Raw genomic sequence first — 136,985 nt, 5'->3', positions numbered from 1 at the left:
ATAATCATGTTTCTGATTATTTTAAGAATCAGATAATTACTCTATTATTCTTTAAATCACCAACTAATTAACAGTATAGAATTAAGCCAAAGAGAGAGTTGTCGACAATCATGGAAAGATTTACGTCTATAATTTCCCCATATAGCCACTTATTACAAGAGCAGTTAGGGCAACTGAGCTGTTTGATTTCTTTATAGTACAAATATATTAGGTGTTCTTCGAGAATAAAATGCTCAACAACTGATTCGACGTCGACCGAATCGAACCCCAGAAGCTTAATGCCGTAAACCTAGGCTGATTAGGGTTTCTATCTCCGGGGCCAGAGCCATAAGGGTCGGAGTGGTCCGGGATTATCCTGACTACAGTGTAAGAAAAATCCCGGCGACTACCTGCAGTTGCCTTGAGACGTGAAGAAGAAGATAGATTGTTACTTGTGAAGAAGCTGAGTGGAACAATGTCATCGTCTTCTCATTCTAACAATTTTGTTATTGTAGTTTAGCGAAACAATGAGTTTGTAGATGAGAATTTTAAAATATACTTTAAATGATTTCTAAAGCTACCTAATCAGCTATTATTGGAGACCTCCTCTTTTCCCTCCTATCAAACGATGCAAGCCACAACTTTTTTGTATGTTCTTTCTATATGTATAATGTATATATATATATATATATATATATATATATATATTTGTTTTTTAATTTTTAGTGGTTACCTGCACTCTACCTCCCACTAAGTTGTATTGCACAATAATTCTCTTTATTAAATTTAATTAAAAATTACTTCAATTGCTTATGTTATAAGTTTAATTTTTTTCTAGGCATGTAAAAGGTTATCCCTCACATAAAATTCTGTCTCTCTCCAAGCCTACATGATAGAATATTAGAATTCCATGATATTGTTTTGGCACACCACACAAGTAACATTGGATGGATAGGTCTTTTTTTTTTGTTTCTTTTTTTTTTTGTTTTTTTTTTGTTTTTTTTTTGTTTTTGCATTGGATGGATAGTTCAACATTAAACTTTAAACTAGAAACATTTCATACATTACTTGGTTGCTTTAAAGTGGCTACTAGATCGGACAATTCGTAGATATGTTGAAAATAGCGGTGAATAAATTTTTTATTTTGATGAGATTATAAAGGATTAGACACGACTAGACATAAATAAACTTATGTGGAACTACTAATGCAGGTGCAGTCAAGAAACACAAACTATAAAAATATAAAATAGTTCTGTAATTAAAACAATTTCAGTAAAACCATTATCTCCTCTTTTTTTGTTGAAATAATTAAAAATTACCTCTTGAAAATTACAATAATATTTTTTTTTTCAACAAACGTCATTATCTACACTAAGGGAAAGAGAGTGAGCTTAGCCTCACAATGACCTAGCAATAATGTGATGCAAATTCATCTTTGGCGAGAATCAAATCTAGGACCTCTCACTTACAAGTGAATAGAAATATCATTAGACCATAATACTAAGTAGATACTATAATATTTGTTAGACACGCTTTCTCCAAGCATTTGCTAACTAATTTGTCATCAAAATCTAGCATCAACAAAGTTTTTTTTTTTTTTTTTTTGAGATCATAATTTTCTCCCATGAATGATATGAAGACTACATTTTTCTTTAACTACGAGTGGTATCATACGATAGGACATTGGATTTGATTGTCACAGTATTTTAAGACGGTTAGAGCAATGTATATGTCTCCAAAAGCCCGAGTTCAAAGGAATTGTGCATTGTCAGAGGAGTTGAAAGGTTGTCAAAAAGGAACAAGTGGAGACAGATAAATTTTGGTAAGAGCTTATAGTACAAATGGATTTCAATAGGGGCTCCAAGCGTTATAGTACAAATGGCAAAAGTCCTTAGCGGTGACTGATTTAGTTAAGAAAATCATGGGACAAACTTCATAGTTTTCGCAGACTGTTATGCTCGCTTATCGAACAAGCAATTTGATCTCAAAAATGATCATGATAGACAGAAATCACATGAGAAACCGAGGGAAACAGAGAATCAGAGAGGTTGCCGAGCCATAAGAGAAGAGCTGGCGAGGGGTACACAACAAGGATCGGGAAAAAACAAAGATGATAAGTCAATTGGCGCGGATTACACAAAAGAACTGGCAAACAGAGCAATAAAAACTAGGTTGCAAACAGGATTATTGTGTGCAAATGTCAACAAGTAGTATATATCTTCTAACAGTTGATAGGATGCCCGAAGTTACAGCAGCCAAAGGTTCACTGAGCTCTTACCAAAGCGGCAGGGACGAAGTTTGGATCTAATTGGCAAACCGAAGTTTTAACTGATGATTGCTGGTACGGTTTTTTTACTAGGAGATGGGGCAGCTCTAAAGAGGTTCATCTAATCGGAAGTACGATGTTGTGATCAACTGTGCAACAGGCATTCCTTGGTCAAATTGTGAGCCTAACTCGAATGCAAAAGGGAATAATTGCATCATCTCCGATTACTCACAAAATGGCCTTTTAAAGTATAAGCAGGATGCAAAAGCTTAAACAGCAAACAATCGTATCGAATTCATACTAAACTAAATGTGACATGAAAGAAAGTTGGAACATTTGAATTGTGTACGAGGAAGAACGAAAACCTGGTCATACACTTTCGATTGTGTAAACCACCAGTTGTATTGCATCCTTCCTCTCCCCATGTATTCCTATACACCCCAATGCTTAGTTGTTCAATTTCACCTAGTTGTATCAAATTTCCATATCAAAAAAACCCATCTTCCTCATCTGAATCCTCATTCTCACTATCAAGCAGATACTCCTCACTATCCGAATCGTCTTCCACCCAGTCTCCTCCTTCCAGTTCCCCTTCCGAAAAGGCGGAAATCCTCAGTCCACCAGACTGAGAACTTCTCACTAGTTCATCAACCACATTGTCTAATCCACTCCCACCATCAAAACCAAAATCCGAAAACAGCCCATCACCATTTTCCTCCTCATCCCCATCAAAGAACTCGCTTATCCTCCTTCTGGGAACCAAATCTTTCTCCGAAACCTCCCCATTTTCGACACCAATCCAGGGCACCCAAACATCAGCATGCCTTCCCAAAGCTCTATCCATGTCCCCAACCACTACAGTCCCCAACTTGGCCTCCCTAGCCTTCCTCAACATATCCGAAAAGTCCGAATCGTCGGAAACCAAGAACAACCAATCAATCCCTCGGCTCATAGAATGCTGCATTTGCCTCTTCAACGCCCAATCCGCCGCCTGCGGCTTATCCTCCACCGTCTTCACAAAAACCCCCGCCCTCCGCAACTCCGACGCCAATCCGTACCCAACCTTCGGCTTCATCAAAGACCTCGCCGCTTCATTGTACTTGTGATTCCCAGAAACAAACCTCTCCTTAAAACGCTGGCGTTTCTTCCCTTTCAAAGACCCCATCCGATTCAGCTTCTTCTGCCTCTCCCTCTCGTGCAGCTGCTTGAAATGCTTCTTCAAATCCAAATTCGTCTTGCACTTCCGCCCGCAGACGCCGCAGACGTACGGATCCGGCGGCGTAACCACACCCTTGCGCTCCAAAATGTCCAGTTGCTTCCGCTCGCGGCGCTCCTCGATGACCCACTGCGGCAAATGAACAAACGCGTGGCGGTTGGCGTATGCCGACGCGTCGACCACCTCGCCGAAGCGCTGGGCGAGCTGTTTCAGCGCCATGGCCGCCTGGTACGGCGGCCCGCGTGGGGGTTTGTTGTCCAGGTCCCACAAGATCACAACCTTCTTCTGCTTCGGCGTGTATATTCCCTGCTTGTTTTGCACCATGTCAATTTCGGAGCTTGCGGATGACTTGATGACACCGCGGCGGCAATTCCTGGTGGTTGAGGTTGCGGCGGTGTTGATGATGGGTTGGGGTAGAAGCGCGCGTTTTGAATGAAAGAAAGGGGAGCGGGATGAGTGGAGGGAAATTGAAGGGAAGGGTTTATAGGGGAAGGTGTGGATTGGGTTGCAGAGGAGCTTCATGGTTCATTTATGGCGGCAACTCTGTCACTGTGCGAGTGAGTGAGTGTGCCTTCTTCTGCGTTGCTAGGATTGTTTGAATGCCTTCTGTGAATTTGTCGTGGATAGAATGCTTCAGAAAGTTGAGATGATCCGTTTGGGATTTATGGGTATATCCGAATTTGATCCAATGAGATTCCAACTTAGCATGAAAAACGAGGCCTACATAGATAACAATGGGCTTTCCTTCAGTTTTCTGGGCCTCTTTCTTATTTTCTTATATTTACACGTCGTATTTTATTTGTATTTCTTGACATATTTAAAGGTTGTAACAACTGAGTTTACGTGGTCTTGAACTATATATGTAACTATTAACTGCTAGAATTGGGCTAACTAACTAGAGAAAATGAAAACAAAAATGGAAAGAGATCATCTCCAGATCTTTCCCTCCAAGATCCAGGGATTAAGTGATCTGAGCCTTTAAAATTTGATCCAACAGCAAAAAATTATTATAACTTTTGAAAGTTTTTTACTAACTTCTCTGTTTTTAGCCGTTGAATTAAATTTTAAAGGTTCGGATCACTTAATCTATGGCCTTTGGAGGGAAAGATACGGAGAGGATCTCTTTCCAACAAAAATGGCAGCATAGGCTCAAACCAGCCTAATCAAACCAAACCGCCTAACAATTGTTTGATTTGATTTGATTTCACTAATGGTTTTACTTATAGCAAACTAAATCAATATGTTATATAGTAAATGATTTAGCTGTAATTTAAATGTGAAATTGATCCAAGCCAAACTGTGCTTGCGTACCCTACTTCATTTATTTGTAAACATCAAGATGCGTACTGATTACATAGTGATGCAGTTTTGACGTTTAGGACTCGAAGTATGATTCTTTCCTCTCTTTTTTCCTTCCCTTCCCTCTCCTCCTATTTGAACGATCACAGTTAAGTCACATCAACATTTTATGGTCTCTTGTTTTCCCAAGTCCTAGATTTATCCTCCTAAGAAACCCTAACCAATCATAGCTTGTGGCAACTTTGTCTACGAGAAGAGAGACAAATGAAATGGATGAGCTCTTACTTACATGGTTTTGCTTGGGAACGTTGTGCCATAAAAAAGGCTTTACTATTTGCAGGTCATTATCCTTAATGGTGGCTTTCATTCTTCTCTTTTGCTCTTTTATCATAATGCACTTTCTCTTTTCCTTTTTCAAAACTTCTTTTGCCATTTTCAAGTCCATAAAACAATCTTTTCATTACGCATTCCATTAATTATTTCGTTGGCGTAGTCACATTGACTAGAACATATGTGATCCATACTCTTGAATTAGAATCTCACATCCTCACTTTAAGTACAAGAGAATTGCTAAGGAGACTTTCTTAAAAGTAGGACTTCTGTCATCTCATGTTTTTTGCATAATATTTTATAATATTGGCACAAAAATTGACGCTAAACTGTGACTGTAAGTCTCACTTTAAAAGAGTCTTCTTACCATTTATCTCAGTACAATATCGCTTATATAAAACATTTCAATTTTTTAAAGACTTTTTAGCTAAAATATTCCCTGAGATTGGTATAACTTTTCACTTTGGTCTCTGAGTTTTAAAATCGATAGAAGTCGTTCCTGAGTTTGTCCACCATAAATGATTTTGGTCATTCCGTAAAAAAATCTCCATTAAATAAGGATAGAATGACAAAAATATTCTCAAATTTTGTCAAATCATTATGACCCATTGTTTATTAAATTGAGGTATTTCTGTTATGTTGGTCCTTATTTAACATAATTTTTCACTGAAAAGGACAAAATAATTGATGGTCAATAAACTCAAGGACGACTTCCATAAATTTCAAATCTCAGAGATCAAAGTAAGGAGTTATGCAAATCTTAGAGACCACTTTGACTAAAAAGCCTTTTTTATATTTATTTTAGGCATGAGAGTTGCCTAACACCACAAAGAATTATTATAAGCATGAGAGTGCCATAACATCAATTCAATATGCATTGGTTAAGTCCTAGAGGACTGTGGATTAATTAGTACTATCCATGCAGTGTGCTTAGCATAAACAAAAGCCAACCATCCTATTAAGGATCCATCAACGGTCAATTTAATCTTTGATTATGTCCTCCTTGATTCATGGCAGTTTCGTCAGAAAGCAAGTTGAGTAAATAACATAATTGAGATGATTAGTCACAAGATGATAACTAATAGTTTATGTCACTAATTTAAAGTATTCTGATGAATGATAAGGAATTAAGTGAACAACTTTGGTGGGTGTTCTGTAGTTGAGTAGCTACCAATCCGGTTTGCAAAAACATACCTGAAATAATGAATAATAAGGCCCCATTAGGGTTATATTTTATGCAGACCATTTGTTTTTTATTTTTGGTTAGTAAAGATAGAGTTCTTTTAGTCTTTAAGCAAATAAAAAACTGATTCTTGAACCCCTTCACCCTCATGTCATGCCAAGGTACTGTTAAAGAAAAAAATTGCAAAATTTGATCCAAATTATCGTAATCGATTAGTTAACATGTTGACTAACCGTATTCTGAAACGCAGAAAAAAATATCATTGACTTATCAGATTATCTATCAGGTTTTTTGAAGTTTTAAGGTTTTGCATGTTCTTAACTTTTTACTTTTACACAATTTGATTAGCTTTCTATGCAAATGTGTAACGTTACATATACATCAACAGATAACAGTCACTCACTCGTTCATGGTTTTCCACTTTTGTTGCACCAATTTGATTAGTTGCCTATGCAATGTGTAATTTTACATATGTATCAACGACTGACAATTACTCACACGCACGTGAACACTTCTCACGTAATAACAATAATAAGGACATCATTTTGAATTTTCAATTACCCTTTTTGACACGATTATATATAGAATGAGGTAGTCATTAGTGGGCGGCTGGATGTACCATGGATATTGAATCCATTCAATGACATTTCCTTAGAAGATTTAGTTGTGTTTTGAATTAGCCAGGGTTATCACTGTGAATATATGGTTGACCACTACTTAAGGAGAGAAAAAAAAGGAGGAGGTCAATATGTATTAAGTACAATTACGGCTCGTTTGAAAGTACTTTTAAAATGATTGAAAGTAAAAATACAAGTGAATTTTGAAAAACACTTTAAGTGCTTTTGAAACCAAAAAACAATTTTATTAAAAGCGTTATCAGTTATTTTAAAAGTATTTTCAAACGAGTCTTTATACAAATAAGTGCAACGTATAAAGAAAGAAAAAGGGGGTGTCGATATATATTAAATGCAATTATACAAATTAGTGCAATGCATGTTGAATGTTGAATCCACTACCCCATTATGCATGCTGGATCAAAAGACAAGATAGTGGCTAGTAGGAGGTGTCCCCTCATTCTAATAGAGGTTATGGAGTCTTGCCAACCTTTTTCAAAAGCCAAAAATAACCACAAAATGAGACAAATATGTTATTTTATGTGGACTTTTCTTTCTAATTTTAATTCCACTACAAATAAACTACCTCATTTGTGAGAGATTTTTTAGTGTGTTCAAAATATGGTTCGGTACACCCAGTATCACATTATAAATGGATAGAAACTTCTAAAAAAAATTTCTTCCCACTTGTATTATGATACTTGATGTTCCAAGCCATATTTCTGGTACACTGTAAAATCTCTCCTCCTTTGCAATCTTTGATTACCTTTTACATTCTGGTTTAAACCTTTTAAACGTGGCTTAACTTTTGAGTATGGGGATAAGCATATATTGTAGCTATGCTAAGCATAAAGTTAGTAAAATCAAATTAACTACCAACTGCTACAAATTTCTACAGTTTAAGGGATGGTTTGGGAGTGAGGTGCTTAAAAAAAAGCACCCATGAAAAAAAGCTGTGAGGGTTTTAGGTGTTTGGTAAACTGAAAAAAAAGGCTTATTTTGGAAGCTGCTGTGAGAATAAGCTGAAATCAAAGGGAAAAACTGAAGTTGCTATTTGTAGCTTTGAAAAACTGGCTTTTTTTTAAAGCATACGGAGCTACAATGCTCCTTTTAATGAAAAGACCTACTATCATACTGCTTTTTTTTCCAAAAGCACTTGTACAAAAAAGTTTACCAAACACTCTGCTGATTTATTTCACAGCCGCTTATTTTCACAGGACAGCCGCTTATTCTCACAGCAGTTTTTTTTCAAAGCACAGCAATACCAAATCAGCGCTAACTCTTTTCCAACTTCATTTTAACAGCCTCAGCCCTTCAGGTACCCAACGCCTCAATGTCCCCTCTCCTCCAAATATACCAGCCAAGAAAATAGTGACGAAAATACTACTAGAATATTAAACCTCCCCCAGCAAACAGTTTTGACCTTTTCGCTTTCTAGAAGAGTATGCCAACGAACACAAACACATATGATACGACCCTAAGCAGCTTTCTATGTCGACAAATTAAACTTATCGTATTACCGGTTATACACAAATACCAACATATTTCAGAAACAGAAACGATAAAGTCATGATTTGAATAATGTCTGACTATTCACGTATGAGATAAACATATATAATTGGTGGAGAAATCTTTCAGTGTGTCGAGAACACGGTCTGGTTGTAATAATATAATCGGTTAGAAATTTGAAAAAAAAAATCTAACCAATTGTATTAGTATTGATACTTTGTGTACTAGTCCTTGTTTCCGGCACACTTCATACTTGGCGATATGATACGCCTAAGGTCCTAAGCATTGGTAGATTTGAGAAAACCTATCATATAACTAGTTGTACATAATTATGAGCATATTTCGAAATTGATAAGTCATAAGTTGTGTTTATCCTCTCACCATTTGTGATTTGATAATTTGAACGATATATAGTTGTTCCGAAATTAATAAATAAATAAAAGTCTCTGCCTTTGAAAAAACGTTTTGCCCGTCTCTCTACTCGTACGACAGATGCCATGGCCACATTTTGACCCCATTAATTTTCCTTTCTTTCTTCTCCTCCTTCTCCCTGCCTTTCTTGAACCAAGTCAGTCCACGCCCTCTCCCTTCCGGCTCCTCCGCTTCTTAAAACCTCTCCGCCCTAAAATATAAGAAAATATTTTGCCGAAAACACAAAAAATTCTCGTTAGCCCATTTGAGAGAAGATCGAAACACATGATCGGATTGAAGCATGCCGCGGTGGTTGCAGTCAGCGCAGGAGTTGTTGCGGTGGTTGTTTTGATCGTATTATGGCGATGGAATTGTTACAAGAAACGTAAACAAAATGCTGGCAGCGGCGGCATGACAACTGCGGCCGCAGCGACGACCGTTGTTAGAACACAGAGCCTGCAGGATGGAATTGCAAGGCTTCATCACCACCAACCAAGCAAGAGCATGTCGACCGGGAACAACTATTACCGCCGGGGGGTTTCTGGAAAGCCGCTGTTCAGCTGGGGTAATCATCCGACGTCCGTCACGGACGCTGTGGAAAACGGGTGGTCGCGATTCGGCTTCACAAATTATCAATCTTCCGGTTCGACAAGGTCGAGACTTTTGGGGATGTGCGTGGCCGGCGATCAACGAGTTAGGGAGGCAGAGCCGGAGATAAGCTGGGAAGTGTGTCAAGGATCAGTCGATTTCATGCAGAAAATTCGACTCAATCCTGGGTTGAAAAAAGTGCTTAATTTAAGCACTTCTAGTTCTGCTTCTGCTGCCGCCTCTGTGATCAAAACTGCTCTGCCTCTGCCGGGCCCTCCTCTTGGAAACAATTCCTTCCCGCAAGAAGCTTATTTCGAGATCACAATTTTGAGTTCGCACGACGGCGATGACACAAGTCAGTCGATTGTTAAGGAAGGAGAGAAGATTAAATTGATTCAGGAGAGATACGATGAGAATTCGAGTTCGGATTCTTTGGTTCATGTGAGGAGTAGTAGTGAGAGCATTAGCAGAATTGAGGAGTTGAAGATTAGAGTTAAGGATGATATTCATCATGCTAAAAATGAAGCTGCGTTGCTGTCGATTGGACTCTCCGTCGGCGGCGCTCTTCCTCTCAAACTGCCGGGAAGTTATCCGGGAAGCATCGGATTCGGCTCCAATGGCTCTGTCCATCTTGATGGTAATTCTTGAATTTCCCTCGTCTTTGTCATTGATGTCACTGTGTGCTTGCAGTGTGCATTGTCCTATGTTAAAAATCATGAGTGCGCAAATTATTAAGGGTAGCGATTTTCACATTCTCGCTTTAATCGTTACATTTTCAACTGAATATTTTATTAATAATTGTACAGTAAGGCATGATGACTTTATATTTTACCTAGAAGGACTGATGAACTAATCTAACCATAGAAGAACAAAATAACTTAATATACGTGACCCAACATATTACCTCTTCACGCGCAGCAGGATGTCATGAAATTTGGAAACTAATGTCAGTATGGACCCATTACATGCTGCCATGTACTTGGTTTCATCTGAGTAGGTTTATAGTTGTTGCTAAAACATAAACATACAAAAAAAAAACTTAGTTTCTTACGTATAAGGAGTCATTCTTCACTGTAGAGAAAGTAGAATTTCGAATCGTACATAAGCCATTTCTTTTAATAAATATCTTTATGTATGTGTCGGACTGGCAGTAAGAAGAAATGACTTCATTACCGTAAGGAACGAAACAATTATGAAAATGAAGAATAGATTATAGAGCATTAGGTGTTTGTTGCAACACTATTCCTTACTTCACCTGCAATTTTGAATAATATTTGGCTACTCAAAAGATGAGTAGGAGTTCTTACTTAAAATTGTTTATTTCAGATTCATAGAAAATCATGTTTATGATTAGAACAATTTATATTATAAATCGCTCCATAAAAATCGCGTCTACAAAAAATGAAATAAAACTAAGGTCTTTAGTCATCAAACTGTATAAAAATAGATGAACGGAATTGGTAAAAGCATTACGGATCGTCTATGTATTTGCCACAATATGTTGACTAAAGAATCTTAGTTTTAATTCTTTTTTTTTTCTTTTTGCAGGGATAATCTTTATAGAATGATTTATAATATGAACGATTTTAATCATAAGTACAAAACTCTGTGATTCGAACACGAATGATTTTGAGTAGGAATTCATACTCATTATTAAGTAGCCAAGTATTCTTCCAAATTTTTGCAGTTTACTTCAAATTTTTAAAATATTTTTAGAACATTGCATTCACTTGTGCTTATGTGATTAATTTTAGTGACTTGGGTTTGTTTTTTCAGGGATTAAACTTGTGTTTGAATCAGAAAAAGCAGCATGGGGACAAAGAGACAGAGTGATTGGATGCGGGTTTGATCCCAGACAAAAGAAGGTATACTTCACTGAGGAATCAGAGCTTGTGCACGTGGTCCACTGCAAGTCAGAGGAATTCGGCACTCCTCTCTATCCAACCCTAGCAGCAAACACTGACATTACTGTCCTGGTCAACCTTGGTCAAAGTGCCTTCAAGTTTGCCCCGGCCAATGCCCAGAGGACAGCTAACCCTTGCTTTGTGGGCCCTCTTGTGAGATCCTCTGCTGCTGCATTCTATGAAGATAGCATGGAGCTTTTCTCCATGGACAGATCAATTGACTCCCAGTGGCTCAACAGATGCACAACCAAGGGCAGCCGAAACCCTAGTCACGAACTGGAGTTTGATGAGGAATCTGATGCTGATTTGTTTGAGATTGTCTTGGAGAGTAGTGGAAGATCCCCACGCACGATATCGTAGAAGCTTATTGACAACATATTAGTAATATATCGACACCGACATTTACACAGTATCAACAATGATACGATGTTGATATCATGGTCGATATATAAGGTCACTAACCAGTGCCATAAATATCAGCAAAGATAGATTTTAGAAACAGGGTTCATATCCTTCTAAAGATTTTTTCATTTGTTTACTTTTTGCAGGAGACCATTTGTTCCCCTTTGTATATATTTCAAGCCTTCTTATGTTCAAGTTGTATCTGAGATTTGATATGCCTTGTTTTGATGAAACTGAAGGTCCTTCTATAACAAAAGCCATGTTAATTCATTGGTTATCACTCGCAAATTAATTGTTGGAATTCAGCATCTCCAAACGAGTTAGTTTTTCTCTTAAAAGTGTCATTTGCGAATCCATTTGGCACTTTTATGGCACTTTACAATCTCTTTACTAAACAATACTTTTGAAGAAAATATATTGCAGGACTAAATTTGCTAACATGAAGAAGTATCAACTGACTCCGTAAATTCTTCAGTTAGATAGTTGAGAGTTACTACAACTGCTGGAAATGCAATTTTCCTGCATGACATGGCAAATTTAACTTTGCTACCCAATTCTATCTCCGTTGGACAAGCTCTTAGGATTATTGTCGAGTACACCAAAAACTACTCCTCGTCACTAGATACTTCCCTTTTATATGCATCACTACAAGTGACGTGTAAGTGTTAAGAGAGGATAATCTCTGTGGTAGGAGGAAGACTAGGGTTAGATCGCTTGGCCATCATAAGTTACTTACGATATATGATTTTCTTGACAACACGCTGACAGTTATGTAATCAAAGTATAAATAACTTCAATCATGTGACCAACATGACAATAGTCAATAACATGTTCGTATTCATCGATGCATGTCGATGTTAGATAGTCGGACCAACCAACTAGTAAGCAACCGGATCAATATTTTTCCTCCCTTGTAGGGAAGGGTACTTCTCGTAGTGGAAGCGGAAAAGGACGCTGGGTCTCATCAGTCACTAGAAGGATGCTAATAAGGAAAAGGACTGTGAATGGCCAGTTGGACTTTGGAGTACTACATTACAGACATGCAATAGTGAACGAGAACGACCGAAATGGGGAAAGAAACAAAACACACGAATTATATGAAACAAAAGTCTAACCCCTAACCTCCCAATTCTAAATATAGGCCCCATTAAATTCTCTAGAAGGGAGTAGAAATGAAGAAGTCCAAATTCCGTCACGTTCTCCGATTGTAACACGGGTAGTGATTTTCACACTCCTCATCCTGTTCTTATCTCTTCATTATTGTTTCGTTTGTTTATTACATAACTCTTACAAACTATAACACATGCCATGGCTACATCCGGAACACAAGTCAATGTCATGGCTACATCAAAGAGAGATGAAGAAAAAAAGTGAGTTTTGAAGTATTAATTTGAATTTTGAAGTGCGTCAGAGCTTCCAATAATACAAAGAGAATAGCCGCAAACATAACACCATGTCCACTGCCAGAACAGCAATGACTATAAAACATTAAAAACAACGCCATATCATATTTGCAATTCAAATGAGAACCAACTTATAAGGTTGATCACGTCTAGCAGAGAGATTTAAGCATGACCTTCTTGACCAAATCAGTGAGTTTATAATCATATCTAGTAAAAGAACAATGCATCATATAACAGGTGGATATTGCTTTGCCTGCTGTCGCACTCTTCGCTTGTACTCCGCTGGTTCCTGCAAGTCAGGACGGAAATCGTCAAACACAGTTCATATTTCATGAACAGTCACAGGAGTGAATGAGAGACGGCTAAAGATCAAGACAAACCTGGATAAAGAGTTGATAACCTTCAGTTTGTGCCGGATCAGCAGGATTAGGCTGGCCTAGCAAATCCTGAATGCCTACTAGGATTTGCTTCACTGTGATGGCCGGCCTCCAACCCTAAAAATAGAAATTCATGTTAGGACGACTTCATCAATGAACACAAGCTCCATATACATGCTACAGCAGGAGATATTGCTTACTTTGTCCTCATTGAGAATTGAAAGACAAACAGTTCCAGAAGGATACACATTTGGGTGGAAAAAGCCCTGTGGGAACTTGCATTTTGGGGGCTTGCTGGGGTAATCCTCAGTGAAGTTAAGTGTAAGTGGAAAGTAGCCACCTTCCCAATCAGTCTGCAATACCAGCAAGATCAATACCGAAAACAATATATTGCAAAAATTTCTTGTAAGGATGTTACGCCAGCAACCAAGCAACCACCATCAGTCTATCATAAAAATAAGCATTCCCGTCAGCATTAAGAAGCTCTTGAACATTGTTCTAAAAATCCCACTTAGAAGCTAGGCGGTTTGGCCACCGCCACAATTATTCCCTAGGCGTTAAAGAAATAAGAAAGGGCACTAGACCTGCCTAGAGGCCCCCTAGCCCGCCTAGACCTTCCCAGTTTCAATACGTTCCTCCCTCCAGCATTCATTGATAGACCCTCTAATTGATTTCAGATATTAACACTGACTAGAATATAAGTGCCGAAAGCTAAATCCTACATGTATACACTATCCGAATTGCGCATTGGATCCAAGTGCCGATTTACCAAAATTGCAAGCCAACAGGCAAAACTAAACAGAAGTACGAAAAAGCAGTCCACCAAACAACTTCTGAAAAAAAACCCACATGCAATTCTCTATAGAAATTTATGCAGTCAAACATAATTAGAACAAAATAGAGAAAAACTAGAAAATAACCCCCATAAAATCTAAAACCCTAATACCCCGATTGAGGGGGCTAACTGATCACGCAAGTCAAATTCGGAATTAAAATCCCAAAATCCCCAATCTTTAACTATCTTCAATTGCATGTCTTACAAAATTCTCACCAGGAGAAAGAAATAGAAGAAGACTCACAGATGGTTTGCCGGGGATGATGCACTGCCACACCATCAAATTGACGGAGCCATCCGGAGCAGTCTCCGGCTTCGCCACAAAACCCTAATTTAATTAATTAACCACGAAAACGACGTCAGGCGATGCAATTAACGGCGAATGAAGATTGAATTGAAAATAACATAGGAGAGAACAGAAGAGAAGGACGACGGTCGGTACGGACATGTGGGTGGTTCTTGCGCCACGCTTTTCGCTCCTCGGCGAGACGACCGCGCGCGATTCCTCCAGACATTCTCTCTCTGTAGGTAACTGATACTTCTAACGTATGGCAAACAATCAGATCAGATGGACTCGGTCTTTCGAATGTCGACGGAGTCTATGTTGTTTGTCGGTCAATGATATCAGAAATCGCGAAATTATAGATTTGAGTAAATTCTCTAGAAACTTCCGGGCTGCGCCCAAAGCAATAGGTCCGTACTCTACAAGATTCCTTACGCGGCTTCAAAAGGCGAGCGCGTTTTCCTGTTCTTTTTTATTCGTCTTCGACCCCAAAAGTAAGTTTATTTAAAATCTAGCCCCCCATTCAATAAAACACACAACTAATATTTCTCCTTCAATTTAACAATCACACCACCAGAAATCACAAACTTGTAATTAGAGACAACGCGATACTGTAACAACCTCATCACTAGCTCGTAGATCTATATAATCAACAAGCTAAATTCTTACGACTGTTGAAAACGTTGGCATTTTTATGAATGCCCACACACACACACATTTTCAATACCCATAGAGATTGAAATTGATTTTGGGGACGCAGGAGATCATATTGTCCAAAATGGTGCTGTAAATTTTCAACGTATAATTAATGCATCAGTATTAGAGTTGCTCTATAAATAGAGCACTCCGTATGCTTTCAAAAACACATACAGAAAGAAAGAAAGAAAGATCAATAACATCATCTATTCCTCCGTATTTTATTTGTTATCCTCTTGTGCTATAGTTTCAATGTAACATTTTACACCTGCTTCGCTCCATTCAATAAAAAGGTTATCTCTCTAACTTTTACATATTTATAACACGTTATCAGCACGACTCTCTAAATATTACTATTCCTCATTTCTCTTCGCCAAAAGAAATCATTTCTCTTTGCCGAAAGAAAAAATGTTTCCTCTAAGATTTTTACTGTTCATCTTCTTCCTCTGCCTCAACTGCGCGATATACCTCACGACGAACCATTTGCTCCATGCCTGCTTTTAGTTCTCAACTTAACAGTTACATATATCTTTGATTTCTTGTTTGGTGTAGATCTTGATTACTAACCCAGTATTTATTTATGTTAATTTTACTGCAATCCAAGATGGTGCGGTACAATCGCCCATCTTGAACTGCAAATGTAATGTTACTGCAATCCAAGATGGTGCGGTATCATTGCCTATCTTGGACTGCAGATCTAATTTTACTGCAATTTAAAGTGGTGCGGTATAATTGTCCACCCTACTCTACGTATTAAAATTTTTCCTGCTACTTGAGTGGTGTAGAATAATCGCTCATTCTATGTTATATTATTTCAATGAGAATGGTGCGGTACAATCCCCCTCCTCATTCATCCTGAAAATCTCAAGCCAGAATTTTCGAGTACTTATCATTTTGGCCTAAAGATCAAAATGAAAAATTCGTAAGAACCAGAAGTTCTAACACTATATTCCTTCAGGAATACATATTATTGCACGCTCTTACATATCTCATTTTTCTTTCAGAAAAGAAAATGGCGAACTTGACAAAGCTTGATTATGCTGCCCCGGACATTACCAGGAAGAATTACCTTACCTGGGTACTGGATACCAAGATCCATGTGCAATCAGGGAATCTTAGAGATACCATCACGGAAGAGAACAACTCATCCTCTCAAGATCGGGCGAAAGTCATGATCTTTATTCGTCGTCATCTTAATGAGGGACTAAAGAGCAAGTACTTAACGGTTAAAGATCCGTTAGCTCTCTCAAATGCCTTGAGAAACAAATACAATCACCAGACAACGGTGATTCTTCCAAGGGCTCGCTATGAATGGACTCACCTAAGGATCCAGGATTTCAAGTAAGTGGCATAGTACAATTATGCGTTGTTCAGAATTACATCTCATAAGAAACTCTGTGGGGATACTATTACTGAGGAAGATTTGCTGGAAAAAGACTTTCAACACATTTCATGCCTCAAACATGCTCCTGCAGCAGCAGTATAGAGCACAAGGCTTTACTGAATACAACCAGATGATATATGTGCTCCTAGTAGCTGAACAGAACAATGAGCTCCTGATGAAAAACCATCATTTCCGACCTACTGGATCTGCACCATTCCCAGAAGTGAATGATGTTTCCCTCGAAGTGAACGCCACATTCTCTAGTGGCGATAATCATAAACAAGGACGTGGCCACAAGCGAAGTCGATGGAACAGGAAAGGCAAAAACCATGGTGGTCAATTTCACAACCAAGTTCCAAGGCATAATTCAGGCCCGAGTTTCAAAAATGTGAATCGTCAAAAAGGCAAAGCTTATATGAACAATGCTCCTAGGAACTCTGAACGAGCCTGCCATAGGTGTGGTGACAATGGGCATTGGGCGCGTACTTGTTGTACCCCAAAACAATTGGTGGATCTGTATCAAGCCTCCCTCAAGGAGAAGGGTGTCAAGACTAATTTTCTTGACCAGGCTAAACCAATGGATATACCTTATCCAATGTGTGACTTATCAGGGCAGTTAAACACAACTTACCTAGACGTTGCAGACTTTGTTGTGGAAAGGGGAAATGAAGTATACCGGTCCGACTGAATCGTTTATGTTTGATGTACTTTTATTATGCTGAACTTGTAGTTTAAAACTAGCATTTCAGATTCAATAAAAATGGTATGTAAATTTCTTGTTATAACTTGCTTTTAACTCTGATTCCCTTACTTAAAGAGCATGGATAAAAACTATGGTTATTCTCAAAACATGAGAAATGGTGAAGATATTTATCTTGCAGACTGCGTAACTACGCATACAATACTTCGAGATCAAAAGTATTTCTCAAGATTGATGCTTACAAAAGTAAGGGTAACAACAATATCAGGACCTTCACGTGTAATGGAAGGCTCAGGGAAAGCCCATATTATGTTACCAAATGGAACAATATTGTCTATACATAATGCGTTGTACACTACTCGATTTACTTGAAATTTGTTGAGTTTCAAAGACATACGTTTAAATGTATACCACATTGAAACGAAAAGTGCAGAAAATGTGGAGTATCTATGCATTACCTCCAATGATACCGAGAAGCGTATATTGGAGAAGTTGCATGGTTTGTCGAGTAAATTGTATTATACATACATAAAGATAGTTGAATCACATACTGTCATGAACCAGAAGTTCATTGATTCAAAAAGTTTACATGTTTTGGCATGACCGTCTGAATCACCTAGAATCTACCATGATGCGTAGGATCATTACCAATTCTAATGGACATGCATTATTGAGCAGACACATTGCTATCTTAAATGATAACCCTTGCAAGGTTTGTTCTCAAGGGAAATTGGTAATCATACTATCACAACTAAAGGTTGATGTTGAATCCCCATCAAAGAATTCAAGGGGATATTTGTGGACCTATTCAACCATCTTGTGGACCATTTTGATATTTTATGGTTTTGGTTGATGCATCTACCAGATGGTCACATGTTTGTCTCTTGTTTACTCGAAATATAGCTTTTGCGAGACTTCTTGCTCAGATAATTAAGTTATGTGCACAGCTCCCAAATTACCCCATTAAGTCAATCCGACTTGATAATGCTGGTGAATTTACGTCTCAAACTTTTGATAATTATTGCATGACATTGGGCATTGATGTTGAACACCTTGTTCCTCATGTCCATACTCAAAATGGTCTAGCAAAAGCATTGATCAAGCGATTTCAGTTAATAGCTCGCACTCTGCTCATGAAAACAAAATTGCCAGTTTCTGCATGAGGACATGCCATCTTACATGCTGCATCATTTGTTCGATTAAGACCTATAGCCAACCACCAATACTCCTCAGTACAACTTGTGTTTGGGCAACAGCCAAACATTTCACATTTACAAGTTTTTGGTTGTGTTGTTCATATGCCTATTGCCCCGCAACGCACTAAAATAGGACATCAGTGTAGATTGGGAATTTATGTGGGTTTTGATTCACCATCTATCATTAGATATTTGGAACCTTTGACTGGTGATATGTTTACAGCTCGTTTTGCTAATTGTCATTTTAATGAGACGGTATTCCCGTCGTTAGGGGGAGAAAAAACCATTCCTGAAGAACGGAAAGAGCTGACATGGGTTGTTCCCACATTGTCTCATTTTGATCCACGTAGCACTCAATGTGAAAATGAAGTGAAAAGGATTGTTCATCTTCAAAGCATTGCCAATCAAATGCCAGATGCATTTAATGATGCTATGAAAGTGACAAAATCACATATACCAGCTGCAAATGCACCTGCAAGGATTGATGTCCCTATTAGACAAAATAAAGTGGCAGCAAATGATTCATCTGGTGCATGCCTGAAGCGTGGTAGACCCCCAGGTTCAAAAGATTCAGCCTCTCGAAAGAGAAAGACAAGGGCACAGCTGAATCCAAATGAAATCATTTAGGAAAAGAGAATGATTGACAAATCTACAATTCATGATTCTGAACTTCCAGAAAAAGAAAATGTCATTGATGAGACACATGTCCCTGAAGAGACAACAGTACATGAGAGCAAAGAAATCTCCATAAATTATCCATGTACTAATGAATTGTGGGATCAGAATGGAATAATCATTGATGATATGTTCGCATTCGCAGTAGCCACTGAAATCATATTAAGTGATGATATTGAGCCCCCCTCTATTGATGAATGTAAACAGAGACAAGATTGGCCTAAGTGGAAAGATGCAATCCATGCATAATTAAATTCCTTGGAAATGCGAAATGTTTTTGGACCAGTAGTACAAACCTCGCCTGGTGTAAACCCCGTGGGTTATAAATGGGTATTCATAAGGAAAAGCAATGAGAAAAACAAGATTGCAAGATATAAAGCACGACTCGTTGCACAAGGTTTTTCGCAAAGACCTCAAATTGATTATGAGGAGACAAACTCTCATGTAATGGACGCAATTACGTTCTGTTACTTAATAAGTTTAGTAGCTTCAAAAAAACTTGACATTCGACTTGTGGATGCCATCACCGCGTATCTATATAGAGAATTAGATACTGACATATATATGAAAGTCCCAGAAGAACTTATGTCGCCTGAAACAACTAACAAATCACGAGGTATGCTCTCGATCAAATTAAGGCGATCATTGTATGGGCTAAAACAATCTGGACGAATGTGGTACAATCGTCTTAGTGAGTATTTGATCAAAGAAAGATATATCAACAATGTCATTTACACTTGTGTGTTCATTAAGAAATCCAACTCTGGATTTGCTATAGTGGCAATATATGTCGATGATATGAACCTAATTGGAACCTCTGAATAGTTCAATAAAACTGCTGAATATCTGAAAAGCGAATTTGAAATGAAAGACATTGGAAAAAAGAAATTTTGTCTCGGCCTGCAGATCGAGTATTGTGCTAGTGGAATTTTGGTTCACCAATCAACTTACATTGAAAAAATCCTGAAGCGATTTGGTATGGACAAGGCTTATCCACTCAGCACGCCATTAGTCGTTCGTTCTCTGGACATTAAGAAAGATCCATTCCGTCCAAAAGAAGATGATGAACTGCTCATTGGTCCAGAAGTACCATATATGAGTGCAATAGGCGCTTTATTGTATTTAGCACAATGCATTATACCAGATATAGCTTTTTCAGTTAACTTGTTAGCAACGTATAGCTCTGCTCTAACAATTCGTCATTGGAAGGGTGTCAAAGATGTATTGCAATACCTTCGTGGGACAACAAACATGGGTCTCTTCTACTCAAAGAACTCCACAAATGACTAGGTCTTTGTTGGATATGCAAATACTGGTTTTCTCTCTGATCCGCATAAAACCCGCTCACAAAATGGATATGTGTTCAAGAATAGAGATACAACAATCTCATGGCACTCAACAAAGCAAACATTAGTTGCTACATCTTCAAATCATTCAGAAATACTTGTTTTACATGAAGCAAGTTGTGAATGTTCTTGGTTAAGATCAATGATCCATCATATTCAGAATTCATGTGGTCTACCTTCAAAGATAGACACTCAAACTGTCATTCATGAAGATAATGCAGCCTGTGTTGCCCAAATGAAGGAAAGATTCATCAAGGACGATAAAACTAAACACATATCTCCAAAGTTTTTTAGTGCACATGAGCTTCAGAAGGCTAAAGTTATTAAAGTAAGACAAATCCATTCTAATGAAAATCTGGCAGATTTGTTCACCATATCTCTACCAAAATGTATGTTTCAGAAGTTAGTGCAAAGTATCGGATTACGTAAACTTACTAAACAACTAAATTTGGAGAATGCGGAATCAGGGGGAGCATCCATGATACATGCATGTTGTACTCTTTTTCCTTTGATTATGATTTTTCCCACTGGGTTTTTCCTATCAAGGTTTTAACGAGGCAACATAAGATACTTAACACTATATCAACAATCCAGGTAAAGTTGTACTCTTTTTCCTTCGCTATGGTTTTTTCCACTAAGTTTTTCCTAACGAGGCAACTGATGTTGGTATGTGGGCATCCAAGGGGGAGTGTTGAAAACGTTGGCATTGTTATGAATGCCCACACACACACACATTTTCAATGCCCATACAGATTGAAATTGACTTTGGGGATGCAGGAGATCATATTTTCCAAAAGGGTGCTGTAAATTTTCAATGTATAATTAATGCATCAGTATTGGAGTTGCTCTATAAATAGAGCACTCTGTATACTTTCAAAAACACAGACAGAAAGAAAGAAAGATCAATAACATCATATATTCATCCGTCTTTTATTTGTTATCCTCTTGTGCTATAGTTTCAGTGTGACATTTTACACCTGCTTTGCTCCATTCACTAAAAAGGTTATCTCTCTAACTTTTACATATTTATAACAATGACATCATTTGTATTCCTTCATTTTCCAAAATGGCGTCTTATTTTTCCAACCCTTCATCCTCTATCCCTCTATCTATGCCACCAAATGTTTCCAACTTCCTTACAATCAAACTGGATCGTACACATTACCCTCTCTGGCAAGCCCATATGCTTCCCTTGCTTCATAGCAAGAATCTCACCTCCTATGTTGATGGCATTAGCAAATGTCCTCCCACCTTACTCAATGATGCTTTAGGCAATCTTACTGATAATGTGAATCTCGAGTTTAAAGCATGGATTCAATAGGACGCTATGGTTATGTCCTAGACCAATAACTTTGTTCTTCCCAATGTGCTCGTTGCCCTAAAACTAGTTCTCATTTTGCATGGACCTGTCTGCGTGAAGGTTATGATTCGCAGTCCACTGGTCGTCTTCTTCAACTTTGTAGTGAGCTGATGAATGCTTACTTTGGTGACTCCTCCATTAATGAGTTTGATAAGTTCCTTGATCGTGTTAATCGCCTTGTTGACACCCTATCCTTGTCTGGTGCTTCAATTTCTGATTCAGACTTTGTTGCCATCATTCTGAACAATGTTGGACTTGTCTATGAAAGTAATGTAGCTTTTGCTCAAGCTCATGAAGAAGTCATCTCTTACAGTGCTTTAAAGGTCTTTTCTGCTTGGTGTTGAATGTCGTTAAAAAATGCATATTGTCTTCTTTGCTGATATAGGACCTGCTGCTGCAGCTGCTACTCGTGGCACGGGTGGTTTTCGTTTGTGGGTCAGGCTAAGGTGGTTTTTGTGGTGGTCGTGACTCCCATAACAGTGGTCATGGCTCCTCATTTCATCCTAGTGGGTCGAGCTCTAGCTCTCACTCCCATTCTAGCAGTGATGGATTTCTTTGCATTGCTCATTCTCAAAGACGTACTATGTTTTCCCCTTCTGGACGTATTCAAAGACAAATATGCAATTGCCATGGACACTATGCCATTGACTGTTTCAGTCGCCTCAATATGGCGTACAAGGGTTGTGTTCCTGCAACACCACTTCACGCTCATGTAACTAGTGCTTCTCCTTCCACATATGCCACATATCTTGCCCTCCATAATTAGTTGTTTGATATTGGTGCAAATACTCATATAACCAATTATCTTTCTCATGTGTCTAATTCGTGAACCTGCAAACTGATCATGTCAATGGTGTTGTTGGCGACATAGGTTTGAAAATTTCTAAAGTTGGCACTTCTTGCATTCGTACACCTCATACATCATTTACCTTATCTGACACTCTATTGCCCAAATGCATCCACCAATGTGATATTTATTCATCATTTAACCAACGACAATCAATGTTCCCTAGCCCTCTATCCTAATTCCTATGTTGTTCCGGATCTCAAAACGGGGAGGACGACTTTCCAAGGCCAGAGTAAAAATGGATTCCATCCATTTTCAAGCATTTCTTCTCAAAATAATGGTGTTTTTCCTTTCTTTAGAGCTACAGTGTCGAATGTTGTTTGGAATTCTAGATTAGGTCATCCTTTTGCTTCTATTTTAAATTCTCTAATATCTCAGAAGAGTAATTCTAGGGAGAAATTAAATAGACTAAATTTGGAAACTAAATGATGTGTCACCAATGACAAATAAACACGTTAATCAACACTAAGTAATAATCTAATCATCAACTTCTATGTCATTGAGTTTACAAAATTTAGTTTACAAATTTAGTCTTCACAGCATTACCCATCTAAGAATATATTACTAGTCTCTGGTCATGTAACTCAGGATTTTTGTCATTTATGTCCTATGGCCAACAGTCGCAAGTTTCCATTTTCTTTATTAATTCAATGTCATCTTTTCCATTGGAATTAATCCATTCAGACATGCTCTATGGGACATGACTTTTGCCCTATGGAGACATGGTAACTTGATAAAGGAAATGGTAATTTGTTATTTTGCCCATAGGACACAAATGACAAAAATCCTGAGTTACATGACCAGAGAGGCGGAGACTGATAATTTATTCTTAGATATTAAAAACCTTAAAACAGAAGCATAAGGATGACCTATTTTAAAATGCCAAAAAGCATTTGACACTCTAGCTCCTAAGAAAGCAAAAAAACGCCATTAGTTTTTAGAAGAAACACTTGAAAATGGGTAGAATCTGTTTTTACTCCAGCCTTGCAAAAGCGTCATCCCCGTTTTGAGATCCTGGACATGATAGGAATTAGGATAAAGGGTTAGGGAACAATGATTGTAATTGGTTAAACGATGAATAGATATCATATTGGTGGATGCAATTCAGCAATAAAGAGTGTTAGATAAGGTAAATGATGTTTGAGGTGTACGATTGCAAGAAGTGCCAACTTCAGAAATTCTCAAACATGTGCTGCCAACAACATCATTGACGTGATCAATTCCGTTGTAGGTTCGCTGATTAGACACTTGAGCAAGATCATTGGTTATATAAGTATCCGCACCAGAATCAAACAACCAATTCTGGAAGGCATGAGCATTTGGCAGGCATGGAATGAGGAGCAGCAGTTGCAAAAGCCTGAAGGCTTTATGCAAGAACACGGCCCTCATACGCCATATTGAGGTGATATAAACAGTCAATGGTAGAGTGTCACTAGCGATTGCATATCTGACATTGAATATGTCTAGAATGGGAAAGCACAATACCTATTTGAGAATGATCAACGCTAAGAAGTCCATCACTGTTGGAACGAAGAGTGAGAGCTACAGCTCGAGCCACAAGGACGAAATGTGGAGCCACGACCACTGTTATAGGAGCTAAGACCACCATGAAAACCACCGTAGCCTGGCCCACGACCACGGAAACCACCTATCCATGACCGCCACGAGCAGGAGCTAAAGCAGTAGGCCCAGTATCAGCAGAGAAGAAAGCATGGATTTTTTATGACGTTCAGCACTAAGCACAAGGGCCTCCAAATGACTGTAAGAGATGGCTTCTTCACAAGCCTGAGCAAAAGCCACAGTGCCATCATAAGCAGGTCCAAAATTGTTGAGAATGATGGCAACAATTTCTTAATCAGAAACTAGAGCACCAGACAAAGATAGGGTGTCAGCAAGGCAATTGCCATGATCGAGAAACTTAGTAATGGGAGAGTCACTAGGGTGAGTGTTCATCAACTTACTGCGAAGTTGAAGAAGACAACTAGTGGACTGTGAAGCATAATGTTCATGCAGACATGTCTATTCAAAATAAAAACTGATTTTTCCTAATTCGGACAACGAGCGCAATGGGATGAACAAAGCTATTGATCCAAGACACACCATAGCGTCCTGTTGAATTCATGCTTCAAACTCGGGATTCACATTATCAGTAAGATTGTCCTCACCATCCTTGAAAAAGACTGGAGGACATTTGCTAGTGTCATCAACATGGGAGACGAGATTCCTGTTATGAAGCAAGGGAAGCATCTGGGCTTACCGGAAATGGTAATTTGTGCGATCGAGTTTGATTGTAAGGAAGTTGGAAACATTGGGTTCCACTATAAAACTAATCGGCGATATGAGGAGTAGTCTAACTGCTTATAAACCCTTGCATGATTTCTTCTTTCACCGATGTATGACTCTTTTACCATTACATCCTCACACTCCCCCTCAGGTGTAGCGAATTTGCAAGCCAAACATGTGGACAACACAAATTGGATGACGTGGAGCACGAGTGGCAGTTGAGCTTCACATGTGGGGCAACTTGGCTATGATACCATGAAAAAACTTGGGGTTCTATTAAAAACCAATTGGCAATATGAGAAGCAATCGAACTAAAGTTGGGGTTCTACCATAAAACCAATTGGCAATATAGAGAATAGTCGAACCTCTAAGTCCTTGCAAAATTTCTCCTTTCACCGATATGAGACTCGTTTACCGTTAACATGATCAAGAGCATGCATACTCACACAACAACAATATCATTTTTTTTTTCTTCTGGCAAATGCTGCAATGGAATTGAACATTGCAGACAGTCGACAAATAGAGAATCACGTCGGGAGTTCCCAAAAAGTTTGCTATTCTTGCCTCGCAAGCAAGGCGAGCATCTGAATCTGATGCAAAATAAAATGAAATGAGATGAAATAAACAGATGTATGAAAAGAAAAACCAAATTCATCTCAAGTAGTGAGGAATACCAATTGTTTCATAAAATCCACGAGGACTGCCAGAATCCTGAGATCAGACAGAGGTACAAATGCTCTGCTAAAAAATATACATAAAAGAAAATAAAACTTCGTCTTACAAGCAGGTTCTCATGTCCTTTCAATGGCAGATAATTTGCTGCAACGAAGTTCACGACTTCTTTGCCATTGATTATTGTATGTGTCCCTGCAGGACTGAATAAATTCTACTCTTTAGTGAGATCCCTTAGAACAACCAAGGCGGGGGTAATTAAATTGCTTAATACTCGTTAGTTTTGAAAACCTTAATATTCTCACTAACCTTTCCAACGCTCTGGGATCATACAACTTCTCTTGAGAGGTAGGAGGAATAAGAGGTTCACATACACCAGCAAAGGTCGGTTATGAAACCAGGAAATCACAAGCATATCATACTAAATCATTTGGGATGGAAGTTAAATTGTGACAAGTACAAAAACATGTATGTATATAAATGGGCAGTGAAAAGATGGAGAGAGAGTAGAGCCTGATGATTGAGAGCGGGTGAGACGGCGGAGATGGTGACAGTTTGGGGGCGACGGAGCAACGGATGAGGATTCACATGTGGTTGTTTCTTCCTCTCCCTTCGCTTCTTTTCGTGTTTTGTTTTCTTCGATGGCATTTCTGATAACAAAAATAATTTCAAAAGATCAGGACTTTACGGAAACACGCAATTCTAGTCTGTATCAAACTCCTAGTACTATGTTTTGTATAATTCAAATTCTTATGTTTCCTGTTTTTAAGTAAGTACGTAACTCAACAAGAAATTTCCTTGCCTGTCCAATTTCTAATGAACCCTAACTCTGACTTGAATTTAGGATATAACTAAGCAAGTCCAAGGATATCCGGATTATGAGAACATTCCATTCGTATTTGGATAAATGCTACCTTATCACAACACCTTAGCGAACAAATTTAATATGAATACAACACTAAAAGAGCATGTTCATGTTGTAACATGTGGATTTACTTGTCGATACTACATTTAGGTTTTGATATCAACTGTGTCGTCCACTCATATTACATGTGACTATACATCAATAGTTCATAAAACAAAACAAACACACTCGCTACATTGTAACGGACAAATAATACTATGGGATGATGTTCCGAGTGGACAGATTAATTCCTCCAATAATGCGCAGTTAGTGTTGGGGTAAAGTCAATTTTGAATGACAGGCGTGTTAGGATCCGAAATTCATAGTTTGCATAAAATTAAGCAACAGATCACATTTCATCTACAGTCATTTCCAACAAATCAAATAGACACACACTCATGTTATCGACTAAACTTCATGCTAATCTCGTTCACAAGTCAAAACGCGACAAAATGCAAGTATAATTTAATCGTATCAGTATGGCATAAACTATCGACACCCGGATACGCTGCCTTTCTTTGTTAGTCTGCATCACAAAACTGATCAACCATCGAAGGGCTTCGTAAAGATGCTGGACGTGCTCCTGCACCATGATCATGTCCGCATGGATGCGAGAGCGAGAGAATTCTGGGATCCACCAGTTAAATATGATCCTTCAGCACCAATTCTGCAACGCTTTTCAGTGATGCAGCTGCCTTGAGCAGATCGGATTCTGTATGCCCAGCGGAGACGAACAATCTAATTCCTAATGGAAGACGGCATTTATCAAGTGTTGACTTTTGGGAGGTGACCACGAAAATGGAATGCTCCTTTAACAACTGCAAAACCGCAACCCTTATGGTTAAGAAAGAAGAGTAGCAGAAATTGATTCAGAAAAGTGTAATTAAGATAACCATTTACTTACACTGTTAGCAATATTTTGAAGGAGCTGAAGTTGCAGTTCATTCTTCAAAGAGTCTGCTTTCTCTAGTCTGAGGAAGACAATTGGTGATTCTGGACTGCTCGCGAATGAGAGGCCCCGTATACCTGACAATCCTGCACATCACATCATATTTCTCAATCAAGAGCATCACAATGCAAGGCAGGCGGTAAGTGCTCCGTCAAAGTAAAGGAGATACCAAGGAAATTGATCAAGGGATGAGTAAACCACAACACATGGACATATATGCACATGAATAGGAGATCAAGAACATACCCTTCCATAATTCGGCAATGTTTTTCTTCAGCTTCGTTATCAGGTCAGGGTTTTCCTCGAGGATATCAATAGCAGTAATGGCAGCACTCGCAAGATATGGGGGCAAAGAAGCAGAAAAGACGTAACCAGAGCTGCTCAATCGCTGCCAAATACCATATCCAAAATTTATCATTTAGATACCTTTTGAATATTTTTGTTTAATATATGCATGTACATACAAGTGTTCGTGAGCAAATAGTTATAAGAATTTATTAATATAGAAAGATAAGAAAGTGATTTTCTTGTTACAAATTCCATCTGTCAACACAGACATCATATAATAACTTGTTAGTAGTATGTATTCAGTAACCTACTTGGTGATCAGTGACCCTAGCACTTCCAGTGCAGAATCCTCCTTCTGTGGCTAATGCGTGTCCCATTGCAGCAGTAATAATATCTATTTTTTCAACCTGCAAAACCACACCACCAGAAATCACAAACAGGTAATGGATCAATACTCAATAGTTACGAGAGATTGGAAAAAAAGAAGGGTTTCTAAAAATACCGGAATCCTACAGTATTCAGTGAGACCTCTTCCGGATTTTCCAAGCACGCCAAACGAGTTACTCTCATCCAATAAAACACGAAACTTATATTTCTCCTTCAATTCAACAATCTTGTCCAAGGGGGCTATTTGGCCAGAATTCTGCAAATTTTATTATAAGGAGCAAAAAAAGTCATATAAAATCAACATGCTAATGACAGCGTTGAAGGCAGAACAGACAGTTTGCTTTTCTATTTGCCAGTGATTCATGAATTTCATGTAGAGATAGAAGTTTTCCTCAAAACGTAACATGACACCAAGACTTTTTGTAAAACCTTGAAAAAATTCAACCATACCAGGAGGATTGATTTCAAGAACCATCTTCCACCGTTATTAAAGGGGTGAAGGTGTCATAGGCCCTAAGACCACTAGCGGAGGCAAGGTGGGTGCAATGGGATTTTCATTGACCCCAATAAGTTTGTTGGGCCACTGTTTTTCTTTTGGTGCAAAGAAGAGAAAAAATGGGAAGAGGCATTGCTTTGGTTTTTTGAAAAATAAAGAAAAAGAAAAGCTGATGGCTTTGGTTTTATAATGGGAGAGAAGGCAGAGCCTTTTGTTTGAGCAGCATCCAATATATATTAAGGCATTTGTAATGCCTTTTGGTTTTGAGCAGCAGCAGAAGAGAGATGAGAGCCACACCAGGGAGAGCATTCGGCTCTTCCATTTGAAAAAGAGTGCAGTCAGGTCTACCATTTTGAGAGAGAAGCAGACGCAGAGAATGAGAAAAACATGGGGCACTATTTAGAGAAGGCAGCAGCAGATTGCTTCACTTTTTGCTCTCCTTTGAGCAATCACTCATATTAGTGCTAGAGAAATTTGTTATGTATTTTCGTATCTACTTGTTCTTTGTTTGAGTGAGAGCTATGGGTGTATGTGGGATTTGGGATTTGAGTTTGAAATCTATTTTTAAATGAAAGTATGATCGATTTTTGAAAGCTATTTTTTGACCCCATTGCTGTAAATTCCTGGCTCTGCCACTGCCTAAGACCATTAGCTGTGTTAAATTGTGTGTGCTGAAGTATAAGCAACCTATTTTGTGAAAGTGGATGATGCTGGATTGAATCATAAAAGAGCTCACAACATATAAAAAAATAATTAAATAAATTTTGATATTATGGAAGAGAATGGGATACCTGGTATACAGCTTCAACGACAATGTAGCGCCGCAATTTCTTAACTCGCTCACTTTTCTTATTTGAAGTGAGTTCCTTCAGAATTTTCCTTAAATCTTCCATGTCATTGTGCTTGAAATACTTGATTGTGCTCCTAGAAAGATGAAGACCATTTTGTATTCCCCAATGGACACCTTCATCTCTAGAAAAATGAAAAAGAAACCACCTTACATGAATGTGTGAATAGAAATTTTCATGAAATCTTTTTAGCAGCATAAGGTCCATCGATACTAAGGCACAAGATCAAAATTATAGACTCGTGTAAAAATAGAACGAAAACATACATAGTATTTGAAAAATATGAAAACAAGAGCTAACGTATTGAACTCCAGGCATATGAATATGAACAAGGTCACACAAACCGAGTGGGAATAAAATTTCACTAAAATTTATTCCATGTCATGCAAATACATCAAACAAAAGAAATACTGTCACAGCTTTACATCAGCAAAAAGGAACCAAAGTAATGAAATAAAGGCAGAAGTAAAACATAACTTCCATGATTACCACTTAAGTAAATTCAGAAGTCATTTCATTGTCATTTTGAATCATAATCAAAGATAACTGTTAAACGATCCAAGCATTTTCTTAACGTATAAAACATTTGCAACGAAACAAGTTCTACACAGGGAGGAAAAGACTGCAATAATTACGATGATCAAGATTATGCATACTATTACTCACACAACAATAATATCCCCCTTCTTGGCAAATGCTGGAATTGCACTGAACATGGTAGACAGTCCATAAGAATATAGAATTGAGTCCGGAGTTCCCAAGAAGTTTGCTATTCTCGCCTCACAATCAAGGTGGACATCTGATGCAAAACAAAATGAAATGAAATAAATAAATCAATTAAATGTATGAAGAAGAAAAATCAACTGTATTTCAAGTAGGTGAAGAATACCAATTGTTCCATAAAACCCACGAGGACCACATGAACCAACACCATATTTTTCCAATGCAGAGGTACATGACTCCTGAGATGACACTTCTATAAATGCTCCATTGAAGAAAATATACATATAGAAAAATGTATTCAGTGATACTATGCAAAGCTCCGTCTTACAAGTAACTTCTCATGTCCTATCAATCCCAGATAATTTGCTGAAGCAAAGTTCACGACTTCTTTACCATTGATTATTGTATGTGGCCCTGCAGCACTGAATAGATTATACTCATTTAGAACAATGAAGGGACTGGTAAATTTTCACCTTAATACACAAATCATTAAACATCCACTAAAATGATTTTTCCTACACAATATTTGTACGAACACAAAATCTTCCACAATGAGGGAAATATGACTAAACATAAGAGGGACCATCATTGAACTCCAGGCTAAACATACAGAAGATAGCCAGGACCAGTTTGTAATGCACCACTACTAAAGGAACTCATCTAGCTCTCGGGAACTTTAACGAAAAGCACCCGGTACTGTTCACTTTAACGAAAAACCATATTTTTATACTAAAAAGTCAATCCTGGTACTATTCACTTTACCCTTTATTTTGTCCTTATCATTAAAACTCAAAGTTTTCAAGCCCTTTTCATTAGTTTTCCTATCAATTTATGGCAAGATTAGAATTAATCTCACGAACCTTTCCAACACTGGGGGTTCATACAGCTTCTCTTCAGTGATAGAAGGAATAAGAGGTTCAGGAGCCCATTCCTCACATAGCTCATCTTTTTCCTACATATATCGGATACACCAGCAAAGTTTAGTTGAGAAATAAGGACACACCTCAGATACGAATCACAACTCAAGCACATCATACTAAATCATTTAGAAGGAAAGTTAAAATGTGACAAGCACGATACACGCATAGAGGTATCATTACATTTCCATTCACCGAGTAAACTCGTCAAATCTGTAAATCGCATATTTTTCATATAAATAGGGAGTCCAATCTAGTCATAACAATGCCTTGGAATTTCCCTCACTAGGTAAGGTACTAAGAAACTGTGACAGATCATTTGAAAATAAAAACGATGGAAAATAAAAATGAGGCATGCATGCAAACTGGATGTTTAGTTGTTAGGCTCCACTTACCATGAAAGAGTAACCAGAGAGAAGTTTACTGTTACATTTACTGTTATATAACATAGAAGATTGTATAACACAGATTTTGGGTTTAAGCCTCAGATGCTCTCCGTAAGGCATTAACTATACATGGAAAAGGAGTCTAAGACTAGATAAACCTAATCAATAGAGATGGACATCTTATCTCAAAGAGTACTAAATAATAGTATCATCTATCAGAGAGAGTCCTATTAAAGGAGACAAAGGGTTAGGGTTGCAATCTAAACACGAACCTGCTCTGTTAAAGGCCGCCTAGGCGGTCTGTAACTGTTCTGGGAAAATAAATAAACGATGACTAAGAAAAGCAGAACTTCTACAAATAAATGTCCTGCAATAAAAAGGTTAAACAAAACTTTGTTAACACAAACATTAGTTTTCGATAGTAAGCAATAATAGCCATAAAAGGGAGACAAACAATAGAGGCAGTAATAAGGATCCGGTAAGCTACCGCCAATTGGAAATCCGAAAATAACAGCTCGAGAAGAGGGAGCATCTAAAGTCGCCGTCACCCAATCTACAGTAGCATTCACTATGTTCAGAATACTTGATGACATTTTACTCGATATCTCGATTCAATTCACAAATAGGCCTCAAACATCACTTGTCTAGAAACTAAAGCACTTCCATCATTGAGACCAAGTTCCCTGCACGTAAATACCGATTATTCACCAATTACTAATCCAGTAACAAAAATTTACAATGTTATGAACTAAAACCCTTCAAGTATTCCTTATGAGCTAAAACTAGCATTAGCAGAATTGAAAGTTCGGAACTCCGCAAAAAATAAAATTTACATATAAATATATTTTCTTTATCATCGTCCACGGAATTGCCAGAAAACACGGTGATCAATGAGATCCAACAGCAAACAAAACCCTAAAGTCGCCTCCTAAAATAAATAAACCAGAAATTCGGGGCCTTTTCGGTTCGCAATTCAAAACAATTCTCAAAACTGTGAGCTGTGTTCTGATTAATATAAATATCATTCGCGTAATCTATACATATATATGTGCGTGTGTATAAATCAATGGACGGAGACAGTGAGGAGATGAGTGAGACTAGTACCTGACGATGATTGAGAGCGGGTGAGACGGCGGAGGTGGTGACTGTTGGGACGACGGAGCAACGGAAGAGGAGGATCGGATGTGGTTCTTCTTCCTCTTCCTCCGCTTCTCTTTCTATATCAGATTCAGATGAAAATGCGTGGGACGGCGTTCAACCGAGTTGATTATTCGTTGCCAGATAATATTTTTTGTGTTTTTATTTTTCGTTGTTGGTATTTTTGTAGGGACCGTTTGGCGCGTACAAGGACAGAAAAAGAATAAAATATATTCAAGGTTGACGATGCCCCACTAATCTCATGATTTAAATTTGTAAATCATTGTTTTAGCGGGCATGTATCACTTTAACTACAAGTTGCCATAAGTATAGATTTACGTAGAAATTTATAAATCGTGCATCTACAAGAACTGCTGGTAGCGAGACTTAAATATTAGTGAAGCGACACATAAAGCAGGGATCTTATAAATTGAGTCAATCCTCATTGGTACCTTGTCACATCTCTTAGGTACCGTTTGGTACGTGGGATAAGATGGAACGCAGTGGGACGGGACACACTGATCCCATGTTTGGTGAGTCAATTTACTTGGGACGCGCTATCCCGTGGAACAGATTTTAGTCAATTTTTTGTGCCACCCTCCCCCTTGGAACGACTTGTTCCAGCCCATGAAACACAAAATTATAACTTTTTGAACAACAATACCCCTCCTTTTTTTCATTAATTTCACTTTGAAAATTAGACAAAATTAATCAAAATTCCAGATATCTCTCCATTTATGCACAATTAGCATAAAATATTCATTAAAAATCAAAATTTACCTCAACAAATAAACTCAAAAACTGAGTTCTCTTGTTTTTATGGGATATCAAGCTTCTTTGATCGCACTTCAAATTTCCCAGGAAATTGAGTGACAAAAATCCAACAAATAGCAATTTTCTTTGCATTTGATTTCTATATTCAAAGAAGAAAAACAGCAAAATGAAGGAACCTAGATTGGATAAAGAGTTTCTGAGAAAGCCAAAGAGAGGAAATTTTATGGGGAAACAAACAAGAAGAACATAAAGGTACCGGGGAAAGACGGTGAAATGACAAGAGTTATGAAAGGGAGTGGAGGAAGAAGTGGAAACCGATAAGGGGTAATCTGTAAAGGTTACGATTGTCATTTAATCATTCGTTCCATTCCTGCCTAAGCGTACACCAAATGTAGCATGGAACCTCCATTTCGTTTCTTTCCGTTCCATCCCATTCTGTCCCACTCCATTCCCTCTGCGTACCAAACAGTACCTTAGTGGACAAATCCCACAAAACATAGTTTTGTTCTACCAACATTGCACTAACACTTATTATTCCTAACAAAACCTTAAAACCTAATGCTAGGCGGATGTGTGATTGGAAGTGAGAGTGCAGCTTTATATCATAGCTCGTGGATCCACTTATCGACTTTATCTACGTCTTGAGGCGGTTAATAATACCGCGTGACGATGTAACTATAATTGCTGTAAAAAATACCTCCAGGATAAATGAATATCGTGGGCTGTTATCGACTAGGGTCTTTTCTTGATTAGTTGGATTTGCAGTCTGAGGGATGGACCTCCATAGCACCAAAACTAATTGGCCCAATAGCATAGGCCGAGCTAAGATGATAAGAAGCCTGAACTAGATTTCTTCTTGGCCTAAAATGTACAACTTTTGCCTTGGCCCATTGCACCAGTGAAAACAATTGACTTTGGAAAAGATTAGGATTATCTCTCCTTCTCTTTCTATCTCCTTTCATCCCCTTCTCTCACGTTCTCTATTTTATCTTTCTTTTTCTATTAAAAATTAATATAAGATGTTAACGTAACTTAACCGCGATCGTTCAAATAGGAGGGGAAGGAAGGGGAGAGAATCCTACTCCTTTTGGAAAACCATGGCATGAAGATATGGCAAGAAAAAGGACCACAATTCTTAGTGATAGTGGGAAATGGGAAATCGAACTCTTCACTTAAATATTCGTAATTTATTGAGCTATAAATTTTTTGTTAAAAGTATTAATCATACATCAAAAAAAAAAATTGTATGTACTTATAAGGTAATTGAACTAATCCTCAAATTGTCAATCAAGTTTATGGTGGAACTTCAACATTTTTTGTCTTTTACAAGATTAGATTTCTATTACCTTTACAAGTCAGAGCACAACTCTTGTTGAAAAATACGAAGATCTCAAATCACAGTTGACATAATGACATGTAATTATACTTAGCGGTTCTATTTCTTACACACCAAGCTCTTTTTGTGATAAAATCTTTACCCTTGTCATGATGTTCTTGTAAAAATACAAATGAAAATTATAATATTAGTATAATTAGTAGTAAATTACTGATTTACCTTTCTAAACTGACACATCCTAGCTCTGCAATTTTTACATATCCAAGCAAAAAAGTAATCAAATTGCATCACCAATCATCAAATTGCATCCTAGCTAATTGACCCAATAGCATAGGCCGAGCTAAGATGATAAAAAGCCTGATCTAGATTTCTTCTGGGTCTAAAATATACAACTTTACTTGTCTCTGCCTCCTCTCCCCATGCCTTGGCCCATGGCACCAGTGAAAACAATTGACTTTGGAAAACCATGGCATGAAGATATGCCAAGAAAAAGGACCACAATTCCTAGTGATATTGGGAACTTGGAAAACGAACTCCGCACTTAAATGTTCGTAATTTATTGAGCTACAAATCTTTTGTTGAGAGTATTAACTACACATCAAAAAAAAGATCTTGCATGTGTTTATAAGGTAATTGAGTTAATCCTTATATTGTCAATTAGTTTTATGATGAAATCTCAACTTTCTTCGCTTTTTACAAGATTAGATTTCTATTGCCTTGTAAGTTAGAGCACAACTATGGTTGAAGAATATGAAGATCTCAAATCACAAATTGATTGAATGACATGTACTTGTACTCAGCGGTTCTATTTCTAATCGCACCAAGCTCTTTTTGTGATAAAATCTTTACCCTTATCGTGATGTGCTTGTAATAAATACAAATGAAAATATAATATCAATATAAGTAATAAATTACTGATCTATCTTTCTAAATTCTGACACATCCTAGCTATGCAATTTTTACATATCCAAGCAAAAAAGTAATCAAATTGCATTACCAATCATTAACGTTTTAATGTGAATGGATACCAGTGAAGAGGATTTGCCCACAACCCCAAAACCCACCCAAAAAAAAAGATGCATAGTGTCATCCATTAACCAATTCTAACTAAGACCAAACTTTGATGGAAAGCTAATGATGAAAAATTTGCAAAACTCCACATGCTTTGTCTCCTCCTCCACTCCCAAATGCCCTTTTTCTCTTTTCTTTTTTTACAACTTAAAGGGCATGAAATTGCAGGTTTTATCCAAGACAAATATGATGGGAGTGCAAAGCACAATTAGGATTTGGATATTCACTTTGAGAAGACAAGAGGGCCACACTAATAATTGTGCTATGTATGAAACGATAATTCAACTACTAATGTACATAATCTCACTGTTTAGTGACTAGGAAGTGATTGATTAGACTGCGTAAGATAGTCCAAAACCGGGATAATTATTGGGGTTAATGATTTTGTAAATTAAGAGAGGACTCAGAGGAGGATTGGTTGTGACTTGTGAGGATGAAAAATAGGGAGATTGGGATAAAAAGAAAGGATTGGGAATACTTATGGTGTAATGTAAAGGTGGTGGAAGCATGTGATGCAAAGCTCCCACATCCACATGGTAGAAAGCACAAGGATATAAAGGTGAGGGGGTGAGAGGGACACACTGTAAAATTAGGCTGCTGCAACCTATGAAGCATATGGATGAAAAATAAAGGGATTTTATCACAAATGGTTCGTGATATTAACCCACATTATTAAGATGTTTTCTAAAATTGAAAATCAATTAATGTAGTTTCTAAAAATAGGTGTCGCAAATCAATGTCGTCATTCCTTCAGAATTTTGTCAAATATTATGTTATACATTGATGTGACATATAAATGGGTCCTATAAGATTTACGGGTTTTTATAATTTATTATAAATAGTTCTTGAAATTGACCCACATCATCAAGATGATCCATTAAATTGAAAATCAATAAATTTAGTCCTTGAAAATAAGTGTTGCAAATCAATATGGTCATTTTGTCACAATTTTATCAAAAATTTGGTTATGTGCTAATGTGGTTTTAATAATTTAATAATTAATTAAAAAAGTTGTCAAAACATCTTTTTGCACAATGAAATTGTCTCAAGGCAGAGCTCGATGTTCTTCTCGTCACTAAGATCACTGGAGGAGTGTCCAACAAGCTCTCCAAGATAAAGGTAGTGAGGATGTCGATCGTCCAAATTTTAACTGTGATGTCACAGAAGTCGTCGTCAATCCATACTGTCACCAAAGGCGCCATATATCCAAGTCTAATTCGGTGAAGGGTGTCGAAGAGAGTAAAGATGGGTGTCTTGAGAATTTTTTTCTCAGAGAAGAGACGACGAAGGCTACTATAGATGGAGGTAGAGGAGTGTGGGGTGAGATCGAAGGTGATTGCAGGAATGGGGTTTTGGGTTGATAACTTTTTTACTTAATTATTAAATCATTAAACGTATTTTTAATTTAATTAGACTTGTGAGACCCATTTATGTGTCACACCAACATATAATAGAATTTTTTACAAAATTTTGATGGAATGACCACATTGACTTGAGACACCTATTTCTACAACTACATTGATCGATTTTCAATTTCAAGGATCATCTTGATGGTGTGGGTCAATTTCAAGGACCATTTGTGATATATTAAAAAAAAAATTATGGGGCCCATTTATGTGTCACATCAGCACATAACAGAATTTTTGACAGAATTGTAATAAAATGACCACATTGATTTGCAACACTTATTTTCAGGAACTGTATTGATCAATTTTCAATTATAGATATCATCTTAATTGTGTGAGTCAATTTTAGGAACCATTTGTGTAAAATTAAAAAAAGTTAAAAATTATCAAAATAATTAAAGAATGCATTTAGTTTTCTCCAACCATGTGGCTGGCCAGTTTCAATTCATTCCTTTCTCTCATATCTGTAGGGAGGTGAATTTTGTTGTTGATACTCTTGCGACGGTTGGTCAAAATGCTTATGGTGCTTTTAGGTGGTTGCCGTCTCCGGAGAAAGCTGAGTTAGCTTGCCATTGAGATTGCTTGTCTTCTATTTGCCCTAGGGGGCTTTCGTTGTAATTTTGTTTTCTTATGATGGTTTAAGAGTGTTGGAGTTTCGTGGATTGATACAAGCTGTAGATGTTGATGATTCATTGCTAATAGGATCAACATCTTTTATGATAAAACCTTACGCTTGAAAACTCGTTTGGTCTATCCGACCAATAAAATAAACCAATGTAGGTCCGTCGCGTAACAACGAGAAGCTAGCTAGTGTTGGAAACTTGGAGTATAGTTATTTTGATGGGGATGCATGTTAGGTGCCTTGTTTAAATGCAAGTAACACATCATGTTTCATCTACAGACTCATTTCCATATTGTCAGGTGAGTTGAGTTTTTTTGTTACCTCAAATTCCTGGTTTAGTACTCAAAATATCATTATCCATCACAAGTAAAGTTGTTTAGACTTCAAATTCGTTAAGAGTGAGGTGATTAAGCTACCTTAATCCATATTTTTCGATGTTGATTAAGATCATCTTCTAGTTAGGAATATTGAGATTTAGATCACCACAGTTAATCAACAAACTGTACTAGTGGGACCTTGTTCTAGTTGCTTGGTCTGCATCCAGACCCAACGGTCGAATTCAGAAAATTGAATAGTTGGGAAGTTAGGTTTGGAACAGATGGAGGAAACTTCAAACTTGTGTGTGGTGATGATCATTTTATTTTATTTTATTATTTTTCCCCTTCTTGCCTTCATTCTCACTAAAGGAGAAGTTGTAGAACTGCAGAAACAACTGCTTTTGCTTAACTTGCAGTCTACCACTTCAGAAAAAAGCACCGATGCTGCTGCTACAAAGTGCTGAATTAGGTGATCCCGTAAAAAAACGCTTCTATGATTCAGTAGTATTTTTGAGTTAGTAAGAAACGCTTTTGATTGTATGAAATTGTTTTTGGTAATTTCAAAAATAGTCTAAAAAGATAAAGGAATGATTTACCTACACCGATCACAATTGTGACATTTCGACTAATAATACATATTAATGTTTTAGCAGAAATATTTGTCCACATTATGAGTGCGAGCTTTGTCGCAATGGAAAATATGTTCCTTTATGATCGAAAAGTTTGAGTCGTGAAAACAACCGCTTTACAAAGTAAAGGTAAGGATACGTATGATAAAGTTCCTCCCCTCCCTCCCCTGACGAAAAGCAAAAATCCTTCTTGACTCGGGTCCCCTTATTTGTCCACATTATGCCATGGGACTGTACTCATTTTTTGTTCAAACTTCTGTACTGCAAATTCCTACAAAAATGGAAAAATGAGATTATATCTCAGTTTTGGCCCACCAAAAAAAATGTTTGGCACGCTGCAGGATATGGGGTGGTGCCATGGATTTCTGACTAGGATAATCTAGCCGACCTCCTTTGTCTACAACATTTTATGTTTTATATGTATGTATTGGATATTTTGATCCTAATTTCCATGTTTGGTTCTTTGATTTGATTAATTTAACCCAATAATACAACTATCACAATCTCAGTTTTCCGTTAAGGTTAATTGCGCTTTTAAAAAAGTAAAGTTGAGTCTATTGACTATATTTCGACATTTTTCGTGTTATTAACCTTAATATCGACATAAGTTGAGACTTACACTCTAATATCGAAGTTTATGTGTAAATCCTAATATCAATAATGTATTAACGACAAATTTGCATTTTTAAATATACCGTTGATAATTAATCAACATCTACCATCAAAATCAGAATGCATACCTTCAATAACTCTTACCTTTGATGCCATTGATGGCTCTTTCTCATCTACTTTGTAACAGTTTCTTTAAATCCATCAAAATTTGTAAATCCACAATGCAACCACCACGAGGGCTTTTAACCACTGCCTAAGTAATGTGCATTACTTTCTACCAAAAAAAAAGAAAGTAATGTGCATTACTGTTTACCAGACTTTAGACTGCTGAAGTTTGTATGGATTTAGACCCATAATTGAAAATTCCGTCAAACTCTCTACTAATTATTAGCACGTGAGCCACACAAATGAGTCTAAACTGGAACTCTCCGTTAATCGTTAGAACGTGAGGCTAACATGTGAGGTTGACTTTATCTTTTTAGCCTCACATGTAAGCTTCATGTGCTAATAATTAACAGAGAGTTGATGAATTTTTTAATTTTGAATCTAAATCATAACCGAGCTCACCGCATGAACTTAAATTCTAATTTTTTTACATTAAAAACTATCTTCTGATTATCATATCACTACGGAAACTATTAATCATATTACGCCATTTAAGTATGAACTATGAATAGGACACGATGCACTGGTTTTTTTAAGAAGTCACACTGGAACACGATCCCTTGAAGTGAGTTTTTTTTTCCTTAACTGCCACAAATTCTGTAAAATGTGGGACCATCATCATCGGAGTCTATGAATGTGTGTTGTGTTCTGAGCCCGAGCCCGAGCTATCTGACTGGAAAGAGTGCGCCCAGCAGGGTTATGGACTCTAAATTGCCATGTGATGTGGGAGACCACAAGCTGGCTGCGTCTAATTTGTGTGGGACTGTCCTTTCCGTCGACTTGCTTTACTCCTTTGGGTCCTCCCTAATGCCTCTCTACTGTCACTTTTCACACTCGATCGCCCCCCATTGTCTATAGACGCACTTGCCCTGCTAAATACCGGATTTGGGACATTTGTCGACGTTTGGGCTCCGCGTATTAATAACTGTATACGTATTATAATTCGAGTGAATTTTATTAAAGGCAACCTTGACGTTAATCGTCCAAAGCATGAATTGTTTTTTTATTACAAGAATTATATTTTGTATGAGTTGTCCATGTGCATGTGAGTATTTGATCCTTGACTTTTGTCATCCTCTCAAAGAGTTTGTTAACATCATTCGTTCTTGTGAACTATACTTTCTGCGTCTTTATTGAATGTAGACGAATAATCATAAGAAATGTTTGTAATTGTGTTTGACACAAAAAAAAAAAAAAAAAAAATACTTAAAATACTCATGTCATAAAAATATTTTATCTCATCGAGAAACAAATACTTTTTCACATAAATCAGTTCCAAACGAGCCCCTTTCAGTCCAGTTTGCCCAAACTCCGATTAATAAAAGTTGAAGACTCAATGTCACGTGGCTCCCTGTGGCTAGAGTACGCTATTGCCCGTCGCTTTTACTTACCAAATTCCCGCCCCAAAACGGCACCGTCAAACCAACCCATAACAGAAAAAAGGGCAAAGGGGACAAATCACACCCGGACACAGTCCCTTGCGGGAAAGGTGTAGGACGAGAGACCGTTGCAAAAGCAGAAGAAGGGGCATTTTGGGAAAGAGTGGGACGAAAGTTTGGGGAAGGGAAGAGCTGTGTGAGTAGTGAAGCGGAAGGAAAATGATAGTGGTGGTTGTGCCCCCAGCAAGCAGTTGCCCGCCCATTTCCCCAACTACCCTTACGGTCCCCATTTTCTCTTACTATTTTTACTTTCTCTCTCTAACACTCCCTCCTCACAACCAGCTGTTCAGCTTTCTCTCTCTACTCTCTCTCTCTCTCTCCTTTTCTTTTCTGGTTCTTGTAGTTGTCGTTTCACTTTCCAAGTCTCTCAAATTCTCTCCCAATTTCTCAGGCAATGAGAACGGTTTGATCTCTCTCTCTCCTCCTGAATTGAATTCTCCAAGTGTCTCTCTCTGTGTCTCTCTCTCTAGCTATCTGGCTATCTTCCCCTGTAGCAATGGAAGCAGCAGGGGAGGATTGCTGCGTCAAAGTGGCGGTGCACATCCGGCCGCTCATCGGTGACGAGAAGCTTCAGGGGTGTAAAGACTGCGTCACTGTCGTCCCTGGGAAGCCTCAGGTACTCCCTCCGCGCTTTCACTCTCAGCCATTAATTCTACTGCAATCTCGCTCTCTCTCTCTAAGTAACTAATTGTGTTCTAGATTAACTAACTGAATTCGAAGAATCGATCTTTTGGGAGATCTAGATCCAAATGTGCTTACTGGGTGAGCATCAGGATTGCATGCTTCACTCGGCAATTTGATTTCGGATCATAATTCACACTTTTACCTTAAATTCATCTACTTTATTGAGTTGTAGAATTATGTAGAACTGGGAGTTATTTGATTCGAGCGATATTCTAATTTAATCTAAACTACGGGGTTGGGGATTCGAGCACACTCTCGAGCCAACTTAGAACTGGGAATTATTGATTGGTTAACATTGGGAGCTAATGAGTAATGACTACATTTTCTTTCATTTCAATCCCGAAAACTCGTGACTTTTCATGGAAGTCAAAATTTCTTTATCGGGTTTGTTAATATTTTGGAAGATTTTCTGTTGGTTTTAATTATTTATGAGCAAAAAGGACCTCTTTTTGTAAAATTAAATCAATTTTCTCTTAATTTGGTATTTTAAGTGTATATGTTGGGTTTCAATCTTATGTACTCTCGGATTACTGGACATTTCAAGGTTCTTAACACCTAGAGCAATGCTGATGCATGCTACGGACCAAAAGCACGAGTATTTATGTTTAATCTCCGTGCTGATGCGACAATGGTGCAGGTACAGATTGGCACGCATTCGTTTACTTTCGATAATGTGTATGGGAGTACCGGTTCCCCCTCATCTGCAATGTTTGAAGAACGTATCGCTCCACTGGTTGATGGTTTGTTTCATGGATATAATGCTACCGTCCTAGCTTATGGTCAGGTAGTTATATTTTTCGCGGAGAGCTGAGATTGCGCGTCTGTAGTTTACACTCATTTGTTAAGCTTTCCTTACAATTTACTGGGCTATGGGTTAACCTTTTAATTCTACTGCAGACGGGTTCTGGAAAAACATATACCATGGGCACTGGTTTTAGAGATGGTTGCCAATCGGGAATTATCCCACAAGTTATGAATGTATTGTTCAGCAAAATTGAAACTTTGAAGCATCAAACTGAATTCCAGTTGCATGTGTCTTTTATTGAGGTTTGTCAAAGTGTATACCATGGGACTATTTGTTATGTACCTGCATTACATTATTGAAATCTAACTTGGAGATTTTGATGCACAGATTCTAAAAGAAGAAGTACGAGACTTGCTCGATCCTAGTTTTTTGAGCAAACCAGAAGGTGCAAACGGGCATGTGAAAGCAGCATCCCCTGGAAAGCCACCAATACAAATTCGAGAATCATCAAATGGTGTTATTACTCTGGCCGGATCCACTGAACTCAGTGTTAGTACACTAAAAGAAATGGCTGCTTGCCTTGAACAAGGATCGTTGAGCAGGGCAACAGGGAGTACAAATATGAACAATCAATCAAGGTAAACTATGTGCCTTCCCTTTCGCTTAAGTTATATGTATTTCTCCTTAACTATGGAATGTACACCAAGTGGTAATTGTTCTTTGCTACGTGAAAAGGACTTTCATTTTTTCCAAAACTTTTGTTAAATGTCTAAAGACAATATTTTTTTACTTGTAATGCTTGAGAAAGAGTTGGTACATTTAAAAAAAAAATTGTTTTATTATCATCTGTCTGAGATTCTATTGTCTACTAAGATGGATTCTTCAGTACGTGCCACTGGTTTCAATTAATGACTCGTTCCTTTTCTTTTTATGTTTATAGTCGTTCACATGCCATCTTCACCATTACATTAGAGCAAATGCATAAGGTCAACTCGGCATGTAATGGAAACAGCGGTCTTGATGGGAGTATGAACGAAGAATATCTGTGCGCCAAGTTGCATTTAGTAGATCTTGCTGGGTCTGAGCGAGCCAAGAGGACAGGTTCTGATGGCATGCGTTTTAAGGAAGGTAAATATCCTTCTTTTTATCAATTTGTGTGTCTAAAGCGCATTTCTGTTATACATTTTCATCTGGATATTCTTTTATATTAAACAGGAGTTCATATTAATAAGGGTCTTCTTGCCCTTGGGAATGTTATCAGTGCACTTGGTGATGAGAAGAAGCGCAAAGAAGGTCTTCATGTGCCTTATCGAGATAGTAAACTTACTCGGCTTTTGCAGGTTTGGTTCCATTAAAAAATTTGTAAAACTTTGTGGTAAAGTGTTTGACAAAATGTTCTTGACTAAAGTTATGCTAAATAAAATGTCCATGAAGCTCCTATTAACTTTTTCTGTTTTTATTATATTTGAAGTTTATACTAAATATAATGATTTTTTCAGGATTCGCTTGGTGGTAACAGCCGAACTGTTATGATAGGTAACTTTATTTGGTTTGAAAGTTGTAGTGTAGAAAGTTTAGTTTTGCTTAATGACAGGATACATGATACCTATCTGCATGGTACATGATACTACTATGTTTTTCCTTATGTCATACAGCCTGTATCAGTCCTGCTGATATCAATGCTGAGGAAACCCTGAACACGTTAAAGTATGCAAATCGAGCTCGCAATATCCAAAATAAGCCTATTGTAAGTTGTTCAGAATAAATGCTTATTCATGGTTTTCATTCAGAGTCGTTACCATTGTAGATACAGAATTTCTGCCTTTTGTAACGGTGCCATTTATGTAGCTTTTCTGATTTGTTGTAACAGGTAAATAGAGATCCCATGTCCAACGAGATGCTAAAGATGCGCCAACAGCTAGAGTTTTTGCAAGCTGAACTTTGTTCACGTGGAGGAGGATCTTCTTCTGATGAAGTACAGGTACGACTTCAGTGAAGCTTTATGTCTGATTTTTTCCATTGACGGTCAGAGTTACCCGGTTGTATTATTGTATAGCCACTATTGTTCCATGAACGAAAAACCGCAAATGATAAAACTGTGAATAATGTTTTTGTTACTAGGATAGATGTAATTGTTATTTCTTTCATATCTTAGGTATGAATATATAAGTTTCTAAGTGATTTTACCAATTATCTAGGTTCTCAAGGAAAGAATTACTTGGCTTGAAGCTGCTAATGAGGATCTTTGCCGGGAACTTCATGAATACCGCAGTAAATGCAATGGTGTAGAGCAGTGTGAAAGAGCTTCTCAATATGTGGTACACGCTCTAGTAGAGATTGACACATTTCTTTCATCTTGTTTCTTTCAAGTACTAATATATTTAATTTTGACTTGTAACTTGTCTTGGTTTCTTATTTCACTTTGTAAAAGTATATATTGAGCGTGTATGGTCAGCTAGAAAGACACGTTTACAAATCTAAAACATCATTTTACAGGATGGTAGCCCCTGCTCTGTAAAAACTGATGGCCTAAAAAGGGGTTTGCAAAGTTTGGAATCGGCAGACTATCAAATGGGTGAAGCAATAACAGGTATCACTTATCTCTGGTTTAGGACTTTGCCGAAAACAGTTAATTCATAATTAAGTCATCTGCAACTGTGTAAATTTTGTTGTTTTTGTTGTACTATGCATGTAAGCACCTATAGGCTAGCTCATTTGCATCGGTAGTGTTGGGGAAGTTCTTTGAAGTGAAGATGTTTTTACTTAAAGCTATTTTATATACGGTAGGGTTTTCTATTTTAGCAGGAGATTCCCAGGACATTGATGAAGAAGTAGCAAAAGAGTGGGAGCACAACCTTCTGCAAAATACCATGGACAAAGAGCTGCATGAATTGAATAAACGTCTACAGCAAAAAGAGGTACCATTTGCATGTGTGTATTGCTTTGTGTTAAATTAAAATCAAATTAATGTCTTCTCAGAATTTATGTGTAACATTGCATTTGACATCGGTGCAGTCAGAGATGAAATTTTTTGAAGGTTCTGACACTGAGGCACTCAAGCAGCATTTTGGAAAGAAAATTTTGGAATTAGAAGATGAGAAAAGAACTGTGCAGGTTAACATAAAGCCTTTATACTTGATGGTCTTATTATTGAGGGAACCGATATTCAAGTTTGTTCTTGTTTCGTACTGCAGCAAGATAGAGACCGTTTGCTCGGTGAAGTTGAAAATCTTTCTGCTGGTGATGGACAACCACAAAAGTTGCAAGATGTTCATACCCAGAAGTTAAAGGCACTTGAGGGACAGGTAACCATATTTCTTCTTACGATTGGATGACTATTTCTCTTTGGTTAAGCAGTGGACTTCGTTGTAATCCAATTGTGGTCTCTTGTTTAATGTTTTATACCAGATTTCGGATCTTAAGAAGAAACAAGAGAGCCAGGTTCAACTTTTGAAGCAAAAACAAAAAAGTGATGAAGCAGCAAAGCGGCTGCAAGATGAAATCCAGTCTATAAAGGCACAAAAGGTTTAGACTCATCACTCATATTTTTTTCCTATTAAGGCTAATATTTTCTCTGCATCTAACTGATATTATTATTATTATTATTATTATATATGTATATATATATATATATATATATATATTTTTTTTTTTTTAAATAATAGGTTCAACTGCAACAAAGAATAAAACAAGAAGCAGAACAATTTCGGCAGTGGAAAGCCTCTCGAGAGAAGGAAGTGCTGCAGGTATTTACTTCCTTTCTTTTTCTTTTTCCACTGAACTTTTAAAGTTAAATGGAAGCTCACAAGTGGATTTTCATTTAAAAGGAAACATGTATTCTATGAATTATTATTCTGTATTAATTAATCTATCTGATGTAATGAGTGCGAATTGGAAATTGCAGTACGACTTAGAACCCAATTACCTGTATATTTACTTATTAAGTAGTTTAGAACCCAGTTACCTGTATATTTACTTATTAAGTAGTATATGCGTGTCTATAATTTTTATGAAGTGTGAGCACCTTCTATTTGGATTTATGCATCAATGCTCTAACAGTAAAGGGTGGAAATGAGTGCGTCCATGTTTTAATTATTTTCTAGTCTGAATTGGATTTCCTCTATTACTTATTGCTCCGAACTTTGATTTACGTTTTCTATAATAGCTACGGAAAGAAGGCAGGAGAAATGAATATGAAAGACATAAGCTGCAAGCGTTAAATCAACGCCAGAAAATGGTGAGTATATCTCAGTTGCTTTTTTCTCTTATTAAAACCAAATCAAATTGGGAATATTATCTCAATTGCTGCCTTCATCACAAGCTCTGTGGTACAAGACATTGAATTATGGTAGTTGAATTAAATACTGTCCATTCTTTCAGGTTCTTCAAAGAAAGACTGAAGAGGCTGCAATGGCTACCAAGAGGCTGAAAGAATTGCTAGAAGCTCGTAAATCTTCTGCTCGTGACAGCTCAGGTATGCTTTTCATTGCTGCAGTTCTGGACACTCGTTGCATTCATAATTGCATTTATTATCTCCAAGGAGCTATCGAAATATGAAATTCACCTTCATATGTAATTACCAAGTTTCTAAAATTACCTCATATGTGGAGAAATGCCTTTTTATAACATAGGGTCTTCACGCTTCACAGTTCACAGCACAGGTCTTCTCCTTTAATGTTAAACTTTCTAATTGTGTAAACTTTTACCAGTTGTTGCCAATGGAAATGGGACACATGTACAGGTAATGGTCTTTGATTCCTCTTCTTTTCGTACGTTTTCTGTTCTACCCTTTGGATTTTGAATCATTCTAACTCAAGTTGAACCACTAGGGCAATGAGAAATCGCTGCAACGGTGGCTTGATCATGAGCTTGAAGTTATGGTGAATGTACATGAAGTTCGTCATGAATATGAGAAACAAAGTCAAGTGTACGCATAAATATATGTTTGTTTAATACTGCATTTATCAGATATATTTTTGGAGATTTTAATTATTAAAAGCTGTGATATCCAGACGAGCTGCACTGGCGGAAGAGTTGGCCATGTTGAAGCAATTAAACGAATTTGCTTCGAAGGGCCTTAGTCCTCCAAGAGGAAAGAATGGCTTTGCCCGGTGTGTTTGATGTTAAACATTTGCGTATTTATAATTCTGTCTTCTTCCACATTTTATAGTCTGCAATCTGATGTAATGGTTAACATGAAACATATAGAATCATAGAAACTTAAAATTCCTCTCTCTCTGGTGGTTTATTTGTGTATTTTGTTTGTTCAGAGCATCCTCCATGTCACCTAATGCACGAATGGCCAGAATATCATCACTTGAGAACATGCTTAGCATAACATCGAACTCAATAGTAGCAATGGCATCACAACTTTCAGAGGCAGAAGAACGGGAGCGTGCCTTTACCAACCGTGGGCGTTGGAGTCAATTGCGCTCAATGGCAGATGCAAAGAACTTGCTTCAATATATGTTCAATTCTCTTGCAGATACAAGGTTTTTTTTTCTTTTTTGACCTAATGTTCTGGTGTAGTTTTACTTTACCTTTTGTTTTTGTTATGGAATTCTAAGTATCATTTCACATGCTGACAGGTGCCAATTGTGGGAGAAAGAAATGGAAATCGATGAAATGAAAGAGCATCTCAAAGAACTCGTAGGTTTGTTGCGGCAGAGTGAGACACGAAGAAAGGAAGTTGAGAAGGAACTGAAGGTGAGAGAACAAGAGGTTGCAACTGCATTGGCAACAGCTGCCTCGGTGAGAATATTAGTCATTGTGTAAAGTTTCTTCTTGTACTCTTCTTAACCTTGACTCAAGTATGTGAAGGATTTTCTGTATATCTTTGTTACTTTTAGGCTGTCAATGATCAGGAGAACTCACGCAATTCACTGAAACACTTTGCTGATGACATGAATGGTCCCTTGTCGCCAATCTCCGTGCCAGCACAAAAACAGCTGAAATATACAGCAGGCATTGCCAATGGCTCAGTCAGAGAATCGATAGCTTTCATAGATAAGACACGAAAGGTCAATTTCATCCTCCTTTAAATTTTAGAGTTGTGACTTGTTTTCTGTCCTTGGCTAGGAAAACTAAGAAAGTGCAAGTTTCTGTTATTACAGATGGTACCCATCGGGCATTTGCCAGCAAAAAAAGTCGCAGTTATAGGGAAAGCTGGGAAGCTATGGAGGTGGAAGAGGAGTCATCACCAGTGGTTAGTCCAATTCAAATGGAAATGGCAGAAGCCTTGGAGACTCTCGGAATGGATTAGGCACAGCGATGAAACTATCATCAGGTCCAAACCTCGCTTACAAGCTCGGTCAAATGTGATGTAATGTTCTGCAGTCATCTGCCTATTGTTGCCCAAATTTCATCCTTGACCTATAAGCATCGTCCCAACGCATAGCATAGGGAAACCAAGAATCAAGTACAGGTACTATAATGTCACACAAATTATGATTGAGAATCTCATATCATTGAAATAACTTGTTCAGCAAGATAACTAAGCACATCGATTAACCTAGTTCGACTGTTTTGAATACTGCAGTATGCTATAAGTAGCCGTTGAGGATCTTTGCTACTGTCAAGGATGGGATCATTATGGAAAGCATGGGGTTTTTATTGAAAGTTTTGGAATGGTTACTGCGCTCGGAGCATCTTGTAAATTCGTGTTAATGCTGCCGATGATATACTGTGTAGCTAGAAGATGACGCAATGGTGCAAGACTGCAACTGGTGGATATACTGGTGAACGGAGAAATCGAGCGAGCTGTGTAATGTTATAGTACATTTCTGTTGATAACAACATAAAAGGAGAGGAAACATCCTTCAAGTTTCAGAAATACGTATAAAAGGTCTCCGTCGTTTTCTTTTTTAGAATGTCGTTTGCGTGTAGCGTTTTCTGTTGCATCAAAGTTTTCGACGAAAGGGAAAACTCTTATAGATTTTTTTTTCCTTGTGTAAACACCGCAAGAGATTGCTTCTATTGTATGCATAATATCTGTAATAAAACAAATGGAATTGAATGAACGTCGCCGTCTTCTTTCCCCTTTCGTTTATATGGCGTTCGAAGATAACCCAAACGACAAGTTGAGGCTGTTTGAAAATTCCCTTGAAACGTATGAAATCATTCTTGGTTTGATGTAGCCGCAGCCGCAGCCGCGTAAGCCGAAGCAATAAGAAAAGCTTCGGTAGGGCAGCTCTCTCACCAGATAAGATCAGCATAGGGTCGATGGGACCAAAATACAGGTATTACAAGATTCTGTATTAACCATACAAGGGAATGCATTTTATCGATGTACTCCAAACCAACCGATACACAATCTCGACATCCTTAACCAAAATATTCATATATTCGACTTGCTGCTAGTCTATATCTGACAATGCTGACCATTTGAGAGGAGCTGGAACCAGTAGTAGCTACTCTGGAGACTCACAGAAGTTGAATAATAGTACAGAATCACACGCGTTGAGAGTAGCTTGCAGAAGTGGGCTTGTATCCATTCTAGGAGCGTGCACGTCAAGTTTGGCAGCACCAGTATGCGTAGTGCTCGTCTTTGCGGTGATTGCTAACAAGACCTCCGCATTGTAAACAAATGAAGCTACTCCCATCTGAAAATGCATCCAAAACAATCTGCATCCTGCCAGTTTCCGCCAGTATGGAACTTCCTTGACCATCGGGTCCAAGACCAACCGATGGACCACCCACGTTACATGCTGCTTCTGGTTCAGTCTTTGAAGGATGAGCTTCGGCAATTGCACACTCGGCAAACAAAGAAGCTAGTTGATCAGCAGCAGAGCTTTCTTGCAATCTACTTTTGTACAGCTCACGAGCACGATGCAAGGACTGAAATACAGCCTCGTCCCCACCTCTTGTTCTCATTGCCATAACAACCTGTGCCAAAAACGAAATTAGCATGTGATGAAGGTTCTCAATGGACACTGCTTCTCATCATTCTAAGGCTTCTAACAACATACATATGTCATCTCTTCGTAGCAGCTCAATGATTTAACATTAAACGTAAATGCAGAAGCATCTACAGACATTCATTAGACATACATTGGAGGTTCCAACATCTAGATAGGACTTCATCACACTAGACTAAACCCCACGGAGATAAAACAAGCAAATGATAAACACTACATCCCTCTATATCAACCATTCAGGCAAATCCCAAATGCGAGGAAGATCCTAAATGTAACGTCGGCTTTGGTCTCATGAATTTATTAGATAACATTTGGATGTGAATTCGTAGTGTGATCGAACAATCAGACGTTATTAGTCAAAAACCGTGAAATGAATTCTCTAGCTAAGAAGCTTAATCTTTGTTCAAGAACCCCTCTAAAGCGGTGCTTCGTGATCTCCAAAATCACGACACGAACGCCACAACTATCGACCAACACTATCATTTTGTCAATCTTTAAGTAATAAGTACTAGACAATTAAGAAGTAAGAGAATTATCTTCCTCATCCAACTATTTACGCGAATCGCTTGTGTTCAGCTTCGAAAATCCAAGATATGGTAACATGAAAATCCACTTTTGTTCCAATTTATAAGCACCATATAATGTTCTCTTTACAGTTTACACATTCATACATGATTCCAATCATTTTCTCAACAAAAAAAAAAAAAAACAAGAACAAAAAAATCAGTACAAAACGGGCAGGCAAAATAGTATAAACCCTAAAATTCAAAACACATTAACAAGAATTAAATACACGTCACTCAATTTCTATGAACGATGCGAATCAAACCGAAGAAAAATTGGAGGAAGCTGATAAATTATAAAAAAACAAATACACAAGAAAATGATGAAGTTGAAGATTACCGCTTGGAGGGCCTGGGAGGGCTTGCCTTGATTGAGGAGCTGGCGAGACAATGTGAGCAAGTCCCTGGCGACGTCACCTTGGCCGGTGCTGGACGGCAGCTCCGGCCGCCCAGCCGCCGTCGTCTCCACCTCCATCATTTCCATATCCGTATGGTTCATGTTGGCATTCTCTAATCTCCAAATTGCACGCCGATTTCGTATTTGGGTTTTAATTTTTATAGTCGGAAATGTTTGACGAAAGAAAGCTGGAGGATTCTAGCAAATTCTTCAGGTTAAAGATGTCGGCTTCCTCGCCATCTCTCTCTCTCAGAGCGGTCCCAGATGTTTTGATGTTGTGGGCTTTCATTTCGGATCCTTTCTTTCTGGCCTTTTTGTTTATTGGGCTTCTTGGACCCATAACAGCTTCTAGTCCAATACACATTTTTGAGCAATTCTTTTTTTGCTATTTTAGCAAAAAATTGTTATTTAGATTGATATAACTTCTCACTTTGGTATCTGAGATTTGAAATTGGTAGTTGGTCCCTGAGTTTGTCTACTATCAATCATTTTGGTTCTTACGTGAAAAATCTCCATTTAATATGGATAAAATGACAAAAATATCAAATCATTTTGGCTCATTGTTTATTAAATTGAGAGTATTTTTGTTATTTTGGTCTTTATTGAACAAAATTTTCACAGAATGACCAAAATGATTGATGATGGACAAACTCAAGGACCGACCACTCTTATTGATTTTAAATCTTAGGGATCAAAGTGAGGAGTTATACCAATCTTAGGGACCATTTTGGCTAAACAATCTTCTTCTTTTTTGGGGTTTTTTTTTGGGGGGGGGGGGGGGGGGAGGGGGTTCGATGGAGTAGAATTTTCTCCCCTCCAAAACTACTCCCCTTCACTCCCCTCCTCTCTCACTTTTCTCTTTATTTTTCTTTCTATAAAGAAGTGAATACAAGATGTTAATGTGATATAATAGTGACTGTTCAAATAGGGGAGAAGGGAAATGGAAGAGAATTTGAAGGGAAAAGAATCTTACTTCATGTTCGACAGCTTTTGTCCCACATCTAATCAACTTAGCAACTGATTATGTTTGGGGCAAATATCGATGTTGAACCCACTAGTAGCGGATTGTTGGAAGGACACTACTTGGTTGCTGAAAGTTTAACGGCCGCTCCTACTAATGCTCAATCACATTTAGACACGTGTCCAATTTGTATTACAATTTCAATTATTTAGACATGCATCCAAATATAATAGAAAGTCACTATGATGTTGAGTGGGACCAAGGCAAAATTAGGTGGGTCCACTCATTCACCTGAGAGCTTGAGAAGGGTGATGTGTGGGACCTCAAGTGAAAACTTAAACGAAAAATAGCAAGAACGTAATCAGTTAAAAACTTTCGACCAAAAACAAAAAAACCAGTTGAAAACACAATCATACGCTGCATTCATGTTCACCACCTAATTTCTCTGAACTATAGTTAACTCTTCATCAATTGAATTTACAACCTGTTAGGCTGTCTCTACACCCCCAGCTGACAGTCCTTGTCATTACCTCATCATTTATGACAAGTCCGACAACCAATCATTCATACACATTTCTTATAGCAGTATCTCTACCCAATCAAACATTATGACTTGTTTGAACTTTCTCCCTAACAGTTCTCGAATGATTTGAGTCCTTCTGCGGTATCTCAACCCAATTACAAATTGTGACGTGTTTTAACTTTCTCACTAACAGTTCTTGAATGATTTGAGATACCGCAATAGTGACGTTATGGTTTCAGTTTTCTCTCCATGCAGAAGGAAGCTAAAGATCACAAACAATGTAGCAGAGCAAAAGTGACCATTAATAATTAATTTACCATAATCATGTGTGATGAATCTATTTCTCTCCTCTACAAAATAGTTAATACTCTTAGGTGACTGATCTAGTTAGCTACCATGTGTGTTCATCCCACTTCATTTTCAACCTCCTCCATGGATGATATTGTCTCATCTTTAATCTCCTGTAACATCTTCAACACCTGCCACATAGTCGGCCTCTGCTCCGGCGAAGTTGAACTGCAAGCGATCGCCACCTCCAGCAGCATTGCCATCTTATCATGCCCATCATTTTGCTCATCTTCCCTCAAGGATCTTACCCATTTCATCGTATCATTGGGCGGCAAAACCAAGTGCTGCGATGGAGGCTTCCCCGTGAGAAGCTCCACCAACAAAATCCCAAATGCATAGACATCGGACTTTGAAGTTGGTTGCTGCTGTTGATCATGATGATCGTGATCATTTGATGAGTTCGTGCGAGTCTCTGGGGCTTTGTATGCAGCTGAATCTGGATCCTCCTCAGGCGTTGGGGTAGTTGTGGCGAGAACGGAGAGGCAATAGTCGGTGAGACATGCTTCGAAGTCGGAGCCAAGTAGGACGTTAGTGGACTTGAGATTGCCATGGACGAGTCTCCATGCTTGGTGGATGTAAGAGAGGCCTTGTGCTATGTCCTCTGCTATTTTCAAGCATGACGTCCAGTGCAGCGGCTTTGCCCTAGTTGATTTTCCTGCAACACATCGATCATTAGAAACTTGGTTTAAGGTTAATCAATTAACAAAAGTATTTTATTTCAGTTAATTACTACCCTAAAAAACAAGAAAATGTAACGTTCATGAACATGTTGCATGCAACGCGTGTCCCACATTCACGATCACGTGCTACTCACATCATATAGCAAATGTAAGACAGTCATTCCATCAACGAGTGCCAGAGAGTTTTAGCCTTGAAAATGCTAATGAGACGTAATTTCAAAACGTAATCATGCCGAAAACCAAGAAATCATGTCCAATAGGACAACTCTCGCATCAAGTGATAAGCAATAGGCTAATCAGACCAAAGTAAGCAGTCAATTTTTGTTTTCTCAACTGAGATTATGGAACCAGCCAAAAGAGGAGGAAGAAAAAATCGAGACATCCAAAATCCGTCAATTTCTTATGAGGAAAAGGTCAAGCAAGTAAATGTGACTTGGGATTGCAAGCCAACGTACAATCAATATGAAAAGAGTGCATCACCATGATTCTATGAACACTATACAAATATAATCATTATGTCAATTCCTAGAGAGAGACTACCCTACACCTTTCATTTGGCATGTTAGCGTGCCGTTTTATTGAAAAGTTAAAATACATGACACCGTATTATTAGTCTGAATCTCAACCCCAATTCCTAATGCTGTCTTAATCAAAGGAGATTCTTAGCTATCCCGAGACGTGTCTATAAACACAAACAAAAATACAACTGGTTACTAAGCAGATTGTCCCATTTTATTCACAACCAAAATTCTCGGCGTCGATAAAGCAAAGAGGTGAAGAAACAACCAAATCTAGTACAATCACCATGTTCTATAACCTAAAAAGCATGTAAACATAGTACTAAAATGTTGAGATTAAGTACGCTTACGTGTCAAACTCGTATTGGCTCCCCTAAATTCTTCATCCACAAAATAGTCAAAGAATCGAACAACAGTCAAACCGAGTCAACCCAACTCACTCACTCACCCACTCAACTGAAAGATTTGAACATTACCGTGAACGAGAGAGAAGACGCTGCCGTTGGGCTGGTAATCGTACACCAGCAGCCGCTCGTCCTTCGCCTGAAAATACGCTCTCAGCGGCACCAGATTCGGGTGTCTCAGCGCACCCACCGACTCCAGATGCCGCTCGAACACCTCTCTGCTAGTCCCACCCAACTTCCCGGCATCGAGCCTCTTCACGCTCACGATCAAGCGGTTGTCCAGCACCGCCTTGTATGTCGTCCCGATGGTCCCCTTCCCCAGCAGCTCCGCCGACGCCCGCATCAGCTGGTCCAGCGAGTACAGCTGCGACTCGCCCGCGCAGAACATTAGGCTCCCGCTCTTCACTACTTGAATCCCCTGCGCCCTCTTCACCTTCTGCTCCAGCTCCTCCTCTATTTCCACCACCGCTGCCGCCGTATCCTCCGCCGCAGTTGGTCCCCCAGAATTAACGGCTTTTCGGGTTTGGGATTTCCTCTGTTTCTTCACCGCGATTGCGAAACAGAGGAGCGAGCAGATCAGGACGAAGACGCCAGTGGAAAACCCGATAATGAGGGCGGTTCTTCTTGGGATTTTGTGACTCGGCTGAGTCAACTCAACGCCGTGGATATTTTCTGCACTGCTCTGCCCGAGCGCCCTCGTGGGCGGCGGAGCTTCGTGAACATGAGTTGCGCCGAAAAAGGGTCTCGTCCGGTTGCATTCCTTATTCACAATCTCGCCGCAGAGGCCTGGGTTCCACGAGAAGGATGATGCACCGAACCGCAGCAGAGTCGGAGTGACGGGGATTGCGCCGGTGAGGTTGTTTCCGGAGACATTGAATGTCTGGAGCGTGGACTGGTTTAGAGGCGGGACCGGTCCACTGAACCGGTTCCAATCCAGCCGGAGGTAGTACAGCCGGTCCAGACCAGTGATTAGAAATGTGGGTAGTGTTCCGGTGAGGTTGTTGTACGAGAAATCGAGGGTTCGGAGGCGGTGGAGGGAGGAGAGCGACGGCGGGAGGGAACCGGCGAAGGAGTTGTGGTCGAGGAAGAGCGTTTTGAGGTTCGTGAGTCCGGTGAGGTCTGGAAGCGGTCCGGTGAGCGAGTTGTTCTGCAGACTCAGGACTCTGAGCTGGTCTAACCGAGTCAGGGTGTCGGGCGCGAAAATGCCGCCGAGGTTTTGGGACTGGACTATGAAGCGGACTAGTTTGTACCGGGCGCCGCATTGGACGCCAGTCCAGCGGCAGAAGGACTGGACGGCGGTGGCGTTGGAAGAGAATGGAAGGGCGCCGTGTAAATCCGCTTTGGATTTGAAGGCGACGAGGGCGAGAGCGTCGGGTGGGAGTGATGGTTGCGTGCCTGAAGGCCTAGAGGAAGTAACAGTGGAGGTGGAGAGTGAGAGAAGAAGTAAAAAGATGTGCCATTTCTTGAACATTGTTGAAGAAACGGAGCGTAGCTGTCTGTGTGTGGTTTGTAATTTGCAGAGAAGGCATGGAGAAGAAGAGAGAGGGCGAGGGTGCAAGCAGAAGGTGACAAAAGCATGCAAGGAGCAGATGTCGGACTGCAGAGCCCAGAGTCACGTGAAAGTAAGTTCCCAAAGCCAGAGGTTAATATGGGTGAGGAGTTATCTGATGACGTTTCAAACTAATCAGTGAATAGTAATTATTTTTCGTATCTCTAAATCTAAATAGAATAACTATGTTAATAGGCAATAAAATATTAATGTTTTTAATAAAAAAATATTTTATTTTAATTTGGAATATGACTTTTAATCGATCTCATCACATCTATATATTATTATCCGAAAGTACAATTTTTGTAGATAGATTTCGATAAGATTTTTAACTAATTATGTCGCACGACGTGTCCTTCCATGTTTAAAATTGTTGAAATATTGAAATGTGGTGTAAGGTGGGAGAAAATGGTAAGGTATTTATAGAAGAAGAAAAAATTATAATTTTTAAATTTTTTTTTTTAAATTTCTTATTAACTTAATTAAGCTGAACTGTTAGATTACTATAAAAAAATTGAAATCCAACCGTCCAAATTGTGACACGTGTTCCCCCGAAACATTTCTTTTTTTTCTTATTTTTTTTTAAAATGAAAAATCTGAATCGTTGATCTGGAAATCAAACGGTCCAAATTCAACTGCTACTTAGTGGGTTGCAAAGTGGGCCCCACCGCCTAAAATCTTGTCAATAACACGCCCCCACGTGCTGGTGTTATGCATGCGCCTAATACAAAAAAAATTATAACGTGGCTGACGTCAGCCTTGCATCACTTCTCCTTAGGCGCTCATGTCTTGGACTTGTGCATGAGCTCTCCCACGGGCTCTCCCTTAGCCCAATTGCCCAAATGGGCTGGCGCCACTTTGAGAGGGGATTGGATTGCAAATGGGGAATAATACTTGGTTATTCAAATATAAGTAGAAACTCCTACTTAAAATTTCTCAAAATTGTTCGTTAGCAATTTATAGAACTTTGTATTTATAATCAAAATCATTCATCTTATAAATCATTCTATAAAGATCGCATATGCAAAAAATCAATTAAAACTAAGGTCATTTAGTCATCAAACTGCTTAAAAACAAATTAACGGTATTGGTAAAAACATTACGAACCGTCTATGTATTTGCTAAAATAGATTGACTAAACGACTTTAGTTTTAATTTATTTTTTGTAGAGATAATCTTTATAGTGTGATTCATAGTATTAATGGTTCTAATGATAAGCACAAAATTATGTGATTAAAACACTAAGAGTTTTGAATATATTTGAGTATCGAAGTATTGTTCAATTTAAAATGTGTGCGTTGTATTGATTGTTCAGCGAATTATTGATCATCTTATCATATTTTAATTAATTTGAAGATCATTTAGTTATTTATATGTATAAACAAATGATGGTTTTAATTTAATGATTAAATGAATTTAACGGTTAAGATTTGTCTAAATACGTAAAAGTGCACAAATGTAGAGATTCGGGATCAACCGTACAAAACATAATATAATTTATTGCATTTGGTTTTTTGTCAATTGATTTCAGTTACCCTAATTAACAAAATCATTAGTGCCTGACAAGAACACTGATCAATGTGTTTAGTTGTATTTAAGAATATTAGTGCAAAATAACATGATTTAGACCAATATTATATAAACAGAAACATTGTTAAGTATGAATTTCCACATACTCTTCCTCAAACTTTATGTGCACGTTAAAGAGTAAGAATATGTGAAAGTTTGTGTCAGTCAAACAAGAAACATTTTTTTAAGAGAACCTCGGGATAAAAGTTTGTTTATTAATATCGTTTGTATCATATTTAGGGCATCCGTATTTATATCTTGTATAAATACTCAAATGACTCAAATGTAATTATGTAATAAATGAATAGTCAAATATGTAATAAGTGAGGAGCCCTTATTCTATAAAAGGACTCCTCAATCTCCTCATTATGAGAGGTCAAGGTTTAGGTCATGGGAAAAGAGAAAACATCTCAGAGAGGGCAAACACATAAAATAGGCTAGAAAGCACACTGCCTCTAGCCTTCTTGTATATTCATCATTTAGAGTGAAACAATATCAACATTAGTGTGAACGTAGCCCAAACATTGGGGTGAACCACGATACGTCTTGTGTTCTTTACTTTCTTGCAGATTCACGGTCGGGTTTATGTTGTTCCAAGATCCCTCCGGTTTTGTGCATCAACAAATACAAAAAAGATGATTACACATAATTACGTTATAAAGCAAGAATCATAATAAAATACAAAAAAGAAGAGGGGGACATATGACCAAATTCCTCTAAAATAAAACTTAAAAGGTAAGAGCATGTAGAGCAAGCTGCAAAACAGAAATGAAAATTTACAGTGATTAGGTAAAAAAAACACACACACATTAAAAATGGGAGACTTATATATATGCTGATATGCCCAAGAAATTTGAATGCAAAAAAGGAAGAATCTTTATAGGATGAGCGAATATCAAACAAGTGAAGACGAAAGCAGCCCTAAACAATGTTTAAAATTTCTTATATTTCCATGAAAATCTCCACAAAATAAGAGAAAGTTATGGAAATGGGGGTAAAGTCTAAAATTCATCTTATATCGGACAAACTCTTAAGTTTAGGCTAAAATCGACATATATCGTAAATATTTTTGATAAATTTGTTAAATTCTGAAAAACTTTTATATTTCATCTAAACCAATGTTTGACAATTCCTAAAGTTTCATTTTAAGTTTTCATCATTTCTATCGAAAACAACTAATATCAATATCGATATTTCCACAAATTTGCATTTCAATATTTTCACCGATACCGATATTTTAAACACTGGTCCTAAATTAACTAATTTATCAACACCTGCATTCATTTCTTGAGATGTATGAGAACAATAGAAAACCATTTGCTGCAATTGGAAAATACAGTTTTCCATCGAACCCAAACAATCAAGGGAGAAGAAAAAGAATCATAAGCAAAATGCTATGCTAAAATTTAGTTATATCTAATTTCAACCAAAACTTTTTTTTATTCAGTTACGAAAAAAGTTTTCGAACCACTAAATTTATAAAACCCAAAATGTACTAGTTCTTTTGATTTAATTTTCCGACAAATTGTGCTATCAAAGAAGCAAAAACGTGCGAAGAACCTGGGGTAACCTGAACTAAAGAAGGAAGGCAAACAAGCATGTTACAATTACAGAAGAAATTCGAATCAATGATTTTCATATTCTTGTTTTTTTTATTCTGCACTATTCCTTTCGCATTAATCTCTTAACTTTTCAATTTAAATTTTTTTTATAAAAAAGTTTAATGAAAAGGGTTTGAAAACTTTGAGTTTTAACGATAAGAACAAAATAAAGGGTAAAGTGAATAGTATAATGATTAATTTTTTAATGTAAAAATATAATTTTTCGTTAAAGTAAACAGTATCATAAACTTTTTGTTAAAATTCTCTTAAAAAAAGACGGAAGACAGCAGAGTGCGAAATCACTTCTCTGACCATTTCTTACCTGACAAGAAAAGAAAAGAAAAATAAAAGAAAAATGTTATTGTTTTAGACACGGATTCCTCATTGCATGTGTGATTTGCCCTAACCTGTTACCTATGTGTCCGTCTAGTAGACTAGTAGTCTATCACCGTGCTTTTTGTCCAATTGGCAATGTCATTTAAAGGATAAATTTTTTATGGATAAATTACATAATAATTCTTTAGATTTGAGGTCTATTACAACTCCATACAATATCTTTAAAACATTTCACTTTCATACTTCAAGTACTATTTTATTTCAATTTCATACATCCGTTACATTTTCCATTCATTAATCTGTTAAGTGCTGACGTGGCTGCTAATGTGTCACATCATGTGACAAAAATAATAAATTTTAATTAAAAAAACCTAAATTTTCTATATATATATATATATATATTAAAATTAAAAAAAAAAAAACCTATTGCATACCCCGTAAAACCCCCCCCCCCCCCCCCCCCCAAAAAAACAAAAACCCAAATCTGTCTATCCCTCAGATCCCCGTAACCCATATCCCTAGTGGGACGCTCGTCACCCCAGCGCCCCCCCCCCCCCCGGGGCGATGCAGGTCACCTAGAACCCGACCCCATCCCTTCTCTCATCTGCAACCCCACCACCTATCCTTTTCTCCTCTCTACACAACCCCTACTCTCCTCTAAACACCCCCCACTCCTTAAATCTACAACCGTTTCACGAACCAGACGATGGCAAGACGGGATCTGGGTTTTTTGTTTTGTTTTTTTTTCTGGGTTGCATGTATGGGGTCAGGGAAGAAGATGAAGATGGGAGAGAATAGAGGGGAAGAGGGGGGGGGGCGGAAAGAAGGGTTTTTTTTTTCCTTCTCTTTTTGGGTTGCATGGAAGAAGATGAAGATGGGGGAGAGGTTTGGGGGTTGTGGGGAGAATAGAGGAGGAGATGAGGGGAAGAAGGTTTTAGTTTTTTCTTTTTTTTAATTATTTTTTTTAATATTTAGAAGATTTAGTTAAAACAAAATTAACATTTTTTTTTTGCCATGTGACACACATTTGGCAGCTATGTCAGCACTTAACGGATCAATGGATGGAAAATGTAACGGATGTATGAAATTGAAATAAAATAGTACTTAAGGTATGAAAGTAAAATGTTTTAAAGATGTTGTATGAGATTGTAATAGACCTCAAACCTGAGGGGTTACTATGTAATTTACCCCTTTTTTATTGTGACGGGAACACAAGTAATACACTACGTGTTTTAATAGGATGGTGATAAATTTTATTTTTTAAGTTATTAATTTGTAACACACATATCTCACAATTTATATAATGATACATGATGTACCACTCTGTGTATCGATCACACTGAAAAATCTCTCAATTTAAAGGGCGATGCATTGCACTCTGCTTTGATTTGCATGCAAAACACGTTACTGTATCTTTCTTCTTTTATATGGACCGCTGTCAGCCTAAGCTTAAAATCACTAAAACTTTGGGCCTAGTTACTACATGTCATAAACAAGTCGTGTTGAGCTTCCTTTGCAGCCCAAATATCTTTTCTCCATTTAATTTGAACGATGATTATATATATATATATATATATATATATATATATATATATATATATTATTTATTTATACACGTATGCATATATATGGGGACAGATCCGTAATATTATTTTTTTATACAATTTTTTTACACAAGTTTTTATAGAGCGCACTCCGTAATATATTTCAACGATCCAAACCGTTTATATGAATAAAAAAAAAGTTATATACATATATAAATGGGGAAGACAAAAGGAGTAAGGCTTTCATAATCTCATAATTATCCTCCTCTCATAAGAATTAAAAAAAAAAAGACATTAACAAAAAACCTAGAACTCACCAACGTAGTAGGACTGTGGATGGTTAGTAATTTTATTATTTTCTAACTAAAACAAGTAAAATTAAAGCATTAAAAAATAATAATAAGACAAAAAAAAAATGATGAAATAAAAAAGATACGTTTGTGACAAGATGCTAGTATATATACTAAGAGCCAATCCAAGAGGTGTGGTGATTAATCCTATTGAGGGGTTAATTTGGTGCGGCATCATCAACTCCTAGAATTTAGAGCATGAACTGCTACAAAGCAGCAGGTCGCTACTCCTTGTGAGGAAACTGAGGATGCTCTCTTTGCTGGACGGCATGTTCGATGGAGGCGGCCCAACTATGGGGTATTAAAGGTTAAACGTGACGCGGCCTGGTGCGGGGAGTCTATGAAGGGAGGATATGGTTGGGTAATAAGGGACTTTGCAGTGCTGTTGCAATTGGCAGGCGAAGAAGGAGGCTTATGTTTCAACATCGCGGCTATGGTTGAAGCTGTGGCGATCCGTGCAGCATTGATGGTATGCATAGAGATGGGTTATGCTATGGTGGACGTTGAGTCTAATTCTTAATTGTTAGTTCGAATGCTTAATGGGGAGTATGCTGTGGTGGACGTTGTGTCCCAACTAGGAGAGGTGAGGTTTTTGTTTGTAGAGCAGAAAGAAAATGTCGCTGCTCATGCTGTAGTCTCATATGTTACCTCTCACATAGAGGTGCTTTCCGTTGGGATTCTCTTGGTCCGGAGTTCCTATTTAATATTTTTGCTGAAGATGTAAACATTTCTATTTGTATTTAATAAAATTTATCTCACAATATTTCCACTTAAAACTCTCTTTCACAATGAATATTTACTTAAACCTTGTTATAAAGAAAAATAATACCTAGACTTAAGTGTTATTGCACTCGACTATTGCCTTATATATAAGAGGCTTTTTTATCTTGATTCTTACAGTCATCTTCTAATATTATTAAATTTTCCCGGAGCACATACATTCATCAAGTACACAAAATTTCAAGACTAAGTTTTCGCACTATTATATCTCTTGGGATGTGAAGCTTTGAAGTGCCACCGCCCCTTTATCTTGTAAACCAAGCAACATTAGAACATTTTCCATCCTCATCCCCCACGACGTTTTCCAGGAGTGCTCCTACCCATTTTAGTGACCTGATAACAAAAAGAGATTCTCAGTTCCATATTTGTTTCCAAGCACTGTAAGTTTGTGAGTGTCAAGGAGAATGACTTGTAGTTCTCGACCAACCTGTAATTCAATTTTGAGTTATCACGTTGAGAAGATACATACTTACTTGGCTGAGATTGGGAGTCCTAATAACATGCAACTATGTTCAAGGAACCTTATCATGTTTTGACAAGAGTTCCTTATGGAATAGGACTATATCGAAACCCTAATCAATATAGAATATCTGGGTATCAGTTGATAGACCTGATATCAAGGATGGTTGGCTATATATTAGGAGGTCCCTACACTCACAACATTATTCCATTATGAGCGTAACCCTATTCTAAGCTTGGAACTTCGGGCTGTTGAGTGTAGAAGATCTCCTCCTTATCTTCCTTCTGCAATGGCGAGTTCTTCTCCAGGTAAGCATATTTATTTTATGTATGCATCCTTATATGTGCGTGTGATTCTATGCATGCAGGGTTTTAATGACTTACGTGTGGTATCAGAGCAAGCCACTGTCATGTTTAGAATCCGTATATGCACTATAACCTAATTAACAAAGTTCACGATCCTGATAAAGACTTCCGCATATGAAAATTGATATAATTATTGTCAATCACTAAAACATCATGCTATTGAACTAACATCCGATTTCACTTATACACTCACATATATCAGTATATATGTGTACATATACTTGTTCTGCAAAATTTTATTTGCAGGAAAACGATGGAATATCTCCGGACCTTGGAGAACTAAACTAAATGGTTGTTGTCACTAAATGACTTGATAGTCAAATCCTTTTTGTGAATCATGATCAATTTCAACTCAAAAGTGTTTGTATCATGTTTTCAATTTAACGGTTCAAAGTTGAACATAATGATTGAACTAATGGTGAATATATTTTGTGTTAATTCTAAAGAATTCTTATATTCAGTCATGTTTAATTGGTGTATAAGTGAGATGCAAACAATATTGATGCAATTTTATCTGCTCAAAAGTGTTAAAATTGTGTCGTAAATATGAAACTTTGTATTTCAGTTGTGCAAACCCTAATATAATCAGTTTTCGATCCAAATATGTGACTGGAATTATATGACCTTTTGATGCCATTAATTGTTCATATCTTGAACTTTTAGTGATGAACTTATGAGAACATATAACGAATAATTATGGTTGATGCAGCTATGACTTCTCTCAACTTTTCTAATATTGAAACCCTAACTAGTTCCAATTATAAGAAGTGGAAAGAAGACTTAGAGATAGCCCTTGGTATGATGGATTTCGACTTGGCCTTAAGAGAAGACAAGCCTGCTGCACTGACTGATGCAAGCACAGCAGACCACAGGTTGAAGTTTGCTCAATGGGAGAAGGCAAACATGATGGCTCTTATGATTATGAGAAGGGCTATGACAAGCAGCGTGAAAGGTGGTATTCCAAAGAGTGACAGTGCAAAAGAATTCTTCGATGCAATAGGAAACAAGTTCAAAGAATCTGAGAAAGCTGAAATTGGAAATTTTCTCACAAAACTGACATCCATGAAGTTCGATGGTGTTGGAAGTGTGAGAGAACATATTCTGAAAATGTCAGACATTGCACAAAAGTTGAAAAACCTTAAGCATCCATTAACAGATCAGTTTTAGTGCATATGGCATTAAATTCCTTACCTGCACAGTACGACCAGCTAAAGGTGTCATACAACACTCAGCAGGCAACCTGGGACATCGATGAATTAATTTCCATGTGTGCACAGGAAGAATTGAGGCTGTCAACTGATAAGGTGGAGACCGTAAATCTTGTTCACACTGCAAAAGGCAAACATGTTGTTGATCAATCATCTGTGGCTGCTGGTAAGCCGAAGAAAACCTCAAATTTTTCTTCTTTTAAAAATGCTAACCCTCTTAAACGATCTCAAAAGTTTAAAGTCACTTCTGAAGCACCAAAGCCTTGTTATTTCTGCAAAGAAATTGGTCATTTAAGGAAAGATTGCCTTGGTTTTAAAAACTGGCTCGTTAAGAAAGGTAATGAACTCAATGTTTATGTTTGTTTCGAGTCAAACTTTATTTATGTTCCTCCTTTTAGTTGGTGATTTGATACTGGCTGCTCAATTCACATCACGAATACCTTGCAGGGCTTCTCAAAACTAAAGGAGAGAAATAATGAAGTTTACAATGTTTATGTTGGGAATGGGAGCAAAGTAGCAGTCGAGTCTATTGGCAGTGTCTCTTTAAAGCTTTCTTCTGGTTTCATTTTGTTTTTAAGTCCAGTACTTTATGTACCTTCTATGCGAAGGAATTTAATTTCAGCTTCTAAGTTAGTTAAATCAGGTTATACTTTTATTGGAGACAATGAAAGTATAAGACTTTTTCATTCAAATAAATTGGATACTTTGCTCGGTTATGCTTCCCTCTATGTTGATTTGTGGCAGTTAAACTGTGAGTATTTACATGAATGTTTTATAGTCTGTCATATTGGTTCCAAAAGATTATTTCAAAATGATGATTCCCCTGCACTTTGGCATAAAAGACTCGGCCACATATCCAAAGAAAGACTTACGATTTTATCAAAACAAAACCTCATACCAAATCTTGATTTTGATAAACTCCCAACTTGTATCGATTACTTCAAGGGGAAAATGACCAACACCAGAAAACTAGGATCCACTAGAAGCAGCCAACTTTTAGAGATCATACACACAGACGTGTGTGGTCCTTTTCCAAATAAAACAATCTGTGGAAATTCATATTTTGTCACCTTCATTAATGATTTTTCTAGATATTGTTATGTGTTTCTAATAGCTGAGAAGTCTACGGTCCTTGATTGTTTTAAATATACAAAACTGAAGTAGAAAACCAACTTGAAAAGAACATTAAAATAGTGAGATCGGATAGGGGTGGTGAGTATTTTGGTAGGTTTACAGAAACTGGACGACATAAGGGCGCCTTTGCATCGTATCTTGAAGCCTCAGGAATAGTTGCTCAGTACACTACTCCAGGTACTCCACATCAAAACGGAGTGGCATAAAGAAAAAATAGGACCCTGAAAGATATGATTCGAGCTATGTTTTCAAGGTCTAAACTTCCAATTTTTCTGTGGGGAGAAGCACTCAAAACAGCCAATTATACACTAAATAGGGTGCCAAGCAAGGCTGTCAAAGTTATACCTTTTGAAGCTTGGACAGGTAGGAGGCCAAGTTTCAATCATTTCCATGTCTGGGGATGTAGGGCTGAGGCACGGTTTTACAACCCTCAAGAACGGAAGTTAGATCCAAGAACCGTAAGTTGCAGTTATGCTGACAAGTCTAAAGGTTTCAAATTTTACTACCCGGATTCCTGCACCAGAATTCAGGAGACCAATAATGCTAAATTTATTGAAGATTTGGAAGAAGGAATAGTGCAACATAGCAGCTCACAATTCGAAGAAGTTGGGGATGACCTTGATCAGGTTTCTGCAACAATCAATGCACTACCACTTGTGGATCAAGAAGGTTTGTATTCTCTTCCCATTATTCTCCCAAGTGCTCAGTCAGAAAATTTCTCAATCATCCTAGAAACTGTGCAACCACCAGTACCTGAGCAACCAATTCTTGAGCCCATAGTTGCTCAGACCTTGCACCAAGAGCAGCTGCATATTAGACAGTCAACTCGGCAAAGGAAACCTGCGATCCTACCAGATTTTGTGTATTTACAAGAAAATAAATTCAATATTGGAGATAATGATGATCCTATCACTTTTAACCAAGCCATCAACAGCCCGAAGGCAGATTTATGGCATGCTGCCATGACTGAAAAACTTGCAGCTATGGAAAAGAACAAGGTTTGGACGTTGGTGCCACTCCCATGCAATGCCAAACCCATCGGATGCAAGTGGGTGTTCAAAACCAAAAGAAATGTAGTGGGAAAGGTTGAAAGACATAAAGCTAGACTTGTAGCTAAAGGTTTTACACAAAGAGAGGGCATAGACTATAATGAAACCTTCTCACCAGTTTCATCCAAAGACTCCCTGTGAGGGTGATTATGGCCTTAACAGCTCATTTCAACTTGGAATTACATCAAATGGATGTAAAATCAGCTTTCCTTAATGGTGATTTGTTTGAAGAAATAGTAATGGTTCAACCCCCAGGCTTTGTGGTGAAAGGGAAGGAGTCCATGGTCTGCAAACTTAACAAATCCATCTACGGGTTAAAGTAATCATCCAGGCAGTGGTACATTAAATTTGATCAAGTTGTTTCTGCTTTTGGTTTTGAAGAAAACAAGGTTGATGACTGCATATATCTCAAGGTCAGTGGCACGAAATTTATATTTTTGGTATTGTATATGGATGATATTATCTTAGCTAGTTCAGACTTGACTCTTTTGCACACCACTAAGACCATGTTAACCGAGAGTTTTGATATGAAAGATCTCGGTGAGGCGCATTTTGTTCTTGGTATTGAGATTGAGCGAGACAGATCCAAGAGGATGCTGAGGTTGTCTCAAAAGTCTTATATTGACAGAATCATGAAAATATTCAACATGGAGAAGTGTGCAGGTGGCGAACTCCCAATTGCAAAGGGTGACAAGTTTAGCACTGACCAATACCCTAAAAATGACCTCGAGAAAAATGGAATGAATGACAAGCCCTACACATCACTTGTTGGTAGCATCATGTATGGTCAAGTATGCATAAGGCCTGATCTAGGGTTTGCAGTTAGTGTTCTAGGTCGTTTTCAGTCTAATCTCGGAACTGCTCATTGGACTGCAGCAAAGAAGGTACTGAGGTACTTAAAAAGAACAAGGAACCTTGCCTTGGTATACCAGCAAGTTGAGAATTTGGAGATGGTGGCTTATTCAGATTCAGACTTGGCAGGTTGTGTTGATGATAGAAAATCTACGAGTGGATATATTTTCCTTTTTGCTGCTGGTGCAATTTTGTGGAAAAGCTCCAAGCAAAAGGTGATTGCCTCTTCAACTATGGAGGCTGAGTTCATTGGTTGTTACACTACCACCAAACAAGCAATCTGGTTAAGGAACTTCATCATGGGACTGAAGGTTGTAGACTCAGTTGAGAAACCTATAACTATCTACTGTGACAACAAGGCTGCATTATTCTTTTCTAGAAACAACAAGAGGTCCATTGCTTGTAGATTAATGGACATTAAGTATTTACGCGTGAGGGATGAAGTCAGAAAAAGGGCTGATCAACATAGTTCACATTGGAACTAATTTTATGATAGCAGATCCAATGACTAAAGGCTTACTAGTGGGAGTGTTCAAGAAACACATCTACAACATGGGAATGCGAGAGGATTTTGATTATGTTAATGAGTGGGAGTAGTAAACCCATATCTAGTTCTGTTATGTTTTTGTCGATTACATTGGATGCTTTCAAAATATTTTGTTCTCATGTTATGTTATGATAATAATATGAGCCATACTTCTGTATGTGGCTCAATTATGGAGTTGAATTATGTTTATCAACTTCGAACTTTTGAATTTTTGTCAAACAACATAGTGCTTATGGATTGAATATTTGTGATGATAAAATGCACATGTAGAAGGAATTACATACTGCGTTTTATGGTTCAGTATTTAAAGCTGTAAGTGATAGGTTGTTAAAGGTTTAGTTGCAATTTCTGGGGACTCAGTGATCACCTTAATCTCAACCGAAGTAATGTTATTCTTCTTGGACACTCAAGTGGGAGAATGTAAGTTTGTGAGTGTCAAGGAGAATGACTTCTAGTTCTCGACCAACCTGTAATTCAGTTTTGAGTTATCATGTTGAGAAGATTACGTACTTACTTGGCTGAGATTGGGAGTCCTAATAATATGCAACTATGTTCAAGGAACCTTATCATATTTTGACAAGAGTTCCTTATGGAATAGGACTATATCGAAACCCTAATCAATATAGAATATCCGGGTATCAGTTGATAGGCCTAATATCAAGGATGGTTGGCTATATATTAGGAGGTCCCTACACTCACAACATTATTCCATTACGAGCGTAACCCTATTCTAAGCTTGGAACTTCGGGTTGTTGAGTGTAGAAGATCTCCTCCTTATCTTCCTTCTGCAATGGCGAGTTCTTCTCCAGGTAAGCATATTTATTTTATGTATGCATCCTTATATGTGCGTGTGATTCTATGCATGCAGGGTTTTAATGGCTTACAAGCACTTCCAAATTTGCACCATCCCAACCTTCATCTTGGAAGCATTTGTTCTCCAAAAATAAAACTCGACTGGAAACATATGCCAAAGTGACGGCGTAGTTGGATTAGAGGTGTACAACGAGCCGAGCAGCTGAGATCATGTAATTGGTACACTATTTTTGCTTCCCACTTGGTAAACTACTTTTGCTTCCCACTTGCTGAATCCAGTGCAGCTCTCCAAATCTCCATTAACAAACAAATAGTAATTTAACAGTATATAAAACTCAGAAAAGTGAACAGATTTTAAAATTCGAAATTACAGAGGGGCATATAATTGGTGGTGAGTTCATTGAATCGTCTGACTTACCTCACTCACTCAGCTAGGGCATAGGGGACATTTCCTACCTAACAAGCACTTGGCTCATGAAAAAGGTGTCCCTAGAAAGTGACATCGCTAAAAAGGCCTTCAAGGCTTGCAGGTTCTTCTAGGATTGTAACAGAGGCAAAGCACCATCTTCTTTCTCTGTGTGGACAAATTTTTGGGACCATAGTTTTTGAAAAAGCACCTTTCTCTTCTTTTGCATTTGTCCTTCCCCACTAACTACGATTGTTAACTTATCGCAAAGCGTGAAAATTCTGAATGGACAAGTTGAATGAACAGCTAGATGTGTGATAAAAAATTTAATGACTAAAGATCCAACTGTTAAGGATCTGGTGCATACTATACTCTGATCCATATTGGAAAAATCTCACAAAGTGTGTTATATAGAAATACTCTTTGTAGGACCTCCATCCTTTAACAAATGATGGTTTTGTATCAATAATGTCAATAATGTATCAATAAACACCTGTATATGTTTGGCTGTTAAAATGTTACCTAACAATGTTATTCACACCATAATCGATGTTCCGCCATTTAATAAAGAACGGATGTCCTATGCAAAGAACTGATAGAGGTGTCTTGTCCTATCCATTCGTCTAAAAGAAAAGCTACAATAATCATTGGTTTCTTAATGATACAAACAATATTGGGGGAGGGTGGAATCAAACTTAAATTCTCAGGTGCATGAGTGACCAACTGAGCTAGAAGCCCCTTACCAATCACTGATTTCTTATGATCACAAAATCATGAAGGAAACATCTCATTAATTCTCATGTTAAATGTACCATGCATTATGTTACACTGAAATGAGCGAAGAGATTTAATCACCATGTTTACATTGAAATTTTTTACACCCATAAGCCTTGGAGAAGATGAACAAAGTAGGTCAAGGTGAAGGAGGAGGCAAATGAGGAAACAAAGAACCAAAACGAGGAAGCTTACATGGAATGTAAGTATAGGACCCCATGAAGGGACAGAACCTTGGGTGTGCAAAGAAATCTGCACATTCCTCTATCGGTCTTTGAAACGGAAGATCGGGAAGTCGGAACGCAGCTGTTCATAACGTCGAGCACTCCTTTCCCGATCAAGCTTCTACAAACTGGACCAACATTTGTGAAATCATTATCGGACAGCAAAAAGTTTGCCAAATTCTGCAGGTCATGACATACCACCTCAGGCACCATGCCATGCAACAAATTCCCAGCAAAATTCAGCTGCTCCACGTTTTCGAGGCAGGCCAATGAGAAAGGTAATGGCCCGGTTAACTGATTGTTTCCAACGTCAAAAAATACGGCGTCTTTTATCAACCCTATCTCATATGGCAAGCATCCTGTGAGCTGGTTGTTTAGGAGCAGAACCTCAGTCAGAGCAGCGAAAGCTTTGGAAATGCCCGATGGAATCGAACCTGTGAATTTGTTGTTTGCTAAGGTGAGGAGGAGAATATGAGAGCTGCCGAGAACGGCGGAGGGAAACGCCCCGGAGAAATGGTTATTGCTTATGTCAAGCTCGTAAAGGTAGGGGAGGTTGGCAATGGCGGAGGAGACGGTGCCGGAAAAGTTGTTGGAGTTTGCATGGAAGAGGGCAGTGTCCGGGAGCTGGTCGAGGAACCCATTGAGAGAAGAGCCCCCAAGTTGGAATCCGTTGAAGTCTATCGAGGCGAGGGCAATCGCGGAGCTGTTGTTTGGAGGGCTGTCACAGTAGAAACCTCTGTAGCTGCAAATGTCGGAGCCTACCCAAGTTTTGGTGATGTTTAGAGGATCTGAGGTGATGAGGGACTTGAAGTTTTGGATAATTGGGTAGACTATTTTGAGCCTTTGATCTGCAAATACAAGTTCTTGGGTGTCTGGCAAATTTGTAGGAGGTGCTTGCGGTGGTGGTGGTGGTGGAGGTGGTGGTGGTGGTGAAGGTGGTGGTGGTGGTGGTGGAGGTGGAGGTGGTGGTGGTGATGGAGATGGTGGTGATGGTGGAGGCGGTGGCGGTGGTGGTGGTGGAGGTGGAGGTGGAGGTGGAGGTGGAGGTGGTGGTGGTGATGGTGGTGATGGTGGCGATGGTGGTGATGGTGGCGATGGTGATGGTGGTGAAGGTGGAGGTGGAGGTGGAGGTGGTGGAGGTGGTGGTGGTGGTGGTGGAGGTGGAGGTGGAGGTGGAGGTGGAGGTGGAGGTGGTGGTGGAGGAGATGATGGTGGTGGTGGTAGTAGTCGGTGGCTTTTGTCTTCGTTGCCTCTTCTGCGGTGGCCAGCTAAAACGAACTTGAGGGTTTCTTTGTTGGAGTAATCTGTTGTAGGAGAAGAATTTTCATGCAACGAGGATGTCACTACTACACAACCGGCAATACAGAGATAGGTTAGAAGAAAAAAGAAGGTTGAGAATGAAACTAGAGCTTTGATGGAAGCAGAGCTTCTCATCCTTTCCTCAGAGAAAAGAAAAGGCTATAATTTGCTTAGGCTAGATCAAATGGAAGAAGACACTCCCTCACTGCAGGGGTTTTAATGCCAAATTATACACGCTTTTTCATAACTCATATTTTTTAGGGTATGTTGTGGGTTGTGAATTTAGGCTAAATAATATGAGGGAGTGTATTCTCCAAATTACACACATTTTTTCATAACTCACATTGAAAAATCTCTCGTCAATTTCTTCAAAGTCTCAAATTTTTATATTGAATTTTGAGCACATTGAAAAATCTCATCAATTATTTTAACTCTGCAGACTTATCTTAAAGTTTTGAACAAACATGAAAACACGGCAAGGATCTTGATCTTCCCGGATCCTCAGTCCACTGCAGTAAAAAAGATACAGAATAAAGCCAAAGCAGATGCTTAACAAGTCAATGTTAGTGGACCTCCAAAATGTTCATTGTTAATATTTAAGTCTAAATGAACAACTGGGTTTGGATTTTTTCGCTGTTATTTTCTTGTAGGTAATAAGTCACTTGACGAGCGAGAAAGAGTGCGGTGAATTCCCAATTACAATCGATATTTTGTCGGTTTTGTGGGGGCATGAGCAGGTTTATAAATCCACTGATGTTACAGTTGACCCACTGACACCAGTGGGAGCTAATGCATCATTTTGTCAATAATAAGAGCAGCTTGTTTTCAAACTTTTGAAATCTTGATGGAAATAGACAGGAATTTTTGTTTGTTTATTCATTGCCACCTTTTAGATGAAGAACTAACTCTGGGTTTAGACTTGGATCTTCAATACTAGGCCCAATATTCTTCTGGGCTTGTTCTGGGCCATCCAGCAAAAAGTTTGTATGACCAAAAACCCTAAAGAGGGGGAAAAGGAGGAGAAAATATGTCACATAACACTGATTAAAGACTCATTTTGAAATGTTTTTAAAATGATTGAAATTGTTTTTAGACAAAAAAAATTGAGTTCTAAAAGCACTTAAAATGCTTTCTAGGTGCTTCTTCTAAGTACTTCAAGTGTTTTTTCAATATTCACTTGAGTTTTTATAAAGAGTTGGTTCCATAAACAACCAAAAACGCTTTCAGTCATTTTAAAAACACTTCCAAACGAGCCGTAAGAAGACTAATCATCTCAGTTTTTGAATTTAGTGATCTAATCTAATTTACCAAATGATCCAACCCAATTAAATTGGATGGAATAGGTCTGCTTAGCCGGATTGGTTTGAATCTTCAACAATCAGGTTAGAATAGATCTTTTCAGGTACTTGAAACATCACACGTCGTAATATAAATGAAAGACATATTTTTCAACATCCTTCACTTGTATTATAGCACGTGATGATATATAGCCTTGTGTTATGGTTACATACGGATGCAGACCTTGCATGAAATGCATCGTTCCTCTCTCCACTTTTGGAACTGGGAAGACTTCAAATGTGTGCAAAGTTTATTCTTCATTGAACAATTAGTGTTGGAATTAAGCTTGCTTCGAAATTAAACAAAGTAGGGAAGACATTAAAAGACAACCAACCTATCCACACCCCAACCGACCACATTGACTTTGCCAAATTCTTACTAATTTCTGCGGATCATTCATGACCTTCTAACAAGTCCTACCACACGAGAAATTTTTTCAAGTTCCGGGCTCATATGACCTGGAATTCCACCAATTATAATTTGACACCTATACACATTTAAACATCATCCGCTATTTAAAAATTTAAAAATTAAAAAAAAATAAAACATAATGGGATGTGGGCCCCACTGGTCTCTTTTTCCTCTCTCCCTTCTTCGAAAACTAAAAGGTCTATTTGTTGACCCAAAAAAATGAAAACCTTATATGAGAAATTTTTCCAGGCAATCTCCAACCAAAACGTCCCCACCACCTATATCCAAACGTCTGCCACTGCCACAGCCAAGATCACCCACTTGATGTTAATGCCCTCCACAGAACAACCACATCACTGTGAACCCACCCGAAACTCCAGTATCGCCCAACTGAAACATGACTTTGAAAGAGATTGGATAATTTTGAAATTAAATTGTTGAGTTATGGTTTTGAATAATTTAAATGCAAAAATCCTTGACGTTTTGGTATGAGATTGCTTGGTTGTTGGTGTGCATATAGATTGCGAAGGGAGAGCAAGAGAGAAGGCCGACGTTTTGTTCACAAAAAGGCCCTTCAGTTTCCCGAAGAAGGAAAGAGAGGAAGGAGAGACTAGTGGAGCCCTTACCCCAATATGTTTAATTTGTTTATTTTTCAAACAGTGGATGGTGTTTAAATGTGTACAGGTGTCAAATTATACTCGGTGGAATTCCAGGTCAACTTATGAGCCTGGAACTTGGAAAAATTTCTCTTAACCACACAAACATTTCGAAATTCTCCAACAAAACTAATTACAGCCAAGTCGTTTGTCTTGGAGAGTCTTTCCACATCTGTCGCTGGTTTTGGGTGCCTATATCAGCTAATACGAACGCAGATAAGGTGGTGTTGTTTAAATTTTTAGAGATGAGCGTTTATATTTGGGTCTATAGACTCCCACCGTTGGTGCACATTGCCCACAAGGATGGTCTACTTTGTTCCCCTTCGAACTAAAACTTGTGTGGTGTAAGCAGGGTGACACCTTTGCAATCGTTGCAATGTCCTTCTTCACGTACCCACCCCCCCCTACACCTCCTTTATCTATATGGTTTATTAACTTTATTTATGTCTTCTTGTTTGCCCCATCGTGGGCTTTCAGTGTACTCTTAGCTTTGCCCTAGTAATGAATTTCCATTTTGTCCAAAAAAAAAAAAACCAATTACAGCCAATGCAAGTTTGAGAAAGTGTTCGTTTAGGGTTTGGCGCCTGAGGCATCAATCTGTTCACAAAATAATTAAATACATGCGCGTCAAATCCAATTATATTCTATGTGACTGTGTTGTCTCATGCATCAATCTTACGTGATACTCTCACTACTAAATTATATTCAACATGTAAACAAAAGCAAAACTACTCAAATGTGCATGCATTGTCTGACATTCAATATTTTAAATAAAATAAAATAAAAAGGTGAATAATGAAGTCATATATATAGTGGGAATTGGAACAATTAAAAGTGGGCATCCTCATCAAAATCCACCACCATCATATATTAAACAACCCTAATAACAACTTAACAAGTATTTAGGAATATAATTAAGTAAATTAAAATTAAACAAAACCCACTAGTAAGCATCATTGACTTCCATCCAAATCCTAATCCTATTTTATATTTCATTTCTAAGGAAAATTATAAAAATAATGAAAAAATAAACCCAAAAAACTAAAAGAAAAGGAAAACGACGAATCTAATTTTGTATTGGGGGTACCCACTAATCCTCTTGGAGACGGTGAAAAGCATGATCGTTGACAATTTTGCCGCACAAAATCATGATTTTCTTTGTTCTTCTTTTAATTCGAATTCTTTTAATAAAAGAAGTCGATTTCAGGCCGTTGGATGAGTTGACTTTTAAGAGGATTCGAGGACGAGGGCGGCCGTTGGTTCGGTGACGCCGAGGGAGTGATCGTGATCGCCTTCGTAGGTCACGATCAGCATGGTGGGATCGTCTACAGCGCGCTCCACGTGCTTGCGTGCAAGGCAACCTCTCTGGCTGCTACACTTGTAATACCCTCTGCATCGCGACAAAAGCAACCGCACATTCAGAATACAACGCGGCTACGTTACTGAATCGATTGACTCACAAGAGAGAAAACAATGTTCCATGTGTGCAAAGATTCTAAAAGTGAAAGGCATTAGTCAAACGACGGACTATGACTTAGCGTTTAGGATGTTCATGTTAATGAATCGATTGACTCACAAGAGAGAAAACAATGTTCAATGTATGCAAAGATTTTAAAAATGATAGGCGTTAATCGGACGACAGACTATGACTTAACGTTTAGGATGTCCATGTTAATGAATTGATTGACTCACAAGAGAGAAAACAATGTTTAATGCATGCAAAGATTTTAAAAATGATAAGCGTTAGTCGGACGACAGATTATGACTTAACGTTTAGGCCGGTTAAATTCAGCAATATCATGTGCTCTGAAATTCAACAGTGAATTTATGTACAATCAAACAAGAATTCAATAAAAAACAAAATCAATTAATGAATAAAGGAAGAAATAATACCTTGGATGAGGGGAACCCTTGATGGGTTTTTGACCGTACTTTCTCCAAGAATAATCATCAGGAGGAATATCAGCCAGTTTCATACTAATTGCAGGAACCCTAATCACTCTTTTCACTTTAGATTTCCTGCTCAATGCAATTAACCAATTCAAGTTAATAAAAATACATAATTTTGAACCAAAACCAAGTTAAAAATCATGATGGTTGATGGAAAATTTAACACTGACCAACCTTTTCTTAGAGCAGTGGCAGCGGCCGGTAGTAGATCCGCACCGGAGACGAGAAACATTGTCGACGGAGCTGCACTTTCTTTTCAACGATGACGAAGACAGAGGCGGCCTACCGGAAGATGACTGTGACATATTTGTAAATTGAAACCCAGAAGAGATCGATTGCTCAGCGGGGTCCCCAGTAGTTAAAGACGAAATGAACGAATTTGCGACAGAAATGGGCGCCGAAGGCGAGAAGTTGATGGTGGTGGCAGCAGCAGAATCCATCTTTCTCTCAGAGCACCCAATACCGTTTGTCAGCACAACCGGAGTGATTTTCAGATGGGGATTTTGCGGCAGCGGCGGCAGGCGAACCACCGGCTTCGGACAATAAACCTTAAAAGCAGAAGATTGTTCTGTTCTGAAAACAGAGGTTTGCTCTGTTTTTTGATCATGGGGTTCTGAAATTGAAGGTCTCAGAATTTGGGTTATCGTCTTCGGAGGCACCGGCGGCGGGGGAGGCTGAGATAGAGTCACCGGAGCTTTCCGAAACCGGGCGTGGCCGGTACTTCCTTTGTCCAACAACGAAATGACCTTTCTGAACTTGGTCACGGCCATGTCCGCCACGGCTTTATACTCCGTACCAGCTTCCGAGTTCGACGACGTTGATTGGTGGTGTTCCGAAATCAGGCTAATGAACTTCTCGACGCTCTGGATTCCTGCGGAGGCCGCCTCCTCCACCGCATTCTCCTCCATCCTCGCTGCAAAACTGTCAACCAATCCCATCATTATTTCCACGCCCATTTACCGCCGACGACACGGCATATAACTCCGTCGAGAAACCAGAACGACGGGTTGTTTGAACTTATAGAGATCTTTGCTTGCAAATTAGTACAACGGCTGAAGAAAATGGAAAACAAAAGGTCGAGGAAAACAGAGGAAAAGGGGAAAAGAGGATTCGAGTCAAACAGAAGATGCCCAGCCTCATAAGGATACAGGGCATTGTCTCTCTCTTTTGCTTCTGTTTTGTTTTCAGTCAAAGGCAGAGGCCAGTGATTTGTCTCCACGTGGCAGAGTTTTTGGCAGGGTCATTGAACCGCTTGGAGACCGTGTATAAATGATGAGAGAGAGAGAGAGATAAGGTCAAAAGGCTAAGAATAGCCGTTGGATCGCTGACTGAAGGGGGAGAAAAGGTTTAATTGGAGACAGTGAGGTGGAGTTGACCTTTTACATCTTTTAATGCAAAAGTCTTTAGAGTGAGGCGGTGGGGTTGATTTTTGAGATTATTTTCATCATCAAACGATGATATTCATCATTTTATTTATTAATGTTAGATGAATGTAAAATTTTTATGTATTGAATAGATATCAATTTTGAAATTTAATCTGATTCAAAATTGATAAATAAAGTAGTAAGTATTACCATCATTTGAGAATAGTGGATAAAAATGTACCCTTATTTTTGACAAGAAAACCAAAACACCAACATAATTAGAAATAAATTGAAATAATTATTTAAAAAATATAAACAAATGAGTGTATGAATTTGAGAAAATGTGAAGCATTCTGTGAGAATTTTCGTTAAAGTGAAGTATGTTATACAATTTAATTCTTAAAGGGGCTCAATGCCTTTTGTGTGATTAATTTGAAAGCGTTGGCATGAAGGACTAATGCTCTACATTTTTTCAAAGGGAGTTTTAACGAAAAGCTCATAATACTGTTTACTTTAACGAAAAAACATATTTTTACATTAAAAAATCAAACTTGGTACTATTCATTTTACCTTTTATTTTGTCATTATCGTTAAAACTCAAAGTTTTCAAGTCATTTTCATTAGTTTTTCATTTTTCAAATTCACATTTCAATTTTTATAAATGTCTAATTTAAAAATCAAAGCTACAATTTGGTCATAATCGAGAAGGACTTTCATGACAATTGGCACCATCAGCATAACACCCTGTGTCTATAAATATGATATGCCACAATAGCAATATGGCCATTTCATGATATGCACATAAATTAAGGGTTCAGATTTAAGTGAAATTCTTCTTGTCATCAACAACAATAGTTACAATATACCAAATATGGTCCATCACCAATGGTCCAATATCCGTTGGATGAATCGGAAACCTATTCGGAGCCGTTGATGCTATTGTTCATCATGGTATGAACATTGATTGCGTAGTTATAATTTAGGTTGAGAAGTTATGAACAGTAATGAACTGACTTTGAACCTCAACCATTCGTATCTAACTTAACAACTAACTCTTACTTGTGCGCATGTCAAACAATTTGTTGCTAACATGCTAGGTTTACTCATCTACGCGCATTTAAAAGATTCGTGTGTAGTATATCTCTCATTTTATGTACACAATACAACATCAAATAATTCTTATGTCGAAATAAATTTGTGATTAATGGTCGTTATACATGTTTAGGTGGTTAAGTAAGTTTTGTCATCTGTGTTGACAAACCTTAGATGCTTCAATGGTGCTAGCTAAACACAACAACAAGCTAATATGACTAGCCACGAAATCAGTGGCAAAGTCAGGATTTCATGTGTGGAAGGACCTCTCACATACATAGGTAATTTAAACCAAAACATGAGAGGTCAAGTAATTTGCATAAAAATTGAAAGATCCTAAATTCAATAGAGAGAACTAAAAACATTGCACAACCCCATAAAATCAAACATGAGTTCAGGAGTAAGTCTTTTTTTTTTTTTTTTTTTAATTTAATTTTTTAATTTTTTAATTTTTAATTTTATTTATTTTTTATTTACTTTTTTGATCGATTTCTATTTTGTTTCTAATGTGGCAATGTCCTTTAGTTTGGTCAAACATTCTCTTTTTAGATGGAATTCAAGCTGTGTAGTATTAGAATTTCATAAATGATCACCTCTATTTATGAAAAGTATTTATATAGTCATAATTGCTATGACGTTGATAATTCTTACTCTCCCTTTAATTTTGTATTTTATTTACATTTGTGTTCGCGTGGTTTTTCATTATTTATTCCGGCTTTCCAAAAATAAGAATTTTACATTATCCATGTCGTTAATAATATAATGAACACATGCAATTTTTTTATTTGATATTGTATTACTAGCATTATATATAATAATAACAATATACTCGTATACACGTACGTGATTCTTCTTCGTAACACCTTTGTCCTTACTTTTCATCAACGAGTGGAGACGCTTTACCGTTGTGTCGCTGTGAACACAGAGGCTGACCTTTAAGCTTTTGTTTCTTTTATAACTATTCTATATTATTATAGGAGCATCTAGCCTGTAGACTTTTTTAAGCTTCTTCACAAATCAAGCATAAACTTTGGCTAACCTCCAAGTTTAAATTTATTTATGTATATCTTAATTTTTTTTAAAACAGCTGGTTGCCAATGGCTGACAATTGCTGCTCTGCTTTTAATATTGTTGTTATTGTCATAATTAAAAGTTAGATAGCAATTTAAAATTAAACCAATGCGTAAGACTCGTTTTGAAGTACTTTTAAAATAACTGAAAGAGCTTTTAGAAAAAAAATATTTTTGGGTTTCAAAACCATTTAAAGTGTTTCATTCAATGTAGAAAATACTTCGAGTGTTTTTTCAAGATTCAATTGCATTTTTACTAAAGATTGGTTCTAAAATTATTTTCACAAAAACTGCTTTCAACCATTTTAAAAGCAGTTCTAAACCGCCACTCAGTACTACGGTTTGGTGGTATTCCTCTTCACTTGAAAGTGAGAGGTCTTAGGTTCGAATCTCGTGAATGATGAATTTGATATCAAATTAAGCTGCCCATTGTATGGCTTAGCCGAACTCCCTATCCCCTTAGTGTAAAAATATAATGTACTAAAAAAAAAACAGCTCTAAACCAACCGTTACTTAGTTCATTTGTGATGCTTATTACTAGAATCAATGCCAGAACTAAGTTGCTTCAATTACTATCTTTTAAAATCATATTACCACTCCAAAACCAAAAAACTTCAATATGATTCAACGTAGCCAAAGTTTCTTTCAAATTACGTGAGAATTATTATTCAGACTCTCTCAAAAGTAAGTTTCAACAAATGCAGCTTTTGCGGTAAAATTTATGTTACAACCTGGACTCTTTATCAATTGAAAGTGGGATTAACATATTCCTAGCAGAGCAATAATATAATTTCGAAATAATAAAATAAAAGGACTACCATTCTTTTTTTTTAGTGAGCAATAACGTTAGTAAGTTAGATGTTAAATTAGCTAACAACGGGATTCGAACACATACCGTCATGTAAAGACACAACACATTTCTACCACTATAGTAAATAACCACTTGCCAGACCATTCTTTTTAGAACCATTTGCCTTCACAACTAAATCTCAACTGCTAATGCAACTCCCACCAATAACCATTCATTTATAGAATCCAAAATAATAAAAAGCAATGAATGATAATAATTAACAAACCTATTTAATTATTTTAAACAAAAAAAAAGTAGTTAATTACTAATTTACAAGAAAAAAAAAATAGTGCAGTTACCTGCTTGGGTGAAGAATTAAAGAATGCATTGAGAAGCTTTCTGGGTTTGCCCTTGAATAAATCATCAAATCTGAACGCCACTGAAAAAACCGTTATCGTTTCACCTCAAAATAAAAACTGAACGCACTGAAAGTTTTTCAATTGCGTGGAGTTTCTTTCTTCCGATTATTGCATAAAGAACAAGAACAATGACGAAGTGATAGAGAAAATAATGGAGGAATATATACAAAGAGTATAAGACATACAGAGCAGAAATTTTAGAGTAAACGCGTGGAATTGAAGGGTGAAAAGTGGTCAATGGGAGGTCAAATGTATTGATAAAGTTTTATTTCCATGGAATATGCAATGTTTCCAGGTAATTTTGGAGCCCCCAGTTTTTGACTTACAAAGTTTTCCTCCATGGAGACGTTATTTGATGAAGACTTCCCGGTATGGGATCCTTGAAATTGGCTTAAACGTCGCGTCCCACCCAATTACGAAAACACTACCATTTTCAGAAGATTCTGGTTGGATGTCAAGCTCATCATATTTCTACGTAATTACTGCATGCGTGCCAAAGGGCCTTCGGGTTATAATGATATTTTTAGCGTTGTTCAATTAGATAATCTATGCTTAATTTGTCTAAACTACGGTCTAAGGAGAAATGAATTTGAATTTGAATGCAGAGAAGTAAGTGGCTCTCGCCAACTTGGCGCCTAGGTTTGCTCATTTGGTGATTTGTTTGTATGAATGAATGAATTTGTCGATGAAAGAACAGCCTGAATTTCTTGTTCTTTTGATAATGTTTTATATGTACAACATCTCGCATTTTTTTAACAAAAATAACGTTTTTGTTCCTAAATTTCACGTTTGAGTTATAGATAGGGTTTTTCAAACTCTTCCATTGATTATGTCATGTGTTCCCTTTGATTCAAGGGGGCATGAAAAGAAGTTTGAATCATCCTTCCTTTATTATAGAGTGGACCAAAAGGCCATAACAAATTCAACGTGTTTGCTGCACATGGCATGCATGTATTTCTGGCGAAATTTTTCACGTAATCGTCAGTCACCTTCTCAGCATTTTCCATAATTTCTTCATTAGTTGTGCGATAGTCAGTGGTGGAGCCATCATAGAGTCATTGGTGGTGGAGCCACTTGGGGTCATTAGAATTTTTTTTTTCAACTTACTACGTTTCGAGTTCAAAAGATCACTTGTAATAAAAGAAAAAAAAAAAGGAGGAAAGATCAACTGCGATTTCATGATATTTTTCAAACAGTGATATGTATTGTTTCCTATTGTAGCTTATTGTTTTGTTAAAACCAGATATTTGTCTCATTTTCAATATCTGGATGATCGTTCTTTGCAACTTAGAATCTGTTTAGTATTTGATCGAATATCGTGATAGTTGGGGTTCAAAATTTGGCTATATTCATCCCTAACTAGTGATTCTCTCCCTAGATCCCTAATTTCTTTCCATTATTCTTCTCATTTGGATCAATTAGAAATTAACAGTGTTAAAATATATTTAGAGTACCATTTAGTCTCTGAAAGATTACAAATATATCAACGAGTTCAATGTGAATATTGTATGGGTGTGTGTACATATATATATATATATATATATATATATATATATATATATATATATATATATATATAAGTACATGTTATCTCAATGCATAATAGGATCAAATAGATTAGAGGTTGTAAGAATACAGACAACTATAGAAATTAAGAAATTAAAAATGTTAGATATGATTATGTTAACACGACGTTGTATTCATATGGAATAAGTTTTACACTTGTACTAAAGAGTTGTGATGAGCTTATATATATGATTCAACCTTTTTAAGAAAATACATTTTGTTGAACGTTTCGCCAACATACTTCCTTTAAACACTACATTGTGATTGACAGTGTATCGTAGTGTTGGTTAGAGAATTGGATTTCATTTCAGTCATATAATACAATAATATACAATTAATAAATGAGAGTTTTTATCCCTATTATCATCGAGACATTTGGTAATAAAACTTAACATATAGTAATAGGTAGTTAAATAGTGACAACATAGATGATGTTGGTGGTGGACCTAATAGACCTTTAAAGTTTATCTTGGTATCTGAGTAGCCTATTTTTCGACATGTCCTAGGCCTAATTTATTGGGCTCAAATTTGCCTCTTTAAGTTGGGTTTTCGAAAAGTTGCACTAACTCCAGCTTAAAGATATTGATGTACTACCAAAAAAAAAAAAAAAAACAGAAAAAAAGGCTTTCCAGATGACTATCTAGACGAAATTTTTTGTCAGGAAATGTCAAACTTCTCCGGTAAAGATAAGTTTTTTCTTCGATAAAGATAAATTTTTCCCATAAAGATTTCGTCAGCATATCTTTGCCATCAAAGATCTTTTTTTTTTTTTTTTTTTTTTGAAAGCTGGGAATGAAACCAGGGCAAAGATGCCAGAGAAAAACAGAAAGCCATCAGGGAGGCCAACAAAATACAACCCAGGCAGGAGAGGGGAGGGAAAGACAGACAGACGAACCAAGTTCCCCTGTCACCCCAAACCTACCCACAAATCAATGAGGACAAGGCAAGCCGTCTTTGTTAAGGACATGAACCAACGAAGATGGAGGTCGGTTGACCCAACAGAAATTGCACATCTCCGTACAGGTACGCGACGCCAACAGATCCGCCGCTTGATTAGCTGACCTTGGAACCCAAGTCCAGCGACAGTCCTGAAAGGACTCTCCAAACCGTTTAGCAACAGCTAAGGTAGGAAAGGCCTCCCATCTGCCCGTCACCAACGATGACGATAAAGCAGAAATGGAATTCTTATAATCAGACTCCACAATAATACATCCAAGACCCAACTCCGCAGCAAGCTCACAACTCTTCACCAGAGCAAAAGCTTCGGCAGAGGCAACACTAGAAGCAGAGATAGACTCCCGTCTGGCGGCCACAAAAGTCCCCCCTTCCGCCCTGATCACAACCCCAACGAAACCCGACAACGAGGAAGAATTCCAGCTAGCATCAACATTAACCTTAAAGAAATGGAGGGGAGGAGGAGACCATCTAACTTCCTGTCCAATCATAGGCAAAGCATCCGATGACATAATAGCAGAAGCACCCTTAGCTTCAAAAAACTTCCCTCGGGCAGTGCGAATGGCCATAAGAACTTGATAAGGGTTGAGATTAACCTGCTGGAACAAAAACTTACAGCGGGCAGTCCAAATATGCCAACAAGAAACTGCAATATAAGAAAGAATCTCCCATCTCTCCTCCTTTGAACCATAACGACGAGAAGCAACAGAAAGAAACCAATTCAACCAAGAAGAGATGGAGGATCTATCAATTCTAAGATTAAGCATACCTCCAAACCAAATAGGCTCAACCCAAGAACACATCAAGAACAGATGCTCCAGGGATTCCACCTGCTTTTGACAAATCGGACACAGAAGGGTCGAAGCCAACTTCCGCACATACATTTTCTCAAACGTGGCCAAGGCCCCATGGGCAAGCCTCCACATAAAATGTCTGACTTTAGGAGGTGTTTTTAAACTCCATATCAGCGTCCAAATCTGCGAAGTAGGCGTGGACGATGAGGACGCACGGGAAGGCATTTCTTGTTGACGTGAAGATCTAGCCCAAAGATATCCCGACCACACAGAATACATTTCAGTTCCAGTGTGAGGCCAAACAAGACGGTCCGGCAATAAGTCATCGCCGAGAGGGGTTGCTAAAATCGCAGACCTCTCATCCACCGAAAGAAACGGCTGAAGAAAATCAATATTCCACAAACGGGGAGAAGACGTCAAAAGAGAAGCAACCCTAGTATCTCTAGTAACAGACACCCTACCCGGCATAGGGTGACCCAATGGCAGAGAAGGTAACCAACGATCAACCCACACATGAACAGATCGCCCGTTCATTATTTGCCAATGCGCTCCTTGAAGTAAGATATCTCTGCCCACCAAAAGACTGTTCCATCCCCAAGAAGCCCTACTCCCTTTCTTAGCATCAAGAAACGAACAATTCGGAAAGTATCTGGCCTTAAGCACCTTGGCCCATAACGAATCCGGATTGTGAATCAATCTCCAACATTGCTTCGCAAGTAACGCATCGTTGAAGTCACCAAAGTTCCGGAATCCCAAACCCTCATCCTTTTTCGATAGGCCCAGGGTATGTTTAGAAACCCAGTGAGTTTTACGATGATCGCCCACAGAGCCCCACCAAAATTCAGCAATTAAAGAGTCTAAATCATGGCAAACAGCCTTAGGAAATTTAAATACACTCATAGGGTACGCCGGAATCGCCTGGACGACAGCTTTGATTAAGACCTCCTTACCCGCAAGAGATAGGGTATTGAGAGTCCACCCATTAATTTTCTTCAGAACCCGACCTTTAATGAAAGCCAATCCTTGCCTCTTAGATCGACCCCACAAAGCAGGAACCCCAAGATAAGTACCCGGATCAGCAACAACCTTCATATGAAGAATGTGGCCCAAATCCCTCGATAGCTCAAGGGGGGTATTAGAACTAAAGAACACAGCCGACTTCTGAAAATTAACCGCTTGGCCCGACGCAGCACAATACTCATCAATGAGCTGGACCAGAGAGCAACAATTTTGTCGATTGGCCTTCAAAAACAAAAGAGTATCATCAGCAAAGAAGATGTGAGAAATAACCGGGGACTGCACATTCATCTTAACACCAGCCAACACCTGCCTATTCACAGCCCCTTGAATCATCCGAGAAAACACATCACTCACAAACAGAAACAAATAAGGAGATAATGGGTCTCCTTGACGTAAACCACGTGAAGGAGCAAACTTGCGACCCGGTTGTCCATTTAAAAGAATTGAAAAAGAAACTGAGGTCACACAACCCATTACTAGCTTGCGCCACCTGGAATGAAAACCCATTTTCTCCATCACAGCATCGAGAAAATCCCACTCCACCCGATCATAAGCCTTTGTCATGTCCAGCTTAATTCCCATCTCAAACCTACTCCTAGCTTTCCTCAGTTTGAGAAAATGAAAGATCTCATGAGCAACTCCAATATTATCCTGGATTTGGCGGCCACCAACAAACGCATTCTGCATGGGAGAGATCAGATGCGGCAACAGCGGCTTTAACCGGTTGGCTAACACCTTTGCCAAAATCTTATAAGAGAAATTACATAAGCTTATCGGTCGAAACTGAGAAACCTCTTCTGGGTGGGGAACCTTCGGGATAAGCACAATATTCGTGGCATTAATATTCCCCAGATAAACTTCTTCCGAGTCCAACATACGAACTAAATCATGAACCTCCCTCCTTATAGGCTCCCAAAAATTATGATAAAAAACACCCGGGAATCCATCCGGGCCCGGGGCCTTAAGGCTATCCATCCGCATCGCAGCGTCAAGAATCTCAGCATCAGATATAGGGGCCAATAAATCATTATTCATACTATCAGACACAAATGACGGAACATGCTCCAAAACCGAGCCCCATGATCTGTTGCCTATAGAGGTAAATAGGTGAATGAAGTAGTCATCCACCAAATGCTTGATTCTTTGCGGCCTCTCCTCCCATCTACCATCCTCCATTTTAAGCTTCATCACCTGATTGCGCCTTCTCCTTTGCATAGTAGACTGATGGAAGAACTTAGTATTGGCATCCCCATCCTGAAGCCATTTAATGCGTGACCGCTGCTTCCACACACTTTCCTCCTGCGCCAGCAATTGATCAAGCAAACGCGATTTAATATTTATCTCCTCTTCATGGTCTCCCCAGTTTAATTGAAGCTCACCCAACTGACTAGTGAGCTGCTCAATGTCCTGCTGCCTCAATTTAAACTTCCTCCTACTCCAGCGCTGAAGTTGAGTGCGGCAATCATTTATCCTAGACATCCATCTGCCCGTAACATCACCCCCAACAGGCTTAGCCCAACACTGCCATCAAAGATCTTGTCTAACAGCTACAGTATGTTTTACGGGAAAAATCTCTCACAATAAATCATAGCTAGCGAAATGAAGCCGCTGGTTAACCTATTTCGTGGGCATAAATTAAAGTGCCTATCCCGAAGAAGGGTTCCTCGCCTGCTGGGGAAAGGTATCTCTGGCGACAAAAAGTTCGCTAGTAAGGTCATCTCTAACCGATGGCTGGTCAGAGGGCTCGTTTTAGCCCTCTGGCCCTCCAAGATTTTCCAAGATATTAATATTTTAATGAACAGTACATGGCCATATTTTCCTCCGTCTCCAACCGAGGGCCAGAGGACCAGAGGGCTCGTTTTAGCCCTATCACAAAAAACCGTCTCCAACCGATAGCCAAAGGGCCATAGGGCCAAACATAATTTATTATTTAAAAACTACAACTAAAATGTTGTTTAAGTTTCATGTTGTATAATTTTTATGTTGGTTAATTTTATTTAATGTTGTTTCATATTGTTTAATGTTGTTTCATGTTACTTAATTTAATTTAATGTTGTATAATGGCTTAGGAAGTTATAAGAAAAAAATGGAATTTAAAAAACAATATGAAGTAAATTTTGTGAAATAGAAGTTATAGGAAAAAAAATATGAAACAAATTTTGTGAAATAGAAGTTATAGGAAAAAATAGAAGTTATATGAAAAATGTTGTAAATAAAAAATAATAATAATAATGTAAAAAAAAAAAACAAATCAAATGCAACGGCTAGTAGTCGTTTCATTTGAATTTTTTTTTAAACAATCATGTCGGTTATAACCGACAGAAATACACCATTATTTATTATATTAAATAATAGCATGTATTCCTGTCGGTTATAACCGACAGGAATAACAACAACAACAACAACAACAACAACAAAGCCTTTTCCCACTAAGTGGGGTCGGCTATATGAATCCTAGAACGCCATTGCGCTCGGTTTTGTGTCATGTCCTCCGTTAGATCCAAGTACTCTAAGTCTTTTCTTAGAGTCTCTTCCAAAGTTTTCCTAGGTCTTCCTCTACCCCTTCGGCCCTGAACCTCTGTCCCGTAGTCACATCTTCGAACCGGAGCGTCAGTCGGCCTTCTTTGCACATGTCCAAATCACCGGAGCCGATTTTCTCTCATCTTTCCTACAATTTCGGCTACTCCTACTTTACCTCGGATATCCTCATTCCCAATCTTATCCTTTCTCGTGTGCCCACACATCCCACGAAGCATCCTCATCTCCGCTACACCCATTTTGTGTACGTGTTGATGCTTCACCACCCAACATTCTGTGCCATACAACATCGCTGGCCTTATTGCCGTCCTATAAAATTTTCCCTTGAGCTTCAGTGGCCTACGACGGTCACACAACACGCCGGATACACTCTTTCCATCCAGCTCGTATTCTATGGTTGAGATCTCCATCTAATTCTCCGTTCTCTTGCAAGATAGATCCTAGGTAGCGAAAACGGTCGCTTTTTGTGATCTTCGCTAGATTGCTCCGGTCATTAGTGTGGATAAGTATATAAATGGATAGAGATAGGAAAGCAAACACAAGATGTACGTGGTTCACCCAGATTGGCTACGTCCACGGAATAGAAGAGTTCTCATTAATTGTGAAGGGTTTACACAAGTACATAGGTTCAAGCTCTCCTTTAGTGAGTACAAGTGAATGATTTAGTACAAATGACATTAGGAAATATTGTGGGAGAATGATCTCGTAATCACGAAACTTCTAAGTATCGGAGTGTGGTGTCGTCTTGACTTGCCTTATCTGTCTCATAGGTAGATGTGGCATCTTCTCTGGAAGTACTCTTCCTCCATCCAGGGGTGGTATCTTTAACTGGTGGAGATGCACAAGGTAATGTATCAATTTCACTTGAAGCTTACTTGTAGTTTCAGGCTTGGTCAAGCGCGATACAAACCATGTAGTAGGAGTCCCCCAAGTCGCCGAGCTAGGGGGTCTGCTGAAAGAGGTGACAGACAAGGTAAGCAATCAGAGCTCCGACTGATTGTTCACATTCTCCCCATCTTGCAGCAGCATGAAGGATAAAGAGAAGAAAAATGAGAAGAGATGATATGAGATACTTTTGCTTTTGAAGAAGTAACTTTCCACAGGCTTATTCTTGAACTGAGCTGGAGGGTTTTCTGGTTTCCTCCAGAGTATAAGGCCGACTGAAGAATTTGAGGGTCAAAACAAGTCCATCAAATCTAGAGTACGTTCCACCCTGCTGATATGGGATACTTTTGCTTTTGACAGAGTAATGGATGTATCGGCACGTGTGCTGTTACACTTGTCTCCACATGCTTCCTTGTATCCTTCGCACTTGCCCTATCTGTTCCTCAAGCAGATGCGGAATCTTCCCTGGAAACATAAGATGTTGAAGATGAGTACTCGAGAGCAATGCCAGGTAAGTAATCAGGTAAGGGGTTCCAGGCAGTCAGTTCCTGGCTGGAAGCTTGATTCCAAGTGCTGACTGATTGCTCTCTTTCTCCTTGTCTTGCAGGTAAAAACAAGGCCAAAAGAAAAGACAGGGAAAAAGCATGATATGGGATACTCTTGCTTTTAACCCTGATGATATGAGATATTCTTGCTCTAGTATAGCTTGTTTGCAGAGGTATTATCGGGGGGAAAGAAAGCTGAATATTTCGAAAGGCTTCGTTGGGAGTGCCCTCTCAGATATGATGAAGGGTTGAGCATTTTTGCAGGTCTGCCTGTCCGTTGGGGATGGAGGTCGACATATATAGGAGTCTCCCTAACAACAAGTAGTAATGCTATTCCTTTACCCTGCTTGGTCATAGCACGGTAGTGGGAGCTGCCAGTTTCACATGTTTTAACTCTGTCAGAGCACTTTGAAAAAGTGGTCTGTGGTATCTGGCTCCCGAGATTCGGAGAACGATGCCTCTTCGATTTTTGAGAAAGCAATCATGATAGGGGTCTGACTCTCGAGATTCGGAGAGCAGTGTCTTTTCGATTTTTGAGGAAGTAATCATGTTGGGAGTCTGGCTCTCGAGATTCGGAGGGCGGTGCCTCTTCGATTTTGGAGCAAGCAATCTTGTTGGGAGTGTTTTCTCGAATGTGAGTAAAGGTTGGGCATGTTTGCTAGTCTACCTTGCCACAAAGCACAGAGGTTGACACACAGGGACTTTCCAATTATCCAGCAGTGGTATTGTTCCTTTACCCTTGTGGGTAATAATATGGTAGCTAGACCTTCAAAATTTATGTGTCTAAACTTTGTTAGTGCTGTTTCTTTGCTATTCTTTTACCTTTCTTGGTCAGAGCGATGTAGTGGGAGCTGCAAGCTTCACGTGCTCAACTTTGGCAGAGAACTTTGGCAAAGTTATCTGTGGTACCCATGAGTTATTGTTGCGTGTGGGAAGTGGGTGATTGAACAGTAAGATTCATGTGCTTTCTACTTCACCAGAAGTCTTCGACAGAATGCCCATAATTTCTGCAAAGCTGAGTGTGCGTGTGACAGGTGCTGACAAGGCTAGAAAAGTAGGTGCCTCTTCGATTTCTGAGATCGGCCCTCGTGGTCTCTGAGCAGCCCAGCTTTTGAGAAAGCGAGCGCCTCTTCGATTGATTCGGAGAACGATGCCTCATCGATTTTTGAGAAAGCAATCATGCTGGGGGTCTGGCTCTCGAGATTCGGGGAGCAGTGTCTTCGATTTTTGAGAAAGTAATCATGTTGGGAGAGTGGCTCTCGAGATTCGGAGGGCGGTGCCTCTTCGATTTTGGAGCAAGCAATCTTATTGGGAGTGTTTTCTCGAATGTGAGTAAAGGTTGGGCATGTTTGCTAGTCTACCTTGCCACGAAGCACAGAGGTTGACACACAGGGACTTTCCAATTATCCAGCAGTGGTACTGTTCCTTTACCCTTGTGGGTAATAATATGGTAGCTAGACCTTCAAAATTTATGGGTCTAAACTTTGTTAGTGTTGTTTCTTTGCTATTCTTTTACCCTTCTTGGTCAGAGCGATGTAGTGGGAGCTGCAAGCTTCACGTGCTCAACTTTGGCAGAGAACTTTGGCAAAGTTATCTGTGGTACCCATGAGCTATTGTTGCGTGTGGGAAGTGGGTGATTGAACAGTAAGATTCATGTGTTTTCTACTTCCCCAGAAGTCTTTGACAGAATGCCCATAATTTCCGCAAAGCTGAGTGTGCGTGTGACAGGTGCTGACAAGGCTGGAAAAGTAGGTGCCTCTTCGATTTCTGAGATCGGCCCTCGTGGTCTCTGGGGAGCCCAGCTTTTGAGAAAGCGAGCGCCTCTTCGATTTCTGAGATCGGCCTTCGTGGTCTTTGAGCAGCCCAACTTTTCAGAAAGCAAACGCCTCTTCGATTTCTGAGATCAACCCTCGTGATCTCTAAGCAGCCCAACTTTTGAGAAAGCAAACGCCTCTTCGATTTTTGAGCAGGCGCCTCTTCGATTTCTGAAGCTCCGTCGAGTGCAGATTTTTATAGGGGCTGGCATTAAGTTCCAAAGCACACTTGAATCTCCACCAGTAGAAGCTTCATTCTTGCACTTCTAAGATCTTGATTTGTCCGACCTCTTCTCTCTTCAACACCTTTGAAAATGTTTGGCCCCTCCGACCGTCGTTTTGACTTGAACCTTGTTGAAGAGGCAGCCCCGCCTTCTCCAGACAACATATGGCGCCCATCCTTCGTCTCCCCAACTGGTCCTCTTACCGTTGGGGATTCCGTGATGAAGAATGATATGACCGCTGCGGTGGTGGCCAGAAACCTTCTCACTCCCAAAGATAACAGACTACTTTCCAAACGGTCTGACGAGTTAGCTGTTAAGGATTCGCTGGCTCTCAGTGTTCAGTGTGCAGGTTCTGTGTCTAATATGGCCCAACGCCTATTTGCTCGAACCCGCCAAGTTGAATCATTGGCGGCTGAAGTGATGAGTCTCAAACAGGAGATTAGAGGGCTCAAGCATGAGAATAAACAATTGCACCGGCTCGCACATGACTATGCTACAAACATGAAGAGGAAGCTTGACCAGATGAAGGAAACTGATGGTCAGGTTTTACTTGATCATCAGAGATTTGTGGGTTTGTTCCAAAGGCATTTATTGCCTTCGTCTTCTGGGGCTGTATCGCGTAATGAAGCTCCAAATGATCAACCTCTGATGCCTCCTCCTTCTAGGGTTCTGTCCAGTACTGAGGCTCCAAATGATCCCCCTCCGGTGCCTTCTCTTTCTGGGGCTCTACCGACTGCTGAGACTTCTCCTAAGCAACCTTTGTGAAGGCTCCCTCTTGTGTGTTTATTTTGACTCATGTATATGTACATATTTGTAGCTTATCGGGGATATCAATAAATAAGCTTTCCTTCATTTCAACGTATTGTGTTAAATACACCAAAGCCTTCTTCGTTAAGTTCTTTGAATTTTCTTTTGTTGAAGCTTGTATGTTGAAGCTTTCTGAGTGGAGCATGTAGGTTGGGGTAGTGTTCCCTTAATTTTCCGAGTGAGGAAAACTTCTCGGTTGGAGACTTGGAAAATCCAAGTCACTGATTGGGATCGGCTATATGAATCTTAGAACGCCATTGTGCTCGATCCTGTGTCATGTCCTTCGTTAGATCCAAGTACTCTAAGTCTTTTCTTAGAGTCTCTTCCAAAGTTTTCCTAGGTCTTCCTCTACCCCTTCGGCCCTGAACCTCTGTCCCATAGTCGCATCTTCTAATCGGAGCGTCAGTAGGCCTTCTTTGCACATGTCCAAACCACCGTAACCGATTTTCTCTCATCTTTCCTTCAATTTCGGCTACTCCTACTTTACCCCGGATATCCTCATTCCTAATCTTATCCTTTCTCGTGTGCCCACACATCCAACGAAGCATCCTCATCTCCGCTACACCCATTTTGTGTACGTGTTGATGTTTCACCGCCCAACATTCTGTGCCATACAGCATCGCCGGCCTTATTGCCGTCCTATAAAATTTTCCCTTGAGCTTCAGTGGCATACGGCGGTCACACAACACGCCGGATGCACTCTTCCACTTCATCCATCCAGCTTGTATTCTATGGTTGAGATCTCCATCTAATTCTCCGTTCTTTTGCAAGATAGATCCTAGGTAACGAAAACGATCGCTCTTTGGTATTTCTTGATCTCCGATCCTCACCCCTAACTCGTTTTGGCCTCCATTTGCACTGAACTTGCACTCCTCTGGCCTGGAGACGGTTTTAGGGCTATTTTTGGCCTTCTGGCCCTCTGGACCCTTCGGTTGGAGATGGCCTAAGGATAATATTTCGCCAAAAAATACCCCTTATGATAACGAAACAGTAGTTCGAAGGGATAGATATTAATTTAAAAATAGATAAATATTCCTCCTCCACTGCTACATATGTTTAAAACAGTGGAGGAATGCCTAATTTATTCATCAAAACATTCAAAGATTCCTTGTCAAAATGAGAGACAACCAACCAAACTTATACAACATTATGTAAAATGCAAAACCTTAAATGCAAGTTCAACATTATTCAACACAATTTCTACTGCTCAATAACATTGTATCATAGTGAAAGCATCATCTCTATCACTTAATTACTTGTGCATGTACAACTGCATATAGCCAGGACATAGACTTATTCTATTCTGTAAAGAAAAGCACCTTCATTTGGTCATGGAATCCCTCTCGCCCTCTTTCCCACTCACCCGTCGACCTTGGAGACCATAGCCATGGAATCCCATCTCAAATCGACTCTCAGTTTTCTTGTTCGTGAGTCGAAGATGATACGAAGCCAACGAAATCAACAATTGTTTCTTCCACGCCACTCAATTCTAAAATTCTTTGTGTGAATTGTCTATCTAACTTTTGAGACAAAGATTCGTACTTTCTTCCTGAGTGCAATTGTATAAGGAAGAAAAGAGAATAATTGTTCAACAAGTGAGGGATAACTCACCTCTTCCCCTACCATTATTATTTGTCTAACACGCCCATATTCTAATCTCAACATTTGGCTACCAGAACGGTAATACTATTACCATACCAATCCTGAAATTCTTGGTTCAGATCTCTTGGTTTTCTCTGTTTCCACTGGTAACCCAAAAATGGCCGAGGCACTCATTTCCATGCTTCTCGAACAACTGGCTTCGGTAACTTACCAACACGTCGAACAAGAGGTGAAGCTGGTTTTGAATGCTAAGAAAGATGTTGATGCATTTGCTGCCAACCTTGATGCGATTTGTGCTGTGCTTGAGGATGCGGAGCAGAGGCAAGTGAAGGAGGCCAGCGTCAGAAATTGGCTGGAGAAGCTGAAAGATGTGTCGTACAAGATGGACAATGTGCTGGATGAGTGGAAGACTGAAATACTGAAACACCACGTTGAGAAACAAGAAAAGCACGGTGGAAGTACTTCTTTTGTTACTAAGAAGAAGATGAAGGCGGTATGTTTCTCTATTCCCACCTCTTGCTTTTGTTTTGGCCAAGTCAGTAGAGTAATTCGTCATCGTGACATTGCTCTTGAGATGAAACGTCTGAATGAAAATTTAGATGTGATTGTTAAGCAAGGACAGATATATAAATTTCTCCGCACAGAGAGAATGATGATTGAACAACCTGAGCGAGACGAAACTACTTCTTTTGTTGATGCATCTGAGATGTTTGGTAGAGAACAACAAAAGGAGGTTTTGGTTAGCAAGTTGTTGAACGATAGTAGTCAAGAAGAGAGCGGTCTCCGTGTCTTCCCTATTGTTGGGATGGGAGGAATGGGCAAGACAGCTCTGGCCCAATTGGCTTTTAACGATGAGAAGGTTAAAGCTTGTTTTGATATCAAAGTATGGGTTTGTGTTTCGGACCCTTTTGATGAGATCAAAATTGCCAAAGCCATCATTTCCAGTGCCGAAGGTGTCAGCCCAAATTCAGATTCTTTGGAAGATTTGTTTCGGTGTATGTCTGAATCCATTAAAGGAAAGAAGTTTCTCCTTGTCCTAGACGATGTGTGGACTGAAGACCAAAGAAAGTGGGAGAAATTGAAGTTGCCATTACGACATAGTGGCGCCCGTGGCAGTAGAATATTGGTGACCACTCGAAAAGAGGAGGTTGTTCGTATGATAGGAGCTCTCACTCAAAAGATCGATTTGGAGAGGTTGAGCGAACCAGATTGTTTGTCAATATTCAACCGCATGGCATTTTTTAGTAGAGATAAAGATGGTGCGTTGGAAACCATTGGTGAAAAAATTGCAAAAAAGTGCAAGGGTTTGCCTCTTGCTGCGAAGACTCTGGGCAGTCTCATGCGTTACAAGAAAACGAAAAAAGAATGGCAGGAAGTTTTGGACAGCAAGATATGGCAGCTAGAAAAGTTTGAGCAAGAGGTTTTCCAACCATTATTACTGAGTTATCTTGATTTGGCACCTGCGGTCAAACGATGCCTTTTATATTGTGTTATTTTTCCAAAAGATCATTTGATCGATAAAGATTATTTGATTGAGTTGTGGATGTCACAAGATTATCTCTATTCGAAAGGAAACACAGAGAAAGAAATAATTGGCCAAAGGTTTTTTGATAATTTAGCAATGCGATCTTTCTTTCAAGACTTTGAAAAAGACCGTGATGGAAATATCTGGAGGTGTACAATGCATGATATTGCGCACGACTTTCTGCAGTATCTTACTCAACATGAATGCTTTACAATGGAGGTTAAGGGTGGTAACGATCCAACAGAGGCCTTGGGTGATAAGATCCGCCATTTGACCTTAGTGCTTGCACCGTGGGGTCCACTCTCATGTGTTTTGTCTTTCAGTTGTGATCTACGTACTCTTGCAACTTTTGATTCACGTTTCACCGATGTGGACTCAACCTTGATCTCGCAGTTGAAACATCTTAGGACATTGAATTTAAGCAGTAATTCTATTGAAAAGCTTCCGGAAGAGATAGGTGAATTGGTGCATCTGAGGTTCATTGATTTGTCTAACAATCGTGGGTTGAAAAAGCTACCGAATGGGGTGTGTAATTTATACAATTTGCAGACATTGCGCCTTAATTGGTGTGAGGAACTTGAAAGTCTACCTCAGAGCATGGGAAAGTTGATTAACTTAAAGCATCTTTATGTTGAGGGTTGCGATGAGCTGAAGTACTTGCTGAAAGGGATTGGGAGATTAACAAATCTAAGAAGACTAGATTGCTATCGTGTTGGCGGTGGTAAAGACGACGATGAAGCGTTCAAATTGGGAGATTTGAGAAACTTAGACCAACTTCAGGGTGGACTCAGCATGTATATTTTTGGGGATGTGCAAGTTGCTGCGGGTGAGGGTGAGAAAGCATCACCCCTGGGGAACAAACAACAACTCTCAAAATTGAGAGTATCTTTTTTTTATTGTGAAAGTAGTGTAGAAATGCTGAATTTCTTACAACCGCATCCAAATTTGGAATCTTTATATATTGAAGGGTATAATGGAAGCAGTGCCCCCCACTGGATCATGTCATTAAACAATTTGAGATTTCTTATTCTTGATAGATGGGAAGAATGTGAAGTTTTACCTCCTTTGGGAAAATTGCCGTCCCTCGAAACACTAGAACTTGGGATGAAAGGAGTAAAAAAGGTTGGAGTTGAGTTTCTGGGAATAGAAAAGGAAACGTCATCAGCATCATCATGCATTACTCTATTCCCAAAACTTAAAGAACTAGGATTTTTGGAAATGGAGGCGTGGGAAGAGTGGAAAGGAGTGGCAGAGTGGAAGGAAGAGGATTCTCATATTACCATAATGCCATGCCTTTCTTCTTTGAAGTTTGAGAACTGCGAATCGCTAAAAACATTGCCAGACTTCTTGCGGAAAACACCACTTCAAACACTTGTCATCAACCACTCTGGCAATCTTGCACGAGGCTGCCAAAAAGGCAGAGGAAAGGAATGGCCCAAGATTTCTCACATCCCCAACATCAAAATCACAGGTAGATTACCTTTTTTTTCTGACGATGAGGGTGACGTCATATTCTAAGCAGAGGATGCTGTTTAGTTGCATGAGAGGCCGTCCATTTCTGGTAATTAAGTTCTTTTCTATTTATTTACCAACTCACTCTATTCATTTTACTTGACAAATTACAATATTCCAACTAAACAATTTATGGGGTAGAGCTTTTATTATACTTGATCAAATAGATTAGAGGTTGTAAGAATACATACAACTATAGAAATTAAGAAATTAAAAATGTTAGATATGATTATGTTAACACGACGTTGTATTCATATGGAAGAAGTTTTACACTTGCACTAAAGAGTTGTGATGAGCTTATATATATGATTCAACCTTTGTAAGAAAATACATTTTGTTGAACGTTTCGCCAACATACTTCCTATAAACACTACATTGTGATTGACAGTGTATCGTAGTGTTGGTTAGAGAATTGGATTTCATTTCAGTTATATAATACAATAATATACAATTAATAAATGAGAGTTTTCACCCTTATTATCATCGAGGCATTTGTTAATAAAACTTAACACATAGTAACAGGTAGTTAAATAGAGACAACATCGATAATATTGGTGGTGAACCTAATAGACTTTTAAAGTTTATCTTGGTATCAGAGTAGCATATTCTTTCGACATGTCCTAGGCCTGATTTACTGGGCTCAAATTTGCCTCCTTAAGTGGGGTTTTTGAAAAATTGTACTAGCTCCAACATAAGGATAATGACGTACTACAAAAAAATAAAAAATAATCTTTCCAGATGACTATCCAGGCGAAAATTTTTGTCACGAAAGATCAAACTTCTTCGGTAAAGATAAATTTTTTCCATGAAAGATTTCGTCAGCATATCCTTGCCATCAAAGATCTTGTCTAACAGCTACAGTAAGTTTTACCAGAAAAATCTCTCACGATAAATCATAGCTAGCGAAATGAAGCCGCATGTTAACCTATTATGTGGGCATAAATTAAAGTACCTATCCCGAAGAAGGGTTCCTCGCATGCTGGGGAAAGGTATCTCTGGCGACGAAAAGTTCGCTGGTAAAGGTAATATTTCGCCAAGAAAAACAGCTTATGATAACGAAAGAGTAGTTCGTAGGGATAGATATTAATTTAAAAATAGATAAATATTCCTCCTCCATTGCTAAATATGTTTAAAACAGTGGAAGAGGAATGCCTAATTTGCTCATCAAAATATTCAAAGATTCCTTGTCAAAATGAGAGACAACCAACCAAACTTACACAACATTATTCAACACAATTTCTACTGCTCAATAACATTGTATCATAGTGAAAGCATCATCTCTATTACTTAATTACTTGTGCATGTACAACTGTATATAACCAGGACATAGACTTATTCTATTCTGTAAAGAAAAGCACCTTCATTTGGTCATGGAATCCCTCTCGCCCTCTTTCCCACTCACCCGTCGACCTTGGAGACCATAGCCATGGAATCCTGTCTCAAATCGACTCTCAGTTTTCTTGTTCGTGAGTCGAGGATGATACGAAGCCAACGAAATCAACAATTGTTTCTTCCACGCCACCCAATTCTAAAATTCTTTGCGTGAATTGTCTATCTAACTTTTGAGACAAAGATTCGTGCTTTCTTCCTGCGTGCAATTGTATAAAGAAGAAAAGAGAATAATTGTTCAACAAGTGAGGGATAACTCACCTCTTCCCCTACCATTATTATTTGTCTAACACGCCCATATTCTAATCTCAACATTTGGCTACCAGAACGGTAATACTATTACCATACCAATCCTGAAATTCTTGGTTCAGATCTCTTGGTTTTCTCTGTTTCCACTAGTAACCGAAAAATGGCCGAGGCACTCATTTCCGTGCTTCTCGAACAACTGGCTTCGGTAACTTACCAACACGTCGAACAAGAGGTGAAGCTGGTTTTGAATGCTAAGAAAGATGTTGATGCATTTGCTGCCAACCTTGAAGCGATTGGTGCTGTGCTTGAGGATGCGGAGCAGAGGCAAGTGAAGGAGGCCAGCGTCAGAAATTGGCTGGAGAAGCTGAAAGATGTGTCGTACAAGATGGACAATGTGCTGGATGAGTGGAAGACTGAAATACTGAAACAACAAGTTGAGAATGAAGAAGAGCACGGTGGAAGTACTTCTCTTGTTACTAAGAAGAAGAAGAAGAAGGCGGTATGTTTCTCTATTTCCTCCTCTTGCCTTTGTTTCGGCCAAGTCCGCCGGATAATTCTTCGTCATGACATTGCTCTTAAGATCAAAAGTCTAAATGAAAATTTAGATGAGATTGCAAAGCAAAGAGGAAGATACAATTTTCGATTCATAGAGAGAATGATCAGTGAACAACCTGAGCGAGAGAAAACTTCTTCTTTTGTTGATGAATCTACCATATTTGGTAGAGAACAACAAAAGGAAGTTTTGGTTAGCAAGTTGTTGAATGAGAGTAGTCAAGAAGAGAGGGGCCTCCTTGTCATCCCTATTGTCGGGATGGGAGGAATGGGGAAGACAACTCTGGCCCAACTGGCTTTTAACGATGAAAATGTTAAAGCTTTTTTTGAGATCAAAATATGGGTTTGTGTTTCAGACCCTTTTGATGAGATCAAAATTGCCAAAGGCATCATTGAGGGTGTCGGAGCTACCAGCCCAAATTCAGATGAATTGGAAACTTTCTTGCAATGTATGTCTAAATCCCTTAAGGAAAAGAAGTTTCTCCTTGTCCTAGACGACGTGTGGACTGAAGACGAAAGAAAGTGGGAGAAATTGAAGTTGCCATTAATACGAAGTGGCGCCCATGGCAGTAGATTATTGGTGACCACTCGAAAACAGAAGGTTGCTGATATGATGGGAACTCCAACTCACACGATCTATATGGAGAGGTTGAGCGATCAAAATTGTTTGTCAATATTCAACCGCATGGCATTTTATAATAGGGATAAGGATGGTGTGTTGGAAGCCATTGGTAAAGAAATAGCAAAAAAGTGCAAGGGTTTGCCTCTTGCTGCAAAGACTATGGGTAGCCTCATGCGTTACAAGCAAACGAGGAAAGAATGGCAGGAAGTTTTGAACAGTAAGATATGGGAGCTGGAAGAGGTTGAGCAACAAGTTTTCAAACCACTATTACTAAGTTATTTTGATTTGGCACCTGCGGTCAAACGATGCCTTTTATATTGTGTTATCTTTCCAAAAGATCATGTGATCGATAAAGATTATTTGATTGAGTTGTGGATGTCACAAGATTATCTCTATTCGAAAGGAAACACAGAGAAAGAAATAATTGGCCAAAGGTTTTTTGATAATTTAGCAATGCGATCTTTCTTCCAAGACTTCCAAAAAGACAGTGATGGAAATATCATGAGGTGTAAAATGCATGATATTGTGCATGACTTTTTGCAGTGTCTTACTGAACATGAATGCTTTACAATGGAGGTTAAGGGTGGTAACGATACAATAAAGCCCTTGGGTGATAAGATCCGCCATTTGACCTTAATGCTTGTGCCCGAGGGTCCACTCTCATGCGTTTCGTTTTCCAGCTGCGATCTACGTACTCTTGCAAGTTTTGATTCAAAATTCACCATCATGGACTCAACCTTGATGTCGCAGTTGAAACATCTTAGGACATTGAATTTGAGTGGTAATTCTATTGAAGAGCTTCCGGAAGGGATAGGTGAATTGGTGCATCTGAGGTTCATTGATTTGTCTAACAATTATGGTTTGAAAAAGCTACCGAATGGGGTGTGTAATTTATACAATTTGCAGACATTGCGCCTTAATTGGTGTGGGGAACTTGAAAGTCTACCTCAGAGCATGGGAAAGTTGATTAACTTAAAGCATCTGTATGTTTGGGGTTGTCATAATCTGAAGTACTTGCCGAAAGGGATTGGGAGATTAACAAATCTAAGAAGACTAGATCAGTGCCCTGTTGGCGGTGGTAAAGACGACGATGAAGCGTTCAAATTGGGAGATTTGAGAAACTTAGACCAACTTCGTGTTCTCAGCATAGAAATTGTTGGGGATGTGAAAGTTGCTGCGGGTGAGGGTGAGAAAGCATCACCCCTGGGGAACAAACAACAACTCTCAGAATTGAGTATATCTTTTGATTGGAAAGACGGGGAGAGAAGAAGTGCAGAAATACTGAATTTCTTACGACCGCATCCAAATTTGGAATATTTAAGAATCAATGGCTATAATGGAAGCACTGTCCCCAACTGGATCATGTCATTAAACAATTTGATATTTCTTGATCTTGAAGATTGGAACGAATGTGAAGTTTTACCTCCTTTGGGAAAATTGCCGTCCCTCGAAAGACTTGAGCTTTGGGGTATGGAAGGAGTAAAAAAGGTTGGAGTTGAGTTTCTGGGAATAGAAAAGGAAACGTCATCAGCATCATCATGCATTACTCTATTCCCAAAATTGAAAAAACTCCAGTTTTTCTATATGAATGCGTGGGAAGAGTGGAAAGGAGTGGAAGAGTGGAAGGAAGAGGATTCTCATATTACCATAATGCCATGGCTTTCTTCTTTACACTTTTTTCGGTGCCATCAGCTAAAAACACTGCCAGACTTATTGCGGAAAACACCACTTCAGACACTTCACATCATTGACAGTGGTTATCTTGCACGAGGTTGCCAAAAAGGCAGAGGAAAGGAGTGGCCCAAGATTTCTCACATCCCCAACATATATATTGATGGTAAACGCATAGTGGAGGCAGAGGATGCTGTTGAGTTACCTGAGAGGCCTTCCACTTCAGGCATAGTGGAAACAGAGGATGCTGTTGAGTTACCTGAGAGGCCTTCCACTTCAGGCATAGTCGAGGCAGAGGAAGCTGTTTAGTTGCATGAGAGGCCTTCCACTTGTGGTAATTAAGCTCTTTTCTATTTATTTACCAACTCAGTCTATTCATTTTACATCAATCCAACTAGACAAGATTCCAACTAGACAAGCATAACTGCATATATAATGTTGCAAGGCACTTGTAACTCGGTTAAGACCATATTCCAGGTCCCGAGTACGATTCCTCCTCTCCCAATGCTCTAGTTTTATTTTATTTTTAAAATCTCTGAATTTGAGACTTAGCTGCTACTAGTTACAGGTCCCGAGTACAAACAATGCTGCCTGAAATAAACCGAAACCATTACATTGGAGCTGACTTTGGCTGGGTGCAAAAATCATCGAAAAGGTAATCTCAAAATTAATTGGGGTGTTTAGTTTATGCATACATGTATTATGAAATAGTGCTAATCAAATACAGCTAAATTTGCTTCAATATCATCAAATATGCATACACCCGGGGAAGGAAATAATTCAAATAGAATTGAGATAACCTTTTGCATGTTTGAACACGCGAAGAATATTATGAGTTCTAGCATCCCAAACTCGAACCACGCCATCTTCTAATCTAGAAAAAAGGTCGTACCTAGTGCACAAGGCTTCCACTTTACGCAGGGTCTGGGAGAGGTGAATGTCGACTAGCCTTACCCCCATTTATGAAGAGGCTGCTCCCAAGTCTCGAACCCGAGACCTACCGCTCATGGGCGAAGGCACTTGCCATCGCACCAAGTGCGACCTCTGATACCATCTTCTAATCTAGAAATCAAATAATTTCCAGAAATGCCGTATGCTAAGCAAGTAACAACTTTGCTGTTCAAAAGTCTAAAGTATAAAGTTGTGAGTTAAATGAGTTTTGCTTATTCAAAATATACTAAAATGAATGTTCCTCAGGTTCAGTTCCCCAGAATGCAAGGCCTGTCATAACTAAAGGTAGAATGCAGGGTTCTTAAAACGTGCAACAATCTTGGGCAATTATACTTTGAAAAACGAAAAATACAGATTTAAAAATTAGACAAGTGTTAACCGAAGAAAACTCAAAAGGTTGCCTATAGGAAAAGAGAGAAACCTGTGATTCAAGAAACAATCGATCATATGCAATCCATTCTTGCTGTTAAGTGGGCTCTCAGCACTAAGTGCACCAATATCGTGATTTGCAATGGACTTGTAACTCCCAGTATCGTGATTTGCAATGCTCTAGTTTTATTTTATTTTTAATCCCAAAACTATATGCAAGAAAGTAACAATTTATAGTCACAAAATTATCGAAAATCATCGAAAAGGAAGAGTGCGGAAACAGGTAATCTCAAATTAATTGGGGTGTTGTGTTTATGCATGCATGCTTCGTTGACCTTTTCAAGTTTTTTTTCATTAATCCTGCCCGCCTGACTGTTGCGAGTGCTGTTAATGAACGCAGGGCTCACATACGTTCTCTTTAGAAGAAGTGAGATGGAAATGGAGAGAAAGCTGCATGCATTACTAAAACCGGTGGTTGGCTGCTGCATTACAGATTTCACTGGAATGGTCTTTTCCTTTGCTTTCGGGCAGAATGAAGATCGTCTGGACATAGGCACATTCGAAGGCTCCATTGCGTGGTGTGTGTAGTATAATGCAAAAAGCTCCAGACTTGTTTGAGGTCTCCGGTAGAAGTCAGAACCAAGAATACAACACAAAAGGTGATCTTAATACAACTTCCTATATATTTCTCAGCAAAATGCTGTCAAACGACTAAAATGTTAATTCACTGGACCTGCAGAGTACAGTGCAAATTTTATGTAAATACTATAGGAAATTCAAGAAACCTGTGATTCGAGAAACAATCGATGATATGCAAGCCATACTTGCTGTTAAGTAGGCTCACGGCATTAAATACAGCAACCTATATCTTGCCATCTCTACCACTGGCAAAGAAGACATTATCACCAGGATCTAGTGCAATCGCATCAATTATAGTAGGGAAAAACAATATTTCTAAATAATCTCCCTCTTCCTACGCTCCAAACCTAAGAAATTTACATCCAAATGAAAATTACAAAACACATGCAATTTCAAGAATGCAGTGCTTGTTTGTTTATTGGGGATGAATACGAATGCATCAGTAAATAATAGGCAAAAGACATGTAATAGATATTGAGGGACTAAAAGAGTGTGCTCCGTAAAATGTCCATCAGCATTTCAGAGCTCAAAAAAAGATCAATTCAAAGAGACAAAAAAAATGATTAGGAAAGTTAACCTCCCATAAGTAGATATTCCCTGATGAGCCTCCGACAACAATGTACATGCCTTCGCTGTTTGCAGCGAGTGGATTGATCAGTGCATCTGGGAAGCTCTTGACATCAACTTGCGGCTGCACGTCAAAATTCCCAAAATTCAATTAAAATGCAAGCTTTATCAGTTGAGGCAGTTCATCAAACAGATTGTGTGCATAATAAAGGAGGTCATCTTACCTTGGACCAGGACCAGTACTGAACAAACAACAACTCTCAAATTTGAGTATATATTTTTCTGATTGTGGAAGAAGTGCAGAAACACTGAATTTCTTACGACCGCATCCAAATTTGGAATATTTAGGAATCAATGGCTATAATGGAAGCACTGCCCCCAACTGGATCATGTCATTCAACAATTTGAGATTTCTTCATCTTGCAGATTGGAATGAATGTGAAGTTTTACCTCCTTTGGGAATATTGCCGTCCCTCGAAAGGTTGATCGTTATGAGTATGAAAGGAGTAAAAAAGGTTGGAGTTGAGTTTCTAGGAATAGAAAAGGAAACGTCATCAGCATCATCATGCATTAACTCTATTCCCAAAACTTAAAAAACTCGAATTGCACATGTATAAGTGGGAAGAGTGGAAAGGAATGGAAGAGTGGAAGGAAGAGGATTCTCATATTACCATAATGCCATGCCTTTCTTCTTTAGAGATTGGGTACTGCAGTCAACTAAAAACACCGCCAGACTTCTTGCGGAAAACACCACTTCAGACACTTGTCATCAACTGCTCTGGTAATCTTGCACGAGGTTGCCGAAAAGGCAGAGGAAAGGAGTGGCCCAAGATTTCTCACATCCCCAACATCACAATCCAGCCTGAATATTATCATTTTGATTTTGATGATGAGGGCGAAGACATCGTCGAAGCAAAGGATGCTGTTGAGTTACCTGAGAAGCCCTCCACTTCTGGTGAGAGGGTGAAGGCATAGTGGAAACAGATGATGCTGTTTAGTTGCGGGAGAGGCCTTCCACTTCTGGTAATTAACCTCTTTTCTATTTATTTACCAACTAACTCTATTCATTTTACACCAATGTTCTAATTTTAGGCTTGAGCTTTTATTATACTTGCCAAATTACAAGATTCCAACTAGACAAGTATAACTGTATATATAATGTTGCAAGGGGACTTTTTAGCTCGGTTGAGACCATATTTGAGGTCCCGAGTTCAATTGCTCCTCTCCCAATATCGTTGTATGAAAAAAAAAAATAACAAAATGAGTATAAGCTATAAGGTCATGGGTGCGTCAATATCATGATTAGCAATGCTCTAGTTTTATTTTGTTTTTGTTAATCCTACCCGCCTGAGTGTTACTGAGTACTGCTAATGAATGCAGGGCTCACACATTTTCTCTATAAGGGAGGTGAGATAGAAAGGGAAGAGAAAGCTGCATGCATTACTAGAACCGATGGTTGGGTGCTGCGCTACAGATTTCACCTGGACATAGGCACATTCAAAAGCTCCATTATGTGTGTGTGTGTATAGTATGTATATGAGGTCTTCAGTTATGTATGTGTGTGTATATAGGCACATCCAAAACTCCATTATGTGTGTGTGTACAAGAACTTTAGCCCCTGCATTGCCGCATGAATGTCAAATTGATTATAAGCATTGTATAAAAGTGTTAGAATGAGGAGCTACTTGTGTTGTAAGCGTTGTGTGTAAATATGTAAAAACTATTTATACAAAACATATACAAAGTTTTTATATAAAATATATAGTAGTTGTTGACAACTCTACATACATATAGTGTTCAAAATCTAACTGCTCCTATTTTACTGATATACAAATTGATGTTAGCAATAAAATTATAAGAAGAAAATGGTGGGAGGGAAAGAGGGAGAGTGAGCTTTACAGGTGAGCAAGCCCATTGAATGCTTGGTGTGGCTTGTTGGAGACGTGCAGACAGCTGCAAAACTTCAGCAAATAAATTGATAATGCTTGTGCTCTGCTCTGTTCTTTTGCAAGCTGATCCTACAAAGCACAGACAAAACTTGAAAAACGATGCCAATCAATGAAAGCTAAACACCCCCATCCTTAATCTTTAATAAAACAAAATACCAAGGAAAATTTCAATAATAAATGTTTTTTCATACCAAAAACGAAACATTTGAAGTAAATATTTTACTTTGAAATTTCAACATTGGCTTAGTTCAGACATTATTATCTTACTTTGAAATTTCTCCGACGGAATGTGCCTACAGTGTTCGTAGATGACCGTTGTAGAGTAGACATTAGGTGGACAACTCTTTGACTATGTCATTAGACACATTACAAAAGCTTACTTTCCATAACCTTTGCATGTAACTTACAAATTCCCAACTACATTTGTCATTTGTGTGTCCTCAACTTTCATTGCGCAACCACATTTACGATTGAAACATTAACCAAATCCAAAAAAACAAAAATGTGACACTCTCTCTCTCTATGGCTTTCTTACTACACAAAAAGTTAAGTTATCCCCCACATGCAAAAATAACAACAAAAAACAGAACAAAGGCACTATATTTGTAACAGCCAAGGCCAGCAAAAAAATTCAATCCAAAAAGTAGCCAAGCACGCTTCCACCGATATGCATCATGAAACACATTTTAAGCTATCTGGATAGACTATCCAACAATATTCGCCGATACACTGTTGCAAATATGCCTCTATAAAAAACACATAACGTTGAACTCCATCACCTTGTTGTTATTGACCTCTTTCTCAGTCGGAATTGTCGGAGCTTCGGAATCCAATCCGTCAGCTGGAACTGTGGCGGAAGAGACTGTCGATCAGGGCCATGTCGCCTTCAAGCGCCTGCGGCTAGAGCTGAAGAGGGGAGTCAGAATTATAATATATCATACTGACAACAGCATTATTTTGAATTCAGTTTTGCAGAATTATTTTGAATTCAAGAAATAATGTTCGTATAACATATCAATAAGCTAAACAGAATTCTCCTTGTGAGAGGAACCCAAATAATGTTCTAGTTATACAATTTGTTGGCCTAATTCGACAGAATTCCATGATCTTAGAAGATGGAATTATATAGTAACAAACACCAAAGTTCAGATTTCCAAAGTTTTAGGAGGGTGTATTCAATTGAGATTTTGAGAGATTTTAAGTCTTTTAATGAATCTAGGGGTATTCAATCATGATTTTATGTGATTCTCTTAAATTTAAGATGTATTCAATTAGAATGATAGTTTATTAAAATCCTTAGAAATCCAGATGTATTCAATTAAGATTTTAAAGAAGTTTATAGTATTCTAGGTGTATTCAATTAGAAATTGATTTTAAAGAATTTGAGAAAGTTGAAGAATTAGAGGGAATTGGAGAGATTTCGTAGTGTATTTTAAGCATCCACAAATCTCACCTCTCTCCGTGAGATTTCAAGAGAATTTCAAGGGAATTGAATCAAAATTTTATATGGAATATCTACAAATGAATTAAACTCCAAAAAAATTCATGGATTTATAAATCATTTAAAATCTCTCAAATTCTCAATTGAATACACCCCTAACCTTTTTAAGTGAACTAAGTGTCCATGGCTTACAAATCCACAAAACATTGAAAATTACGCAGCAAAAATCTACCGAAAATAACGTAAAACACAAAAGCATCCAGAATATCACAACCCAGAAGTTAAAATTACCAGATAATCAGTATCAAAAACCCATAACCCAAACTTAAAAGCAAAAAAAATTATTAAATAATTATAAATAAAAAATAAAAAAAAACCAATGGTACCTGCTCTGTTACACGTCGTAAAATCAGAATCTTCATGGCCATGAGCAGAGGCTTCTTGGAATCGGAACCGTCCTACTGCTTCAATACAGTGATCTCGCCGAGCTGGGGGACTGAAATTCGAAAAGAAAATTTTACGTCCCTGCAGGTCGTAATCGGCGAGAGAGTTTGGGTGGTGGGACGTGAGGAAATTGGGTGAGTTGCCGTCTACAAGAAGAAGAGAGAGAGTTTGTGTGATGGGAGAAAATTGGGTGGTGGGAGGAGGAGAGAGTGTTTGGCTGGTGGCGGGTGAGGAAATTGGGTAGGTTCGGTGAGAAGAGGGCTTTGTGAGTTGAGTGAGGAAATTGGATGGGTTCGGTGAGGAAGAAGAAGATTGGGCTTTTGTGGGTCCGATGAGAGAATTTATTGGGGTTGGAGAAGAAGAAGAAGAAAACACTTAAAAATACAACACACTTACTAAAACTTAAAAAAAATTATTTGTGAATAGCAATCGTCATTCTCTTTGTCCTTGTTTTTTGAGTAAATTGTAGCTATGGTCCTTTAACTTTAACTCAATTGGAGCAATGGTCCCTCAACTAAAAATCCATTACCTTTGGTCCCTCAACTTATTAAAACGTGTAGCTATGGTCCCTCAACTAAAAATTCATTACCATTGGTCCCTGAACTTTAATTCAAGTGAAGAAATGGTCCTTTAACTTTAATCTAATTGTAGCAATAGTCCTTACAATATAACTCGTTTTGACAAAATTTTTGACATAGTTGACGAAAAGAACCATAATTATACACTTTGATAAGTTGATGGACCCTAATTATATAAATGGTCATTCCAACATAGCTTATTTTGACAAAATTGATGAAAATGACTATAGCTACACATTTTGATAAGTTGAAGGACCAATGTTAATGGATTTTTAGTTGAGGGACCATTGCTCCAATTTGATTAAAGTTGAAAGACCATTTGTACAATTTACTCTTGTTTTTTTTTCCAGCGAATGAATTTGTATAAAGATAATTATTATTTAAAGTGAATAATCAGGACAATTTCATTACCAGTGCTTTTGCTTTATTCTTGTTTTCTTAAAACGGGTGGAGATATTCTAAGAGACTAACCGCATCTTGTTTCCAAGGACAAATGGCCCAAAACAAGAAGAAAAGGGCCTAAACCCTCCTATGCAAGATGGCAAGGTAAAACATATTGAGGCCTATGCCCATACAGGAACGTGACATTTGTCCCCTTAATTTGGTTATCAAGCAATGTATGATGTGTCTTAGTGGAAATTGGAATATTGATAGTTGGAGGTGGTCCAGAGATGCAGAGAAGGACCGATGGGAGGCAATTCGAAGATAAAGATGCACATGACACCCCAATCTGCCCATCAATATCGTATGCATCATGTTGTTAAACATTTCTTCTTAAATCTTCTTATGCTTCTAATCTCTATCTCTATGCATATACAAGCATTCTCAAGAATTACTACTTCTTTTCCTAGATATTATGTTTTTTTTGTCAACAGTTAAGAGATTCGAATTTGACACTTTTTAACATTGAAAAAGGAAAATTATCACTTGACCAAATGACCAATACCTAGTTGATTTTGGTCCACCACATAACACTTAATTATGTTTTTATTGTTTTTTTAAAGGAAGGGTTGATGGCTTCGCCGCTATGGCAGTCCACCTTTCTAGCTAGGGGTTGGGAAGATTTACAAAGGCATTTCAGTTTCCTCCTGACCACCATCGTCTGATTTACCAATGTCAATAATCGAAACCAGGAAAAGCCGTGTGAAATATGAACTTAAAGATATGTTTTTGTTGATCGTTCAATATGTTATTTTGCCTGCAAATATAGCAAATAGAGTAGGGAAGTCGACATCTAAAATTTTCTTATATATCATATTTTATTTTATAAAATAGATGATTGGTATTAGTTCTACAAAATGGGCAAGTAGGTAGAGTAGAGGTGGAAGCTGCCCGCCCACTCACAGTTGATCGGAAAAATGCATCAGAAATCCTCAAATTGCACTTTTTGCAAGGAAATCACAGCTTCCATGCGCCCTAAAGAATAGTCAGCAGCACAGCAGTAAAGAGCAGGAAGATGGGAGTTTGCCAAAAAAAAAAAAAAAAAAAAAGAGCAGGAAGATGGGATATCATATCAGATCATATGGGCGACTAGATTGATGACTCTGCATGTTTCTGCGTTCTAGTGGAAGAGACAAGTTGCATTCAGCAAACGGTGCTCACCGTCCCACTTTATCGGATCTGTGATAACTTTACACCATGGGCTTGCGGGCCCACTACCCATCTCCTTTCCTCTCCTGAAGAACGAGATCTATATTACATAAAAACAAATTTATCGCTATCATAATATATCGATTCATGATTAATATCATGTATATATTTTTAACATAAGGTTACAATATAGCCAGGGGCAAACCCATGAATAGGCAAGGGCGTCAGCTCACCTTCTGAATTTAATGAATCTCCATGGATGACTTAGGTGTTGTCCCTTCAAAGGTTGGAGTTGCCCTTCATACGTTGCCATCAACTGCTTGGTATAATGCCTTGAAGAGGAGTTGTCCTTATTATTATTATTTTTTAAATATTACCTAACCAAAACGGCGTTATTTTGAGCTAGGTTATTTTATTAAAAAAAATTATCTGCATGCTGTAGCAAACCCCTAACTCAATTCCAATTCTTTAATCTGAATCCAACCAAACTCAATCCCTAACGCCCAAACTCCCACCACCCCATATTGACTTTTGTTCTATTAGTTGGTATAACTTCAGTGCAGAGAGTTTTTTCGCTATGAATATTGTAAAAAGTATGTTGTGTTACCGAATGAGAGATCTATAATTGATTGACAGCATGATTGTTTATATTGAGAGCATGTTTTTTCTTCCATTGATAATGAAGCTATGATGCAGCGTTTTCAAAATATGAAAATACATCGTGGACAATTGTAACTTATATTGTTATTTCTTCTATAAATTATAAATGATAAAGTTAAAGTTCTTATATTTTTAAGGAATATTTATGAACTTTTACATGATCCTCCAAATATTTTTTTTCTAAATTCACAACTATATTTTTCTTTATAAATATAAAAATTTGAAGTGTAAAATGAAAAATGAAAAATGTCAATAATAATTTACTTTTTAAATTGAGAATTGTAATAGAGATTATCGTGGGGTTTGTTTTGTTAGGCTGATAGCTTTTAAAATGTGGAATCAACGTTGCATCTTTTGGACCCCTCTGCCCACCAATATGTCGTGGAATCTTTATTTGACCCTACTGTTTCCTAATTTCTCACGTCTCTCATTATTATACATTAGATTCGATAAAAGTTTAGTTTTCACACTAATATCAATGAACTAGGTGTGATTATTATCTTTAAACTTGAACTTTATTCAATGAAAATAACCACCCTTTTGTATATATATAAAAACAAGTTGAAAAATAATTTACGTGAAATTACTCTACCGACTAAGAAGTGTCATTTTACTCAAAAGTTAAATTGATGGACACGCAGAAGGGGCAAATTTAAAATTTTGTATACATATGAAATTATAAGGGCATGTTTACTTATTATAAATGAGATAAAGTGAGAAACTTAAGAACAGGGAAACTAAGGAAAGAAAATCAGATCAACTAGTATTCTAGTTGATTGATTGATTTATTTTAAAAAAGGGAACCAGCTGGTGCTTCACCCTGCAGTCTATCTTTTTGGAAAGACTCGTAATGACATTTCAGTCTTCATTGGCCATCACCATCACTAGGAATTGAACCCAGGGCATGCCTGTGGAATACGGGCTTGGAATTCGTCCTCAACCGATGGGCCACCCCGTGTTGGTTTTTCTGTTTATTTGTTCCTGATATTTAGGTATTTGATTACGAATTTTAAGTAAAAGTTAACACTTTTTTTAAATTCTTAGTTTTTTTTTTTTTAACAACAAGAATATGTATTTAAATGTTAATATGGAAATTGAAATTAAATTATAAAATAACAAAAAATTCATAACAAGTTTCACTTTAAAATAGTCTTCTTGACGTTCTCTGAAGCTGAATTAGAAGAACTTAGATTCTTCATTTCTAAAGGAGAAATCTGTGGATTCATGTATGTTGCCTTAGCCTCTATCGTACAGTGCTCACCTAAAACCACTTTCGTGTCGTGTGTGGGTCTTTTGATTGGAATTGGGAATTTTGGGACCATCTGCATAAAAATATCTACTAAATTTTCACGATGATTCATGACCCCACGGAAGCAGCAATTAACCTTTTTGTAGTTTCTCAATTATTATTCTTGGGCCTATATAATTCAATTTCCTAATGGAGGACGTATGACCATAGTTAAGAGCTTGAAGACGGGCAAATTCATTTTTGGTATAAAATATGAATCTCACAACAAAAACCTACGGCCCATTCGTTGTATGTCTGACAAATAGATATTCCGGACAAGGATTGTCTGTTCTCCCTTTTTTCATGCACTTCTATTTGTGTGGTCACGGTTAAGTCACGTCAACATTTTATATTACTATTTATTTTTATCTTATTATCTTTATAAAAAAATAATATAAAATGTTAACGTGACTTAATTGTGATCATACAAAACAAGAGAGCTTGAAAGGGCAAAAGGGAGGGCAGATAATCTTTGTCCATTCCAAACCAATCTGCGTAATCTTATAAATTATAAGTTTTTGTATATGTTTTTTGGAATTGACATGTTAAAGAGATTTTTTTATAATACAAGTAACATCTGAAGAGAAGGAAGTCAAATTCAGGATCATGAGTGTAGAAGATTTTTTAGAATAAACGCTCTTATCACCACCTTGATGTCTGAGTTAAAATTTAATGTCAAGTAAAAAGATATTTATCGATGCCACGTAGCGGTGAAAATTCATTGGTAAGTTTTTCATACAAAATTCTTTGAATATAGATAAGGTATTCTTAATCAACTAAGTTACACGCCATCACAACACATATGATAGGTTTGATACCTTTAATTAACTTGGCTTGAACTAATAATAGGAATTGGCTAAGATTATATCTGTTTGGGTTTGGCTGGTTCTATTTAGGCCTTTCCTTTTAAATAGTTTAAAATATGATCACATAACGAATGTATAATCCCAACTTATTCAGTTGGTAATTAACTATATACTTCATTTAAGTTGGAATTGGTGCTAAATAGCGCAAATTAAATCTTAATCCAATCAATTAAACGCCCCTAAAGGGTTGCAAGAAAACATGAAAGAAATTTATTTGCCTCCATCTTTTAATTCGTTGAATATTTGAGTCTTGTCCCGTGATGAACGAAATTGAAAGAATTATATTTACATGGATTTGAAAAATAAAAATTTACAATTGAGGTGACAGTGAGTGTGGAAAATGAAGAGGGAGGAAAGAATTGAATTGGCACAAGCAACATGAAAAGTCTCTCCAGATAGTGGGACGAATGGAGCACTCTTTCCGACACTCTACCAACTCATACAAAAATACAACGCTATTCTCCAAACCAAACTCTGACTACGTGCCCAACCCACCACCATACAGTAAATTATCTGTTTTTTGTTATGTTGTGAAAACATAAAAACCAATGACAAATTCCGATTTATTTACTTTTTTCGGGTTTGGAAAGATTATAAGGAATTCTACCTTATATATAATTATAAAGAAAACTAATGAAAATGACTTGAAAATTTTGAGTTTTAATGATAAAAATAAAATAAAAGGTAAATTAAATAGTACCATGATTGACTTTTTAATGTCAAAATGTGATTTTTCGTTAAAATAAACAGTTAAAAAAATTTTCATTAAAGTTCTCATAATTATAATCAAATAGATTCACCAGTTCAAAACCCTTAACTTGAGTTAAAAGGAGAACAAAGAATTTTAACGGTGGTCATATTTATGATTTTAAATCTCATCCTAACGGGTCCCACACTGTCTTGTCGGACCGTGATTGGCAGTGGGCTTGGACTTGGGCTTCTCATCCAGCCTATCATATCTCATCCTGATGGTCCCACACTCCTTGTTGTATTCCTATCATCCACTTTCTTATTTTCTCAATAATAAATTACTATTTTTTTTTTTTTTTTGTATTCTCTTAATTTCTTAAAAATAAAAAATAGAAGAAAAGAAAGTGAAAGCAAATAGCCATTTTCTTAATGGGAAGCTTTTTGTATATTGTTTTGATGAAGTTGAATTTATCTTAAGCCTCCACACGATAAATTATCATCTCGTTATAAAAAATTTAGTTTCAACAAAATAAAGAATTTAACTTAAATTGGTAACAAAAACCAACCCAATGATTAAACAACTTTTACCATATAACGTTGTGGCGTTGATGGGTGTGTGACAATAGAATCGAGATCGTCTCCGATGTATCTAGAGTCGATGAATCAGAAGATTCGGAGCGTTAAATAGAAATATGAATTGTTGGTTTCTGTGACGTAAGTCAGTAAAATGGGCTATGAAGGCCACCAAATTTAGAGTGAACGATCTAAATCTTATGATTATTAGACTCTAGACAAGAGATCCGAAGATGATCTTAATTCGTGACAATAAGGATGTGCAATTCAGCTTTTGCCAATTTTATACCAATAAAGTTACAACATTCTATATTTTCTATTCTATTAAAAATAAATCTCATCCAATTATTCTGGAAATTAATATAATTTTAATAAATAAATCCAGAGACCCCGCATCATACTTTTCCCTTTATAAGCACCCCACCACATCTCCGCCTTTCTCGCACACATTCATTTCCTACTTCTCACAACTCCCACCCTTCTCTGTGTGCTTTCTCAGCATACAAACACAGCAAAAACATGGGGCCGTACCGATCGTCGCCCGCCGTGGCGCTCCTCCTCCTCGCGATCTTCACTGTCTCATCGGCCCTCGACATGTCCATCATCTCCTCCGACAACAACCTCGGAGACGGCAAGTCCACGGGCAGCTGGAGGACCGACGATGAGGTGATGTCGATGTACGAGGGGTGGCTGGCGGAGCACGGCAAGGCATACAACGCCCTGGGAGAGAAGGAGCGGCGGTTCCAGATCTTTAAAGACAACCTCAGGTACATCGACGAACAGAACTCCAAGAATCTCAGCTACAAGCTCGGTCTGAACCGGTTCGCCGATCTGTCGAACGAGGAGTACCGGAACACTTACCTTGGCACCAAGACCCGCGCTCAGAAGAAGCGGCTCTCCAACAGGAATACCAAGAGTGACCGGTACGCGCCGCGTGTCGGCGATTCGTTGCCTGACTCCATTGACTGGAGGGAGGAGGGCGCAGTTAACCCAATCAAAGACCAAGGCAGCTGCGGTAAATTTTTATTCTATTTATTTAATAGTTTTTACCTTTTTATTAATTAATTAGGAAATTATTCTGTTTAATGATTAATCGTTGATGTTTCTCTTATTACGTGGTCATAATTCGTTTAGAATTTTGGGTTTGCTTGGTGATATATCAAAGGTGTGTGATTAGGGAGTCGTTGACTTTGATTATCTGGTTGATTATTGCTTAATCAAAGGGGTTTAACCTAAATCAAACATGGAGTATTCACTTAGACAGTTGATTATTCCGAAATCCATAGTTTCAGACATGGATTTTGCAGTTTCCATGTTTCAAGGAATTACCTTATACTTTGAGACCAAATACGTGAACATAATTCCAATTTTTTGTTTGTAAAGATGAAAAAAATTAGAGAAAAATATTTTCCTTCTTTTATGGTAGGAAAAAAATAACAGGTAAAAATATCCGACAGAATAATCTGGGTTGCCTGCGTTAATGAGGGGGAGGATTTTTACAACTTATTACTGTTCTTGTTTCCCCTTGGATTATATTTTTTTGGGTTATGCTAGGGAAACTATTTATTTAAACTAAATTTTGTAAACTATATCATGTGATTATTGATGATTGGATTATTATTAAAGTATTGTGTTTATTTTTTATCTGTGACACATCATATGATTTTCAAATTTGGTTTTAAAACTTAGTCTACCTAGCATTTTTCTGTGTTTTTTTTAATTGTAGGTTCATAGGAATAGGAATAGAGCACGAATCGTGCAAAAAATAAATAAAAATTCAGTTGATTCACTTGATGGGTTTGTTTTGCACATGTCAATAGATATTAGCATACACCAAAGTAATCTGATGAGTTATGTAAATAGAACTTGTCGAGTGATGTCGATGCAACATGTCAATGTATGTCTAGCACATATTACGTTAAACATTTAGTAAGCACAAAAAGGGGCCAATATCAAACATTCAGAGGTTCCTTGGAAGACCTTCACATATATGTATTATGGACTCAGGTGGTCCTGAAGCCACCTTGGTCCTTATTTCCATCCGTCCCTGGGAGGACCCTCATAGTTTTAAAGCATCTCTAAAGGAGAGAGGTTAAAAATCCTACTAGGACTGTTTTGACAAAAAATGGTGCCTTTTTTTTTTTAGTTTCAAAGGAGATGTCAAATCCTACATGAATCAACATTCTCTACTTTGCTGCAACTTTGATTATTTTTTTTTGTTTTATTTTAATGTTGGACCCACATATTTCTTTATTTTTCTTCATTTTTTGATTAATTTATTATTAAATTTTGACCCAATAACAAAAAACATTTTAATTTGATGTTTTGGTTAGAATAAGAGGCTATACAAAATGTTATTTTGCCACATCGACTATAAAAATGAAATTTGATATGGAGGTGGTCTTAATGCCCGACCGCATGATGATTGATATTTTTCCCAAATATTTCTTAACTCTATTGAAGTAAAAGGGTCCTCTTTTGTCATCTCTTTGTAACTCGTTGGTTTTGTGATATATATTCAACTAAGATTAGATAATTTCTTGGATTCGACTAGTACCCGGTTGGATCAATGTATCATAATTACCGGAAAGATAATTGTTTGATGCATTTGCTCTAATCTTACAATGTGTCGCTAGCAAGTGATATATAGCTTCACATATTGTCAAGTTACCTTGGAATCCTTTTTTGAGTAGTAACCAAATGAATTTGATTGTATATTACAGGGAGTTGCTGGGCATTCTCAACTATCTCCGCCGTGGAAGGTATCAATAAGCTAGTGACCGGCGACCTTATCTCACTATCTGAGCAGGAGCTGGTAGACTGCGATACAACATACAATGAAGGATGCAATGGAGGTCTCATGGACTACGCCTTCGAGTTCATCATCAAAAATGGCGGAATTGACAGCGAAGAGGACTATCCTTACAAAGGATACGATGGCACATGTGACCCCTACAGGGTCAGTATTTTTTGTCATTTGCTTAGCTGAAATATTTTTAAAGAGGAGCTACAGTTCTCACTCATTTGGTCATTTGTTTTCTTCTGTGCAGAAAAATGCCAGGGTGGTTTCGATCGACACTTATGAAGATGTTCCTGTAAACAGTGAGAATGCATTGAAAAAGGCTGTTGCCAATCAGCCAATCGCTGTTGCCATTGAAGGAGGTGGCAGAGACTTCCAGTTGTATAACTCCGTAAGTTTTCTTCACTTTATATCGCAAAATCTTTGCAATAAAAAGATAAATGTTCCCTTGTCGCACTTGTGTAGTAAAACAAATACGTATGTTGATGAACAATCTAACAAGAGAACGTTACTCGTCGAAGAATATTTCATTACTTATTATACCAAATAAAGTAGTCAGCAGCTCAAGTCAGTGTGATATGATTGTTTTGACGGCTTCTGAGGAAAATGCATGAACTAATTTGCCACATGGCTTCAAATGCTATTCCAGGGTGTATTTACAGGACGTTGTGGGACGGCATTGGACCATGGTGTGACAGTTGTGGGATACGGCACAGACAAGGGGCTCGATTACTGGATAGTGAGAAACTCATGGGGTGCAAGCTGGGGAGAGAAGGGATACATCAGGATGCAGCGTAATCTGGGCAACACCGCTAATGGGATATGTGGAATTGCCATGGAGCCTTCTTACCCGATAAAGAAAGGCCAGAATCCCCCTAACCCCGGTCCTTCTCCTCCATCTCCGATAAAGCCCCCGTCAGTTTGTGACAACTACTACTCCTGCCCTGAGAGCAACACGTGCTGCTGCATCTACCAGTATGGAAACTATTGCTTTGATTGGGGATGTTGTCCACTTGAAGGTGCCACCTGCTGTGATGACCATTACAGTTGCTGCCCAAGCGAATATCCTGTCTGCGATGTCAATGCCGGAGCTTGTTTGATGGTAAGAACACCTCAACTCCCCATTTCTGATAAATCATGTCGTTTTAATTTTTCATTTTATTTCAGTTGCCGCTCGTTAATTATTTTCTTACATTGTTTTACTTTCTTGTTGAATCAGAGCAAGGGCAATCCCTTGGGAGTGAAGGCATTGAAGCGCACCGCCGCGAAACCCCACTGGGCTGTTGGTGGGGGAAAGAGCAGCAGTGCTTAAGCAAAACACTCAAGCCTTGATGCAGTGGTTTAACAAAATCTAAGAAGGAAGAGACATCCAAGCATTATTGATAATCTCCTCCTTCGTTTATCGTTACCGGCGGATTACGCTCTTAATCGTAATTTATATTCCAAGAAAAGGATTATTTCAGATGCTGATTTGTATATAGGCCTGTATTTATTATTTATAGCATTTGATCAGTTGAAAGACAATACATATTGTTGTCAATTTAGCAAATATGCTCTGTAAATTGTCATGAATTTGGCATTGGCTTTTATGAAAAGTGCTTCGTTCCGAATCCTTAATGTAATTTGCTTAATATATGGAATATGATATTTCATTTGGCCGGAATGTGCTAATACCTACACAGGTTAAATCCTTGTGATAAACTTTTGTGCTTCACAAACAGGCAATTAATTAAGTAAACAACATATGAAGACTACACAAGGGGAATGTTGCATTAGTGTTACTAGTTGTACAGGACGTCTTCCGTTCAATCTTTCCCCTTAATATTGTATGGTATATAACAAATAACAAGATTTAAGGCCTTTTTTTTATAGTCAAAAGTGTTTTTGACCGTGTTTGGTACAAAAACTTAGAAACAACAATATATGCATTGTTACGACCACAACTTTAATTAAGAAACACGTGGTGGGTGTTATTACAAGAAGCACTTGCATTTTTAATAAAAATATCAAAATGCTTATAAAAAAAACACACTTTTGCTAACCGAAACCCTTGTGACTAGTTTTGGTAAAATAAATAAATAAATAAAACCTTTTCAATGAACGCGGTCAAAGACAGATGGAGAGGTTATTTTCATAATCTTTTCAATGAAGGACATGAAAGGAGTACTCCTTTAGGGGAGTTGAGTAACTCAGAAGAGTGTAGAAACTACTCCTTTTATCGTCGAATCAGGAAGGAAGAAGTGGTTGTAGCTTTGAAGAAGATGAAGCATAGAAAAGCAGTGGGCCCAGACGATATACCGATTGAAGTGTGGAAAGCCTTGGGAGAGACAAGTATAGCATGGCTCACTGACCTTTTCAATAGGATTTTGAAAACGAAGAAGATGCCAAACGAGTGGCGAAATAGCACCTTGGTGCCTATTTACAAGAATAAGGGCGACTTACAAAATTGCATGAACTATAGGGGTATTAAGCTAATGAGTCATACAATGAAGCTCTGGGAGAGAGTCATTGAGCATAGATTGAGGCAAGAGACACGAGTTTCGGACAACCAATTCGGGTTCATGCCAGGGCGCTCAACCATGGAGGCAATCTATCACTTACGAAGATTGATGGAAAGATATAGAGATGGGAAAAAGGATTTACACATGGTCTTTATAGATTTGGAAAAAGCGTATGATAGGGTCCCAAGAGACATTCTTTGGAGGATTTTAGAGAAGAAAGGAGTACGAGTAACATATATTCAAGCTATAAAGGATATGTATGAAGGAGCAAAGACTGCCGTAATAACTCATGAAGGACAAACCGAAAGCTTCCCCATAACTGTAGGATTACATCAAGGCTCATCCTTAAGTCCTTACCTTTTTGCGTTGGTAATGGATGAGTTAACAAGACATATTAAAGATGATATTCCTTGGTGTATGCTTTTCGCAGACGATATAGTATTGATAGATGAAACTCAGGAAGGGGTAAATGCCAAGCTTAACCTTTGGAAAGAAGTGTTGGAATCTAAAGGTCTTCGCCTAAGCCGATCAAAGACAGAATATATGGAGTGCAAGTTCAGTGCAAATGGAGGCCAAAATGAGTTAGGGGTAAGGATCGGAGATCAGGAAATACCAAAGAGCGACCGTTTTCGCTACCTAGGATCTATCTTGCAAAAGAACGGAGAATTAGATGGAGATCTCAACTATAGAATACAAGCTGGATGGATGAAGTGGAAGAGTGCATCCGGCGTGTTGTGTGATCGTCGTATGCCACTGAAGCTTAAGGGAAAATTTTATAGGACGGCAATAAGGCCGGCGATGCTGTATGGCACAGAATGTTGGGCGGTGAACCACCAACACGTACACAAAATGGGTGTAGCGGAGATGAGGATGCTTCGTTGGATGTGTGGGCACACGAGAAAGGATAAGATTAGGAATGAGGATATCCGAGGTAAAGTAGGAGTAGCCGAAATTGAAGGAAAACTGAGAGAAAATCGGTTACGGTGGTTTGGACATGTGCAAAGAAGGCCTACTGACGCTCCGGTTAGAAGATGCGACTACGGGACAGAGGTTCAGGGCCGAAGGGGTAGAGGAAGACCTAGGAAAACTTTGGAAGAGACTCTAAGAAAAGACTTAGAGTACTTGGATCTAATGGAGGACATGACACAGGATCAAGCACAATAGCATTCTAAGATTCATATAGCCGACCCGACTCAGTGACTTGGATTTTTCAAGTCTTCAATCGAGAAGTTTTCCCCACTCGGGAAATTAAGGGAACAATACCTCAACCTACATGCTCCACTCACAAAGCTTCAACATACAAGCTTCAACATACAAGCTTCAACAAAAGAAAAATTCAAAGAACTTAGTGAAGAAGGCTTTGGTGTATTTAACACAATACGTTGAAATGAAACAAAGCTTATTTATTGATATCTCTAAGAAGTTACAAATATGTATATATACACGAGTCAAAATAAACAAACAAGAGGGAGCCTTCACAAAGGTTGCTTAGGTCAAGCTTCCTCTTCATGTTTGTAGCATAGTCATGAGCGAGCCGGTGCAACTATTTATTCTCATGCTTGAGCCCTCTAATCTCCTGTTTGAGACTCATCACTTCAGCCGCCAATGATTCAACTTGGCGGGTTCGAGCAAATAGGCGTTGGGCCATATTAGACACAGAACCTGCACACTGAACACTGAGAGCCAGAGAATCCTTAACAGCCAACTCATTAGACGTTTGGAAAGTAATCTGTTATCTCTGGGAGTGAGAAGGTTCCTGGCCACCACCGCAGCGGTCATATCATTCTTTATCACAGAATCCCCAACGGTAAGAGGACCAGTAGGGGATAAGAAGGATGGGCGCCATAAGTTGTCTGGAGAAGGCGTGGCTGCCTCTTCAACAAGGTTCAAGTCAAAACGATGGTCGGAGGGGCCAGACATTTTCAAAGGTGTTGAAGAGAAAAGAGGTCGGACAAATCAAGATCTCAGAAATGCAAGAAGGGAGCTTCTACTGGTGGAGATTCAAGTGTGCCTTGAAACTTAATACCAGCCTCTATAAAAATCCGCACTCGATGGAGCTTCAGAAATCGAAGAGGCGTCTGCTCAGAAATCAAAAAGGCGTTTGCTTTCTCAAAAGCTGGGCTGCTCAGAGACCACGAGGGCCGATCTCAGGAATCGAAGAGGCGTTTGCTTTCTCAAAAGCTGGGCTGCTCAAAGACCACGAAGGTCGATCGCAGAAATCGAAGAGGCGCTTGCTTTCTCAAAAGCTGGGCTGCTCAGAGACCATGAGGGCTGATCTCAGAAATCGAAGAGGCACCTGCTTTTTCAGCCTTGTCAGCACCTGTCACATGCACACTCAACTTTGCGGAAATTACGGGCATTCTGTCGAAGATTTCTAGTGAAGTAGAAAGCACGTGAATGTTACTGTTCAATCATTCACTTTCCACACGCAACATCAGCTCACGGGTACCACATATAACTTTGCCAAAAATCTCTGACAAAGTTTAGACACGTGAAGCTTGCAGCTCCCATTACATCGCTATGACCAAGAAGGGTAAAAGAATAGCAAAGAAACAGCACTAACAAAGTTTAGACACATAAATTTTGAAGGTCTAGCTACCATATTATTACCCACAAGGGTAAAGGAACAGGACCATTGCTGGATAATTGGAAAGTCCCTGTGGGTAAACCTCTGTGCTCCGTGGCAAGGTAGACTAGCAAACAGGCCTAACCTTTACTCACATTCGAGAAAACACTCCCAACAAGATTGTTTGCTTCAAGATCGAAGAGGCACCGTCCTCCGAATCTCGAGAGCCAGACTCCCAACATGATTACTTTCTCAAAAAGCGACGAGACACCGCTCTCCGAATCTCGAGAGCCAGACTCCTAGCAGGATTGCTTTCTCAAAAATCGAAGAGGCACCGTTCTCCGAATCTCGAGAGACAGATCCCCGACAGGATTGCTTGTTCGAAAACCGAAGAGGCACCGCTTTCTCAACTTCGAGAGCCCCTTAGATAAAGCTTGTCTGTAATCCTCACACCGCTTTCTCAACTTCGAGAGCCAGATCTCCTTGGATAAAGCTTGTCTGTAATCTTCACACGTAACATCAGCTTTCCAGATACCATAGACCACTTTTTCAAAGTGCTTTGACAGAGTTAAAACACGTGAAGCTGGCAGCTCCCACTACCGTACTATGACCAAGCAGGGTAAAAGAATAGTATTACTCCTTGTTAGGGAGACTCCTATATATGTCGACCTCAATCCTCAACGGACAGGCAGCCATGCAAAAATGCTCAACCCTTCCTCATATCTGAGAGGGCACTCCCAACGAAGCCTCTCGAAATACTCAGCTCTCTTTCCTCCCGAGAATACCTCTGCAAACAAGCTACACTAGAGCAAGAATATCTCATATCATCAGGGTTAAAAGCAAGAGTATCCCATATCATGCTTTTTCCCGGTCTTTTCCTTTGGCCTTGTTCTTACCTGCAAGACAAGGAGAAAGAGAGCAATCAGTCAGCACTTGGAATCAAGCTCCCAGTCCGGAACTGACTGCCTGGAACCCCATTGCTCTCGAGTACTCATCTTCAACATCTTATGCTTCCCGAGAAGATACCACATCTGTCTGAGGAACAAATAGGGCAAGTGAGAAGGATACAAGGAAGCATGTGGAGACAAGCACAACAAAACATGTGCCGATACATCCACTACTTTGTCAACAGCAAAAGTATCCCATATCAGCAGGGTCGAACGTACTCTAAATTTGATGGACTTGTTTTGACCCTCAAATTCTTCAGTCGGCCTTATACTCTGGCGGAAACAAGAAAACCCTCCAGCCCAGTTCAAGAATAAGCCTGTGGAAAGTTACTTCTTCAAAAGCAAAAGTATCTCATATCACATTTTCTCCTTTTCTTCTTTTTATCCTTCATGCTACCTACAAGATAAGGAGAAGGATAACAATCAGCCAGAACTCGAAATCAAACTTCTGATCTGTGACTGATTGCTTGGAGCTCTGATTGCTTACCTTGTCTGTCACCTCTTTCAGCAGATCCCCTAGCTCGGCGACTTGGGGGACTCCTACTACATGGTTTGTATCGCGCTTAACCAAGCCTGAAACTACAAGTAAGCGTCAAGTGAAATTGATACATTACCTTGTGCATCTCCACCAGTTAAAGATATCACCCCTGGAGGGAGGAAGAGTACTTCCAAAGAAGATGCCACATCTACCTATGAGACAGATAAGGCAAGTGAAGACGATACCACACTTCGGTACTTAAAAGTTTCGTGATTACAAGATCATTCTTCCACAATATTTCCTAATGTCATTTGTACTAAATCATTCACTTGTACTCACTAAAGGAGAGCTTGAACCTATATACTGTGTAAACCCTTCACAATTAATGAGAACTCCTTTACTCCGTGGACGTAGCCAATCTGGGTGAACCACATACATCTTGTGTGTGCTTCCTGTCTCTATCCATTTACATACTTATCCACACTAATGATCGGAGCAATCTAGCGAAGATCACAAACTTAATATTTAAGATGATATTCTTTGGTGTATGCTTTTCGCAAACGATATAGTGTTGATAGATGAAACGCAGGAAGGGGTAAACGCGAAGCTTAACCTTTGGATAGAAGTGTTGGAATCTAAAGGTCCTCGCCTAAGCCGATCAAAGACAGAATATATGGAGTGCAAGTTCAGTGCAAACGGAGGCCAAAATGAGTTAGGGGTGAGGATTGGAGATCAGGAAATACCAAAGAGTGACCGTTTTCGCTACCTATGATCTATCTTGCAAAAGAACGGAGAATTTGATGGAGATCTCACCCATAGAATACAAGCTGGATGGATGAAGTGGAAGAGTGCATCCGGCGTGTTGTGTGACCGTCGTAGGCCACTGAAGCTCAAGGGAAAATTTTATAGGACGACAATAAGGCCGGCAATGCTGTATGGCATAGAATGTTGGGTGGTGAAGCATCAACACGTAGGTGTAGTGGAGATGAGGATGCTTCGTTGGATGTGTGGGCACACGAGAAAGGATAAGATTAGGAATGAGGATATCCGAGGTAAAGTAGGAGTAGCCGAAATTGAAGGAAAGAGGAGGGAAAATCGGTTACAGTGGTTTGGACATGTGCAAAGAAGGCCTACTGACGCTCCGGTTCGAAGATGTGACCACGGGACAGAGGTTCAGGGCCGAAGGGGTAGAGGAAGACCTAGGAAAACTTTGGAAGAGACCCTAAGAAAAGACTTAGAGTACTTGGATCTAACGGAGAACATGACACAAAATCGAGCGCCATGGCGTTCTAGGATTCATATAGCCAACCCCACTTAGTGGGAAAAAGCTTTGTTGTTGTTGTTGTTTTGATAGATTCTTGATTCAGCGTGGGAATAGTAAGATACACATCTTTTCTCTTAGGTTGTGCCGTGTCTTCTCTGCCAATGCCACAGCACGGGGATTTGATGAAGAGCTCTATCAAATATTTTCGTGGATTTATAACGTGGTAAGATGTAATGTTGAAGTACTTGAATTTGAGTTGGTCGAAGCAGGTTACATACAAGATTATGAGGGGGCACTGTTAGAATCTCCTTCTTGCGTATTTTCTTGTCGTTCTTTGAGGTCTCTACGTCTGAGTTTAAGGTACGGCATTATTAAATCACCATTATCCTCTCCCTCCTCTAATAATATTGTGTTCTTGAGATTGAACTTTGTTACTTTAGAGGAAGGTTTTTGCAAATGGATCTCATGTTGTTGCAAATGCATTATGGATATCTGGCTTGAAAGTGTTAAGGGGATAGAAAATATCACCATTGAGAGTTCTTCTTTGGAATCATTTGAGGTTTCTGGTGTGGGCCTCCTCTAAAAAAAAGTTTTTGGTGAGAAACTTGAACATATTAGCATTGACTGGTCACATAATTCCCCTAATGACAGATTATTTGTTATCTGCTCCAAATCTTAAGTACTTGAGTTGGATAGGGAATGTGATGAATAACAATCTGAATTTTGGGGAACTCTTGCGTTTAGAAACAGTTAAGCTCTCTCATCGATTTGGCGTGTATGACTTGGACAGTGCATTCAAGTTCCTTTACAGTATACGCAGGGTTAAATTTCTAATTCTGGACGAAGCGACCATGAAGGTACATGAAATGAGAATTCTACCATTGTTCTGCTAGTTGGAAAGAATAATCGGTACATAATATGATTTGTATTTTAATTTTATGTTTGCAGGTTCTGTTTAGAGGTCTTGTGCCAGGACCATTGCATGACGTTACATTTCTGCGTATAGAATTTGAAGAACTCATTGAAGATGACATAATCCCGACACTGGTCTCTCTTTTTAAAGCAGTGCCAAACTTAAATACTTTGCATATAAGGAGAAAATTCTTTCACTACCAAGAAACTCATGTAAGTGAAATTTTTATGCGCAACTTAGTTTTTACCATGTTTCCTTGTCTGTGTTTTTCGGTTTTGCAATCAATTGGTTTTTACTATATTAATCTTTCTCTTTCCTTTGCAGTCATCTTTGTTTAGTAAGAGTTATTGGGAACTCCAGAACCTTGCTTTTGTTTCTCAACTTAAGCAGGTTACAATGGATCTTACTTACAAGTCGAATGGGATTGAGTTAGCAAAGTATATGCTGAAGCATGCTAGTAATTTGAAAAAAAATGGTCGTAAACTATTCATGTGATGATCATCCAAATTTGAAGCGAATCTTGACTGAAAGGACGATTGCTTCCAAAGCTACAGTTGTTCAGGATGACATAAAATGGCTCCATAGTTGTTATCTTTGTGGACTTAGATGGTTTGAATGCAGCCTTGGCTTTAGATGCAATGTCAACTCTCGCGGTTTACGCATGAACTCTCTCGCAGCATTTGATTGAATTTGGAGTTACTGGTTTTACTTTCTGTCTTTATGTACTTCATAGTTATATTTGTATGAAGTTTACAATTATGTTATTACTGTTGCTGATATGTAGATTCAGTCATGACTTTGGCTGTGGCTTTTGTGAAGTGCTTTCTATTGTAATTTGCTCAATGGATGCACCATGATGTATTTCATTTTTATTGGCCAAAATTTGCTTACATAGTGCAAATATTAAGTAGCCAATAGAAATGAAATACATGTCTCAAACTCAGTTCTTATTGAAACCGGTTTGTATGGATGGGTTGTATGCATAAGTTGTCATCCTCACTTTAGCTAAGTCATAGGCTAAAGTCATTTTCCATAGCTTGTCATTCACCTTACATCAACCTCACCTTCCATAACTTGTCATTCACCTTACATCAACCTTTTCATAGCTTGTCATTCACCTTACATCAACCTTTCTTAGTTGCTTGTAAAAGCTTCTTTACTTGTAATTTAGTTTTTGCTTTTTCACTTGTTAGGGCAGATTTTAGGGATTGTGTTTGTGTAGTTATCCTACAATCTATTGTAGCTTTCTTTTTGCTCTCTATAAGAGTTGCCTTCATTCTCTTGTAACATTCATAATGAAATATACAACAAATATTGAAACCAAAACTTAACATGGTATCAGAGCAGGAACCATAGGGTCTTGACTCTGTTCGTTTTTTTTACTTCTTCATTTGCTCATCATCGATAAAGATGGCAGAAGAAAATGTGTCTAGTGCCGACAGTGCCTCATTCTCCTCCCCAAACTTAACCCAAGGGGTTGAGAACAATCCAAATCAACGACTCTGCTCAGTGCTACTGAACGAGTTCAACTACCTTCCTTGGTCAAGAGTTGTGTCACTTGCTCTAGGAGGAAGATCGAAGCTAGGGTTTATCAATGGAAGCTCTGAGCCCCCAGAATCCACTTCACCAACTTACGATGCATGGCATACTACTGATCAGCTGTTCATGTCCTGGTTACTTAACTCTATGGAGCCAAAACTGTCTGAGCTTTTCAGCTACTCAGAGTCTTCCCTTCTCCTATGGCAGCTAAAATAACTCAGTTCGCATCTTTCAACTAAAGAAGAGTGTGGCTAGTTTAAAGCAAGGTGATCTCTCATTTGTTCAACACCTTGGAAGTATGAAATCCATGTGGAATGAACTCGATATGTATCGTCCACACACGACTGATTCTGCTTTGCTACTGAAGAGGGCTGATGAAGACAAGGTTTTTCAACTCTTAGCAAGCTTGGGAGCGGAGTATGAAGACATGCGTAGTCACTTGTTAATGACTCAAGAGCTGCTCTCATTTACCACTGTGTGTCATGCAGTCCAGAGAGAAGAAACTCGACGAAGAGTGATGAACGTTGAGCCCAATTCCAACTCTGAAGCTAGGGTTTTCACGACAAATCACAAAGCAACTGGTGATAGGGTTCTTGGCAAGAAAGCAAACTAGAAATGTTCTTATTGCAACATGAAGGGACATTTGAGAGAAAAATGTTGGATTCTTCATCCGGAGTTAAAGCATAAGTTTGATAAGTAAGGCAGGATGATCAAAGATGGGAAGGGTGGAGTCACTCCAAAAGCATTTCATTCAACTTGTTCCTCAGCTGATGGGATGACCAATTTCTCAACAAATCATGTGTCCTTGATCAACGAGTTTGCTGTTTTTCTTCAAAAGAAGCAAGGAAGCACTGAATGTGATGAAATGACACCTGAAAACCCTACTGCAATGCTAAGGAAATTTGCTGGATTCTTGGATGACTCAGAGAACACATTGAAATGCAATATTCCAGGTATTATCAATGCCATTTCCACTGCTCTTAATGCAAATGTTACACATGATTTTTGGATTATTGACTATGGTGCCACTGATCATATAACTAATAAACCTTCTAGTCTCCACGATTTTCAAAGAACTATTGATCCAATTCATGTATCTGTTGCAAATGGGAAAGGGGAACCTATTCTAGGGAAAGGAGAGATTAGATTGCTAAGTGAGCATACTAATTCCACTGCTCTCTATGTACCTTCTTTTCCTTTTCAGCTCTTGTCAATAGGAAAAATCACAAAAACCTTAGACTGTCTTGCCATATTTTTCCCTCACATTGTTGTGTTTCAAGACCGAGTTACTCAGAAGAAGATTGGTGAAGGGTTCTTCTCGAATGAACTCTACTATCTCTCAAAAGAGTCAAATTTTGTCAAAAAGCTTAGTGTCAACTTAAGTCAAGTTCAGGAACACCAACTCTGGCATCAACGCCTTGCCCATCCCTCAGAACATGTGATGACCAAGTTGTTTCCCTTTTTTTTTGTAAAAACACACTAGAGTGTGAAACTTGTCAAATGTCAAAAGCCACTAGACTTCCTTTTGTTTCCTCTAATTCTAGAACTAGTAAACTTTTTGAGCTTGTTCACTCTAATATTTTGGGTCCTTCTCGTGTAGAATCCTTTGATGGGTATAGATATTATGTTACATTTATAGATGACTATTCTAGAGTAACCTGGTTGTATCTTTTAAAACTTAAAAGTGATTTGTTTGATGCTTTTAAGGACTTTCACAACCTAATCACTAATCAATTTTCATCTAAGTTATATATTTTAAGATCAGATAATGGTACCGAGTACACTTCCAATAACATGAGTAATTACTTGAGCAATCATGACATTTTGCATCAAACTAGTTGTGTTGGTACACCACAACAAAATGGTGTGGCAGAGAGAAAGAATCGAGACTTAATGGAGAAGACTCGATCACTTATGATCCAAATGAATGTTCCTAAGAAATTTTGGTCTCAAGCTCTACTCACTGCCACGTACATCATTAATAGACTGCCAACTCGGGTATTGAATACTAAATCTCTTTTTGAAGTTATGAAGGGTAGACCTATAAGCTTATCTCACTTCAGGACCTTTGGTTGTACTTGTTATGTGCACATTCAAGCTCTCCATCGTGACAAACTCGACCCTCGAGCTGTCAAATGTGTGTTTATGGGATACGCCAGTTCTCAAAAGGGTTACAAAGTGTACAACCCTAACACGGGGAAGCTGGCAGTCTCTAGAGATGTGCAATTTGATGAATATTCACCTTATTTCCACAAAGGGTTGGAGACTAATGCTAATATGGAAGATCTTATGGACCTATTTCCACTACCTATTACAGCAAAAATTCATGAAGTCACTTCTGCTCATATCAGCACTGATAATTCTCAACTCACTGAGAGTGTAACTGATGCAGTGCCAAGCTCATCTGAACCATCAGAAGCTCAACCAAATCAGCAAGCTATAAGTGCACCAAGAAGAAATCCTACACGAGATAGACATCCACCAGTAAGGTTACAAGAGTATGTTACTTACACTGCAAGGCATCCTATCTTTGTAGCCATTTCTTATCACAGATTCTCATATTCTCATACTTCTTTCCTTAACGAAGTGTCCCACATTTTCGAACCAAGGAATTTTCATGAAGCCACATGTATGCCTAAGTGGCAATATGCTATGACTAAAGAGCTTTAAGCTCTGAATGACAACCAGACATGGAGTGTGGTGGATCTTCCAAATGGCAAGAAGGTCATGAGAAGTAGGTGGATATATAAGACCAAATTCAACTCCAATGGAAACATTGAAAGACACAAGGCACGGTTAGTAGCTCAAGGCTTTACTCAAACTTATAACATTGACTATAAGGAGACCTTTGCTCCTGTTGCCAAACTGAACACGGTGAGAGTATTGTTGTATGTGGCAGTCAATAATGCATGGCCCTTATTCCAAATGGATATGAAGAATGCATTTCTTCATAGGGATCTTGAAGAAGAAGTATACATGAAGTTGCCTCCTGGTCATCCAAGAGAAAATGAACCTAACAAGGTCTGCAAACTTCACAAAGCCATATATGGTCTCAAACAGTCCCCTCGAGCTTGGTATTCGAAGCTTAGTTCATTCCTTGAAGCTGCAGGGTTCAAAAGGAGTCATGCTAACTCTTCTTTGTTTGTTCGAAGTAGTATTGCTGGCAAATTGGTTGTGCTTATATATGTTGACGACCTAATTATTACATGTGACAATATAAGTGAAATCAAGACGCTTAAGCAGTCACTTCACCAAAAATTTTCCATTAAAGACTTAGGGCCCTTGAAATACTTTCTTGGAATTGAGGTGGCTACCTCTTCAAAGGGATTGTTCTTGAATCAAAGAAAGCATGTTCTCGATCTTCTAGATGAAGCTAACATGATGGAATGTAAACCAGCTCGGACACCCCTAGCTAGCAAACTTCAGTGGCATGAAAAAGGTGAACCTCTCTCGGACCCTAGTGTTTATCATGGTTGGGAAACTTATTTATCTCACCATTACTAGGCCTGATATCTCATATTCAGTTAGCCTAGCCAGTCAGTTCATGCATTCTCATACTCTAGTTCACTGGGAAATCGTCAAGAGAATACTTCGATATCTCAAGCGCTCAGTAGGAAGGGGGATAATTATGAAGAACAATGGATCAAATCACATCTTGGCCTACACAAATGTTGACTGGGCTGGAAATGCCCTTGATTGAAAATCCACAACAGGTTTTTGCACATTTGTTGGAGGGAACCTTGTCACTTGGAAGAGCAAGAAACAAACTGTTATTGCTCGATCTAGTGCTGAAGCTTAGTATAGGGCTATGGTAGCAACAGCCTGTGAACTCATATGGTTGAAAGGTCTTATTTCCGAGCTCAGATTCACAAGCATGGCACCTATGTCCTTGTATTGTGATAACCAAGCTGCCATGGAGATTGCCTCCAATCCAATATTCCGTGAAAGGACCAAACATATTGAAGTTGAATGCCATTATATTCGTGCTCAAGTTCAATCCAAGGTGATAGACACCGTGTTCACACGCAGCCACAATCAACTTGCTGATTTATTCACAAAAGCACTAAACTCTACTCCGTTTCAGCATTTGTTGTGCAAGCTTGGATAAATCAATCCCTTTGATCCAACTTGAGGGGTGGTATTGAAACCGGTTTGTATGGATGAGTTGTATGTATGAGTTGTCATCCTCACTTTAGTTAAGTCATAGGCTAAAGTCACTTTCCATAGCTTGTCATTCACCTTACATCAACCTTTCCATAGCTTGTCATTCATCTTACATCAACCTTTCTTAGTTGCTTGTAAAAGCTTCTCTACTTGTAATTTGGTTTTTGCTTTTCCACTTGTTAGGACATATTTTAGGGATTGTGTTTGTGTAGTTATCCTACAATCTATTGTAGCTTTCTTTTCGCTCTCTATAAGAGTTGCATTCACTCTCTTATAACATTCATAATGAAATATACAACAAATATTGAAACCAAAACTCAACAGTTCTCCTTTATCCTCAATATTGCTTGCGTAAAAATAATAAGTTCAAAACACACAGAAATTTAAATAGTCTCTACATTTCGTTAAGTTGTTTCCACCAAAATTCTGAAATTTCAGCGGGGCCAAATAATTGTTCAATATTTCGGAATATGTTGCCTAACGTTGGTTTCAGAAGCCAATTTTATTCTTTTCAAGGCCTTGTGTTCGATGGTTATTAATTGATTTTCCGGAAAAATGGTTTGAGAATCCATAAACTGAATTTATTTATCCTTTCATGATTTTATGTACTGCAGTCTGCGGACATCCTTTGAATATCAAATCGTCTATTGCTTTTCATCTTTTTTTTTTCTTTTTTGAAAAGTTATTTTTGCTTCAGCTGATGCGCATATGATGGGAAAATTGGAAAAATATATACAAGCAACACCAAGTAATTATATTTGAAATACAAACTCGATCAAAACCTTAATTGAGAAAGTAATAATGGGAAAGGCTCTTTTTATGTATTGCATTTGATCAGTTGAAAGACATACAGATTCTTCAATTACCAATATGCTCTGTAACTCAAGTCATGAATTAGGGGTTGGCTTATTGAAATTGTATTTTCATTACTTAATCAATAAGATTACAAACAAGTATTTATATACAAGATACTAACACTCTTGTATTGACGACTCACCCTAACTAACCAACCATACAAAATATAACTGAAATAACAAAACTTAACAATACTAAGTTTTTTCCTTTACAATATTACCCCTAATATCCCCCTCAAACTAAACTTAGGAAATCTTAGTGAAAGTTTGTCTCTAACAAGAAGAAATTGAGCTTTAGGCAAAGATTTGGTACAAATGTCTGCTATTTGATCTTGAGTGCAGATGAAATGAACAGAGACTTCCTTGGAAAGAACTTTCTCTCGAATGTAGTGGTAATCAATTTTCACATGTTTGGTCCAGGCATGAAAAGTGGGATTCTTTGCAAGAGATATAGCAAAGATGTTATCACACCAAAGCTTATGAGGACAAGACATAATCAATCAAACATCAGTTAATAACTTGCAGATCCAGGTGATCTCAGCAGCAATGTTAGCAAGAGACCTATATTCAGCTTCAGTTGAGGAGCGGGCAACTGTTGGCTGTTTCTTGGCACTCTACCTTATGATAGAATCTCCCAAAAAGATGAAAAAAAACCCCCAAGAGATCGTCTATCTATATGGCAACCTACCCAATCTGCATTCGAGAAAGCATTGATGCTAAAAGGTATTGAAGACTGTGGAAACCAAAGACCAAGGTCAAGAGTACCCCTTAGGTACCTGAGAATCCGTTTAACTACTTTAAAATGTGATTCTCTGGGATGTTGTTTTCTCAAAAATTGAAGAGGCACCGTTCTCCGAATCTCGAGAGCTAGATCCCCGACATGATTACTTGTTCGAAAATCGAAGAGGCATCGCTCTCCGAACTTCGAGAGTCAGATTTCCTTGGATAAAGCTTGTCTGCAATCTTTACACGCAACATTAGCTTTCCAGATACCACAGACCACTTTTTCAAAGTGCTCTGACAAAATTAAAACACGTGAATCTTGTAGCTCCCACTACATTGCCATGACCGAGAAGGGTAAAGGAACAACATTACTACTCGCTGTTGGGACAATTCCTATATATGTCGACTTTTATCCTCCACAGCCAGGCAAACCTACAAATAAAAAAATGCACAACTTTTCTTCACATCCGAGAGGACACTCTCAGCAAATTCTCTCGAAATACTCAGCTTCTTTTTCCCCCAATAATACCTCTGCAAACAAGCCACACCAAAGCAAAAGTATCTCATATCATCAGGGTTGAAAGCAAGAGTATCCCATATCTTGCTGTTTCCCTGTCTTTTTCTTTGCCCTTGTTCTTACCTGCAAGACAAGGAGAAAGAGAGCAATTAGTCATCACTTGGAATCAAGCTTCCAGTTAGAAACTGACTACCTGGAACTCCTTGCCTGATTACTTACTTGGAACTCATCTTCAACATCTTATGCTTCCAGAAAAGATACCACATCTGCCTAAGGAACAGATAGGGCAAGTGAGAAGGATATAAGGAAACATGTGGAGACAAGCGCAACAGAACAGGTGCCGATTCATCTATTACTTTGTCAACAACAAAAGTATCACATATCATCAAGGTCGAACGCACTCTTGATTTGATGGACTTGTTTTGACCCTCAAATTCTTGAGTCAGCCTTATACTTTGGAGGAAACCAGAAAACCCTTCAGCCCAGTTCAAGAATAAGCCTGTGGAAAGTTACTTCTTCAAAAGAAAAATTATCTCATATCATCTCTTCTCATTTTTCTTCTCTTTATCCTTTTTGCTGTCTGCAAGATAGGGAGAATGAGAACAATCAGCCGGAACTCGAAATCAAACTTCTGATCTGGGACTAATTGCTTGGAACTCTGATTGCTTACCTTGTATGTCACCTCTTTCGGCAAATCTCCTAGCTCGGTGACTTGGGGGACTCATACTGCATGGTTTGTATCGCGCTTGACCAAGCCTGAAACTACAAGTAAGCTTCAAGTGAAATTGATATATTACCTTGTGCATCTCCACCGGTTAAAGATACCACCCCTGGATGGAGGTAAAGTACTTCCAGAGAATATGCCACATTTACCTATAAGACAGATAAGGCAGGTGAAAATGATACCACACTTCGGTACTTAGAAGTTTCGTGATTACTCAATGGCTTGAATCTTGCAAGTCCCCAACCAAGGAGCTTCCCTCACTCGGAAACTTAAGGGAGCACTGTTTGTATCATACTTGACCAATCCCGAAACTATCGAGCACCGGTCAACGTTATACCATCAAGGACCCATAAGAGTTTCCCTCCAACCAGGAGGCCAATCACAGCGCGACACGTGTCGACATCAGAAGTCAATCATAGCGCGACACGTGTTAACATCAGAAGCCAATCACAACACGACATGTGTCAATGTCAGAACAAAGCTAGAAACTCTCTTCTATAAAAGGAGATCATTCTCCCACAATATTGCCTAATGTCATTTGTACTAAATCATTCACTAGTACTCACTAAAGGAGAACTTGAACCTATGTACTTGTGTAAACCCTTCACAATTAATGAGAAATCCTCTACTCCGTGGACGTAGCCGATTTGGGTGAATTACGTACATCTTGTGTTTGCTTCCCTGTCTCTATCCATTTACATATTTATCCATACTAGTGACCAGAGCGATCTAACGAATGTCACAAACTTGACACTTTTTGTTGTACCAAAGTTCTCACTGATTTTGTGCATCAACAGAGGTAATTATAGAGCTTGTCAAAGGGTACGATGGAATTGAGTTTGCAAGGTATTTGCTTGAGCATACTCAGAATTTGGAAAAAAATGATCCTAAGTTTTTTCCGGAACGGAGATAGTTAGAATTCCCTCTTCATGAAATTAAATGCCCATCTTTAATGCGCAGCTGTCTAAGAAGCAAAATCCTTGGACAAAGAAAGGTCCTTCCAGTTTCAAGAAACTGAGTAAATGTAAAGCAACCCAATATTGATTGCTTTGTCTATCCCCTTCCATAGTTTTCTAGAAGGGAGTTGATTATGAATATTTATATGTTTTAACCTGTAGCTCTTCTATAGAGTGTGGGTAACAGAAAAATAGTGAGTACATCCAAGAGTTTGTGAGTGTTCTTGAGTCAGTCAGCCTCTAAATTTAGAGAGAATGGTGCTTGTAATCCCATTTCAATAGTGGAAGTATTTTGGACTTAGTCCTGTGGTTTTTCCCTTCACATCGGAGGGTTTTTTCCACAAAATTCTGGTGTCTTTTTGTTCACTTTTAATTTCTGTTTACTTGTGTTTTATTTCCTGTGATTTACACCAGCAGCAAGCTGCTGTTTTCGCTGCAGCAAACTCAACAAGATTCCCTCAGAAAGTTGAATAAAAGCAAGATGTTTTCCAACGCAGAAGTTGCCTTTCAGGATAGAAAGGCAGTAAGAAAACATTGGTCAAAAGTCATGCAATGATACTCTAGTGATGTATATTGCAGTCTCTCGGTCATCGACTGGATGTAGAGAAGCGGTCTTTTATTTCTGCACTGGAATATATATATATATATATATATATATATATATATATATATAAAATATAGAACATCCTTATATTCTCATCGGTCTAAATTTGCTTACAATCTGATAATTTTGAAATTTCCTAACATACTATTTGTGCTTCACTTGAGGCGATTGAATTAAATAAAAACACATTTGAAAATATAATTTACAAGGGGATTTAGGAGTGGTTATACTTTCACTTGAGCTCCTTAGCCTCTTATACTTTGAACAAAGTTGAGGTTCCATCCGAACATGAGCTTACAATATCCGGAGTTGCCCAAATCGTTATAAGCTCTTTCAACTCTTTAATTGAATTAAAAAAAATATTAAACAAAATAGTCTCTAAAGACTAATATGATAATAAATTTTTCACAACAAAAAAAACTCCATATCGTTATATTATGAGTTTGTCCACGATGATCTAAATATTTATTAGAAGCGTGATATAAAACACGATGATCTAAATATTATTGATGATGAACGCTTTTGAATCATGACGTGGATTTTGTAATTTTTTTTTTTTTGGACAATTCAATTGAACGCTTTCGAATCATGACGTGGAGTTACATCATTCTCAATTAGATTGTCCAAAATAGTCCTTGAGATTGGCATACTATTCACTTTGGTTCTTAAGATTTAAAATCGATAAAACTAGTCTATGAGGTTGTCCACCATCAAACATTTTGATTCTTCCGTGACAAATCTTTGTTAAATAAGAAGAAAATGGCAAAAATACCGTAATTTTTGTCAAATTATTTTGTCTTATTGTTTATTAAATTGAGAGTATTTTTGTCATTTTGATCCTTATTTAACAGAGATTTTTCACGGAATGACCAAAATGATTGACAGTAGACAAACTTAAAGATTACTTCTATCGATTTTAAGTTTTAGGAACCGTGAGGATTTGAGTTATTTGTTTGGTCCTGCAGACATCCTTAATTAAAAAGGAAAATTGGAATGTCTAATCACTCAAAGAAAAATGTAACTCTTGAAATCAAAATCTTGTTATGACCATCTATTGTATGACTTAGCTAAAATTTCCGACCTTCATAATGGTCTCTTTTTTACAGGGTCACTTCGATCTGTAAGTTTTGATCCGGATTTTTGCGAATGCATGAGTGCGTGTGGACCTTCTTCTAGATGTAAAGTTTGCACTGTCTAATAAACCCACTTGCTTCATTTGTCAAAAGGAAGGCAATTCGCTTTTCGTTTGGTTACGAATTCCTCAACCAAATTGGATTGGTATTGAAAACTTACCAACTAAAATGGGTCCATCCTTCTTATCAATTGTGTGGGGATTTCCAAACGGCAAGTTGCACAAGCACATATCCAGTATGTAGTACTAAATACGACATTCAAACAACCGGACCACTTGTCTAAACGACATGTCAAATGACTTAAACACAGCCACATAAATAGTATCTTAACTTGCTTTCTTAGAATCATATTTACTCCATAACATACTACTCTTAGTTTGGCGATATTTTTCTTAATGTTGAAAGAGATTTTAACTACACATCCACCTCCGACCAATAAGATGAAGAAAAATTGGGAGATTGAGGGTTTGGGACCATTTATTTTGCCGGGAGGTAGATACCATATGTCTCATGCAACATCTTTGATCCAACCCTACAACAATCTCTGGTCAGTTTCGATCCTCATTTGGTTTTGG

At 38.3% G+C, this 136,985-nt stretch overlaps 12 protein-coding genes, 1 long non-coding RNA gene and 1 pseudogene across 25 annotated transcripts; 6 read left to right on the top strand and 8 right to left on the bottom strand.

Annotated features, from left to right (window-relative positions):
* Positions 1 to 2,514: 2,514 nt before the first annotated feature.
* On the bottom strand, positions 2,515 to 4,146 carry LOC103421127 (uncharacterized). Its single transcript, XM_008359161.4, has one exon. It carries the CDS (start codon positions 3,981 to 3,983, stop codon positions 2,733 to 2,735), a length of 1,251 nt encoding a protein of 416 aa, XP_008357383.3. The 5' UTR covers positions 3,984 to 4,146; the 3' UTR covers positions 2,515 to 2,732.
* Positions 4,147 to 8,945: 4,799 nt separating this feature from the next.
* Positions 8,946 to 11,971, top strand: LOC103441096 (uncharacterized). Its single transcript, XM_008379794.4, has 2 exons — positions 8,946 to 10,032; positions 11,172 to 11,971. Exons 1-2 carry the CDS (start codon positions 9,093 to 9,095, stop codon positions 11,657 to 11,659), a joined length of 1,428 nt encoding a protein of 475 aa, XP_008378016.3. The 5' UTR covers positions 8,946 to 9,092; the 3' UTR covers positions 11,660 to 11,971.
* Positions 11,972 to 13,059: 1,088 nt separating this feature from the next.
* Positions 13,060 to 15,406, bottom strand: LOC103441097 (SUMO-conjugating enzyme SCE1-like). Its single transcript, XM_070826123.1, has 5 exons — positions 14,763 to 15,406; positions 14,561 to 14,644; positions 13,682 to 13,834; positions 13,485 to 13,598; positions 13,060 to 13,393 (listed from the first exon to the last, which is right to left on the bottom strand). The coding sequence occupies exons 1-5, from the start codon at positions 14,829 to 14,831 to the stop codon at positions 13,331 to 13,333; spliced, it is 483 nt and encodes a 160-aa protein (XP_070682224.1). The 5' UTR covers positions 14,832 to 15,406; the 3' UTR covers positions 13,060 to 13,330.
* Positions 15,407 to 16,307: 901 nt separating this feature from the next.
* Positions 16,308 to 17,367, top strand: LOC139198003 (uncharacterized). The gene is made up of 2 exons (XM_070826229.1): positions 16,308 to 16,636; positions 16,686 to 17,367. The coding sequence occupies exons 1-2, from the start codon at positions 16,308 to 16,310 to the stop codon at positions 17,365 to 17,367; spliced, it is 1,011 nt and encodes a 336-aa protein (XP_070682330.1).
* Positions 17,368 to 26,968: 9,601 nt separating this feature from the next.
* LOC103441092 (long chain base biosynthesis protein 1-like) lies at positions 26,969 to 33,002 on the bottom strand. 2 transcript variants are annotated; one of them, XM_008379789.4, is made up of 13 exons: positions 32,761 to 33,002; positions 32,144 to 32,339; positions 31,929 to 32,023; positions 31,214 to 31,305; positions 30,682 to 30,775; positions 30,520 to 30,592; positions 30,297 to 30,429; positions 29,574 to 29,754; positions 28,402 to 28,542; positions 28,211 to 28,306; positions 27,858 to 27,999; positions 27,567 to 27,697; positions 26,969 to 27,480 (listed from the first exon to the last, which is right to left on the bottom strand). In XM_008379789.4, exons 2-13 carry the CDS (start codon positions 32,247 to 32,249, stop codon positions 27,304 to 27,306), a joined length of 1,461 nt encoding a protein of 486 aa, XP_008378011.3. In that variant the 5' UTR covers positions 32,250 to 32,339; positions 32,761 to 33,002; the 3' UTR covers positions 26,969 to 27,303. The 2 variants fall into 2 exon arrangements, with proteins under 2 accessions (XP_008378011.3, XP_070682222.1); XM_070826121.1 differs by having other exon boundaries at positions 30,682 to 30,767; positions 32,761 to 32,951.
* Positions 33,003 to 41,191: 8,189 nt separating this feature from the next.
* Positions 41,192 to 49,612, top strand: LOC103441093 (kinesin-like protein KIN-4A). 2 transcript variants are annotated; one of them, XM_029106864.2, is made up of 26 exons: positions 41,192 to 41,780; positions 42,486 to 42,632; positions 42,746 to 42,895; positions 42,981 to 43,231; positions 43,534 to 43,721; positions 43,809 to 43,933; positions 44,093 to 44,129; positions 44,249 to 44,340; positions 44,464 to 44,574; positions 44,792 to 44,911; positions 45,090 to 45,183; positions 45,396 to 45,511; positions 45,609 to 45,707; positions 45,788 to 45,898; positions 46,002 to 46,118; positions 46,259 to 46,339; positions 46,759 to 46,830; positions 46,974 to 47,067; positions 47,303 to 47,334; positions 47,423 to 47,520; positions 47,606 to 47,704; positions 47,864 to 48,085; positions 48,182 to 48,344; positions 48,443 to 48,613; positions 48,707 to 49,017; positions 49,132 to 49,612. In XM_029106864.2, exons 1-25 carry the CDS (start codon positions 41,661 to 41,663, stop codon positions 48,917 to 48,919), a joined length of 3,123 nt encoding a protein of 1,040 aa, XP_028962697.2. In that variant the 5' UTR covers positions 41,192 to 41,660; the 3' UTR covers positions 48,920 to 49,017; positions 49,132 to 49,612. The 2 variants fall into 2 exon arrangements, with proteins under 2 accessions (XP_028962697.2, XP_017189389.3); XM_017333900.3 differs by having other exon boundaries at positions 41,266 to 41,780; positions 45,399 to 45,511.
* Positions 49,613 to 49,815: 203 nt separating this feature from the next.
* On the bottom strand, positions 49,816 to 51,749 carry LOC103441094 (uncharacterized). The gene is made up of 2 exons (XM_008379792.4): positions 51,413 to 51,749; positions 49,816 to 50,477 (listed from the first exon to the last, which is right to left on the bottom strand). The coding sequence occupies exons 1-2, from the start codon at positions 51,569 to 51,571 to the stop codon at positions 50,103 to 50,105; spliced, it is 534 nt and encodes a 177-aa protein (XP_008378014.3). The 5' UTR covers positions 51,572 to 51,749; the 3' UTR covers positions 49,816 to 50,102.
* Positions 51,750 to 53,234: 1,485 nt separating this feature from the next.
* Positions 53,235 to 56,717, bottom strand: LOC103441095 (probable inactive receptor kinase At5g67200). Its single transcript, XM_008379793.4, has 2 exons — positions 54,976 to 56,717; positions 53,235 to 53,956 (listed from the first exon to the last, which is right to left on the bottom strand). The coding sequence occupies exons 1-2, from the start codon at positions 56,372 to 56,374 to the stop codon at positions 53,358 to 53,360; spliced, it is 1,998 nt and encodes a 665-aa protein (XP_008378015.3). The 5' UTR covers positions 56,375 to 56,717; the 3' UTR covers positions 53,235 to 53,357.
* Positions 56,718 to 70,237: 13,520 nt separating this feature from the next.
* LOC114826491 (uncharacterized protein At4g06744-like) lies at positions 70,238 to 72,028 on the bottom strand (annotated as a pseudogene).
* A 2,981-nt stretch (positions 72,029 to 75,009) lies between these two features.
* LOC103428765 (probable WRKY transcription factor 7) lies at positions 75,010 to 80,981 on the bottom strand. The gene is made up of 4 exons (XM_008366884.4): positions 80,794 to 80,981; positions 76,293 to 77,039; positions 76,062 to 76,187; positions 75,010 to 75,558 (listed from the first exon to the last, which is right to left on the bottom strand). Exons 1-4 carry the CDS (start codon positions 80,856 to 80,858, stop codon positions 75,396 to 75,398), a joined length of 1,101 nt encoding a protein of 366 aa, XP_008365106.3. The 5' UTR covers positions 80,859 to 80,981; the 3' UTR covers positions 75,010 to 75,395.
* A 12,778-nt stretch (positions 80,982 to 93,759) lies between these two features.
* On the top strand, positions 93,760 to 96,645 carry LOC139187743 (putative disease resistance protein RGA3). The gene has a single exon (XM_070826228.1). The coding sequence runs from the start codon at positions 93,760 to 93,762 to the stop codon at positions 96,643 to 96,645; it is 2,886 nt and encodes a 961-aa protein (XP_070682329.1).
* A 1,611-nt stretch (positions 96,646 to 98,256) lies between these two features.
* On the top strand, positions 98,257 to 105,406 carry LOC103428796 (putative disease resistance protein RGA3). Of its 10 annotated transcripts, none has more exons than XM_070826110.1 (4): positions 98,332 to 101,402; positions 101,691 to 101,777; positions 104,348 to 104,671; positions 105,029 to 105,406. In XM_070826110.1, the coding sequence occupies exons 1-2, from the start codon at positions 98,438 to 98,440 to the stop codon at positions 101,720 to 101,722; spliced, it is 2,997 nt and encodes a 998-aa protein (XP_070682211.1). In that variant the 5' UTR covers positions 98,332 to 98,437; the 3' UTR covers positions 101,723 to 101,777; positions 104,348 to 104,671; positions 105,029 to 105,406. The 10 variants fall into 10 exon arrangements, with proteins under 10 accessions (XP_070682219.1, XP_070682212.1, XP_070682211.1 ...); XM_070826113.1 differs by having other exon boundaries at positions 98,333 to 101,456; XM_070826115.1 differs by having other exon boundaries at positions 98,333 to 101,456; positions 101,685 to 101,777.
* On the bottom strand, positions 103,472 to 107,937 carry LOC108172658 (uncharacterized). Of its 2 annotated transcripts, XR_003775307.2 has the most exons (6): positions 107,425 to 107,855; positions 106,377 to 106,503; positions 105,548 to 105,666; positions 104,320 to 104,600; positions 103,873 to 104,178; positions 103,472 to 103,772 (listed from the first exon to the last, which is right to left on the bottom strand). It is a non-coding gene; the product is annotated as an uncharacterized lncRNA (long non-coding RNA). The 2 variants fall into 2 exon arrangements; XR_011583390.1 differs by lacking the exons at positions 103,472 to 103,772; positions 103,873 to 104,178; positions 104,320 to 104,600 and having other exon boundaries at positions 105,372 to 105,666; positions 107,425 to 107,937.
* Positions 107,938 to 114,134: 6,197 nt separating this feature from the next.
* LOC103428764 (cysteine proteinase mucunain-like) lies at positions 114,135 to 118,137 on the top strand. Its single transcript, XM_008366882.4, has 5 exons — positions 114,135 to 114,742; positions 116,451 to 116,686; positions 116,778 to 116,918; positions 117,177 to 117,629; positions 117,747 to 118,137. The coding sequence occupies exons 1-5, from the start codon at positions 114,247 to 114,249 to the stop codon at positions 117,837 to 117,839; spliced, it is 1,419 nt and encodes a 472-aa protein (XP_008365104.3). The 5' UTR covers positions 114,135 to 114,246; the 3' UTR covers positions 117,840 to 118,137.
* The last annotated feature ends 18,848 nt before the right edge of the window (positions 118,138 to 136,985 follow it).

Source organism: Malus domestica, chromosome 08 (genome assembly GCF_042453785.1).
Source record: "Malus domestica chromosome 08, GDT2T_hap1".
Lineage (NCBI taxonomy): Eukaryota > Viridiplantae > Streptophyta > Magnoliopsida > Rosales > Rosaceae > Malus > Malus domestica.
The sequence above is the reverse complement of the archived record's forward strand: the minus strand, read 5'-3'. Positions and strand labels throughout refer to the sequence as shown.

Bases quoted from the DNA above. Each gene is read 5' to 3' on its own strand.
- LOC103428796 (XM_070826110.1), top strand. From the start codon at position 98,438: ATGGCCGAGGCACTCATTTCCGTGCTTCTCGAACAACTGGCTTCGGTA. The intron at 101,403-101,690 runs GCATAGTCGAGG...TACTAGTTACAG, and splicing joins TGAGAGGCCTTCCACTTCAG to GTCCCGAGTACAAACAATGC.
- LOC103428764 (XM_008366882.4), top strand. From the start codon at position 114,247: ATGGGGCCGTACCGATCGTCGCCCGCCGTGGCGCTCCTCCTCCTCGCG. The intron at 114,743-116,450 runs GTAAATTTTTAT...TGTATATTACAG, and splicing joins CAAAGACCAAGGCAGCTGCG to GGAGTTGCTGGGCATTCTCA. The intron at 117,630-117,746 runs GTAAGAACACCT...TTGTTGAATCAG, and splicing joins ATGCCGGAGCTTGTTTGATG to AGCAAGGGCAATCCCTTGGG.
- LOC103441097 (XM_070826123.1), bottom strand. From the start codon at position 14,831: ATGTCTGGAGGAATCGCGCGCGGTCGTCTCGCCGAGGAGCGAAAAGCG. The intron at 13,599-13,681 runs GTAAGCAATATC...TTCTATTTTTAG, and splicing joins CAATTCTCAATGAGGACAAA to GGTTGGAGGCCGGCCATCAC. The intron at 13,394-13,484 runs GTTTGTCTTGAT...CCTGACTTGCAG, and splicing joins GTTATCAACTCTTTATCCAG to GAACCAGCGGAGTACAAGCG.
- LOC139198003 (XM_070826229.1), top strand. From the start codon at position 16,308: ATGGCGAACTTGACAAAGCTTGATTATGCTGCCCCGGACATTACCAGG. The intron at 16,637-16,685 runs GTAAGTGGCATA...ACATCTCATAAG, and splicing joins CTAAGGATCCAGGATTTCAA to AAACTCTGTGGGGATACTAT.
- LOC103421127 (XM_008359161.4), bottom strand. From the start codon at position 3,983: ATGAAGCTCCTCTGCAACCCAATCCACACCTTCCCCTATAAACCCTTC.
- LOC103441094 (XM_008379792.4), bottom strand. From the start codon at position 51,571: ATGAACCATACGGATATGGAAATGATGGAGGTGGAGACGACGGCGGCT. The intron at 50,478-51,412 runs GTAATCTTCAAC...TTTTTGGCACAG, and splicing joins CCTCCCAGGCCCTCCAAGCG to GTTGTTATGGCAATGAGAAC.
- LOC103441096 (XM_008379794.4), top strand. From the start codon at position 9,093: ATGATCGGATTGAAGCATGCCGCGGTGGTTGCAGTCAGCGCAGGAGTT. The intron at 10,033-11,171 runs GTAATTCTTGAA...TTGTTTTTTCAG, and splicing joins TGGCTCTGTCCATCTTGATG to GGATTAAACTTGTGTTTGAA.
- LOC139187743 (XM_070826228.1), top strand. From the start codon at position 93,760: ATGGCCGAGGCACTCATTTCCATGCTTCTCGAACAACTGGCTTCGGTA.
- LOC103441095 (XM_008379793.4), bottom strand. From the start codon at position 56,374: ATGTTCAAGAAATGGCACATCTTTTTACTTCTTCTCTCACTCTCCACC. The intron at 53,957-54,975 runs GTAATGTTCAAA...GATGTGTTGCAG, and splicing joins CGTCTTCTCTCTCGTTCACG to GAAAATCAACTAGGGCAAAG.
- LOC103441092 (XM_008379789.4), bottom strand. From the start codon at position 32,249: ATGTCATCAAGTATTCTGAACATAGTGAATGCTACTGTAGATTGGGTG. The intron at 28,543-29,573 runs GTATCCCATTCT...TAAAATTTGCAG, and splicing joins TCGTTGAAGCTGTATACCAG to AATTCTGGCCAAATAGCCCC. The intron at 28,307-28,401 runs GTATTTTTAGAA...GTGGTTTTGCAG, and splicing joins CTGAATACTGTAGGATTCCG to GTTGAAAAAATAGATATTAT.
- LOC103441093 (XM_029106864.2), top strand. From the start codon at position 41,661: ATGGAAGCAGCAGGGGAGGATTGCTGCGTCAAAGTGGCGGTGCACATC. The intron at 44,341-44,463 runs GTAAGTTGTTCA...TTGTTGTAACAG, and splicing joins ATATCCAAAATAAGCCTATT to GTAAATAGAGATCCCATGTC. The intron at 45,184-45,395 runs GTATCACTTATC...TTTCTATTTTAG, and splicing joins AATGGGTGAAGCAATAACAG to CAGGAGATTCCCAGGACATT.
- LOC103428765 (XM_008366884.4), bottom strand. From the start codon at position 80,858: ATGATTTATTCAAGGGCAAACCCAGAAAGCTTCTCAATGCATTCTTTA. The intron at 77,040-80,793 runs GTAACTGCACTA...ATTGGTTGACAG, and splicing joins TTAATTCTTCACCCAAGCAG to TTTTGCAGCGAGGATGGAGG. The intron at 75,559-76,061 runs GTATTATTTCTT...GTCGCGATGCAG, and splicing joins AAGGGTTCCCCTCATCCAAG to AGGGTATTACAAGTGTAGCA.